The 141,917-nt window shown below is 34.8% G+C and overlaps 16 protein-coding genes and 1 long non-coding RNA gene across 25 annotated transcripts in view; 9 read left to right on the top strand and 8 right to left on the bottom strand.

The window, feature by feature from the left end:
- Nucleotides 1-2,493: 2,493 nt before the first annotated feature.
- On the bottom strand, nt 2,494-4,228 carry LOC121245098 (protein RADIALIS-like 3). The gene is made up of 2 exons (XM_041143413.1): nt 3,634-4,228; nt 2,494-2,754 (listed from the first exon to the last, which is right to left on the bottom strand). Exon 1 carries the CDS (start codon nt 3,912-3,914, stop codon nt 3,675-3,677), a length of 240 nt encoding a protein of 79 aa, XP_040999347.1. The 5' UTR covers nt 3,915-4,228; the 3' UTR covers nt 2,494-2,754; nt 3,634-3,674.
- A 16,652-nt stretch (nt 4,229-20,880) lies between these two features.
- LOC121246617 (U-box domain-containing protein 5-like) lies at nt 20,881-27,761 on the top strand. 2 transcript variants are annotated; one of them, XM_041144808.1, is made up of 6 exons: nt 20,881-21,286; nt 22,046-22,125; nt 23,405-23,590; nt 24,288-24,395; nt 25,079-26,244; nt 26,672-27,761. In XM_041144808.1, the coding sequence occupies exons 2-6, from the start codon at nt 22,069-22,071 to the stop codon at nt 27,426-27,428; spliced, it is 2,274 nt and encodes a 757-aa protein (XP_041000742.1). In that variant the 5' UTR covers nt 20,881-21,286; nt 22,046-22,068; the 3' UTR covers nt 27,429-27,761. The 2 variants fall into 2 exon arrangements, with proteins under 2 accessions (XP_041000742.1, XP_041000743.1); XM_041144809.1 differs by lacking the exons at nt 20,881-21,286; nt 22,046-22,125 and having other exon boundaries at nt 23,454-23,590; nt 24,298-24,395.
- Nucleotides 27,762-35,314: 7,553 nt separating this feature from the next.
- LOC121247536 (DNA-directed RNA polymerases II and IV subunit 5A-like) lies at nt 35,315-41,012 on the top strand. Of its 3 annotated transcripts, none has more exons than XM_041145888.1 (5): nt 35,315-35,491; nt 36,050-36,257; nt 38,666-38,845; nt 39,720-39,833; nt 40,572-41,012. In XM_041145888.1, exons 2-5 carry the CDS (start codon nt 36,057-36,059, stop codon nt 40,695-40,697), a joined length of 621 nt encoding a protein of 206 aa, XP_041001822.1. In that variant the 5' UTR covers nt 35,315-35,491; nt 36,050-36,056; the 3' UTR covers nt 40,698-41,012. The 3 variants fall into 3 exon arrangements, with proteins under 3 accessions (XP_041001822.1, XP_041001824.1, XP_041001823.1); XM_041145890.1 differs by having other exon boundaries at nt 35,320-35,503; nt 36,049-36,257; XM_041145889.1 differs by lacking the exon at nt 35,315-35,491 and adding an exon at nt 35,546-35,787.
- A 1,455-nt stretch (nt 41,013-42,467) lies between these two features.
- LOC121247236 (anaphase-promoting complex subunit 10) lies at nt 42,468-44,510 on the top strand. The gene is made up of 6 exons (XM_041145608.1): nt 42,468-42,827; nt 42,935-42,995; nt 43,094-43,186; nt 43,326-43,396; nt 44,033-44,137; nt 44,227-44,510. The coding sequence occupies exons 1-6, from the start codon at nt 42,649-42,651 to the stop codon at nt 44,294-44,296; spliced, it is 579 nt and encodes a 192-aa protein (XP_041001542.1). The 5' UTR covers nt 42,468-42,648; the 3' UTR covers nt 44,297-44,510.
- A 3,052-nt stretch (nt 44,511-47,562) lies between these two features.
- On the bottom strand, nt 47,563-50,515 carry LOC121247009 (tubby-like F-box protein 5). Its single transcript, XM_041145340.1, is given in 6 exon segments — nt 47,563-48,482; nt 48,573-48,702; nt 49,141-49,228; nt 49,353-49,616; nt 49,619-49,751; nt 50,367-50,515. Coding segments are annotated over 5 exon segments (1,248 nt in total). The 5' UTR covers nt 49,712-49,751; nt 50,367-50,515; the 3' UTR covers nt 47,563-47,809.
- On the top strand, nt 50,505-72,914 carry LOC121247011 (putative glucose-6-phosphate 1-epimerase). Its single transcript, XM_041145343.1, has 11 exons — nt 50,505-50,536; nt 68,399-68,509; nt 68,655-68,774; nt 69,048-69,161; nt 69,819-69,870; nt 70,318-70,455; nt 71,062-71,160; nt 71,465-71,562; nt 72,148-72,255; nt 72,353-72,434; nt 72,626-72,914. The coding sequence occupies exons 2-11, from the start codon at nt 68,442-68,444 to the stop codon at nt 72,689-72,691; spliced, it is 945 nt and encodes a 314-aa protein (XP_041001277.1). The 5' UTR covers nt 50,505-50,536; nt 68,399-68,441; the 3' UTR covers nt 72,692-72,914.
- LOC121247006 (laccase-11-like) lies at nt 61,804-64,505 on the top strand. Its single transcript, XM_041145337.1, has 6 exons — nt 61,804-62,003; nt 62,124-62,275; nt 62,383-62,627; nt 62,729-62,848; nt 62,950-63,873; nt 64,209-64,505. The coding sequence occupies exons 1-6, from the start codon at nt 61,836-61,838 to the stop codon at nt 64,337-64,339; spliced, it is 1,740 nt and encodes a 579-aa protein (XP_041001271.1). The 5' UTR covers nt 61,804-61,835; the 3' UTR covers nt 64,340-64,505.
- Nucleotides 64,795-66,651, bottom strand: LOC121247008 (secretion-regulating guanine nucleotide exchange factor). Of its 2 annotated transcripts, none has more exons than XM_041145338.1 (4): nt 66,299-66,651; nt 65,884-66,136; nt 65,419-65,737; nt 64,795-65,335 (listed from the first exon to the last, which is right to left on the bottom strand). In XM_041145338.1, exons 1-4 carry the CDS (start codon nt 66,586-66,588, stop codon nt 64,851-64,853), a joined length of 1,347 nt encoding a protein of 448 aa, XP_041001272.1. In that variant the 5' UTR covers nt 66,589-66,651; the 3' UTR covers nt 64,795-64,850. The 2 variants fall into 2 exon arrangements, with proteins under 2 accessions (XP_041001272.1, XP_041001273.1); XM_041145339.1 differs by having other exon boundaries at nt 65,884-66,100; nt 66,299-66,649.
- Nucleotides 72,760-75,029, bottom strand: LOC121247005 (pentatricopeptide repeat-containing protein At5g66520). Its single transcript, XM_041145336.1, has one exon. The coding sequence runs from the start codon at nt 74,894-74,896 to the stop codon at nt 73,028-73,030; it is 1,869 nt and encodes a 622-aa protein (XP_041001270.1). The 5' UTR covers nt 74,897-75,029; the 3' UTR covers nt 72,760-73,027.
- A 1,081-nt stretch (nt 75,030-76,110) lies between these two features.
- LOC121247012 (syntaxin-112) lies at nt 76,111-78,808 on the bottom strand. The gene is made up of 3 exons (XM_041145344.1): nt 77,924-78,808; nt 77,412-77,484; nt 76,111-77,305 (listed from the first exon to the last, which is right to left on the bottom strand). Exon 3 carries the CDS (start codon nt 77,278-77,280, stop codon nt 76,384-76,386), a length of 897 nt encoding a protein of 298 aa, XP_041001278.1. The 5' UTR covers nt 77,281-77,305; nt 77,412-77,484; nt 77,924-78,808; the 3' UTR covers nt 76,111-76,383.
- Nucleotides 78,809-79,355: 547 nt separating this feature from the next.
- Nucleotides 79,356-83,525, bottom strand: LOC121247010 (transmembrane protein 53). 2 transcript variants are annotated; one of them, XM_041145342.1, is made up of 4 exons: nt 82,644-83,525; nt 82,400-82,502; nt 80,112-80,320; nt 79,356-79,782 (listed from the first exon to the last, which is right to left on the bottom strand). In XM_041145342.1, exons 1-4 carry the CDS (start codon nt 83,213-83,215, stop codon nt 79,515-79,517), a joined length of 1,152 nt encoding a protein of 383 aa, XP_041001276.1. In that variant the 5' UTR covers nt 83,216-83,525; the 3' UTR covers nt 79,356-79,514. The 2 variants fall into 2 exon arrangements, with proteins under 2 accessions (XP_041001276.1, XP_041001275.1); XM_041145341.1 differs by having other exon boundaries at nt 82,602-83,506.
- Nucleotides 83,526-86,291: 2,766 nt separating this feature from the next.
- On the top strand, nt 86,292-92,442 carry LOC121245773. The gene is given in 12 exon segments (XM_041143632.1): nt 86,292-88,126; nt 88,470-88,580; nt 88,686-88,718; nt 89,336-89,468; nt 89,471-89,512; nt 89,611-89,792; nt 90,082-90,218; nt 90,297-90,392; nt 91,129-91,198; nt 91,282-91,356; nt 91,840-91,885; nt 92,149-92,442. Coding segments are annotated over 12 exon segments (2,367 nt in total). The 5' UTR covers nt 86,292-86,746; the 3' UTR covers nt 92,211-92,442.
- Nucleotides 92,443-93,034: 592 nt separating this feature from the next.
- On the bottom strand, nt 93,035-93,582 carry LOC121246082. The gene is made up of 2 exons (XR_005937054.1): nt 93,497-93,582; nt 93,035-93,404 (listed from the first exon to the last, which is right to left on the bottom strand). It is a non-coding gene; the product is annotated as an uncharacterized LOC121246082 (long non-coding RNA).
- Nucleotides 93,583-93,956: 374 nt separating this feature from the next.
- On the bottom strand, nt 93,957-97,825 carry LOC121246087 (protein RER1B-like). Its single transcript, XM_041144084.1, has 4 exons — nt 97,671-97,825; nt 96,715-97,091; nt 94,433-94,613; nt 93,957-94,297 (listed from the first exon to the last, which is right to left on the bottom strand). The coding sequence occupies exons 2-4, from the start codon at nt 97,059-97,061 to the stop codon at nt 94,244-94,246; spliced, it is 582 nt and encodes a 193-aa protein (XP_041000018.1). The 5' UTR covers nt 97,062-97,091; nt 97,671-97,825; the 3' UTR covers nt 93,957-94,243.
- A 2,797-nt stretch (nt 97,826-100,622) lies between these two features.
- Nucleotides 100,623-104,829, top strand: LOC121246086 (soluble inorganic pyrophosphatase-like). Of its 4 annotated transcripts, none has more exons than XM_041144080.1 (9): nt 100,623-100,778; nt 101,511-101,649; nt 101,911-101,939; nt 102,206-102,271; nt 102,719-102,826; nt 102,945-103,010; nt 103,650-103,770; nt 103,998-104,079; nt 104,612-104,829. In XM_041144080.1, the coding sequence occupies exons 2-9, from the start codon at nt 101,517-101,519 to the stop codon at nt 104,652-104,654; spliced, it is 648 nt and encodes a 215-aa protein (XP_041000014.1). In that variant the 5' UTR covers nt 100,623-100,778; nt 101,511-101,516; the 3' UTR covers nt 104,655-104,829. The 4 variants fall into 4 exon arrangements, with proteins under 4 accessions (XP_041000014.1, XP_041000013.1, XP_041000015.1 ...); XM_041144079.1 differs by lacking the exon at nt 100,623-100,778 and adding an exon at nt 100,823-100,970; XM_041144081.1 differs by lacking the exon at nt 100,623-100,778 and adding an exon at nt 100,971-101,106.
- A 16,407-nt stretch (nt 104,830-121,236) lies between these two features.
- Nucleotides 121,237-127,743, top strand: LOC121246085 (gamma carbonic anhydrase 1, mitochondrial). The gene is made up of 5 exons (XM_041144078.1): nt 121,237-121,596; nt 123,008-123,151; nt 125,860-125,985; nt 126,093-126,244; nt 127,112-127,743. Exons 1-5 carry the CDS (start codon nt 121,482-121,484, stop codon nt 127,388-127,390), a joined length of 816 nt encoding a protein of 271 aa, XP_041000012.1. The 5' UTR covers nt 121,237-121,481; the 3' UTR covers nt 127,391-127,743.
- A 7,917-nt stretch (nt 127,744-135,660) lies between these two features.
- The window catches only part of LOC121246083 (auxilin-like protein 1), a 7,672-nt gene continuing 1,415 nt past the window's right edge, over nt 135,661-141,917 (top strand). Inside the window, exons 1-6 of the mRNA XM_041144077.1 lie at nt 135,661-136,200; nt 137,029-140,573; nt 140,707-140,804; nt 140,891-140,956; nt 141,044-141,133; nt 141,876-141,917. The exon at nt 141,876-141,917 is cut by the window's right edge and continues 135 nt beyond it. Coding sequence (XP_041000011.1) covers nt 135,803-136,200; nt 137,029-140,573; nt 140,707-140,804; nt 140,891-140,956; nt 141,044-141,133; nt 141,876-141,917 — 4,239 coding nt within the window. The 5' untranslated portion in view covers nt 135,661-135,802. The remainder of the gene's footprint in view (nt 136,201-137,028; nt 140,574-140,706; nt 140,805-140,890; nt 140,957-141,043; nt 141,134-141,875) is intronic.

A 141,917-nucleotide genomic window follows, 5' to 3' on the forward strand; every position in this document is an offset into this window, starting at 1 on the left:
AAAATTGAATAAGTAGATATTATGAAATTAAGAAAAGAATATACAAAACTCATAAACTATATGAAGTCATATGAATTACATTGATACTATAATATTTTACATCAAAGATAATTACATAGAACATAAGTTATAACATGATTCACAATAGATGTCAATATTTATAAACACATCATGCTGACATGATAATTAGAAAGTGACGTTATAAAATTGTAGAAAGACTTACATTGATAAGAGAAAATCTCACAGATAGCTTTCAACGTCAAAGATCAAAAGAACACAACAATTGGTTAAAGTTTCGTGCTAATAACGTGTTGTAATATTAAATAGAAGTAACAAGAGAATTAAAAGACCACAATATGTGAAACTAGTTCTTCAAAAACTCAATATTATTTCGCTTAACTTCCTTGTTATGTATCTACGACAAATGCTCCTCAAGACGCTTTATTTATAGGCATGAGAGGATACATGATATTAAATGAATTTAGAGAATGACAATATATGAATCAAAGGGATACATGAATATGAAAAATAGGAATACATGAATGTGTAAGAATTCTAATGGTTATCCATCAAATATATGAAATGTATTTTACTACATTCCTATATTTACAACAGTTGATATAATAATTTATATGATTTTAAAAATACAGAGTTTTACTCTCGTAAAGCCACATCATCAATTATCTTAATATATTATTATCGAATAAAAATTAGTGCTCATCCACTCCTCATTCTTGTCAATATTTTACTATATATATTAAGCTAAATTTATAAAATTAAAAGATTTAGAAAATTAGAAAAAAAAAAGTGCCCTATTAAATTATTAATTTTATTCAAAATCATATATTATATAATTTTTAAATTTAGAATTTTTCTCGTATGATATGAAGCAATGTCAATAGATTTTTCATTAAAAATCATTAAGTTAAATTATAGAATAAAAAACTAATATTTCCAATTGGATTTATAATCTTATTTAAAATTAAAATTATCAATTGAATATTTAATATTTAATAAAATTACTAATTTGAATTTAAAATTATAAGTCTTTTATTGTTTTGTTTTTTAGTTTTCCTAATGCTTTCTTGTTTGTTTTCTCAACATATGCTCTTTCTCCACTCAAACAAAGCTTATTGGGACACATTTTATACATAGTTTTCAGTCTCTTTCTCCACTCAAACAAAGCTTGTGAAATTTGAAGACCAAGTTGCTCAACAAAAGTTAATTTGGAGATCAAAGTGGTAACCTTGAAACTTTTATAAAGTTTTATTTATTTATTTTTCATCGAGACATGCTAACTTAGTTACACAAAATATTTTTCATTTAATAAATTTAGTTATTAATCTTATGTATCGCGCAAGTTTATGACTAGTAATATATATATTATAACATGAACAAGATAGCTATCATACTAATACAAAGCATTTTAAACGTGGTTTGTGACCATTTTCATCGATCACTACTAACTAATAAGACTTCTTGTTGTTATTATTATTATTATAATTATTGTTCTATTAATACAAAGCCGGCCTGTTACATGCACAATTATGACATCTTCCAATGTGTTCATAAAATAAAAAATAAAAAAAGGCATCTTCCAATGTGAAAAATGTCATAAAAATTCCATCCTAGTGTTTGGCAACTTCTATCCAAATTCTCTAAGCACATACATAACAGTTACTGTCTAGAACAAAAGTGATATCAATATATTCCATCTTTCAATCATTGAAGGTGCGTTTTTATATATAGGTAAAAGAGTAATGCTAGGTTATCGCCCAGCAGTGACTGTTGGGCGGGCACGCCTAGGCAAAACTCATGTATTTTATTTTTTTCATTTTTTCTTTTCACAGTTTTTTAACATCTTTAAATATTTTTTTAAAAAAATGTCAATACACTAATAGTCACTTCCTTAATCAATAAGTAAAAAAAATTAAATACCATGAGCAGTCAAAATGAGGGATGAAAATGAGAGGATAAAGTAGCATTATTCATAGGTAAAAACCAACTTCATTTTAGACATACAAGCAAAACACTTTTTTTGGCTGTAAAACAGAATTGAAATATCCAACACATTGAGGCCTTTCTTTATTTAAAAAATGTTGTTCTTCGCTGTATATTTTCTCATTCTCAATCGTACATGTTGATATGTAATATTTTAAGTGATTGTTTACTTAATTTTTAGATATATGAAAAAAGTGTTTCAAATACATCCCCCCAATGCCTTGGCCCATCATTATCAAATGATTTTAGAGAATCTAGAAGGTGTGTATGGCCAGCAAATAGAGCCCCACTCCACTCCACCTTTTTAGATTACATTAAGATTTTTACTAGTCATTCTTCTCTTGTTGCTCTAATATTAGTAATTTTACAAGCATTAAGGTGAAGAAATTCTCCAATATCTTGTAGAACACTGCGAGAATGTTTCACTGGGGTGGTTTTATTTAGTGTCGAGTTATCTTTCTGCATTACTAATCATAACATAACAGGTCTAGAAAAGTGGAAATCTCCTCTGCTTAATAATTGATTGCTTCATACAGGGAAACAGAACTAAAAGAGTTGCAGAGGAATTGAACATGACATAGACAGAAGAGCAAACGTACATAGAAGGGGTAAACAACACAACCACAGGAGAAGGTGATATAATTCGATACTTCTTTGCAAATATGGTATTGTGTACGATCTGCTTATGATATGATATACGTTAAGATCTCCTTAAACTTTATTGGAACTTTGATACCTTAGATACTTCAAGACCTGCATGCCAATCAGAAAATAGGATGAATGTTTTTTAGTCTGAAGAAGAACGATTATTATCTGAAAAGGTTATGATCAGTATGTCAAAGAAGAATACATCCAAACCATAGAAAAGCTATCAAGTAGAGCAGCAATGCAGCCAAAAGTTTCAGATGGATTCTGAAAGATCTGGTTGTGAATGAAGACAAATTGGTGGGGAAAACAACTAAAGGTTCCTGAGGAATGAAAAGAGAAAATATATATTTTTTTCAATGAGCAATAAAATATTGAGTTAGATCTGCAGGAGAATCATCATCGAAATCAGGAAAGAGAGGCCAAAGCTTTGTATCTCACATGGCAAGTGTTTGAACTAGTAAGCATAGAAGCATTTAGATGTTATCCAGAAATGGTAGGATTAGATCTCATGTGGGTTTTCTTTTGCTTGGCGACAGGATAAAAAGTTGCATGAGTGTGGTCAGGAATTGGCCTTTTTCATTAAATAAAATTGAAAATAAGCAGTTAGGTGTATAGGATGATGGACTTATGATCAGTTGGAGAAATTAATGGTACGTAGAACTAGCACTTCAGGGTTCACAACCTTCACTTTCCAGGATTATTGCCTGGCCCTACCACTGGAATTGTATACAAGGACGAGGCTAAGAGGAAACAGAATAACTGGTGTTTCCGATGGTTATAAGGGCCTGTAAGTAGTTAAAAAATGAAGTGGGGATATCCCATTTTGAATAAGGACCTAGAATTCTGGCATTAATTTTGTTTTCATTGATCATAATTCAACATGGCTATACACTATATGGATTACTTTTGCAGATACTGAGTGAAAAAGTGAAAAGGGGTTTTGGAAACTGAGTACTGGGTAGAAACTAGCTACTAGTGTATTACCTCTGTCGCTCATACTCAATGCCTTGGCCTTTACTTTCCGTTCACCTGTAATTGGGAAATGGGATTCTATCAGATTCAATTTCCTTGACATCCGCTATGAGGATTTCATAGTGCCTCTTCACCTCCTCTACAGATTTTCCACCCACAGCTTTGGCAACCTTCTGCCAGCGATCAGGAGTGTCCTTGTCATGAACAGCGAGGGCCCTTTCGAATTTCTTGTTCTCCTGAGGGGTCCAAGAGGAGTTACAGCCCCTTGAAAAAGCGAGAGAGTTGGATGCCATTGGAGGATGTTTTACTGTACAAAAAGAAAGAGTGAAATACTGAATGTAAAGGGGTATTTTGATAGGCTCTGGAGGATGATGTAGTCTGGAAATAGGTTGGAAACTGAATGTGGATGATAGAGTATTGTCTAGAGTGAATAGCACAAAAGGGAAGAAAGAGAATAGAATGGTTGTTTCAATAAAAGAAGGTGACTCCAAGTAAAGTGTGGTATGGGAAAGAGATGACCGAGGGAGCTCCTTATAAGCAGGAGGAAAAGGGATGGTGGGGTTCAGCCACTTGGGCGAATATATCTCGAGAAAAGGGCAGAAAATAAAGTAACCCGCCCCCTCAGGAACCACAGATGGAGCAGGACAAAGAAGAGCGAGTGAAAGAGGAGAATCAGAGATAAAAGGATGAGTCCTTTATAAATTTTTGACCAGACAATATTCTTTGATTACACTAGCAAGTAGAACTTCCTTTATTAGTTTTAAGTCGGTGGATAAAAGGATCAGATGTACCATGCTAATATCTGGGGGCTGGAGAAGACGTGTAATCCCTGATCTTCTAACCAAAATGAGATGTACCATGCTAACCATGTTTACTGCACTGCAAATTGCAGCAACTCACAAATTAACTCATTCATCTTAAGGCAACTCAGACCAATCAAAAGGAATTTTTATCTGGCAACAGAGTCTCTCGCCTATCAATTGGACAGATTTTCCTTTTCCATATAAGTTTTGTGGATCTTGCATCCTATTTCTGAACCTGTAAAGGATTAAAATATAGGCCTTGTCTGCATAACATCATGGTTCCTAGCGGCCTCAGTGTAATGCTGCGGCTTATAAAACTTTCTCTGGTTGGACTATCAGCACAATTAACAAATCTCTCTCTCTCTCCCCTCCATTTTTTGGGGGTTCTACTCTTGATTTTGATATCAACTTGTTCAATTGTAAGTATGCTTTTTTGTTCATCAGTATACAATTTTGGTACAAGGAAGAGAGAAATTGTCAACTTTTATGTTTTATCACTTTCTACATTTTTATCTTCTTGTTGGGGTGGTTTTGGAGACTTGTATAGTGTTTATTGGATACCACTTCAAACAAAAAATCTCTGTGGAACTCCAAATACTAGGGGAATGGAGTCAGTCATGGTGAGTTGAAGGCAATCACTCCCACTCTTACTGGCAAAAGAACTCAAGTTAGTACTATTGATCCAACTGGGCCTCTCCCTTCTAAACATTCAAGATCTCCTAGTTAATTCTTCTTATTATAGCTCTTTCTTTCTTCACTAAGACGTTGTTTGGTACACGCATTCTGGCTCTTTTGATTCTTCCACTTGCTATTATTCCAACCAAGGTATGGACCAAAAGTTCTTACTAGAGAGAGTATATAGCTGCTTGGAATATCAGATATATTTCTCAACTTGAGATAATATCCAGGAAGATACCCAGAACCTCATTTACATACCTAGCAATTAGTTGGCTCCATGGGCTGACCTTTTGCAATTGGGGTTTTTCATATCAGTGTTAAGAATGCTTCTAGAATCCAGAAACTTCTTTCTGCAGTAAAAGAAAAAAGCAGGCATGGAAAAGGAAATTTCAACTCTCTTTCATGTGGGTGGGTGTCAACTGTCATATGTTTTATGGATTTTGGCTCTAAACAATTGTAAGCAAGCAAGTATTAACCAAAGTAAAAAAATATAATAAATGTTACATCAACAGAGAGATTTCACAAAAATAAACTCTCAACCTTCATGTGATATACTTGATCTACTTTATAATAAAAGTAAAAAATTTATAATCTGGCGTACCACATCAAGCTACCTCAATTTGTTGATTTATTTTTGTAAAATTCCTTCGTGGCTAAACCATTTCACTAAAAATATTCATTTACAGCATTCCAAGTGCAAGGTATTATATTATACACAAATTTTCAGTATATTGCTTAGAGCTGTCGCTAGATGCTCAAACTGCAACAAGCAATAACCTATTCTCTTGAGTGGCTTTAGTTTGCTTAATTGGAAGAACATGAGGGGTTGGGAGCTCATATCATTGGCTGAGAGGGACTTCTGAAAAAAAGGACTGGGAATTTGTACTGGTAGTGGACCTTGCTGTATATAATCTTCCTGATATTTGGAATCCTTATCACCTCATATGATCCATCCACTTCTTTGGAACAAAGCCTATGGATTCCAATTTTTTTCCCCTCTTGTAGCTTCTTAGGACCAGTATTACTTACATTTTGTCACCACACATGATTTTATTTATTTATTGATACGTCTCTCTTGTTGTTGTCTTGTCTATTCAATGAATAATGATATACACAAATTCAAAATAATCTCACCAGAAAAAAATGTATGAAATTTATTTTTATTTTTTTAGTAAAACCCATTTTTTATTTTAAGGAAAAAAAAAAAAAAAAAAAGCTTGCAAGCTTGTTCAATTTGACCTTGTCACTTGCATTATTCTTATTTAATAATCCACCTTTTGTTTCACATCGCATATAATGCCAAGCCACTATCAAAAAGAATTGCAGGTTTTCTCACCCGATAATTGGGCTTCTTATGAATTGGGCCGTCATTCTTTTGTGGCAGCCCTTATTCCCAACACGTTGAAACATAGGATTGCTGTATTCGAGTTGGTGATTTTGTCTGGGGAATTCGGCTTGAATTTAAATTTAACAACCACACACATTCCACGGCATTAATTGTAGTAGTGGTAATATGTGACACGATCTGTTAATACAATATTAACACAGGTTGGATTTGATGTTAACAGATTCAGATAAAAACGAGTTGACTTGTTAAGACACGATTCATTAACAAGTCAACCCGCTTAACCCGTTAGTGAGCTATTAAATTTTTTTACTCAAAATTTTAAATATATCCTTTTTAACATAAAAATAAAAATGTCTTAATTATTTCGTATTTCCTAACTCTCTCTCAGATCCTCACTCTCTCATTTCTCATGAGTCACGACCGTCTCTCAGACTTCCTCTAGATTATAATTTTGGTATTTTTATTATTTGGATTGTAATTTTGGACTTGTGTCGTTAGGTTTATATTTTTTAGAAATATTGTGATTTTAACTTTTATGTGACATTATATTAATTATGTCAAATGAATTGTTTGGGTCAATTCAACTAATTTACATAAACGGGTTGAAAATGGTCAAAACAGATCGTGTCGTATCGAGTCGATATATTCTTAATTAATTTATAACGGGTCAAAAAAAGTCATACTATGTCAACCCGTTATTTTAATGGGTCATGTTAGGGTCTAGAAATCTGACATGTTAACTTAATGGACGTGTCATGTTCGAGTAGTCCCATATCGTATAATAGATACGACCTGACACGACCCGTTAATGTGATTTGTCACCCCCAATTAATTGAAGATAGTAGCTGCCAAGTATTCGCTAAAATCGAACCAATCATCAAAATCTTTTCTTGCAAAAATCATTTATTTTGAAAAAATAAAATATATATACATATATATATGATAAACACTTCAAGTATTTTATGACATTCGACATCACGGATGAAACATCTATTTTCACCTATTGTAATTCACTTTGGATTATTCTTTAGATTTCCTAGAATAATCTCAAGAGTAATGCTAAATACAATCCTAAACTAAGTAAGCCCAGCACACTCATTTTAGAAAAAAATGAGAAGCTACCATTAAAAAATAGTATTGCTAGATATAGTTCTAGGATGTACAAGCTCTGCATACTCCCTTTGAAAAAAATGTGTGGTCCACTATCAAAAAAATAATTTTTTCATGTGAGTCCTAGAGTCACCCATTTTTTTCAAAGCAAGTGCGCGAGACTTGCATACTGTAAGACTACGAATATCATTTCTTAAAACATAATTTATCAAAGACCCAGCCATTGATCCAAAAGTCCTAGGACTATTGGATATTAAGTTTGTTAAACCTTTAATCCTCAAGATCATAACATTCCACCAGCAGTCCACTCTATCGACACTGACCCGGTGGTAGCTCTTTCCCTTTTAGCGACTTTATTCATCTATCAGTATTCAATAGATTAACATTATACCAATACATAGTACCAATGCATTTTAGTCCAGGCTATAGGTTGCCCCCTCCGTGACTTGAAGTCGTGACGTGATTCCTGCTCTGATACCAATTGTTAAAGGCTCAATCATTGATTCAAATGCTCTAAGACTATTGAATATTAATTTGGTTAAAATTTTAATTCTCAATATCATAAAACAATCCTTCAATGACATTCATGAAAATATCCAACCATGGAGAAGTAGGATTAGCTACTAGCTGCAATAGTCCAGTTGAATGGACATTCTCATGTTTGCTAGTCTGACAAACACAACACTCCTTCACAATCTTTCAAGTGTCCTTACGCATGCCTTCCTAGAAAAAAAATCTTGCTTAGCCCTGTGTAATGTCTTGTGATAACCCACATGTCCAGCTTGTGGGTTATGATGTATATGGTGCAGTACTTTGATATTGAATAGGGAATCCTAAACCACTACTAACTTGCCTTTTTTCAACAACAAGCCCTGCTGAATTGTGTAATGGTTTGGGCCCTCCTGGCCTTGTTGAAGTCTCAAGTATATATCACTAATTGTTAGGGAGAGTTGGTAGCTTTGCTTCATTCCTCAATCCAAACAGGAGTTGGAAATGTAATCAAAGCAAGAGTAGTTGTATCCTCGCAAGAGTAGCTGTAACCTCTTCTGATTTCCTCAAAAGGGCATCTATAACTTTATTATCCTTTCCCCTCTTATAATCAATGATAAAGTCATATCCCATCAACTTGGACAACCACTTCTATTGAGCTTTACTCCCACCCTCTGCTTTAACAAGTACTTTAAATCCTGCTGATCACTCTTTGATCTTGAAAGCCCTTCCCAACAAATATGGTCTCCACTTACTAACTACAAATACAAGTGCTACTAGTTCCCTCTCATAGGTTGATAACAACAAGGCTTTACCCTTCAAAGCCTTTTTGTAGTAATAGGCTAACCCTCTTGCATGAAGACAACCCCCAAGCCAACACCAAAAGCATTACACTCGATTGTGAAACTTAAAACAAGAGGTTCAATGACAGCTTTCTTCAATTGTAAAAATGTCAGAGTTGCCCTCCTTCCAAGCAAAGGAGTTCTTTTTCAACAATTCAGTTAATGGTGCTACTATAGTACCCTAGTTCCTTATGGACTTTCTGTAGCAGCTAGTAAGTACTAGAAACCCTCCAACATTGAACGGGTCACTCCAACATTGAAACAATCTTTAAGGGGTCAACTTTAACTCCACTACCCGATATCACATGACTTAAATAATCAATCTCTTCCATTCTAAACTTGCACTTAGACATTTTTGAATACAAAGTGTGATGCTTCAACACCTCCAACATTGATCTAAGATGCCCCACAAGCTCCACCAAATTGTTGTTGTAAATCAGAATATCATCGAAGAAGACTAACACAAATCTTCTCAACAAAGTCCTAAATATATCGTTCATCAACCTTTAGAAAGTAGCAGGAGCATTAGTAAGGCCAAAAGGCATTACTAAGAACTCATAATGGCCTTAATGAGTTCTAAAAGTTGTCTTTTCAATGTCTTCATCTTTAGCTCTAATCGTATGATAACCTAATCTTAGGTCTAGTTTGGAAAAAACCTTGGCCCCAAACAACTCATCAAGCAACTAATCAATTATAGGTATAGCACAGTAGTCAATGCACCTTTTCCATCTACCATCTGCTTTCTTCACTAATAAAATGTAAAAATGACTTTGACTTGGCCTCACTACTTTAAATTTCAGTAAATCCTACACAATGTTTTCAATTTAAATGTTTTGGTAGTAAGGATATATATAAGGCCTAGATGGATGCAGTTCCCTCTTTCAAAAGAATATGATGGTCAAACGCCCTTCTTGGAGGTAGCCCCACTGGCTCCCCAAAAACTTCTTTTAACTCATCAGTAACCTCTGCCAACACTTAAACTTGACTTCCGGTTTCTGACGTTGTTCCACTACCACCAACTGTAGAAACCAAGCTTATTTCCTAATTAGAGAGGACTTAAGGCAATTCTCCCCAATCAGCATAGATAAATTCTCAGTGTTCATACCCTTAAGGCAATTCTCCCCAGTCAGCACAGATAAATTCTTAGTGTTCATACCCTGTAAGGTTACCCCCTCGACTATCCCAACATGAAGCTCATGGAAATTCTTGTAAAATCTCAATTAATTGGCCCCCAAAGTCTTCAACCACTAAACTCCCAACACAATGTTAGAGCCCCTAAGGTTAATACATGAAAAGGAACTATGAATTTAGGGCCTTCAATCTTGACTACTTCCTCACACCTATGGACTAGAATCACCATGGATTCTCAACTTGATTATCTGCACCACAGATGGATCCAGGAAGTTGTGAGTACTTCATGAATCTATTAAGATTTCTACTGAGCAAGTAAGACCTTATCCTTCCCAGCAACCTCATAGCATTGTTGCTAAGACAACCCAAAATAGCATGGATAGAAATATCTAAACTTTTCTCCTCACTTACTGCCTTTTCTACCAAGCCACCGAATTCCTTAGTGTTTTAATCATATCGATAAGTTGGTCTAACCTATCAGTAATGTCATGGATTGCAAGAAGATGGTCATCCAACTGTATTTGTAGAGCCTCTTGCTGCCTCTACGTCCCTTCTTGATGCATCTTTAGAGTTCCTCGAGTTTCTTCTACCATGAGAGGATTAACCTCTCTAATACCAATTGTCACGTGCCTTCTTCTATTCAACAAGAACACAGCACAAACAAGAACAACAACACATAATTCAGAACTAGAAAATGAAAAAAAACCCATGAATCTCAATCTTGATCCTTGGAAGAAGCCTTTAAGGGACTTCCAACCTCCAATTGAATATTAACATCAACAACTTTGAACAAACATTCTTGTACAAGTTCCCAGTTTTATACTCTTCTCTATTACAAAATGACTATGTTTTATGACATCTAAAGATTAAACCTAGCATTAAGAGCTTACTTCTCACATATTAAGCCTTTGTCTTTAAACACATCGCTTTACTTAAATCCACTATGCACTGTTTCGACCTACTTTTGTTAATAGTCATTGCACACAAAACGCACAGCTTCACTTAGTCTTAACCCATTGTTTCACCTTCTGTTAGTTAGAAATCGTTGTTCATTTGATCACTTCCCAGCATTACAGAACATTTCACAACTTCACCTTACATAATTTTTCATGTGGATCCTAGATTTACAAATTTTTTTTCAAAAGGGTTGCATAAGGCTTGCCAACGTATCATTTCTTTTTAAAAAGTAATTTTTTTTGTAAGTCCCAGGATTATTAATTTTTTTTAAAGATGATGTGCGGGGGCTTACACACCCTAAAATTGTAAATATTTTCTCTATTCTGAACTGTAGATTTTCTAAATTCTAACATTTATTTTACATTTAACTTGAAGGATATTGCCACATCAACATTTATTTTTTCATATTATTTTTGTTTTGAAATTTAAAAATTTTATATTATTTTTTATATATTGTTTTAAAGTTTGGAAAAGTTGTAATGATTAGATAAAAAAATTGAAAATTTCAAATTGAAAAATATTTGTATTTAAATGATATTTAAAAAAGTAATTTTGAGATAAGATGAGATCACCTCACTTTCCAAACAAATCCTAAGGCTATGTTTAAATGCTGAGTTGATCTTAAATAATCTGAGTTAATTTGTAAATAGTAATATTTTGTGAATCTTATTAAAATGTGTTTGAATATATAAAATAGGTTAAGATAAATTTAATATAAGAAATTGAAAAAGTAAGAGATTACATCAATAATTAATTTGTTATGAGTTGTACTCACCCTAATAATCATCTTTTTAGAAAAATCAATATTTATAATATATTTTATATGTCTATCTTTACAAAATCCAAGTGCTTCAAGCGGAAAGAGAGAGAAAGTCCCAAATTTCCCGAACACGTGGAAAGAACACCAGATTGGTTTGCATTCCATTTTCTCTGAGTCATGGTTGTCCATTTAGACCACAAAAGTTACTGTCAACCTGGCGTGTTATGCCAACTAGCTACTTTAATAAACTTTTGCTTTCTTTTTTGAAGGGATAAAGGTTTTCGGAATCTCACCTCATTTTTTATTTCAAACCTTTTCAATAATTCAAAGAGACAAAAGCATTATATAATCTTATAAAATGTTTATTATTTAATGTTTTCCATATATAAGACCACATATTTTTTCCTCGTGCATTCGGTATTCTAATAATAAAATCTGAAAAATGCTAGTGGGCTCTCCTTTTTTTCCGATTTCTTTTTTTTATTTTGTTATTTTTTTTTACTTAGTGATTAAAAAAATATTATTTAAAAATTTTAATTTTTTTTCCCATCATTTTTTAACACTTTAAATATTTTTAAAAATATAAAAAAAAATTATAATATTTTTAAATAATATTTTCTTAATCACTAAGTTAAAAAAAATTAAATAAATAAAAAGGACAATCGAGAAAATCAACCGGGAGCCCAAATCGGGCTCCCTAGCATTTCCCATAAAATAAAATAAATATTTATCAGTTGGTCCAAGTCTTAGTATTTTTCTTAATCGCTGATAAAGGGGCAGAGCAAAAAGTCCAAAACCTTCTATTCTTCTTTTTTACCGAGCACGCCGGTGTCATCTTGTCATCTTGTCATCTTGTCTTTGCAGTTTGCTCACTTATGTTAGGGCGAAGTGTTTGGTCTCTTAACGCTTTGTTGGACAATTGGGTAGCAAAGAGAAGAGAATATAAAAGAATAGGAAATGTAGCACACCATGTAAAGATAGGGATGACAATATGTGATACGATCCGTGAATCCAATACGAATACGATATGAAATTAACAAATTTAGATTTGATATAAATGAGTTTGGGTCAAAATGGGTTAACCTGTTAAGACACGATTAATAAAATGGCCAATAACGGATCAACCCGTTTAACCCGAAATCAACTCTTAATAACTTATTTAAATTTTATTATTGTTGAGTTGTAATATTGGTACTACCCAATATGTTTGTGTTTTTATTGTTGAGATTGTAATTCTAAACTCGTGCTCATATTTGTTATTATATGATATGTAATATTGGTTTTATTATTGATTAAAATTTGAAGAATATTTATATTTTTTGTTAGTATGTAGTCCTATTGTTTTTTATAGATATTGTAGCTATTAATAAATATAGAGTTTAACTTTTATGTGACATTATGTTAATTAAGTCAAATGGTTATGTTTATTAATTCAACTCATTTACATGAAAATGGTTGAAATGAGTCGTGTCGTGTTGATTTATTTCTAATTAATTATTAAATAGGTCAAAACGAGCAATATGACATAATCCTTTATTTAAATAAGTTGGGTTAGGGTTTGAAAGATTAATACATTTAACTTAACGGGTCAAATTCGGATTTACCTATATAGTCAAATGTCCATAATTTGATACCCACAAACATGAATTGACACTCCTACATAAAGATTCTAAGAGCATGAACATTGGCATCGGTCTAGCCAAAGTCATCTCTAAAATTTAGCTAAAACTACATGTTTTATATAAAACCAAAACTATTCAAGATATAGCCTCACATTAGATTAGCAAAAATAATAATATAACATTATTTTTAATAATAATATATTTTTTTTCATATTTTACAATTATACTAGCTATATGTTAATTAATAATTTAACTTTTAATTAACTTATTGTTTCTTAACTATTTATTTATTTTCAACCTAATTATCCAACACAGACCATATCTATAATTCTTGTGAGGAATGTCTTTGTCTTTTAATAGCATACATGTTCATCATGTCCAATAAAACTCAATGCAAATATGAAAAATCTGTATCATAATAATCTAGAAAAATCTAGAAAAAAAATAATCTGGAAAAATTTGCATCATAATAATCTGGAAAAATCTTTCTTTTTTCAATTTCCTCTTGCGGGAGAAATGCAAGCGTAAAGCCTATAATACAGCAAAATTCAACCACATATGTAACGCCTTGGTCCCGAATGGGTCGGAATGTTATTTCTTGTCACTTAAAATCGTATCTCACCGTACAGATATAGACTCAAATTTCTCAATTACTCATAGATCACATTATTTTAAACCAACTACTCCAAAATAATTAACTAAGAACACCACAGAGTCTCAAAATAAATATCAGTTTTCCAAAATACCAAGTCAACAGAACAAAACGAAATTATTGAATAAAATTCTCTAATAATCCAAGTACCCTCTTTGTACTTAATACACTATGATCACATAGCCTTACCTATACTTATTATTCTTGAACTTCAACTGAAATATCCAAAACATCTGAAAATATTGTGGAGACAATGGGATGAGTTATCAATAACTCATTAAGCAAAGAACATATACTAGTATGCAAGCATGAGCATTTACAGAATACAAAATGCAAAACAAAACATTTTCAATTTCAGTATGTAAAACAAAACATGTTATCAAAATTATCAGAGCGATAATTCAAAATATTTATATTCCAAAGTCCTTTAGTATAGCATAAGTGAGTATCAGCACCATATCATATCAGAACAGATGTCATGTTTAACCCCTGTGGTAGGGTTGTGCTAGAGACAGAAGTGAATCTTTTCCTTATTATTATTGGAGCCTGGAGTGTGCACATATAAAAGACCACGCAAAAACCACTTTGTTTCTAAAGTAGGTGCACTCAAAGATAGAGAAGTTGGTACCAACCCAAACAAATGCCAATTTTTACACCCATGGTAAGGTCAAAGCAAAATTAGATACAAAATCAGAATGTGATGCCAAAGGTTTTCAAATGCCACATCTTATCAAAACAGAGTGCAATACATAACAGATTCAGATCATCTTCATATAATCAAGCACAAATTTTCATATTCGTCTTTTTTGCATAGTTCAAAAACAAAATGCCAAAAATAAGCTCATGTCTACATTAATCATGGCAAAAATACTTTTCTCTTTTATATAGATTTCATGAGTAATGCAGAACAAATCACTTAGATTGTTTCAAATTTCTTTTCATAACAAGACATGCATATTTTTCCAACATCAACCTCAATCCATTTCTTTTATGCAAGGTCTAGTATAAGAACCCCTACTTACCTGAACTTTCTATCTTTTTTAAATTTTTCCACAACCGTGTTAAACGACTATCAATTGTCACCTATAAAATAAACATGTAACTTACTTAATCATTAACTAGTCGTAAGCAGAGTTCTTATACTAGAGTGGAGAATTTTTGAAAACGACTATCCTGAACTCTCCACCTGTAAAACTTTTGAAACTACAAACTCCAGATCAACCTGTGCCATAGAGTGGAGAGTTCCATATCGAGAGAGAAGGAGGTGTGCGACGGAGCAATGTTTGGGTGGCAATTGAAAGTGGTCAACGAAACAACACGTCATTGAGAGAGGGAGAGAGAAAGTGATGAGAGAGAGAGAGAGAGAATGGCGTGAGGAAGAGAGAGAGAGAGAGAGAGAGCTCACTGAGAGCAGAGAGGAGGCGTTATCCTGGTGGTGCATGGACTACACTATGGACAGGGAGTAGTGTCTCACAATGGGTGCAGCGACTAAGTGGCTGTTGTGGCTGTCACATCATGGCTCTGGGTGATTAGGGGTCACAACCGGATGGGATGCTAGCTTTGCTGTCGTGGGCTGAAGGTAGCGGTGGTGCTATGGTAGAGGAACTGGAGTCACAAGAATGTCTAGTCGGTAATTTTTGTGCTTGCCGGTGCATAGTGGTTTCCAAAAGTGCTCTATTTTTGAGTGCTTGAAACAAGGGCGTTTTCGTTCTATTCATGGTGGTTGTGGCTTGGTTTAGCATGGAGGAGCATGAGGCTGTGTTCTTCCAGCGAGGAACAATGTGACTCATGTTCTGTGGAGTTTGGTTTCATGGCTAGCACAGAAACGGTGCTCAGTTGAGTTCTTGGTCTCTTTACCGGGTTACACGTCAGTAGCAACTGGCTCATGTGCACGTGTGGCTGGGCTACTCTATGGTCGTGCTCGACTGGATGTGGGCCTTCCCTGGTGCACTTTCCTAGCGGTGTCGTGGAGTAGTCGGCTATCTCATGGTGTAGTGGCATGGGTCTACTTGAAGTGATGTGTTGTTTCATGCTATAGGGGCTGAAGGAAGACTGTGAGTGCAAAGTTGTGAGATCGTGGGTCTTCATGTGGGAGAAACCGTTGTGCGTGAAGTGTGATCCAATTGTACGGTTATCTATATATGCAAGCTGTTGGAAACCCTAATGAAGAGAAAGGAGATATCAATGTTTATGGAGTTATGCACGTGTCTAAGGCAGTGCTTTTGGGCTTAGCTTGTGGGCTTTGGGTCCATTTCGAAACATTTGGGCCTACATCTTGATGGTGTATGAACTTAATAAATGGGTTTGGCCGGTTAAAGCAGTTTAAATACTCTCTTTGATTTGTTTGCATTTTTTTTTCATGGGTCGAGTATATAATAAATACTAATGGGCCTCGACTCAAATTCTAAAATAGTCCAACTCGTTCCATAAATTTTTTGAGCCAACTACCAAATAAATAGATTCCACTTAGTTCATAAAAAAAATTAACTAGATTTAACCAAATTATCAAGCCCAATAAAAAAAAAAATCGATATTCCATCGTAACAAATTTTGGATCCGTGGCCTATTCAAAATTACTCATTAAATCTCAAATGGGCTTCTCATAAATATTAATCTCAATAAATTAATAGTTCACAGGCTTGAAATTGGATCCGGGTGTTACAACGCACTCCAAAGTTTTTAGAGCCAAACCATCACAAATTAATCAAAAATTAGGCAATATATATAATCAAATACGGGAGAGAGAGAGGTGAGGATTGGAGAAAAAAAAATTTTAAATAACAAATTTATTTTGGTTATGAACAGTAACTCGTTAGACTTAAAAAAAAAATTAAAATTATTATAACTCAAAAATGAAATTGAAAAGTTTTCACTACTCTAATATAAACCATTTCAATCGTAACTAAGCAAAGTTTAAACATACACTGACATTTTACTAAGCTGTTACCAACACTCTAAATATGAGAAGTTCTCCTTATGTTCGAGAAAATGAAATGAAGAACGGGAACAAAACGAAATGATGCTTTCTAGCTCTAGTTTATAGGGACAATGATGAGTACTTTAAACTCACTTAAATCATGCCTATCTTTGTATCAATTGACGCCATTAAATTCATATAAAAGTTTAAAAACACGTTTTTGCCGTCAATTAGTGACGGTAGGTACCAATACAATTGGTTGAAAGACATGAGTCCGGTGCCGTCAAACTAGGTCAACGTGTACCCATTGGTGGCGTAAAGAATAGCTCCCAACTTTCTTCCGTCCATCAATCCAACCAACCCACTTCGATCTTCACTCATTTTATTTTGTGCCATTTTCATAAAAAAAAAAAAAAAAAAAAAAAAAACACGTTACTTTTTATAACATATTACATAACTATATTTTAAAATAAATAATAATTTAATAAAATATTTTATAAAAATAATATCATTTTATAAAAATATACTCGCTTTAAAACATGTGTTATGAAATAAATAATTTTTTTCATTAACTATTATTCACTATCCCACATTTTATAAAAAAAAAATTATAGGTATGAGGTGTATAAGTGAATAGTGACTGATAATTAGAATTCTTTATTACAAAATATATTGTAAAATGTGTTGTATTAATATCATTACTATTTGATAAAATTGCAAGTTGATCACAATAATAAAACAAAAAGTACTACAACACAGAAGGAACACATTCTGTACACTACTTAAAAAATACGTAATTTTATTTTTTTTATCTTTATATTTTATTTTAAAAGTAAAAAAATAAAATTATATATTTTTAAGTATTGTGTAAAAATATAAACTTATGTCTAAAATTTTTCTAAACTGAATGCCACCACTAAGTGTTTCCATCTACATTCAATGCTGGTCCATTTCTTGGAAAAAAAAAATGTGCATTGAATCCAGACTAAATTATATCCGTCTCTTTTAACTTCTTTCCTTACAAATTGGCAGCAAGAACACGAGGGTTTTCTTCTCACCCCTCAATTAATGCTTCTCATGTTCTAGGTATATTTTAAGTGATTTCCTTTTCCGAATACGCACGAGTCACGACACTAAAAATTAAATGCACCACATTTAATTATGAGATAATCTCAAAATATAAATAAATAGTATTTTCATTTAATTATAAGATGTTATATTAATTAAAATTAATATTTATATAAACAATTTCAAAATGAGAGACATACTATGTAATCTCTATATTGTAAAAATATATTAATAATCATGGACATGATCTTTGCCTCCCATTAAAATAAAGATTCTTCTAACTTTGGAGTAAAATAGATAATATTCATTTAATATTAAAAATATATAATTAAAATATTTATATTATAATAAAAATAAAAAATAATTAAAATATCTCATATTTTATATTGTATAAATACTATTCATTTTTCTGCTGGGGCCAAAGTGGGCTGTAGATGTTTCGGCCTTACCTACTTCTGTCGTATCAGATTCTTTACCCTTTATTCCGTTGATCTACTTTTTAAGTTTTGGCATTGAGAAACTAAAGAAGAATTATGTCTACAAACGGCACAAAAAAAAAAAGTAATTTTGAAAGAGCCCCCACAAAGATTGAGGACTCTACCCTACAAAAGAATGTCCCTTTCACCTACCAAACGCCTTATCTTCTTTCCCAAATACAAAACTATAAGATTTATACAACTTTTTTGTGAAAAAAATAAAAATAAATAAATCTGTCTATAAGTATGTTTGTTTGAAAAATTCATCAGCTACAATTCATTATCTCACATCCTACATCTTATGAAAAAAAAAAAACTATTAGATGTTGAGTGTAGAGGTAAATAGCAGTTACTCAATGGTTCAGTTGTTTAGTCCTAATAATCTTAGCAACAGGGCTGAACGTCTCCTCAGATGACTGATGTATAGCAAAACTCTTCTTAAAATATTCATAATTATAACGAGTTCCATAATAAATAGTGTAGTTACATGCTGATTTATAAATAATAATAATTCTTATTTATATAAATTATATTCTAATTTAGTATCCACCCTTAGAAATTTGTGTGTTGATTGTTAAACACCTAATTGTCCAATATATTTGTTGTGCATATTGAAAATAAGTAAAAAAAAAAAAAAAAAAATTGAGAATAATTAGAAGGATATCACAACCTTCTCACCAAACTATTAGGAATTTATGCTTTACATCCTAAATAATCAAAACCTACACATTGCATCTTCAAATTATTAAAACAATTGACATTTTGATCTCTAATTTAATTATAACCATTAAGATAAATGAAAAATAAATGACGCGATACAACCTTGATAATTATATCTTAATGAAGTTTGTGATGGTTTGGCAGTAAAATATGTCGGTAAATTTAGAATGTTTAATAATTTAAAAGTATAAAATGTATTTATTAATAAAATTTTAAATGGAAAACTTGGATACGAAACCTCCCGCCCCTTTACGCCTTTGTTCTTACTTTACGCCTTTAGTACAAAGAAAATAATTGGCTTTAATTTAAATAAACACTAGTGGAGTGGAGGATGCCCACTTCATCTCTTTTTACACGTAGAACTAATACAATTATGAATATTATATGTTATGATAAATGTTTTATGATACACAATTCTAGTTGAAAAAAACTTTGAAACACATTTTAGATTAACCTAAGAATCTAACAAAATATCGTAGTATTTAACTTTTTCTTAATAAAATAATTTTTATAATTCGTCGTAATAAATCACATCAACTTATAAACTTATTAGTATAAGATTTTTACGTAAATTTAACACTTTTATTTTAGGGAGATTTAGCACTTCTTTTAACTTAAATAGGAATGTTCTTTTTCTATTTTTTTTTTCGACTCTAATGTTCTTTTTCTGCTGGCGTTGGGCCCTGGCTCCATTATTTCAGCATGTGATGTGCATGTGTTACTTTTGAATTGATGTGACACGAATTAATACGATAATATCAACAAAAATGACTAGCTTTAAAATACTACAATAAAGAAAAAAAATATATATATTTTTAATTTTATTTTTATAATTTATTTCATTTTATTTAATTATTATAATTTTTTTAAATTTTTATATAAAATAATTTAATTTTTTTAAAGTTTAAAATAAAAATAATATTAAAATAAATATTTTAATAATATTTTATTCAATTATTAATACTCAACCTCTTCTCATCTAAAATATAGAGATTTTACTGTTAAAAAAAATATCTTAAATATTTTATTAATATAAATCACCTAATATTTTAATTGATATTAACTTATGCAACGAAGGTGACGTTACAGACTATGGTGACAGTGCTCTTTGCCACTTTATAACTTTCCCATGACCTTCCGTAGAGCGGCAGGGCCCTTGTATTCAGATGTCCAAAATGCCCTGGTTAGGGTCACAGGTACCGTCGTATACAGTCATGACGGTCCACTAAAACCACGCTTTGATTGACTATTGGGACCACCGCACGGACACAGCTTTCCTTATATGAGAGAGGGAGAAAGCCAAAAAAAGGCTACAGCTATCACAGTCCTATCATGGAGCTTACGGTATCTGTTTTTTGGTTGGCTTCGAGGCAGGTGTGGCCTTTCTTCCTTCAACGGACTCCCACTGTCTCTGTTTCTCTTTTTCTGTCGTCGTCGAGGACCTGATGGCTGAAGCTGTAGCGACGTTGAATTTCATAGCAAATTCAGCTCGTTGATGCGTTGCGTCTCTCCTTCGGTCCAAGTTCCAACCAATTACATAGACTTTCCCTTTAAATTCTCTCTCTCTCTCTCTCTCTTACCCTTCTTGTTGGGAAGGAAAAAAAAAAAAAAACTTTTTGGTGTCCAGCAAAATCAGAAGTATTAGCTCACTTTGCAGTGATTGGCTTTTATTTTACCTTCTGTAAGAAGATCGTGTGCTCTTTGTGCTGTTCTCTGACAGAGATATTCGTTCTCATGCATGGGAGAGCTGTGCTGAAGATACTCTGAAAAGTTAAAAGTCTGCTCGGGATACGGGTTAATTTGAAGAAACTGCTGCGGTTTAAGAGCTGGGTTGTGGTGATTTTTCAATAGTTAAGAGCCTCTGGTGGTTTGAAAGTAACTTGCAGAGTTTTAATTTTTTCTTTTCTGAAGGGGGAATTTGTGAGGGGAAGCTGCGGTTTATGAATTGGGTTGCGCCCGTTTTGATTGTAGAAGGGGTTATTGTGCTTCAAGTTCTATGTTTAGCGGAAAAAAAAGGCCACGGAGTCTAGTTGCTTCTTAATAAACAGGGAACACAGCTTTCTGATCATCGTTCTGGTTTCCTCTCCACCGAGTAAGGCTTCGTTCCTGTTGTTCCTTAAGCTCCAACTCAACTTTCTGGTTTCAAATTATTTTTTCTTCTAAGGTGAGCCTAATTTTTTCATGGCCTACAACTTCATCCCTCAAGCCAATTAATCTAGGGTTCCCACCCGTGGATGGTGAAGAACGATGACCATAGAGTCAAAATTTGAAAAGAGCTACTCGGTATATATACTATATAGTAGGAAAATAATAAAGAGAGTGTCGGTGTAGAAAGAAAGATGGGCTGAGCTGGATTACATCTATAGGAAATCCTTATGCATATCAACCCCAAATTCTGTAATATGAATTTATCTTTCTGGTGAAACTTGTATATGATCACTGGAAGTGAACTCTCACGCAGCATATATCAAGCTAAATAGTTGTTAGGATGGTAAATCTAAAAAAAGAAAAATTGGATGGGGAAGTTAATGCTTTTGCTAGTTTTCTGGCATCATTTTGCGACAATCGTATTGCGTGTGTGAGTTTAGTGAAGAACTTTGGTATACCATGGCATATATGGTGCTGCATGTGGAAATGCTTTATTTTGCATTTGCAAACTTAGTAATTATGTCCAGAGCGTGAAGTTCTGGTGTTTTTTATTTTGGATATTATTCTATTAGTCAAATGTCACCTTGCTTGTGGAATGTTATGCATATAGCATCTTGATTTGATACATTCTGTTAGACGCTATGAATAGATTCTTTTGAGAACACAGCATGACGGATGCTTTCAATTGTTACTGAACCTGCAGATCTAACATAATCCCCCTTCCTAATGGGGTCTGATGTTGCTGAGGTAGTGGACAAACAATCTGTTCCTTGTTCCTTCAAGGTAACATTACCATGGTCTTTTTATCCCTCAGATTTGGCTTACATCCATTGATTTTTTGCTGCATATAACTTGTGAAAAAATGGATGAACGAAATCGATTACGGTAAAAAAAATGAGTAGAAATCTCATGATCTGGTCCATCCATTTTTTAACAAGATACATCCAGTGAAAAAATACTAGATATAAGCCAAATATTTATTCCTCTTTAGGTGGAATGCTCTGATTTGAATTGGAGTACTTTCGTATTTGCAGTGTATATGGGTCGTAATGGCGTGACCCATGCATTCATGAGTTTTAGATACATCAGCAGTAATTGATATAATCACTTTTGTTTCTTGGTTTTGGTATAGGCCTTAGTTTTGGTTTGTTGGTAAAATCAATGTTTTGAATACTGTTTCGGTAGCTGTTTCGGTTAAGATACTGGAATGAAATGTTTTAGTACCGATACCGTTTCGGGATAATCTATATATAATAAATTAATTATATATGTATAAATTATATTTCAAAATAACATCAATGCAACCCTTAAAAAGTTAAAACACATATTTATAAAACTCAATAATACTTCTAAGTTCTCAATCCAACTATTTAAAAAAATAATTACTCATCCACGAAAAGGGAAGTAGGGATTTGATTTTAAGTCCTTGAGAAAAATGGATTAAAAAAAGTTAAGAAAATAGTCTTCAGATGTGAGAATTGGAGTGAAAATTATGAAAATTTCAGAATTTTTACATTAATTACAAAAAAAAAAAAATTTTGGCCGGTACACCGAAAACTGGCCAGTATTGACCAAAATGCACCGGAAATGCCGATATTTGACCTGGTACGAAACACATACATTTCCTATACTGGTCACTATTCCTGTATGCTAAATACCAGCCGTATCGGCCGGTACAGTACGAAATTCAAAACACTGGGTAAAATCCCATACCTTTAACTCGTGGGCAAGATTATATGACAAGGACACCTAGTCTTTAATTCTTTTGAAACAAGAATAATGTGCTTTTTTAATATAATTTGATCAAGATAGTAAACTCACAAAATACTGTTTATCCAAAGGTATTGATCTAATCAAATTGAGAGTGTGTATACTTTTTTTTCTGATGGCGGAGGGTATTATTTCTCACGAATGACAAACACTGTGGCTTCCTTGTGATTCTTATGAAATGAAGTTTCTCATCTAACCTCATTTAAGTCTTTGAATAGTCCCTGTACTTCTACTCAAGTTTTCTGTTTTATCACATCGAAGTATCTCATTATGCTTTTATTCATGATTGCAGGTGCATTGTTTAATGTGCACCAAACTTCAGAAATTGGTTACTAGAATATCAAGAATACTTCCAGCAATAGAAGAGGCTCGCCCTCGATGCTCATCAGGAATACAGGAACTATGCTCATTAAACGATGCAATTGAGAAAGCCAAACAACTTCTTCAGTACTGTAGCGAGTCTAGTAAACTTTATCTGGTTTGTGATTTCTTCAATAGGATAAACAAAGTAGAGTAATGTGAACACTTTCTGCTGCATTTCACCAAAGTGAGAATGACCATAAACAAGCCAAAAGGAATTTGACAGAAACAGAATCATGCCATTTGACCTTGAGGATAGTAATTTCTAATTTGTCTGTGCATTGCAAAAGTATATAAATATGTACAAATAAACAAATAAAAGAAGTTTTTCTATGCTGGTGAACTCGAGAAGAGAAGGAGAATTTAAAAAAAAACTATTGCTGTTAAAGAACAAAACCTGCACATGTTATTTTATATTTTGGGGTAAATTACATATGCTGATTGATTTTTTCATTAGTGGTTTGATTTAAGCCCTACAAGCTACAATCCATGGTGGAAATTTTGTTTGTATGACAGATTATGGTCTATCATTTCCAATTGGAACTTTACTGGAGTAAAACATGCTCTGGAATGTTCTTGTTGTTGATGAACATTTTAATAAGCTTGCTCCTATTTATTTTTTCTTAAAAAAATATTTAACGAAGAGTGTGCATATGAATGTGTTAGACTACTTGCTCCTGTTGTTACATATAGTAGCTCTGTCAAAGCTGATGGATTAACAAATAGTTTTCTTCATTTATAAACTGTGTTGTTGTTCCAAATTTTTTTATAGTTAAATGTCAATTCATAGCTGATAAGGCTTGCAATTGACTCAGGCATTTACAGGGGATAAAATAGCCTCAAGATGTAAAAGATCAAGGGACTTGTTGGTGAAATGTTTAGGTCAACTTCGAACTATGCTTCCACTTGAGTTGGGTGAAGAGGTTCGTCATTACATGCCCTTTTGAGCTTTCTCTTCTTCTTTTTTTTTTTCATTTTCAATCCCCCCAGCCAAAAAAAAGGAGAAAAAAAGATGGTTAGTGGATGCATTTGTATTGATATGAGAAGAAATCGTTATTATATCCCAGTAGTTCCTTAGTTATATTTTGTTTCATAATTTACAGTATTCTTGTTCCCTTAGCTATGGAGTGTGCTAGTAATATAGTTGTAGATTAAGCCAACCACTTCACTATATTTTGAAAGTGTAACTGGTGCCATAAAGCGATTTTCTGGATTCTGATGCATATAACCAAATTGGGAACCTGTTTAAAGAAAATGTGGTCCCATTTCCTGATTTTCCTGCTTTCAGCCTAGTTTCTAGTTATTCGCCCCACTCCCCGCTCTTCACGTATACAAAACCCCCCCAAAAAAAAAGGTCTGGCAGAGCAACTTCTGGGTCTAGAAGCTTTGTGGGTAATAACCTGTCACATTCCTATGCTAGATTTGTTCCATAGTTTCTTCCTTGATACACTCGATTCACTCTGAAGAACGCATCATCTCTGATGTATGTATTTAACCTGTGTTTATTGGTTTGTAATGAAAAGTATAGGGATTTTTGACCTCTCAGTTAAAACTCGTACTGAGCCTAATTTGCTAGGTGCAGCTAATGATGAAATCTCATTTACAGATCTCTCACATCATGGATGATCTCAGGCATGCGACATTTACCCTGGAATCATCTGAAGAAGAAGCTGGCAAGGCTGTGCGAGGATTGCTCCATCGGGATGCTTCTGCAACAGACTCAGTGGAATATGAAGTAAAAGCTCTACAATTGGCAGCTTCAACACTTCATATTACATCCCCGAAGGCTATCTTGATAGAGAAACGATCTATCAAGAAGCTGCATGATAAAGTCAGTGATAGTGACCCAATTAAAAAGAAGATCTTAAAAGGTCTTTTGTATCTATTGAAGAAGTATGGAAACTTAATCCTGCAAGAGCAATCGATGAATGGCCATGTTCAGCGTGAAGGAGCATTTGCATTTCAGAAATGCAGACATGATTCTGGATTTAGCCAGTCTGTTGAAGTGGATTCACTCATAGGATCACGGCATCATGAGGACCAAATTGACTTCTCAAGCAGAGCTACACCTCCTGAAGAATTTAAGTGTCCTATATCGTCAAGATTGATGTATGATCCTGTTGTCATTGCTTCTGGACAAACGTTTGAGAGGATTTACATACAGAAGTGGTTTGATGAGGGAAATGATATATGTCCAAAGACTAAAATGAGACTGGCCCAGCTCTCATTGACTCCCAACATGGCCATGAAGGATCTAATATCAAAGTGGAGCATGAGGCATGGAGTCACCATTCCTGATCCAACTATGCTACCAGAATTCCTTCACTCTTGGGAAGCTTCTTCCGCTTCCATTGCTAGCTTTGGAAGTTCTATGAATGATCTACGTCTTCCGATGGATCTCAGCAACACGTCACTTGGATCTTTAGATACCAGTTTCAATTCGGATTCATCAAACACTAAGAGGGCAGATGGTTTAAACTCGAATCCTGTACAGAAAAAAGATGAGCACAAGTGTCAATCTTATGCAAGTATACATGAGACAGATTTGGAATCTCTATCAAGACTAGCTGAACTTGAATGGGAACCCCAATGTGAAGCCATTGAAGATATCAAAGAGCATCTGAATAACAGCGAAGAAGCTTGTCAATTTATGTCATCTGACAATTTTGTTGAACCGCTTGTTAGATTTTTGAAGGATGCAAATGGCCGGCATGACTTGAGAGCTCAAAAAGCTGGATCTCAATTGCTGCTGGCATATGTGAGCAGAAGCAGGTCAGTTACTCTGTTGATGAACATGCAATGGATTGTGTTCCAAGGCAACTGATATCTTTTAGGTCAAGGTTATCCTTACTGTGTTAACATTTATTCAACTGGTGTGGCAAGTTCAATATCCCATTCGGTCCCTTGTGAATTGAGAATTATGAGATTTTGATTATGTTGGGAACAGTTGGTATTAAATGTTTAGCCTGCTGATACAGCATGATTTAATCCAAGACCTTTTGTTGGTTTAGAACTCCATCTTATTGCCTGCACTGATGTTTTTATTTTTTTCACAAAATGGAATTTCATAATAATTGACAGTTCAAAATATATAATTGTTTCTTGTGCATGTCTTTCCTTGATTGCTCTGACTTTTGACTATCATGTTTCCTTTATGCATGAGCTCATGTATAACGCTACTTTTTGTTGCTTCATTCAGAAGTGGGATCTCGTACTTATGTGAAGAAGCATTTAGTCTCTTGGCCACTGTTCTTGGTTCAGAAGCAACAGAAGAAAGTCTAGCCATATTGGAGGTGTTGTCTGGCCACCAGTACTGTAGAGAGAAAATCGAAGCATCTGGTGCTTTAACTTCTATCCTAAAGATGCTCGACTCCTGTAACAGAGATTTCCAGGAACGGGCTATCAAAATCTTGTGCAATTTTTCCTTAAATATTGACATTTGTTCCCTCATTGTTTCATTGGAATGCATCCCAAAATTGGTTCCTTTGTTAGATAGCAGTATTGGAGGAAGTTGTGTACTTCTATTGAAGAATTTATGCAATACTGATGAGGCTAGGGTATCTGTTGCTGAAACTAATGGATGCATTGCCTCTGTTGCTAAACTACTTGGGTCTGACAGTCACGAGGATCAAGAAAATGCAGTGGCTGTTCTCCTTTCATTGTGCTCTCAACGTGTTCAGTATTGTCAGTTGGTCATGGATGAGGCCCGTGAGGGTGTCATATCAGATCTTGTTGATATATCTATCAACGGAAATGACATGGGCAAGGCAAGTGCATTGGAATTGCTCCGGTGCTTAAGAGATGTCGAGTATGTTGATGATCAAGCATGCATCAGATCTGATATTGATTTCCCGAGTGAGTCTCCAAATCTCTCTGAAGAAAGGAAACCATCAAAGACATCTCGGTTTTTCGGAATGTTCAAACCCACTTCTCTTCACACAAGAAAGAAGAAATGAAACTGGTGCCTTCAGCTTATTTTAACCCGGTGGTAACTTGAAATATTGTAGCAATATGCTGTAGTAAATGAAATAGAATTTTCTTGGTGAGATTCTCGTTTTCTCCTAAACTGTAGAGATTTCTGTAATTCTGTTTATATGGAATGGAGGAATGAATTAGCGATGTATATTGTATAGTAGGTGGGGTGGATGGATTTTTGGGATCTATTACTGAATGCTTCCAAGTATTGATTCATGATGTTTTTGCTGCCATTTTTAGGATATTAACTTGACAAACATGTACATTTTTGTGCTGTTCTATGTTGTATTTTAATAAATTTCGTGTTTGTTTTAGTTCAATCGTTAGTCAGTGATCTCATTTGTTTTTGTAGATGAGATAAGATGAGTTGAGAAAAGTTGAATAAAATATTGTTAGAATATATTTTTTTAATATTATTTTTATTTTTGGATTTAAAAAAATTGAATTTTTTATTTTATTTTATTTTATGTAAAAATTTAAGAAAGTTATAATAATGAGATAAAATGATACGAGAATAGTTGTAAAAATAAACAAAATCCAAATTTACAATTTGTGGGAGGCTGAGGTTGCACCTGGGATATGTAAGATTAGGTTAATCTCAAACGTATTTGATTTTGACGTATGATTTCTAACGTTTGATTTTGACATATGATTTTGATTTTTTAGTCCCATATTTACTTTATATGGGAAATGCATTTTTAACATTTTTTTGTCGCATAATCCTTTGGGAGGCCTTTTCATGATATACTTGGATCATCATGACGTGCGAACTAATTCATAAAATACACATAAAAGCCAAATTAACCTTAGGAACCCCAAGCATTTACGAAGCATGCACTATAAGCATGGAGGTCTATAAGCATGGGGCTAGTAAACAAAACATTTATCTTTTCTTCCTTGGAGATTATTTTCTGACTTTGGTATTGGAGGTGTCACGGACACACTCAACCATCCTCTTTTTATTCTTTTGCAGTCACTTGACGGTGTTCAAAACTGGTGGCTATAAAACATGGCTTAACAGTTGGTGTCATCTATGGGATTCTATAGTTGTTTCGCTCCAATAGCATAATTATGCCTTTCGTATGGCAGCCACGACGCATTCCCGAGCAACCCTTGAGCAGAAAGTTATATCGACAGACATGAAGGGAAGATTTGCATAAATGGAAGAACACATAAAGTAAATGACATTAGATATGGAGGCCCTCTAACTAGAGAACGAGACACTAAAACAGTGAAATGCTAAGTTCAAAGAAGGCGCTGAACCCAGTTGGATTGAATGGATAGAGGGGAGTCACAAAACGCTAGAGAGGTACCACCCGAAGACGAGGAATGGAAGAGGATGAGCAATGAGCTACGCAGCCTCAAGGGCAAATACGAGGAAATGGTGAAGAGAATAGAGGGATCATCCTTCGTTGACCAACTGCTGAGCAGCACGAACCTTTCTTACAGTGCTTAAGTGATGATCCTCGCACTTCCGCCTAAGTTCAAAGCTCCCCAAGTAGAGATGTACGACGTGTCCAAGGACCCCATCGAACATGGACCCGTTGTACATCTGGAAACATTCAAGACACACGACGTTGCACGGTTTTCCCGAAAAATCGCTTGCTGAGTGTTCCCTCTGACACTGAAAGGCTCTGGCCATGCATGATTCAGAGCCTTGCAGCTGGATATCATCAGCAACTTTGAAGAGCTAGGTCGGAAATTCTTAACATAGTTCATGACCAACAAAAAAAGTAGGAGACCGACCACCTATCTCCTCATTATGAAACAGTAGGAGGATGAGAGTCCAAATGCGTATATATGCCGATTCAATAAAGAGATCATGACAACGGATGAGCAAGAAGAGAAGATCACACTAGCGGTGCTCTTGGGTAGCATCTGGCCCCGAAGCCCTTTCATGGCAGAAATAACACGAAGAACCCTGACCACCTTGTGGCATTTCATAGACCGGGCTGACCACTTCGTCAACGCTGAAGATACCCTCAAAGTCTTGACTGCCCCAAGCAGACCCAAGTGGGGTGCCAGCATGAAAACCCACGAGAAGGAACCTAAAGCAAGGAAGGGGCAACACGAAAGAATGAGCTATGACGTCACTGCCCCATAGAAAGTGCACTCAAACATGAACATGCAAACGCGGGACGAGGTGCGCTTGCAGGGAGGCTACGACCACAGCTAGATAGCTTGTAGGTACTGCACCTTTCACAATGTGGAGGACCACCGGACTGAAGATTGTTATCACCTAACGAAGAAGATGAAAGATATCCGAGAAGAGGTTCGAGAAGAGATGCTCAGACATTAGGGCACCCGCTGCTTATCACTGCCCCGATGAGTAATGGGAGAAAGACAAGAACCAGGATGGGAAGATCGCTGAAGTAAGAGCCCGAGAAGGAGGAGAAATGAGCAAAGTCCTCCGCGATGGAACTAGAATAACTTGCCATTGGGCAAGATCCATACCATAGCCGAGGGACTCACTAGCAACGGCACATCCGCATCCAATAGGAAGCATACGCCAGAAAGGTGAGATATATGGAATCTTCAGTGTCGGGAGGCCGCTCAAGCAAGCCTACACCCAAAAGACCTCGGCAGTTTCCTTTGATGATGTCAACTATAAAGAGGTGATCTACCTACATGATGACATTTTGGTAGTAATGATGCTAGTGGCCAATTTCACTACTAGGAGGATATTAATAGACAATAACAGCTTGGCCGAAAATCCTATTCTGGGAGGCCTTCGTCAAAATGGGGATCAACCAAGATCTACTGCAGCCATCCCCCACACCATTGAGGGGATTCTTTGGTGAGGCGATACAACCGCTAGGTTCCACAACCATACTGTTGACTGTCAGGACAGGAAGACTCACGGCGACCACCATGGTGGACTTCCTCATGGTCAGGGCTCATTCCTACTACAACGCCATAATCGGGCGGCCAACGTTGAATAGCTTGAAGGTGGTGAACTTGACATATCATTTAAAGATGAAGTTTCTAACAAAGGCGGGCATAAGGGTGATACATGGCAAACATGTGATGGCGAGAGAATATTAAGTGCAAGAATTAAAGGGTAAAAAGTGTGGCGGCCACACGACGGAGTAGCTGAGGGCAAGAAACCGGCTTCCTTATCTAAAGTCGTCCAAAGCTTGGCTAAAGACCAACCAAGCAAAAGCCCGACAGGCCAAATGTACCAGGAATGAGAAATAGTTCTCTCGCTCATTCCTCACAGGACCTCAACTCCTTCTTGAGTCGCTAGTGGGACTCGCCCAGCTCCACATACAAGTCCTTTGCTTTTTTCTTGTTCATGTGGAGTGTAGCATTCTTCACTGCAAGTGCTTCCTTCTCAAACTGAAGCTCACTGATACACTTCTCCAAGTCTCAGCTGGCTTCCCCGGCTTCTGCCAATGAGGCAACATAGCCCAAAAAGCACTCTTGGGCCTCCTTCAACTCCTCCAAACGAAGTGCCCACCTCAGCTCCATGCTCATCTCCTCTTCGGCAACCCTTACTTTTGACTAGTAGTGAGACACTTCCTGCCTTAACTCCTCCATGCCCTTTTAGAGATCGGATGCTTTCCTACGAAGGTGACCAATGATCTCTAGCAAAGACGCGTTACGGGCCTCAACTTCGGCAAAGGCCTTCTTGACATGCTCCATCGTAGTCTAAAGCCCGAGCATTTTGTGGAAGGCCCGCTCGCCGAGACTATACCAAGCGTGGGCCTCGTTCTTCTCCTTAGCCCAACCATCCACAACCCAAGCCAGGAAATCAAGCCCCTGCCAAATGAAACTGGTCAGACAAAAGAAAAAAAGAACTGCTACTATAGATCAAAGAGGAAACAAAAATCCCTACCGGAGAAATGATGCTCCTGAGTTGATCGGCCACCTCCCATATGGTCGTGGCCCTACTCCATCGGCCCCAGACAGGCGAGATGTGGAATGGCCCTCCCAACTTCAAGGTGCCAAGCCACTCGGTGGCCCAAGGGAAAAGGGTTGGGGGTGCCGAACGTTTGTGATGTCGAGGACCCCTCAAACTTGGGGTCTTTGACTTCCCCACTCCCCAGTTGCAAGGAAGGAAGGACTAATGTACAAAATCAGCCCGCGGGGAAACCTCCTTGAGGGCGGCATCTTGCTTGGAAAACCCACTGGGTGGAAGGAGGCTAAAGACTCACCCTCACTAGTATCATAGAGTTTTCACAAGAAAAGCCGTTGGGGGTAATAGCCTCGAGAGGCGCCTCACCATCAAAGGTTGTATAGTAAGGCTAGAGCTCGATGAACGAGGCCATCATCAGCGCCTCTCCAGACGGTCCCTTTCGTTTGGCAGGAAAGATCCTCAAAAGTCAACGAGTGACGAGCCCCTTGGAGGCAGCGAAGGCACCATTGGTCTCCTCAAAGTGCTCCACAACAGTAGACTCCTTGGGCACACTAGGTGTCGAGTGCTACAGGGCCTCAAGGAAAGCTGCCTCTAACTCCGTAATGTCTTGGTTGGGACTAGCTACCATCCCTCGGTCGCCTCGTAGGATGGAATGGATGTCTAGGCCAACGTTGAGATCCTCCTGATCGGGGGCACCTCCACATTCCCCCGGGAGACTTCTTCTTTGCCCCTCCCCCCGACGAAGCATTAGAATGCCTTTTCAAGCCTATAAGAGAGGGGATCCCTCAAGAAATGGTAGCTCACCACATGAGACCGATTCGACGCCACCAAGAACGGTTGATGTTGGCCCTAGTCAAGAGGGCGTCAGTCCAAACCTCTTCTCGGTGCTCTTGGATCCAAGAATATACTAAATGTATGTGAGCTAGCTCTCGCTCATAAGGGTCCACTGTGATCTTCCTGTCGTCTGGGCGGCGGCTTTGTTGATTGGAAACTCTCATCTATAGCTTGACAAGAAGAAGAATTTGAAAGTAGATCTAAGGAGCGAAGAAGAGGAAAAGATCTAGGTCGAAAAATAGGGTGTCAATTGAGAAACTCAGAAACTAGAAACAAGGTAAGGGTCGTTCGGAGAACAAGATGAGGATTTAAACAAGGGGAAGGCATTGATTGAGAAGCCCCAATAGGAAATTGACAGGACGTGTAGATGTGACCATTTCATATGTTCTCGAGACGTGGGAATATGTAGTGACAACTGAATTTAAGTGGGAGAGTGGAAACGTGCTAAGGCGACAAAATTCCCGTCATGCCCACGTGGCAAAAATTAGTGGGATAACTGGAAATGGGCTTTTGTAACTAGCCAGGCTCGTCCTACTTCGTCGCAACTAGAGGCTTGTGACTTGGAGAGCCAGGAAGTGAAAGGAAGGAGGCCCAACCAACCTAGGAAGAGAGGAGTAAGGAACGTACACTCAGACGCGACACATTAATGAGAGAAAGGCTGGTCGAGATCCTGTCCTCGACATGATCAGTCGCATTAAATGTGAAGTCGAATGGTCCGCACTAGAGGTTGAGGAATAGTGGGTGATCATTTTAGAGGCAGGAAAGTCAGAGAACTCTCCAAAGATAGGGGTATAAATAAGAGAATGTTGAAAAGGAAACAAATTAATCACTATCAGAAAACTCCTAACTCTCTTTATCTTTTGTAGATGCTTGTCGGTGTTCAGAGCTGGTGGCTATAAAAATTGCCTTAACAATATTATTTAAAAGTCTCTACACTACACATCATCTATATAACATAATTTGATTTATAAGATTCCAATTTTAAGATGATGTGTGATGTAAAAGCTTTAAAATAGAGTTATTCTAAACTTAATTGTGAGTTACACTATTTTTACGATTGATCATTGATATTTTAAGCAAAATACTATTATATTTTTTGTTGTAATAAACTCTGTTACTGAAATATGAAATCTTATAGGGTGTAATAAATCCGTATTCTCTTATATTTTTATATACTTAAATCTTGTCATTGTAAAATTAATATCAATACCATATAAAAGTAAGGAAGCTTTGGTTTCTAACCCCCTTTGCTTAGACCGATTTGAAATTCATTCGTTGGGCAATCTTTTTTTTTTATAAATTATAGTTGGTTGTTATTTGTTACTTTGGATCGGATATGTCAACGAAATTAGGGGTGTACATCGATAAGATCTTTTTCCGATCCGGTCTGGAACCCAAAAATTCAAGTGAATCCCTGCGATTAAAAATAGAGTTAAAGTTGAATGCCGGTTACAATCCAGGTATCCAATATACCTACCCGGTTTTAAAAATCCAAGTATGGATCCAAATATTTCAAGATATCCAAATCCCTATCTGGATGCACAGCAATAGACAAAATGCTGACGTGAATTCCTACGTGTAGATAAAATTAGATCAAAGGGTGTGTATGCGTGGAAGACCCTATAAAAGATCCAAACTGCCCCTTAAAAATATAAACATCACAATTCAAGCCCACCATAGTGCCATAACATGCCTTCCCCTAATTTGAAACCCATTTGGCTCTTCGTCATCTCTTTATTATCAAGAATACCGTCAATGGCAACAACAACAATGACCACATACACGTTTCGAGGGGTCAGTGACATTGTGAAAGCGTTTAAAATACAAGGAAGAATAATATTACATGTACTTCCAGTTTTAGTTATAATTTTACATATAAGATTTAGTTTATTAATTTTTTTAATTCAAATTTCATAATTTTCTGTATATCATTAGTTGACACACCAATATGTATTATTATGTAAGTAAAAGTTGTAAATACAAATAGCATTTTTCTACAAGGAAATAGGTGGTATGGCACAATGGTGGGCTCGGGCTGTGATGTTTAGATTTTTAAAGGTGTAGTTTGGGTATTCTAAACGAAAAATTATCAAATAGTTCCAAAATATAGATAATGTGGCATTCCCAACCTATTATAACATGTCATGACATTAAAAACGTTTGCGTAAGCATTAATTTTAATGACATAGCAATTTGTGATAAATAGGAAGTATTATGTGTTCGTACTCCGAAATTACCTAATAATTATTTATTTCATAGTTTCTTCCACGCTTACACTACAGTAGCCTAATTCCATCCACATATAACAACCCATGTTAGCACTGTTAGTAAAAACAAAAGAAAATTACATATGAAACGAATCTCAAATCGAGCTACACGAGTTAAGGACCAAATCTCATTGAAAAAGTTCAGCTTCTCTCTAGAGAAAGAAAGTCTCGCTTCTCTCTAAAAAAAAAAAGAGTACCTCATCCTCTCGGTCTTCTTGTTGGATGGAGTCTTGGCTCTTCTCCTCCTCTCCGTTCTATTTTTGGCACCGACTTGTTTATAAGTTTTTCTTTTAATTTTTTTTAACATTTTCTCTCCATTTGTTTGGTCTAGGCTTGACCTATAGCTTTCCCTTGACCGATTGTCTACACGCGTCCCACCATGCATCTTCTCAGCCACCGGTCTATTGGTACAATGCGGAGCTGTATTGAAACTCTTGGCACGTTACTCTCACGCATGGCTTAGCCTGCACGTGGCCGCTGTATGCTGCCATTTCGAAACACCTCTAACAACTACACGCGTCATACCAATAGTTTTGTCATCTCAAGGTCTATTAGATCTGACCCTCCGCATCCCACTATCACCGGTGCGTGGCCTCCATGTACCATCATAGGCAGGCGTAGAGAAAATTACCAACCGGCGGTTCAGGCCAATCAATGTCGTCTATCCCACTATATTTTTGCTTTTCCTAACTAAATATTTTGAAGATGAAGACATTGGTCTCTTCTGTGAATAGGTAGAGACTAATTTTTTTTTGTTCCAAAATCCTATTAATTTTTCTCTTTTAGAGTATATTTGTTATAATGGAGTGTTTGTTAGAAAACACCGCCACCACTTCATGTATCTTGATCTTTTTTATATTAATGAAATGCAGTTGGGGGGGGACTCATTTCGTAACCTTATGTTATTAACTTATGCAAAGATCAGTACACAGCGAAAATCATTTATACAAGTCGAGATCCAAACTAGCGCTGGCGGCTCTTTAGCTTGGGAGAGAGAGAGAGAGAGAGAGAGAGAGAGAGAGGGGGAGGGAGAGAGAGGCTACACTTCCTCAACCCTCATCAGACACCCCGCGCGAGAGAGGAGGTTCGATATTTTGCTCTCTCTCTCTCTATATATATATATATATACATATATATATATATTCGTTTGCTTGAGGACGTAACTTCTAGTACTGTAAGCCCTTTATGCCCGTTCAATTCGGAGTGCGCCTGGTGTTATAGGAATCCTTGGGCTCCGTTTGTCCCGTCTGAAAATTTTCAGCAAATAAATCAGATCAAGTTTTATTTGTAATTCGTTTATGTCTTCGTCAACGTTTTTTGACTGTTGTTCCAAACCGGAGCAAAAAGCCTTGGAGCTACCAAATAGAGCTTCAGTTCTAGGTTAGAGAAAAACTGGTTTAACATATTTACTTTGAAGATTCTTGGCATTGATTAACGATTTGGGGCTTAGAGATTGCAGTCATAAGTCTTTGTTGGATGTAGTAGTTTTGTGATACAGTTTCTATCATATCTTGCTCGAAAGCATTTCATTGATTCCCAAATTGTTCGCAAACGTTAGATTTATATCATGATTAATAATGATAATAAAAGTAAGATTTTTTGTGGGTACCTAATTAACAAGCTGTCTTCCGAAACTTATCAGTGAAGCAATGACACTATCGGAGGAGGAAATCACTAGGCTTTTCAGGATCCGGAGAACGGTGATGCAAATGCTGAAGGACCGCGGTTATTTTGTTGGGGACTTTGAGATTGACATGACCAAAGAGCAGTTCAAGAATAAATATGGGGAGAGCATGAAAAGGGAAGACCTTGTTATCAATAAATCCAAGCGAAATAATAGCTCTGATCAGGTATGTATTTAATCAATTGTCTCCATCGATGTTTCTTTCGTATTTGGTGGACTTTTGTGGTTCTTGTGGATACTTGAAGTGAGTTTTACTTTGAGTAGTCCTACATATACTAACAATTTTACGTACAAAATTTATTTTGTCAGTTTTTTTTTTTTTTAATTTCAATTTTCATAATTTTCAACATATCAATAACTGACAAATGGAGAAATAAGTTTTTTGTAAATTTTTCTTAATTACAGTAGTATTTTTCTTTTTCCTATTGCAGTAGCAGTATTATTAGTGTGATGTGGTTTGTGGTTAAAGTAAATGTGACTGACAAGGTGTTTTTTTTTTCAAAGGAATAAGACAGTACTCCAATTTTATTGATACGCTATCCGCTTACAGTGGAATAAAGCATGGGGTTTAAAAGAAATCCCAAACCAAGACTTTAAATTTAAAACCTTATTCTCTCAAATCAGCTAACGTATTAACAAAGAGACAAAATGTATATCTATACAATTACAACCGATGAATGATACAGAAAAATTAACTCCATCTAAAATTTGATAAACCTGCTTTGTCAACAATCAAAATACCATACAGATTATGAGGCAGATGACAAGATGAGAAAAAAGATAAGTTGTGATCAGCTGCACCAAGGTTTGCAAGTCCATCAGCTACTCCATTAATCGATTTCATCTCACAAGACAAGATAGTTGCCAATTCAAGGATATCCTCCCAAATATCTATAAATTGCCAAGGATGTTTTTCCTGTTGATGAAACCAATTTACTGCAAGTAGAGAGTCTGTTTCTGCTTAAAAGATCATAAATGCCCAGCTGATAACACAATATCAAACCAGCTTTAAATGCAGAAAGTTTGCATGAACATTTGTGCCAACCCCCAAGAAGAGCAAGAATCCATGAATGAGCTGACCGAAGATGATCACAAATTATACCACTTCCAGTGGACCTGGATTGCCCTTAGGGCTTCATCAGTATTAAGTTTCATTTTTCCAATGGGAGAAGTTAACTACTTGACTAGCTTAGGCCTTCTCATTTTTACCTGCAGTATAGGAACGTGCAGTATTTCCCAAGGACGTAATATCATTTGACTTTGATAGAGCCTTTCCAGGCTTAATTATCAAGTTCCACTCTCTCAACCATCTAAAACCCTTCCAAATGACGAAAGAAGAAGATTTTTGAACCCCTTCATATCTTGCTGAGTCTCGAGCTAACCACAATTCTTAAAGATTTAAGCAAGGTGTTAATTGTGCAAGTACTATTAATTGGCTTGAACGCTCAAAAAAAGACCACCATGTAGTCAATTTATCCTTCCATCCAAGAGCTGCCAGGTAGGAAACACCAAAAAGCTGGGCAAAATGAGACCAAACAGATTCAGCAAGAGAGCAATCATTAAAGACATGGCAGTCAGATTCAATAGCATCATGTAAGCAACAACTGCATTTTGAGGCCCAAAGAATGCCACATCGCTGCCCATTAAGATCTAAAGCATTACCTCCATTCCACAATTTGCAGATGAAAAATGAAATCTTTGTTGGAAGCACAGAATTCCAAATGAATTTACCGAAAGGAAATGGAGGAGAACGAGACCTCAAAAAATCCCATGCAGATTTGTAGTGAAATTCTCATCATTTGTGTGCTTCCAAAGTCTAATACCATTTCCAATCTTCAACTTGATATTAGTGTTAAGAGCATCACGCATGAGGCCTAAAGAAACCAAAACTCCAAGCTTTTATGTATGCCAAACATTAGCACTGGAAAGGTCTTTGATTTGACATGTTGAGTTTGAAACAAATAAGCCCCTAAAGGCTAGAGAACCATCACCCGTCTAGTCATCAAACCAGAAATTTATGGTGCCTTGTCTAATAACTTTCCATAGACTTTCAGATTGTAGAACTGGCAGAAAGTGATAAAGGGATCTCCAAACATAAGAGTGCCATGGTCTGGACTGACAAGGCTTTTTATATAAAGCCCTTCTCCTCTTCACTCAAAGAGGTTTCCTTGTCTTGATACTAGGATTGTGGCTCTATTAGAGTATTCTTGGTTGAATTTGTCTTTCTGATTGTTCTTGTTTTGTTAGTTATGTATGGGTTTATTGTTGTTCATATCAGTGCCTGTGGCTGACAATTATATCTGTAATGAAGATATAAAAATGTAAGGGAGTGGATCCTTAATATAGGTGTTGGCTAGGGCCTAGCCCTGTTTAAGTTTTTCTTGCTTCTGGTATGGTTTAGATTTTTCTCGGTGCAGAATTTCCTCATATCTACTTTTACTTATTTGTCCGCATGTGTGTATGCGTGCACGCACGTGCAAATGAGAGTTCTTAGACTGTAAGTCGCCTGCTGCTGATTTATTTTTCACTGCATTCTTTCGTTCGTCTTCTTATTCGTTGTTTCTTGTATACCAGATTTATATCTTCTTCCCCGAGGAGCCAAAGGTTGGTGTTAAGACAATGAAGACTTATTCCCAGCGCATGAAATCAGAGAATGTCTTTAGAGCAATCTTGGTTGTTCAACAAAATTTGACGCCATTTGCTCGGAGCTCCATAAATGAGATTTCTACAAAATTCCACTTGGAGGTTTTCCAGGTGAGAGATTGCTTTGATGATGTTGTAAGAATTTTGTGGCTTTTGAATTACATCTAGCACCTCGCTTTTTTGTTGTTTCTTGCAAAGGAATCTTAGTACCATAAACATCAGGACTATTCAATGCCTAATTAAATGTCTCCCAAGGGTCTTTGAGGCTCTGATGGTTTATTGGCTAGGTTCATCTCTCTTTTTGTTCTTTTAATGGGCAATTGATGGTATGGCAGTTGGAATATGGTATGTTACAATAGAAGTTGCACTTGGGATGTTTATCCGGTAAGTCACCCATTCTTCTAACTTAATGATTGAAGGAAGTTTGTTAAAAGACATCCCAGAAGAAATACTATATTTGCTGTTACATTTAGTGCAACGCTCCAAGAGAAGGCCCAAGCCACATGGCTTATACTTCAAAAGAACTAGTCAATGATATAATTGGAGCCCCATTAGAGCCCCATTGGAACCATTATAAAGAGCAAGAACTTCTCCCTCCCAAGTAATGTGGGATCTCATATGCCATCTACCATTATCACTTATCGAATGGGATATCACATTTAGTCTCCTTTGAGCAGATTTATTGTAAAGTTGATGAATTTATATTGTGACATCTTTCTGACATATGAACTGTTGCCGATATGTTTTGAGTTGTTTTTTGGTGGCATTCCATTTGGTTGCTATCTATGGCACATATTCAACTACTGCGGGGTGTGGATATTTCCCTGATTCTTATTTGGATCTTACCTTACTATCAACGACAAATTGCATCTATAGTTAATGGTGTGCATTATTTTTTACTAATTCTATAGTTTATTGGCATGCATTATTCTTTTTCTTTTTTAGTTTCTAATTCTTTTCACTAATAACCAACTCATTTATACAGGAGGCAGAGTTGTTGATAAACATTAAAGAGCATGTACTTGTTCCTGAGCATCAGGTGCTTACAAATGAGGAGAAGAAAACCTTGCTGGAGAGGTACACTGTGAAAGAGACACAGGTCAGTGACTCAGTATGTGTTAACATTGCAGTTCAAATACTTGGAAATGATAAGAGTAACGTCTCTTAGCATCTAAAAGATTAGTTGCTCACACCAGAGGCTTGTAAGATACAAAATATGCCATAACCTACTTATAAAATGCCATGATCTGCCACATAGGTATGCACTCTACAAAAATATTTTTAGTTTGAATTAACTAATAGTATGCAAAATAAATCATTTAGCATCAATTTTGTGGAAGGTTCAGGCTCCAAATCTAGAAATTCCTGAGAGTCCGATGTTAGAAGTAAATATAACATAGTCAATATTTCTGTTACCAAATTAACATCAATTTTGTGGTAGGTTCTTACTCCTGGGTTTGCTTAAAGTTTAAACCCTACACGGGGTTCTGTTACCACATTTTAAGCTCAATTTGTTAGGACATGCAAGCCTACATTTCTGTTGTAATTCACAGCTTTGTGCTTTTAAGGAGGAAATTAAATAACGAGCACTAGGATTTCTAATGATTCAAATGTTTTGCTCTAATGAAGGGCATTCTCACGGTCAGTTACATGGTCCTGAGATATTTTGAACCCTTGTGTTTTGGTGTCAATTATTCATATAATGTGAATCATGAACTATTTCTTCTGTATCTCTAGATGGACGTCAGTCTTCTGAATGCATACCTTGTTTTGCATCTGTTGCACATCATAACATTCTGATGTTTGCTGTCTTATGTTATGATTATATTGAATTCAGCTGCCTCGCATTCAAGTGACGGATCCTGTTGCGAGATACTATGGGCTGAAGCGTGGACAGGTTGTGAAGATAATCCGACCAAGTGAAACTGCAGGACGATACGTCACATACCGATACGTAGTATAAATACAAGTTGAAACACGGCTCGAGTTGAAACTGCTCTTTGCCTCTGTCAAAATGGCTGGAGAACTCAAATTCAATCATATGATTTATAATGGGAGATATTATCATTTGAAGACAACACTGGAACTCATTTATGCCCTACTGCTCAGTTGTGAATCCCGGTATTTGCTCTGTGGGAGTTGTTTGTATTGCTGTTTGGATAGAAATCTCAAGTGTGCTTGTTTGCTGTGTCCATGTCTGGAATGGGGCATACCCATTGGTAGACAGAATTGGACAACAAATAAATTTCAGAAACGTTTTCTCTGAAGAATTAAGATATTACCATATGGTCAGAAGAATTGTGCTAATATTTAAGCTCCATGGGTCCAAAGAAGAAAATTTGAAGCTGATTCATGTTATGAACAACATTAAAAATTAGCAATGACTGGTTTTCCATAGTTTGGCAGTCATCACTCATCATCATATCTTTATTTCTTCCATGCAGTTTTTTAAGCACAAGTAAGCAATTGCTACTTTTGTGGCTTTTTTAAAATTTTTATTTTTAGGCAGGACTATTCAAATCCAATCTCAAGACCCGTTTGGATAGTGAGATGATACGAGATTGTTTGTAAATAGTAATGAGATTATTAGTTGAAATTAGATAAGGTGAAACGAGATGAGATGGTTTTATCTCACCTCTGTGTTCAGACCGAGCCTGAGTTAAAAGTTGTGGACTTTTTTGATGGACTCATTTCTTCTTTTTAAATGAAGGGGAAACTAATTAAAGAGGGACTTCAACAGATGAACTGTAGTTTTAAATTTTTAATTGGATACACAATGTGTGGAGATTAAAATAAAAATATTAATAAGGAAAATCTTATTCAGAAGAACTCAACTGGTTTGAAATTTGAATACTATATTTACCTTAGGCGGCCACCAGCAACAACTTATCCACCTCCTGCCTGTACCTAAGTGACAACAAAACATTCCTTGGCTGTAGATATTCCAAGAGAGACACAAATGGAAAAATGATAAACTTATAATTAGTCTACGCCTATTTTGCTTCTCTACTTAATGAAGAGTATCTATGTAAAATTGAAATTATTTTTTAATTAAGTATCACCATTATATTGGTTGATTTAGAATGAGCTGTAGAATAGTTGTAAAAGAGTTATAAGTATATCATTACCCGATACAAATTGCGATCGTTTGACTAGCGCATGACCACAAGCACAGTCATAATAGCATATAAGTGTCGTGCAACTGTCGTGATTCTACGTTCAATAGCTACACGAGTGATAGTAATAAATTGAGTAATGCTATATACAATCATAAAGTGTATAAGTTCTACAAACTAGTTTTTAAAAAGAATAAAATCCATCATTAAAAAATTTAATTTTTTATATGAATCTCATATTTATTCACTTTTTTAAATGAAATTCGTAGGATTTGCACATCATACTACAAATATCTTTCTCATTTGTAAATAAAATCTCGTTCTTTATTTTTTATTTTTTATTTTTTTATCTACTTTCTATTATTGATTGTAAGTCCTCATTTCTCACTCTTATGTCTACTATTTACTAGCTAAGTAATCTTACATGTATTTATATTTTTATTTATAAGATACATTTTATTTATAAACTCTTATAATTTTTAACTTATCAATAATTGATACGTAGATAAATAAATTTTTTATAAATTTTTCTCAAATACTTATTTTAATGCATCAATCGTTTTAAAAATAATTAAAAGGAGATATTATATATTTCTCATTTTATTTCACAAACTTCAAGAAATAAGAGAATTTTTTCTTGGTTTTTGTATGCTGAGCTCGGTCACATTAGGGTTCTGAAATTATTTTCGCTTTGGGCTTTGTTTTCGGTTCTGTTGATTGCAGGAGGGTTCACATTAGAGTGATTCTAAGCAAGTTAGGCTTATAGAAAGTAAATTTTAAGAAAGCAAGAGTTAGGTTATGGCGACGGAGTCGTCGGAAGGAGAAGATGAAGGGAAAGTTACAGGTGGGAATCCGGTGCTGATAGTAGAAGATGACCTTAGAGAAATGGGGAAGAAGGCGGCCTGGAGTGTCAGCTCTTGCAAGCCCGGCAATGGTGTCTCTTCTCTCCGCGACGACAACCTCGAAACCTATTGGCAGTAATTAATTACACCCACACCCCCCAAAACTAATCTCTCTGATTTCTTCCTATTTCTATCTTGAAAACCTAACCATTGCGTTTATTCTTACATTTTTTGGGTTTCAGATCAGATGGTGCACAACCCCATCTGGTTAATATTCAATTCCAAAAGAAGGTTAAGCTTCAAGTATGTGATATGCAGATTTTGAGCTTAGATTTTGCTTGATTCTTCTTTTTTCTTTTTTGTTAACTAGTAGAAATTAATCGGTTTGTTTTGTTTTGAAGTTAGTTGTTCTTTATTTGGATTTCAAGCTTGATGAGAGCTATACTCCGAGTAAGATATCCATTCGTGCCGGTGATGGCTTCCACAACCTGAAGGTAAGTTCTCTGCTTCGGACTATTGATAATACGTCTGAGTGATTACGTTAATAGTGATTTACATCTTTTGTTTTTAAGTGAAATCTGTTCTCTAAGTCAATTTGGTTAATCTGCTTGTTCTCCCTGAAAATATTTTTAGGAGATAAAAACAATGGAACTTGTCAAGCCAACTGGTTGGGTTTATCTATCCTTGTCTGGAAATGATCCTAGGTAAGTGACTGAAGCCATTTTTACGCGTTCTAGTTTTGCTGTTGTTCTTTCAACCACTCGCATATGATTATCTTTCCTTCCTGGAAATGATCCAATGTAGCCTTGCATTTGAGAACTTCTGTAAATTCCTATGAAGAAGCTGTAGCTATTGGTTATTATTGATATAAGTCCTCAAGACAAGATAGAATATATGATCAGTATGTTCTCTAAAAGATGACGGCCTCTCTACACTGGCCATGCACTTAGATGGGGTGCTGTAAATGTGCCAGAATAGACATACGCATGGTATATTGCCAAAAAGAGGGAGAATTGTAAGGCAATTCCTCTTTTATATTTTGAGATCAGGTTTGATGTTATGCATTTGCACTGGAACTTTGCTGCTGTGGAGTTTCCAAGTGAAAATCGATTACCGTGTGATTGAACCATGAGAATGCCTGAGATTAAGGAAATTGATTGGGATTTTTTAATCATGTGCGGTTTGTATTCTTTTTTTATAAGTAAAAATTTATTAATATCAATAGGCGTAACCAAGTACACTAGATGTATACAAGAGAAAACACGTAACCCATAATGTATGGTTTGTATTTTTCTGCACTGATTTTTGTATCATGAACTTTATATCCACATTTTCTGCAGGGAAACTTTTGTCAACACTTTTATGTTGCAAATTGCTGTGTTGTCAAACCATCTGAATGGGAGGGATACTCATCTACGCCAGATCAAACTTTATGGACCTCGACCGTGCGTCTTCTTATGGTTTTTATTTTTTTCAGCAATTATTGATGATTAATATTTTAATGGATAAGATAAATAAAATTGCTCCATTGCAGGAACCCTATTCCCCATCAACCATTTCACTTTACTTCGAGGGAGTTCATTACCTACTCTTCTGTGAGATGAGAAAGGTGACACGGCAGAACTTTGTTGAGTTGAGTAGGAGGAAAGCATGCTGCTTACGGTAACCAGATCATTATAAAAACCATGGGGATAAATCTCTAGTTATGTATATTTGTGACATTTTATTTTCTCAATTCTAAAATTAATACAATTTTTGTACGGTCCCTTGTTGCCAGAAATCTTGGTAGTTTGATTTGTGAAGTGATTGCTTAGTGTAGCTTGAATTTGGGGCCATTCTGCTGTTGCTTTATTTCTTAATTCCTCCTGACGCTTCTGGCATCTTCAGAAAAGACATTGGGATTTGGTTTTGCTACTTGGCATTCAAGGTTTATGCCAAGCGCAAGAACACCGTACGGGTAATGTTTCCCAGGTTCATTGTGCCTCATAAAGCTTGTTTAGAAGATTTGGGAATAATTCCTTAAATGGTGCTTGTTTCATGCTTTTGAACTTAGGAGAGTTGTATCTACTTTGCTTTTTTTTTTTTTTTCTTTCTTTGTTTGTTTGTTTAAGTAGAGGGCGGTCATGTAAAATATGAGATTAAGGTACTTTAATATTGCTTGATTGTAAAATAGTTATATGGATATCATTATTTGTGGCTAATATCATATGCACACAAAATGGAAGAGGACTGCTAGGTTTTCAAAGGTGTCTCATAACTTATAAACTGATATGATTGGATGTAATATATTAAATCTACTTTACAGAAAGAAGAGCTTTATAATTTGATGTACTATAACAAGTTACGTTAGTTTGTGAGATAATTCTGTGAACCAAACATTTCTCAAATGGAAATGCTGCCTGACGATTGTATGTGCAAATAACTTGAGATCTAATTCACAAACTACTTGTTAAATCTTCTTGATGCAGTGTGCGGCATGATTCATTTTTGTGAGAAAATCCCATTTCATTTTTGTAAAGCTTGTACCATAATTCATTGGGAAAGCAATAACAGAAACTTTGAGCATCCCATTAAGTCAGCCACGAGCAAGAAATTATTGTGTTCAGCAGTTTTTTATCTAAGACTTGAATCGATGGTTTAAATTCTTGTTCTACTTTGTTCTTTTAAGAATTGGTGGAACTATGTCCCGATTAAACATTGGAATTGGCATGTTTGGACAGGCAAAGAATTTTCAAAACTTCTTGTAATTTCATTTCTAAACGTTACTTAAACACAACATTTTGCCATCAGCTAATACCCACAAATGATAAAAGGCTAGCTAATGCCCACAAATAATGAAAGAGAATTGTTACATATATAAAGAGATTATATAAAACTAAACTCACGAATTCACGTGATGCGTTAAATCTATTTTACATTAAAAGTAACTTTATAATTTAGTATATTGCATCAAATCACATCAGTTTGTAGATTTACTTTTGTGTAATCTCATTGTGACTAAAATATTTCTCATAATAAAATACTAAGAGCATATATATATATATATATATATATATATATATAGGAAAATGCTTGAGCCATCGTTGGGGCCCCTATTGGGCTCTTTTATGTGTGTTTTATTTTTGTTCCTTTTTCACATAGATTATTTTAATATTTTTAAATATTAAAAAAAAAAAAGAATTCACATCATTAAAAAACACTTTCTTAATCATGAAGTGTTTTTTAATGTACTTTTTAATGATTAATATTTTTTTATTAGTTCCAGTGGGAAGACTAATATATATATATATATATATATATATATATATATTTACTAAGTGTAAGGAAGTGTTTTTTAATGATATTGTGAATTTTTTTATTTTTTAAAAATATTTAAAAGTGTTAAAAAATCTATGTAAAAAAAGAACCAAAAAATTAAAAAAAAAAACGCATAAAGAACCCAGCGGTGACTCTAGCAATATCCATATATATATATATATATATATATATATATATATGTATTATATTATATTTGGAGAGATGAGATGGTATTTGCAAGTAAGAATCGAAGTTGTTTTGGAATGCATAGATTGTGTCAGCCAAAGAGGAGCCATATCTTACTTACTAGTCAACGCAAATAAGATAATATTTGATTACTTCATTCATCGTGTCTTATATCATACTCCAAGACCTTGATTTTCATCCCATTATTGCTTTTATTTTAAAGTAATTCCAATTATCATCATCCTCTGCACGCAATATCAAACTTGATTGTCAATCCTAAATAAATATTTTTAGAGCAATCCTAAATTTCATTCCAACTTCTACTTCTACATTTACAAGTGTCATATTTTAAGTCACTTCATATATCATCAACCAACCCACTCAAATGAACTTCTATTTAAAAATGTATTATATCAATAAGTGTGATCTTAGCATTTCTTTCTAATTATAATCTCTCTATTTGGAGAGATAAATATAGTGTGCATTTTATAATATTCTTTAAATATTTAATACTCTAAAAATCGACACAAGTAACTATTCATATTGCGTGATTCTCTACAAATCCAGGTTTTAGAACTTTTGATAACCAATAAATAGTTTTCTAAATATTATAGTGGACCACACAAGATCTCCACTTACTCTCAAAATCTCGGAACGGAATTTAAAAAAGGAAGAAAACAAAAAACGTCCAATGATCCACAATTGTCTTCACTTTTAAGCAAGTCCTGAATTCTCAACAAGCAATCAATTGTCTTTCACTCTGTGTCTCTAGCAGCTCTCATTCAATCAAATTAGAATTTTTTTGGTATATACTTTCGCTATTTCGCCATTAATTACTCTTTTTTCAAGAAGGGTAGTTTGTTAGTTTCACCGATTAAGATTCGTTTGGATAATGAGATAAGATGAAATGAAATGATTTTAAATGAATTAAATAAAATATTATTTTTTAATAATATTATTATTTTAATATTTAAAAATATTAAATTATTTATTATATTTTATGTAAAAATTTAAAAAAATTATAATGATGAAATCGTTTCTCCATCCAAACGACACCTAATACTTCATCCAAACCATGATATCAACTAAAATGACTAATTAAAAATATACTTTTTTTGTATATATATAATAAATCTTATATTTATTCATTCTTTTAAAAGAATATATAAAACTTACACACTCTAAGATTATATATATTATTTCTAAAAATTAATAATAATAAATGCACGAACACGGGTAAAGAAAAAACTAACATTTTCTTTTAATTGATGGTTGTATTTTAAGTAAGTTTTTTTTCATTTAAGGAATTGCCCATTTAAACTCGCCATATAAACTGACAGTGTAACTAAAGATTAGAGATTTCAGTAGTCTTAAGTCGAATATGTACACATAAATAACTTTAAATTATTTTTTAATTTAATTTCAGTAGTGCCAGGTCGATGGAACACCATTCGAGTCAAATTCCCAAGGGTAAAGGAAAAAAAATGTGGGAAAAAAGAAACAACAGGCTGCACATGATTCTCAGCTGTGAACGGCCATGCGTGCTGAACTACCAGGAAGAGCATATTTATATTCCCAAAAATTAGAGAAGAAATTCAGCAAACGGAGAGTACTATCTCCGACCAACATGGGTTTCATTCACAGGCTGGTTTGGTGTCAAAGCTACTCAAGCAGACGGCAAAGGCTTGGAAGGCAGAAAGTGGGTAGCGATAATCCATGGTGAAGATGTCTTTTCCAATCTTTCCAAACTGCAAGATTACCTTTTCTTGCTCTGCAGCTGAAACATTGTGGGATGGACCCACGGATGCCACAAGCTGGAAATTCTTAACAGAGGCCACAGTAACACGCCCCCTGAAATTCAAGCACCAGCACTGCAGCTGCTCATGCCATCTAGGAGCCTTGTTCTTAAGGACCAGAGGCTCTCCCAGGCCCGGGATTGATCCCGGTGGCTCTGAAAGGCTTGTGGAGCTGAAATCTGTAATCGAATACTTTCCTTTCGGAACTGGTAATGGAGAAAACTGTTCATCAAAGGAGTGCGGGAATGATGTTGGTGTTGGAGCGTTTCCGCCCTCCTCAATAGAAGAGACAGGTATGGAGTTCATGACACAATGCATTCTCCTTGGCCCCCTTGTGCGAAGAACATTGAGCTCGTAGGAGATTGTCCCTACATTGTAATTACACGCCGGAACTCTCGGAGACACCTGCTTAGAATGGAATCTTCGACTGGATCGACTATTTAGTTGAACCATGGCTTCACATGGAGGTTGGCTGTCATATATGGTGAACTTTGTACCCAAGAAATTAGACCTGACAAATATTGGTCAATGAATTTTAGAGGATATGAATGAAGAAGACAGGGCAAAAGGGCAGGTAGCAAGTTTAAAAGCCAAGACTTGCCTCAGTTTACCAACATATGTACTGCTGGCCCTAGAAAAATCATCCGCAACCAAAGATATAACAAAGTCGGTGCTTGTTGCCCTTCTGATCTTTTTGGCTGCTAACAACAATTTATCACTCTCATCTTCGGCTGTCAATTTAATAAAATCATAAGTGAGAACCACGAAGGAGCTGGTATTTTTCCCCCACCAATGGGGGAAAAAGCTGATGTTTTTATGTTAGAATTCTTAACGAAGAAAAAACAATCTCAGAAATAATTCATATAAAATTTATCTATTTCCATATTTGGAAAATAAGTAGTAGAGCTACCTTAAGTTCCTCAAACTGAATAATTCAGGAATAGGGTTCACGATGAAACAAGCAATAATCTTTTGCGTATACAACTCTCCAAGCATAGTAGTATCAAAATCAAGATATGAATGATTTGAAGACCAGAAAAAATAAAGTACAAAATTCTCAAGCAATAAGTCCAGGTTCATAAAAAAATAAAAAGAAGCTCAAATTCATTTTTTTTGTCCGCAGAAATAGCTCAAATTCATTGAGAATGAGAGAAAATAAAATCACTCACAAGGCACTAGACCGTAGTACAGACAATACGTAGAAGTGGCTCTGTCCCTCTTGATAAAGCACTGTATTGGAGACTCGCGAGGCCCCGGCTATTCAAGCACAAAAAGAGTTAGTGACGATGGGAAAACACAAACGCTGAAGTGAAAAGAAAAGAAAAGGGAAAAAAAAAAAAAAAAACATAGAAAGCAGAAAACAAGAAGGGAGCATAATTACCTGCTTCAATGAGATAGGAAAGGTGAGCCTTCCACATTGCTCGGGAGTTTTAACAATCTCCCCAGTAATTACCCTCCATGACTTACAAACAGAAGCACAACAAACCACGACTGCCCGAGCAGGCCACGATGTCTCACTCTCTTCTACCCTCCGGATTATGTCCAAGAGCAATTCGGGTGGTAAATTCGACCACCGGCCCTGCTGCTGAATTGATTCGGACGAGGTTGCTGGTGCTTGATCAGGAGCAATATGCGACCTTGTCTTTCTATGCCAAATCTTCCTTTCCCTCTTCTCCTTGACATGCTTCCAATTCCATCCCTCATCTCCCGCAGCTCACGAACAATGCTTCTAAGGGACATCTTAATATATCATATATTGCCCCTCCCCCTCACTATTCCACTGCAAGCCGATGAAAATAGTATGAGATGCAGCAAAAACCAATAACCAGTTAGACCAATTCCAGAAGTTTTTGAAAAGAAGAAAAAAATCGTAGATGCTATCTGTTTTCTACCGCGTACGCAAATCTAACTTTTTTTTTCTTTTGAATGTTCTGCGTATAAAGTCAAGTCAGAATTTACCCATTTAGTTTCAGAATGTGAGCTATAGGACGTATACAAGCCCAGTCCTTTCAGCGCAATTAAACCTTACTACGCTAAAATTCAAAGCATTTAATAAGGTTAGGTTAATCACTGGAAAAAGACAGAAAATTTCCGTATTTTTCCGGATTTAAGTTTCACAACCAAACTCTTTTGTTCCGAAATCAATCATAGCCCCCAAACTCGTTAAAATCTCAAACGGAATTTTAAAGGAAAAAAAAAAAAAGAGGAAGAACTACTTGTAAAAGCCATAAACTCCTAAAGATAAGATTTACAAAACGTGAAGAAACTAAATCAATGCAAAATATACGATTTCAAAAACCAGAAAAGCAAAATCAATGCTAAAGAAATGAACAAAGCTTCATAATCCCAAGGGCAATAAGAAATGTGGATCCAAAAATCGAAGATCATAAACAACCTGTCCAGAGACACCTCACAAACAAAGCACACGGATCGGATCGGATCGGACCGAACCAGCTCAGAAATCCAGCACCTTGATTTCTTTCACAAATGTCATTTGGAGGACACAACCGCGGGTCACCGAGAAACCACTCAAAATGCCGGATCCAGACACAGAGAGAGAGAGAGATGGTGGAGGCTCCCTCACGGCGTAGCACGCAATCGCAACCACCTGAGCGTTGTTGAGTCGTTGCCTCCGCCACAAAAGCTACGGTGCCGGCTCAATCACCGCAGTGAAGACGAACGACACCACAACCGCAAGGGCTCAGCTTCTTCGTCTGGATTGAAGGACTCCGGCACCCATATCCAAAAATCTCTCTCCCCCTCCCTTAAAAACCGGATCCAAGGCCCCCAACCCCACCCCACCCTACCCTTCTTTTCTCTTTTTTTTTTTTTTTTTTCTTATTTTCTTTTTCTAATTCAGATTTACTTAGAGGGAATCTGTGGTCTGCTTTGCTCGTGCCTTAAGTACACGTGTCCATCGTGACTTTTCTTTCTACAAATAAAGTTCTTTAACGTATTACGTCTAATTATATTAATTTATAAATTCCGTTATTAAAAAAAATTATGAAATTTATTTTTATGAAAACTATTCCATTCTCTAAAATTCGAAAAATTTCAACTTAGAATAATTCAACCAATTTTAGTTCTCGTTTAGATTCAGAGTTAATCTCAATTCATCTAATCATTATAATTTTTTTAAATTCTCACATAAAATATAATAAATAATTTAATATTTTTTAAATCTTAAGATAATAATAATATTAAAAAAATAATATTCTAATAATATTTTATTCAACTTTTAATTTTCATCGCAATTTATTTCATCTCAATTTATTATCCAAACCTCACCATGTATTTTTTGAATAGTTAACCAAACTGCTTCTATAGGCCTATATACGAAGACCGAGTTAAGCTAATTCTAACTAATTCAATACAATATTTTATTTTTTAAGTTGTATTTGATAATTGAGTTTTTTTCTTTTTATTTCTTGTACAAAATTAAATATATATTAACTTTTTTTTGTCACTGGATTAAATAAGAATGGTAGAAAAGTTGCAAGATAAATATGTAGTTCCTTATTTTCTTTAATTGAGCAAAAAAAAGAATAGAAAATGGTTGAGTATTTTGTATTAAATTTGTGAACGTATACAAAAATACTCTATTAATTAGATAAATGTATTGCTTGATTTATTGAATCGCTTATAACAGTTAGATCTACCAAATCATAGGTTTAAATCCGCCCGAACTTAGAGTTTAAAGCAAGAGATGGATATACAAAGTGAGCCTTACTAATATTAATTGAGCATTTATTTGAACAAGTAGAAATATTGAAAGGTCCATATTATTTGTCTATCTCTTTTATTCTAGGGTCTAAAAGCAGATCCGTTTAGAAGTTAGATTGAACTAAGATCAATTCAGTTTAGTCTAATTTTAAGCTGAATATAATATCTAAACATCTAACTCTCAAATCATTAAACTTATATCAACTCAAAACTTCTTTACACGTGAGACCCACAATCTCTTTCAACTCAACATCTCTTTATACGTGAGACCCACAATCTCTTTCAACTTCTCATAAATACATTTAAACTTATATTAACATTTAAACATATTTAAACTCATTTTAGGTGGCTCTTACAAAACTCATTACTATTTATAAAGAAGTCAATTCATCTCAACTCAGCTCAACAACCAAACGGGACGAGGATATAGATCCATAATTTTGGTATTACATTGCAAAATGGTTAATTTTGGTGCAAAATGAGTTCTTCCTAATAAAAGTAATAAATGATATTTGTCCCAATAATGGCAATGTTTGCGTTGTACTCTTCTTCTTGTTTTACATTAACCTTAGTTTTCTTTTATTTTTTCAATTCAGCAATTCATGTAATTAAACTACATAAAGAAAATGACAATTTTGTCATGTCTTTCGAAATAGAAAGTTCTGAATGAGTGCAAGATGTGATCGTCCATCCATGTCAGGATAGTGAACTATAATTGAAATGAATGAAAATATATATTAGCCAGTAAGATGTCTCACCTATATGATAACTCTTTATAATCTGAATTATTATTGAGTTTATGCAAAGTAAAAATACTCAAATTTACATAAATTATACTTCCAAGCTTATCTAAGCACAAAAAATAAAATAAAATAAAATAAATCAGCCATATCAACTGCAAATGATAATTTAATTCGCGAAGAAATTCATAAAATAAATTTAACCAATAGGCACAAGTTAATAAAGGCATTTTTTTTTTTTTATTAGAACTTTATTTTAATTGACATATGCACGTTTGAATAGTGAGATGAGATGAGATGAGATGAGTTAAAATGGTTTGTGAATAATAGTGAAGTTATTAGTTGAAATTAGATAAGATGAAGTGAAGCGAGATGTTTTAAATAATGTTCGAATAATGTTGGGTATTCTTTAATATTTTAGTAATATAAACCCACAAGTGCTGATTTGAAAACTATAGAATATGTATTCTTAAAAGTAGGAGTGTAAATTGGTCCTGTCAGTTCGGTGATTTCAGTCCATCATTTGTTTTGAACCAATAGATATCGGTCCGATCTAATTATTTTATTATTATTTTTAAATAAATTAATAAAAAAATTATTATTACTAAATTAAAATTAAGTGAATTATTAATGTGAATTATATAACTAACTCATTAAAAAAATATTTTACTATAATTATATATATAATGTTAATAGTTATTACTTACAAACTTTTTTTTTTTTTGACAAATTATTACTTACAAATTTAGACTTTACTCTTTAGTATACATAATTAGTAATAATGTCATACATATTATATATGGTCAATGAATATTAAATAATTTCATTGTATATAAATTATTCATGCTTGCTTGCAACTTAAGTATTTTAAAAAAATGACCTAATTATTTTAATTAAGTATAAATAGTTGAGTACGTATGAATGTATGATGTATTAATTATTTACATATAATGACATAAATTATTACATGATTTATAATTTATTATTAATTGATAGTATATATTATTTTATATTTTATATTATTAATAATAATAAATTAGACGAAAATTACATCATTAACTTATAGAATTACTATATAAAAATAATATCTTAAATTATTAAAAATATTTTTAAATATGGGATTCGGTCTGGTCCGATCTAAAATTTATAGACCCTAAGATTAGACCGAATTTTATTGGTCCACATATTTTGAGACCAAGACCGATCGATCCAAAATTTGGTTCGGTCCAATTTGGATCGAAAGTTTCAATCCGGTCAATTTTGCTGATCTAGAGCGAATTATTTACAGCCCTACTTAAAGCATTGTTACTAAATAAAGATTTAGAGATTAATTTTGAAATTAAATTGAAGTAAAAAATATAAACTTTGTTTCAGTAAAACAAAAAATAAAATGAAAAAGAAGTAGAAGTTTGGGCGTCAAACTAAGCCACGTGGGGGTAATACGTCAGATTGGACCGAACAGGGGTCACAACTACACGTGATGTAACCCAAAATCTCTCTCTAGTGACGTGGAGGGATTGCAACCTTATCCTAACCGTTACTATTCTCTCGTGTTCAAAACTTCAGTTGCAATAGAGTGGGACTTTACCGCTGGTGTTTAGTGGTTTTTTTTTTTTTTTTTTTTTACTTTTCATATTTTTTTAATTTATTTAAATATTTTTAAAAAATAAAAAAATATACCAATACATTTAAAATCACTTCCTTAATCACTAAGTAAAAATTAAAAAAAAAAAATTTTGACCAGAGATCAAATAGAACTGTCAAAGTAGAGAGGCATAGTAATTTTATTCATTGCAATAATACCGAGTCCCATTTTTTTTTTGGATCCGATTTGAAATTTGAAAATTCACAAGCGGTTATCCGTCTGAATTGGAACTTGGCGAATAAGATGAAACCGGATTCAGTATGGACCCGATTACAAATTTGGTAATGTAATCGGTTATTTGTAATCGGTTATTTGTAATCGGATATTATCTAAAAAAATACAAAAAATAATTCAATCTTTTCCAATCTCAAAATAAAAATAATATACAAAAATTATATTTTAATAATATTTTAACTTTATAATATTTTTATTTAGTTTTTATCTCTCATCTCTTAAAACTCCATAAAACATATTAACTCAAATCATTTATTACTATTAACAAATTATTTCATTACTTTTAATAAATCATCTCATCTCATTTTACTATCCAAACAATATAATATCATCTCAACATCTAAAACCATGACTTAAGAGAGAGGTTTTGCTAAAATCTTAACATTAATCATGCAAGCATGTAGTACTTTTCTGTTTTTTCTTTTTCTTTGAAGCTGCCTTATATTTAACCTATTTGTTATGCAAATATACTATCTTCAAAATGCGCACTTTCACAAATTTTTCGAGTACTTATTCTGACACGTTGAAGTCATATATATACCAACATTAATTAACATGCATGCATGAGTGATTACCCCATGCAAGGCTATTGGAAATTTATGACATATTTTCACTAGTTTTGTGATAAATTAATATTTGGAGTAGTATTCTCCACTAGAGTCAATCTTAATTTTTAGTTCTCGATATACATGTTCTTAATTTATCATCGACCAAGTAATTACTAAGTAAATTGAAACAATGAGTTTGGATAAGTTTATATTGGAGACATATAGTATTGAGTATTACATCTTGATATTGTTGTGATATATTATTATTTATTTTATTTTTTGTAAATTGACGTTTTGCATTGTAATGTAAACAACAATGTAATACGATATAGTATGCATGCATTGTGTGTGTTGATGTATTATTATTTATTTTGTATAAAAAAACAAAAAGCCTTTTGAATTGTTAAAAAGATTTTTTTTTAAAAAAATAAACCTTTTAAAAAGTGTTTAAAATATTTTTAAAAAATATGGGTATTAAACATGATATCCGATTTTTTTAAAAAGTACTATAAAAACATTTTTAAAAGTCTTAAGAAGTCTTTTTAGAAAAAAAAAAACAAAAAGTTGTAATAAATTCGGATATCTGATCAGGATTTATATTTGATTATCGCTCGGATTTTTTTCAGGTTTTTCGAGCTGATGACCTCCCTGTTTTTAAAATTCAGACCTAGATCCAATTATAACCGGATATCCGGATCCGTTCATACACCTCTAATTATTTATTGTAGAGTATAGATGGATTTGAGTTAGGATGTTCATGGAATGTTTGGTGACACATATGTTTTTAGATATTTTAAATTTTTATTATTATTATTTATAAATAGACAATATTATGGTGCACATCAAATGTGCACTCCAAATATGCACATAAGCAAATGACTTTTATTTTTATTTTTCTTTGAAGCATTTTTTAAACATATTTAACCATTAAGAAAAAATAAAAAAATCCAAATTCACTAATAGTCACTTTCTTAAGTATTAAGATAAAAAACTAAAATATATGAGTGGGCACATTTGTGAGTCATATTAGCATTTTTCTTTATAAATTATTCACTACTATTTATAAATTATTCACTATTATTAATAAACTATTTTACCGCTATTTACAAATCATCTAAAATATTTTTAGTGTACAAACGGAGCCTTAAAATATGTTTTTAATAACTTAAAAGTTATTTAGAAAAATAGTAAATTTATAAAAAGTGTCTTAAGTATTTAAAAAAAAAAATTTGAAAACTCACTTTTAAAAAATATCAAATTAAAGATTTTGTTAAAAAAACTCACGCAAATAATGTTGTATTTCTAAAAAACCATCATAACTAACTTTAAAAGTGCATGCTTTTTTTGTTAGTTTAAAAGTGCATGTTTTTTTTCTTGTCCAGATTTTATTCAAGCTAGAATTTCTTTAGATGCTGCCATGTAACTATGCAGTGATATCATTTGTATTGACTATTCTTTATGAATGAAGTTATGCTATTGTTATGTAAAAAGGAAAAAAAAAAAAAAGTGCATGTTTTTCTTTTTAGTTTAAAAGTGCATGTTTATAAAATAATAAACAACTTTTTAATAATAGAGTTTTTTAGTAACGTTCTACAATTAAAAACACTACTATAAAAAAAAAAAAAAATTATTACCTCAATATCAAGCATACACTAAGTTTATATGTGATTTAGACTTTCCTTAAATTGTTATAATATCATGAATTGCGTGCTCTCTTTTATTTTCGGAGATGGGATGAGATGAGTTGAAATTAAAGTTAAAAATTGAATAAAATATTATTAAAATATATTTTTTAATATTATTTTTATTTTAAAATTTGAAAAAGTTAAATTATTTATTTTATTTTGTGTGACAATTTGAAAAAATTATAATAATTAGAAGAGATGAATTGTGAAAATAAACGAGACCTTAATCTTTTACATATTCTATTCTTGCTAAATCTATTTTTTTCTATATTAATTTCTTGATGGAAGAATCTCTCTGATGCAAATTCTTATTTATAAAAAAGAAAAGAATACTTTTGTGTTGATGAAATAAACTTAAATAATATAACCAATGGAATATAGAATCAAGAGATGAAAATTAGGTAGTCCCACATATTCTCAATAATCCCCTCTCAAACCCTCGTCATGTGCACATAGATATAAGAAATGTACTAAACAACCTTAACAGTATAATATTGGATTGGATCAAAACATCTAAATCAATTTCCACGTGTCGAGTCACTTCGACCTCGAATTAGAGCATAATAAAAAAACATATTCTTAACACTTTTCAATGTGCTGTGACATTTCATCGCCATGATTTAATTTAGGATTTGGTAGATAATTAATTCTATGGTAATAATTGAATGTTAAGGGAGGGTTTGGATACTAAGAGTATTTCAGAATATTTAAAAATAATAATAAAATTATTTATGAATAATAGTAAATAAAATTTAATTTTTTTTTTCACATCATTTTAGAGGATAAATTCAGAGAACATAATATCATTTTCCTTATTAATAATCTATTTTATTATTATTCAAAAAGAAAATGATATGATATATTCTTAAGATCTAAACTAACCTGACTTTGTAGATTGAAAGTACATAAAATGAGTCATGAGTTGGTGAAGCTTGGATTGGCATTCATGGATGTATTGTTGACAGTTATGAAAGAACAAAGACTAGGAGGCTATACCCCTATAGTAGATCCATGCATTTAGAGGGGAGACCAAGAAGATAACATCAGTGAAATCAAACAGGAATTGGTTGGGCGTTCAAACGGAGGAGGAGTTGACCATTGTTGTCTAAGCTTAGTTGTCTTTGTTGGTTGACATTGTGGAGCCAGCCCCCCTTGTCCACGTGTAGTCGTGTACATGATCATCTCACTATTTTTTATTATAATTAATTATTTTAAAAAAAATAATAGTTACATTCGTAAATATATAAACATCATATAATTATTTAAAAAAAATAAAAAAATACGATCACATTTTTTTTTTAAAATACTTATACGATATTTACTCACTGTCACGTAAAATTACTCATACTCTAAATTTAATTTTATGATGAGTTTTGTTGGGTTGAGATGGCCAGCAGCTGGAATCCGTTGGAGGCTCCTCGATTATTCCTTTTCGGTTGAGAAAATTGACTGGGCTGGCATATTCGATGCAATTGGCTACCCATCTCCATCAAAATGTCCTTTCCATTCCATTGCCAGCTGATAATTCATCATATATATGCCCCACGACCCACTACATGCACTTTAACACTTAATAATTGAAAAATTATATTCGTAATTATAAAATACACAAATGTCATACAAATTTTTGAAAAAAAAAAAAAAAAAGTAAATACGGACTCATATAATAAAAAAATAATTTTTTAATAATATATTTAATTCTTCTACAAAAAGATTACGCAATTCTTATACACGCTGCGACTGTTTTTAATATTACTCCTAATTATTATTGGATATTCAATTTTCATAATTTTAAAAATCTATTATGGGATATCTATTTTTGTTCTTGGTTTTGATTGTTAGTATATTTTAATTTTTTTTAACATTAAAAAAATAAAAAATGCATTAATGATCAAATCCAGAAATCAAATCATAATTAGATAGGTTGAAAGTGTCACACTAACACGTGGTATATTGATGCTAAGAGATAATATTCTATGTAAAAAAATGGAAGATTAACAAAGATATATATAAAATTAATTGCGACGTTTTAGATTTTCAAATATTAATATTGTGAAAGTTGTGACCTCAGTTCAAATAACTAATCCTTAATAATTTACTATGGGATTATGGAAGTTGTAGATAGCCATATATGCATGCATGGAAGGTACGGATACATGGAGTTTGTTTGAATTAAAGGTTGACAACATTAGGCGATGTGAATTTTAACGTTAATTATAATATTAGAGTTTACATGTTGTATCTCTCTCTTTTCGTATAATAAAAAGCATGTGGGTGATAAGAAATATTCCTGATATAATTGATCTGGATTTGATCTAATTTTCCCCCTTTGTTTTCATAATTACTGGGGAAAATTATACATTCCTGACAACAACAAAATGACCAAAAGCAGAAAAAATGTATATATATATATATATATATATGCTATATTCATACAGATTGGAAGGCAATATACGTATGAAAAATTCTATACACTATATTAGCATCCTACCTTCATCCCATCAAATAAGATGTGACACATTTATCACCATTAAATAATCATTTATTGTATATTTTTTTATCATTTAATGGTGATAAATGTATCGCATATTATTTAGTATGATCAAAGTAGGATGAGAGTGTGGTGTATAATATTGCTCCTTTTGCGTACTCCTTTGTGCACTCTACTAATGTGATTGATTACATATTTTTTTTAATTTAAAATAATTGTTTTGGCCAATCACATCAATAAAATACATAAAAAATACGTAAAAGTGCTGGTATGTAATATAACCCTTCACCTCTTTGATATTAATCTCAACACAAAAGGTTAGCTTAATTCCAAACATATGGTATTGCTCTCCATTTGAATTATAAAGTAGACGGATCACAAAAAAGTTTTAGAAAAAAAAAAAAAACAAAAAGAGTAGAGTCTGTGATCTTGGGCTTATCTTGAAAAGAGTAGTGTACTAGTTGGCCCAATCTAATTTGCAATCCAACAGATTTTTTGTCCTTCACCAATTTATTTTTTTTAAGCAATATTATTGAGATAAAAATTAAAATAGTTTTTATGTTATTTACAATTAGTTGACGAAGAAACATTTTACTTATTTTATAATATATTATAACTATATTTAAAAAAAAAAAACTAAAATACTAGACTTTTTATTAACTAAAATGGAGTGATGGAAATCGCATGTGCATGTGTGTGTCAGTGTGCATATATATACATATACATATATATATATATATACATGTATGCCTTTCTTATGTTAATTGGCAGCAGTATATATCCATGAATTCAACACGAGTGACTCAAAAGCACGTATGCATGCACGAGCAAATGCCCCACCACTAACTGATCATCATGTTGTGCGCCTTGGTTGCTTATAATGTACGTTGGAAAAAAAAAAAAAAAAAAAAAAAACATCACACGTACGGAGTCTTATGTAAGAACATAAATGATATTAGCAATAATCGTGGAGTGCTACGCAAGCGCACATGAATTGTTTTGAAAAAAATAAATATATACGAGACTCGCATAAAAAATAATTAATTTTTTAATAATCGATCTTATTATTTTTCAAAACAATTATACTACTTTATGCAATACTCCACGACTATTATAAGTAACGTAACAAATACAAAGTTGGTATTTTCTAGTCTCACTGTAGGAAACAAAAAGTTGGTATTATTTACTATTAGTCTGAAGACTTTTGAGGGGTTTGGTCTTCTGAAAATCATACTCACACACACACACATATATTAGCATACCAATTCGGTAATACAATAACTTCTCCCTCTCGTGCTAGCTATAACAAGAAAAATGAATTATTTATTACGAAAATAAACTCATTTTGATAGAAAATACACTACAAAAAAAAAACAGATTTTTGTAACTATTTAATTGCGGCGAAAAGACTATTTGTGACCAAAACAGACTTATTTTAGCTGTAAATAGTCATTTCGCTGGAATTAACTGACTACAAATAAACAGTTTTCTTATAGTGATATATAGTTATTTTCGTAGCATATAATTATCCACATTTTAAGAATATTGCTTATATGTTATTGACTTGTAATTTTTATTTTGTGGGTGCAATTACGATTATGTAAAACATTGTATATTTGTTTCTAATTTTCAAAATTTCAATGGGACGTTCAATTGCAGTCTAGCTATGAGAACAATCATGTGGCTCCTCCACAGCCAGTAACGAACTTAATTGGTAAGCAGCTAGCTAGCTAGCAGTTGATGTTTAATTGTTACTGAGCAAATATCATCTTAACCTATTATTAGAAAGGAATTAGTAGTCAGACTTGAGAGAAAATCGAGAATTTTTAAGAATCTGATTAGGGAATATTGGCCTGATCCATCAATCCTATAACAAATATGTATATAATATAGTACTATTTGCATTATATATGAACATATGAGTATGCAAGGGCACATTGGATGGTCGTCCTTGCTTTAAGATTGCAATTCCTTCACCAAGCAAAAAGTACTTCACCCACGTTAGTTATGTGTAAAGAGAGGAACCGGCACGGTTAGAAAAACCCTTATTTATAGTTAGTTATTTGCTATAAAAATAATAATTTTCTATTAAAATGAATCTATTTTCATCACAAAAAGTCATTCTTGTTGTGAATAATTATTTTTTTTACAGTGTGATCTATTTGAAATAATTTTGCATACTATAAGATTGAAAAACTAATCGTGATATTAAATTATATCCTTAATGATAAATGGATCATCGTATGAAATATTTAATTAAATGAGATAGAGTGTAAACCTGAGGTTCGAGTTTAAGACCTCTACTTTTCATGTTAAATTATCGCTTGTCCTTAAAAGAATATTTCTACCTGCATGATCAGCATCCTAAAGAGATCGCAACAACCAAGAATTGCTTGTGCCACTGCCAGTATATCGATCGTCTTCCTAAGGCCTATATATTAATCCTTTTGCTTGACGGTAAAGCTCAGGCTTCTGACTTTTAGGGTTCGGTTGGCCTTGTGTAGCCCTCATCCCCAATATATTCAGATGTTTTAAGTTATGAAAAGAAAAAGAAAACAAGTATCCTGATGTTTTGAAATCTTCTTGGTTTAGCAATCTCAGCCTCTACGTCAGTTAATGACCGGTAGTCTCTTTCAGTATTTTGCTTACAAGCTTTGATGTTCATCAACTCCTTATTCACATTTCCCACCTAATCCTTAACCCCATAATTAATTCTATCCTTTAACAAACTGATAGCCGCCATTAATTACCTTTATACATTCATATATATACCTCTCATGATCTTTACGGCTTGATTCATGCATGTGATCGCATCCATACAAACAGTACTTAAAAAGGTTTTCTTTTTTGGACTGGCCGGGATATCCATGGCTAGAGCTGTTCCTGGGTTCACCTTCCTTTTCTTTGGAGTTCTTGGCTTAATCTTTTTTCCAGCTGAAGCTGCCATAAAGAATTACCAATTTGATGTGAGTTTGTTGCAGGATCAGTACTAGTACTTGCATGCACAAAGTTGCATTTATGGCGGCCTGTTCTTTATATTTATCATGATCTTGGTTTTTGTGTTGATCTGCATGTAATTTTCTCAGATTCAAGTGAAGAATGTGAGCAGATTGTGCCATGCAAAACCCATCGTAACTGTAAACGGGAGGTTCCCAGGGCCGACTATATATGTTAGGGAGGGAGATAGAGTTCTTATCAACGTAACAAACCATGCACAATATAACATGTCTATTCACTGGTAGGATTATTTGCTGATAACGATCGGAGAAAAAAAAAAAATATAAGAACTTGTAAAATTTTCTTCTTGTTTTTTCTTCATTGCTTTGGTTATCATTCTTATACTAGGCATGGACTGAAGCAATATCGAAATGGCTGGGCGGATGGACCAGCTTACATTACTCAGTGTCCAATCCAGACTGGGAATAGCTACACTTATGACTTCAATGTAACGGGACAAAGGGGAACTTTATGGTGGCATGCACATATTCTTTGGCTGAGGGCTACTGTCCATGGTGCTTTTGTCATCATGCCAAAACCAGGAACCCCATTTCCTTTCCCACAGCCGCACCAGGAATTTGAACTTCTGTTAGGTGAGTTTCAAGGAAATATATACACTTTTACATCAAAAAATTCCCACGGAAAAGTTAGGCCATTAATTAGTTTCTGTAATTGATCTCGTTTTCTTCTGCAGGAGAATGGTGGCATGCGGATGTGGAAGATGTTGGGACGAACATGGGTTTGCCACCAAATATGTCAGATGCACACACAATCAATGGAAAGCCGGGGCCACTCTTTCCATGCTCTGAAAAACGTAAGCATACTTAATATATATGGGCAACATGCATGGCTGAGAAAAGAATCGAGTTATGCATAGATAGTCCTTATAGAATCCTACATTTCTACTTGTTTTAGATACTTTTGCAATCGAGGTGGAATCAGGCAAAACGTACCTGCTGAGGATCATCAACGCTGCACTCAACGACGAGCTTTTCTTTGCTATTGCTGGACATAACATGACAGTGGTGGAGGTTGATGCAGTTTATACAAAACCATTCAGCACTCAAGCTATACTTATTGCCCCCGGCCAGACCACAAACGTTCTGGTGCAAGCTAACCAAGTCCCAGGGAGATATTTCATGGCTGCTAGGCCTTACATTGATGCTCCGCTTTCCATAGATAACAAAACTGCTGCAGGAATACTGCAGTACAAAGGCATTCCAAACACTTTCCTCCCTACTCTTCCCCAGTTGCCCGCACCCAATGACACCGAATTTGCTTTGAGCTACAACAAGAATCTCAGAAGCTTAAATACTCCACGGTATCCTGCCAAAGTTCCTCTCAAAGTTGATAGAAATCTCTTTTACACAGTTGGTTTTGGCAAGAATTCTTGCCCAACTTGCCTCAATGGAACCAAACTCCTTGCTTCATTGAATAATATCTCTTTTGTGATGCCTCAAGTAGCTCTTCTCCAAGCTCACCACTTCAACATTAAAGGAGTGTATAGAGTTGATTTCCCTGACAGGCCTCCGACTCCTTTCAACTACACCGGTGCTCCACTTACAGCTAATCTTGGTACTGCCACAGGCACAAGGATTGGCAAGATCGCCTTTAATTCCACAGTTGAGCTGGTACTACAAGACACCAATCTTCTAACAGTTGAGTCACATCCATTCCATCTTCATGGCTATAACTTCTTCGTTGTTGGGACGGGTATCGGGAATTTTGATCCTGCTAAAGATCCGGGAAATTACAACTTGGTTGATCCAGTGGAAAGGAATACAGTCGGAGTTCCCACTGGCGGTTGGACTGCTATTCGATTCAGAGCTGATAATCCCGGTACATGGTTTAATTTCAGCGAAGTTCATGCACTTATAAAATTTAGTTATGGGAGCTGCTGCTCTGTTCCCATAAAGATTAAAAAAAACACACACACACACACTTTTACACTGATGGTCAAAAGTGAGCGGTCACTTTGAACATAGCATTTTTCTTTAATTATAATGCAACCGGTTGACTTTGAGACGATATAATTAATATATATATATATATATATATATCTTAAACTTTCCAAATTTAACCCTCTTTGATGAACTAAATTATGGAGGTTTATTTGTTCTAAAATAATCAGAGACCTTTGCAATTGCACTAATACTCGTAACGTGACTGTCTAGGCGTTTGGTTTTTGCACTGTCATTTGGAGCTCCATACTGGTTGGGGATTGAAAACGGCATTTGTTGTAGAAGATGGACCAGGAGCCGATCAATCTGTTCTGCCTCCACCAAAGGATCTTCCACCATGCTAGCTGTTTAAGTTTGAAAAAGCTGAGGGGCCTATGTATTTGAAAGCATTTTAAGTTTGCTTCTGTCCTGCAAAAGTTGCAGGCCAGTGTTTCTCGGGAAAAAAATGGTTTCAAGATTTTCTTGCAACTCAAATTGTAATATATATATGTTCCAGGAATTTGTAATAAATGCTACTTGTTTGATTCCAGTTTATCACTTCTAATTACTTCTGAAACAAGTTATATCACCCTTTTGAAAAAGTGATAATCTTCTTCCTGAATTTTATCATCCCTAATCACGTTGGATGATATGAACCATTTTAAGTGATTTCGTAAGATCAAACACTTCAATTAAAAGTTGCATTTCTCTTACTACCGTCGTTTCTTTTGCTTCAAAAGGAACTGCTTCCTGATGATGACGTAGTGCCAAAGTCGAACTTGAACCACTGATAATTTTAAGAATCCAGGAAACAATGAAAGAGCCAAACCATAGGAATGTTTGTTTATCACAACCAATATTCTATTCAGGCTAACATTATTCAGCAATCAAGACAAGATTATGATCAAAGCCTGACACAATTTGTATAACCTCGCAACCTTGTAAAGAGTCTAGCAAAATTGGCTCAGCTTCATCACTGGAGCTTCCTAACCCAAGCCTGCCATTCTTACCACAGCCCCAAACCCACACCTCTCCCTTAGATGTGAGAACAGCGGAATGTGCACGCCCCCCTGACACAGAGACTGGAATTTCATCAGCTAACCCTTCAACCATCAATGGGATATGCTCTGGTCCTGTCCTTCCAAGCTGAAAGCTCCGATTCCATCCCCACGAAACAATACTCGTAGCATCTTCTATTGTATCCGATGATGAAACCCTGCAAATTGCCAAAGAATGGCCAAGACCTGCCGCTATAGACACAGGAACAATGGCTATGTCAACTGGCAACATTCCCAAATCTTGATTTACTCTGCCCAGCTGACCATATACGTTACTTCCACAGCTCAACAGGGTGCCATTACCTGAATTAAAGAATTAGAACATAAATGCAGGCATAACTTACATTTCCGTATGCATATTAACGAAGACAACTATTATTACTTACGGTAGAGAACCGTGGAATGATCTAGCCCACACGCAATGTCTGTGACTTCAACACCATGTAATTGCTCCACTAAACAAGGTTCCCAGACAATTGGCATGTTTTCCTCCTCCTTCATTCCTTCTAAAACCAGCTTCTCGGCAGCTTCGAATGCCGAGCTTGAGAGTTGTCCTTTGTTTTCTGGTATACCCACACTCGAATCCAGACGAGACCTCTCGAAAGATTCCCCAACCTTCCCTATCCTAGCATCAGCTGAATAACCCCAGACAAACAAATTCCCATCCTCAGTTTGTGCAAGTGTATGCCCCCAACCAAATGACACCTATCAAAGGAAGATGCACCTCAGCAATGTTTCCCATCTTATGTAAAGCATAGGCGTTCAAGTGTTGCACACAATGGTCAAGCAGATTATAGTTTATACACCATAATGCTTCACAAGAATATAGCATTTGTTTACTAGTAGCCCACCTTGGCTATCTTTTCTCCAGCAAGCGCTTCAACCCTGGAAGGTGCTACAGCCTCAACGATTCCTTTTCCAAGACCAAGCTGTCCACGCTTAGACTTTCCCCAGACCCATAAAGACCCATCATCTCCAATGGCTGCAGAAATTACCCCGGATGCAAATGCAGCGCAAACATTCACTTTGTCCAGCCCTTGCACTCTCTTCGGCTCATTCCAAGAATCTCTGCCAAAGCTCAAATTTTGACAATCAGTAATGTACCTTCCAAGTAAAATTGGATATGAACCACCACCCACGATCAGATTTAGAACACGTTAAGCAAACCACGTATCCGACGTCAAATCACTCAAAAGCAACACCAATTTTCATCAACATTACAGGGAAAAAAAAAAAAATGAAAGAGAGAGATAGAGCGAATCAAACCTGGGAGCAAGAAGACCACGGCCGAGCTGGGCTTCGTTGTTTCGACCCCAAGCCCACAGCTGACCTTGGGAAGTTACAGCCAAAGAGTGGTAGTGTCCGGCACTGAGACTGGTAACATCAGGGGGGAGCGCAGGGACCGGCGTGGGCTCATAAGCGTCAACAGCAAGACCCGTCAGAGAGGAAGGCAGTCCGAGAGCCCCCTGGCTCCCATCCCCAAAGCTCAGCACCGCGCTGCTCATCCATCTTCTTCGTAGCCCTTCCCCACAAACCCTAAATTCTCTTAATTTCATCGTTTACCTCATACTCTCTTCTTCTGCTGTGTCTTGCAAAATCTTTAATCCCATATGAATATAAGCCGTCCACACTACCAGAAAAATAGGGACTGCTCACTTTCTTTTTCTTTTTTTTTTTTTTTAACTCCATTTTTTTAACTTTAAATTATCGGCTTGAAAATAGATTTCTCACCATTTTATTAAATATTTAATATTATCCCCAAAGATTTACATGATATTAATAAATATTATGTTCTAAAATTTGAGTTATCAAAAAAAAAAAAGCTTTCAAAACGCTTTTATTTATTAAAATCTAGATCGGAAAAGGAATAGACAAGATCATTCTTAAAACATCTTATCCTAAACTTCCTGTCAAAATCATTGGAAAATATCGATTATATATATATATATATATATATATATGTATATATACATATATTTCATTTTGCCAAAATTATATTTTATTATGTAATTGTTAAAATGATCTATTATTATAAAGAAAATAATTTGTATAATTTTAAAATATACAAGTATTACATATTAATTTTTTTTTAAAAAAAATAGATAAACTCGATACACACAAAAAATCTAATTTTTAATAATATATCCGATTTTCTTCAAATAAAATAACAATTTTCTTTCTCTCTCCAGATGATTTTTCTCTCTATACAAGCAGCCAGCTATCTCAATCTCTCCACCCAGCGGGTTGGAGCTTCAGCTCCTCCCTCCTTTCGACTGTCCAGCCATTGGCAATGTATATCAATTTTTTTTTTCTTTTTTTTTTCTCTCTCTCTCTCTCTCTCACATTTTTTTCCCAGCTATAGCACCAAAATGTTTCGATGTGCTGCTTATCGGCCTTTTACGACTGCCACGCACCCCACCATCGAACTCCCTAACCGCCGATCTATCAGATGGAAGGAGAAAATTGTCCAAACAAGTGGCGCATGTGTCTCACGTGCAACTCACAGGGTGAGTCTTTTATCGCCACGCGTGGCACCATCGGGGTCATCGGTTTTGGATCTCTTAGATCCGAGTACTACCTTCTTTTCTAGAGTGGTGCGTGAGCCGTACGCGCCACCACCGCTAGTGACAATCCTACACCAGTGTATCGGCTCATCTTTAGGTTGTTATTTCCTTATATTCATATTTTCCCTAAACAAGGATTAAGATAAAGTGGTCGTAAAAGTCTCATTCAATCAAACCAAACTTGCAAAATGCAGCACACAACTCGCAATTGCGGCTTTTAGTCGTAGTTTTATAATCTATTTTTTTTCCTTCCATCAGCTTTGTGGGTTGTGTCAGGCCTGTGCAAATTTTATAGTTTATTTATCAGACTATGTTAAAACCGCTTTAAGTGACTTACTTTAGTAGGAAATGGGTGAGAGTCAAATTTTTAACTTCAAATCCCGCTTTTTATTTTCTTTGGTGTTGTTTTGTTTGTTTTGAGATGATTGTTGAGGACTTCCAATCTATTGAATCTTATATATTTGTAACCACTTAGTTAATCAACGGGGAAAGGAAAGCGAAACTTGCAATTGTATCTAACCTTTCTTTTTATCCCAATAATTTTATTTGCTCGTTTTTGCTTATATTTATTTCTTAATACATATAGAAACTTTTTTTTTCTTCCGAGGGCCGATATTTCGGAGAATAAAACCTAATTTTCCTTGAAGAAAAAGAAGAAAATCATGAGAACGAAAGAATATCCGAATTTTGACGAGCATAAATGCAAATACCAGCAACGGCATAAACGACCAGAACCATTCCCAAGTAAGACCAGAACCATTCCCAAGTGTGCTATTGGGTTGTGACTGTGAGTGTGAGGCACAGAGAGGGAGAGAGAGTTCACACACACACCTTGGTTAAAGAAGATGGCGTTGGTTTCTATGGCATTCTCGCTTCCCACCTTATGCCCACCTAATCTTCGCCGAGTCAACAGGTGAGTTTCTCTATTTTCTACTCAATTCGTCGAATCCCATGTTTCAAGGTTACCATTATTTGATTAAGCCCTCGATCGGTCGGGTTTGCATTGAATCGGAGTACGTTTCGAGAAACTAAAAGGAAAATTAAGTTTTCGGAAACAGGTATAATTCTGGCAAGGCTTATGCAACTGTGGGCAAAGAAGCCTCTACTTCGTTGGGTGTGCGAGTCACAGAAGGAGAAGGGAACTTGCCCAAGGTTGTGCTCACTTCCGCTACCGGTAGGTTAGTATTCTTAAGCTCATTCCACGCCTCCCTCTCCTTACATTTATATATGTACGTCTGCTATGCAAAAGGTTGCCCATGCCGTTAATTCGAGCAATTACAATTGGGGATTTTAAGTTTCTAATTTGCTCCCATCTCTTCGTTTCCTGATTTAAGATATAACTAATTATTGTAAGAAAAGTAATTTTAGTTCTTTTGATATATAGCATTAGTGTTTTAGGATAATAGATGCATATATAGACTTCCACAGATGATTGAATTTTCTGTGTGCAGCGAGGCAGATGTGTACTTGTTTGGAGGCTGTGTCACGTCTTGGAAAGTAGCAAATGGCAAGGACCTCCTTTTTGTTCGGCCAGATGCTGTGTTTAATAAGAAAAAACCAATCAGGTTTGTCTTCCTGCCAGCCTCATGCCTTTCAATCTGATCTTTTTTTTTTTTCATTTTTTCTTTAACCTTTTGTACATTTTTGCTCCTTTGCTGAATGTAGTGGTTTGGGTTATGTGGTAGATCGATGAATGATTTGGATATTCATTATTTGGTTTTTATGTTGATGACTATCTTACAGAAATTAAATTTTCACTTTTAAACTGGGTAACTGATACCAACAAGCTGAAGCTCAGTTAGTGTCTATTGAACTTTGCATGTGGTCTCCTGCTAGGTGGTCAAGATTTAAAGCTAGTTGACATAAATGCAGGTAATATGTTTCAAGAACAATAATTTAATGAATTTTTAGGTGTTCTAAATTTGAAGAAGGACTGACAAAACAGAAAGAAAAAAAATGAGGTCATAGATTAACTTTATGACAAAGAATTCTCCCATTATATTCTGTCAATTTCAGCCTCAGGCAAATTACAATGTCTAAAGATGATTGAAATCTTACATTGCCACCACTTAAGGAAATTATTATAGAGAGGATTTAAATCTTAAATCTCTGTGTTTTAGGGGTCATAAATTTGTCATTCTGCATATGATGCTTGTATTGAATCCTATTATTACTCAAAAACTTAGGATCCTCAAATACTAACACTGCCTCTCTTGGAATAGTGGAGGCCTTCCACATTGTTTCCCGCAGTTTGGACCTGGCCAAATACAGCAGGTACGGCTTTCTACACTTGTTCATACCCCATTACTAGACTCCATACATATCTTTGCATTCTATACTATATGAATTCAAGGAAAAAAAATTATATATATATTTTATATGAGATCATTTCATTTGATTTCTAGCACTTCACCTTGGAAAAGTCCGTTTGTGGATCTCTCCATAACTTAGTCACTAGTACTTGGGGAGTGATTTTTGGGTTAGAATAATTGCTTTATGGAAAAATTTGAAGTTTTTCTTAATACTGATAGAAATTGTAGTCCAACCAAAAGTTATGGATGATTGAGCTCTTCCTTTCCAGTCAATACCTGCATGAGCCAGAAGAGTTTCTTGAGAATTGCCAATGATTACATTTTACTTTATTCTTCATTCCTGTCTTCTAACTATTATTAATTTTCTTTTCCTTTTTTTAATTGATGGAGGTTTTTATGTAATTTACAGCATGGATTTGCAAGGAACTTGGATTGGTCCATTGTTGATTCTGAAAATGTGGAAGGAAATCCTGTTGTAACTCTAGAACTAAAGGATAGTACTTACAGCCGTTCCATGTGGGATTATAGCTTTCAAGCTTTATACAAGGTCGGGTGGTCACTTATCTCTTATGCCTTTTTTTAAGAAGAGTGTACCCCAATTTTATTAAAGAAAAAAAAGACCCCTCACTTATGGTGGAGGAAATTGGAAAATCATGGTTACATTCCAAACACCTTCGGGATACAATATTCAATAAAGCGCAAAACCCAGGAGTAAAAAAACCAAACCTTACCACATCTTAAGAACTATACAGAAACTTAAACAAATATCTCATTTACAACTTAAGGCAGGGATGCCCAGTTTATCTATTCTCTTGCTTTGCAAGGCAATCAGCAGCTTGATTTATTTCTCTATAAGCATGCTTCAATGAAATGACCATTTGATTTGACAGCAATTTGATTCTGTCCCAATCTTCCCTTACTTCCTAATGGACACTTCCAAACCCATGCCACCAATCCACAAGAACTTTAGAATATATTTCAGCTTCGATTTGGAACAGATGAAGTCTATCACAACCAACAAGTCCATCTAGCAAAGCTTTTACCTTTGCCATCATATTGTTTCCCCCTCTCTCTTATATAATTAATGTTCAGTTAGGCTTTCTGTATACTTCATGGTCTCAAATTAACTTGTTATTTACTCAATTCTTTGCAGGTCATTCTACATACAAGAAGCCTTTCAACTGAACTAACAATTACAAACACAGACAATAAGCCATTTTCATTTAATACTGCCTTGCACACATACTTCCGTGTAAGTATCATAATTTCCATCAATCATCATGTTCTTAACCAAAATAAAAATTTCTTTTGATGATACTGTTTCTGATAGGTAGTGGAAGAACTTACATATTAAAAAAAGGTATTGGAAGAACTTAAGATTAAAATTGGTAGAAAGAAAATATGAGACAATTGGTAGGTGATTTCACGTTGAAAGTCTGAACATGATCAGGATATTTCATCCTTAACTTACATGGTGTTGTGAATTTGATTTCATTACATGATCTTGCAAAAGTAAACACAAATTAATAACATCCATTTCCACCATCATCATGCAGGCTTCTGTGACAGGGGCATCAGTGAAAGGTTTGAAAGGGTGCAAAACTCTGAACAAAGATCCAGATCCTAAGAATCCATTGGAGGGTAAGGAAGAAAGGTATGTTGTGTTTCAAACAATGAATTTCCCATATTCTATTAAGTAGTGAATTCAACTTAACATGTTTTTTCTGTCTCTCTTTAGTCACTGTCTGGGAAATGTCTGCAATATGTATTTTGTAAGCAAAATAAGCAGTTCATTAATTACAACTGTAACAGTGTTGCTTAGTAACATAAGAAAATTTTTAAGCAAGTTTAAGGAGGCTTTCTTTGCATAGACATCATACAGAGGGACATTTCAGCAATTTTATAAGACCAGAAATGGGATCCTGCCATTTGGGCCCTGATTGCGTGTGTTGGTCAGACACAAATGGTTTCGTCCCTAATTTGGGAAAAAGGGATGGGATGCATTGCAACAATTCTTTCAGATTTACAGTATTAATTGCCCAGACTTGAAGTGTGATGGAGACATTGCAACAGGGACGGTATGTTGCAGTTGTGAAGTATAACTTATCCAGATGATTCTAACTACTATGTGAAGCTGTTGAGGGTAGCATGAGTTCTCATAACTCCTCATGATTCGCACCAATCTCTAAATAGACTTTTCAAAAGACTTTTTGCATCTTCTGACATTTTTAAATCACAGGGATGTGGTCACTTTTCCTGGATTTGTAGATTGCGTCTATCTGGATGTGCCTAATGAATTGCAGCTTGATAATGGCTTGGGTGATACGATATCTGTCAGGAACACTAAGTGAGTTGTAAACCTTATTTTGACGATTTAAATTGGTATCGCTGAGACCTGTCATCAATATTTGTTTGTTTAACATGCTTATCTTTTTCCTATGCAGTTGGACAGATGCTGTTTTGTGGAACCCTTATCTGCAGATGGAAGCTTGCTACAAAGATTTTGTTTGTGTTGAGAATGCTAAGGTAGTAAATAGTCATTTTCTTTCTTAAGTTAACTGTCAAGACTTGATTAAAAGCAAAAGTTTCATATTCTATTGTTGATACTGACCACAGGCTTGATGATGCATCTAAAATGGTTTTAGTAACTTTTTATTTATCCTCTCCAACTTATCAATTATCTGCATAGTGATTTTTCTTTTCCATGCCTAATTCAGATTGGAAACGTCCAACTAGAGCCTGCACAATCTTGGACAGCCACACAGCATCTTAGCATTGACTGAAGTGTAGCTCAGCACTGCTGTTGAATTTTGTGCAACTTGTACCACTGTCAATTCCAAAGTTTTTATTTGAGTTTTGCAAACCTTAAGGTATAAAAAGCAAATAATCTGGCTTGTATCACTGAACTAGCATGCTCATACGAGGCTCTTGTATATGACCCGTATACTTGGGTTTTTGCCTATTCTTATGATCAATAAAATTTTGTTTACCGATCAAAAAATAAAAGCAAATAATCTGGCTTGTCCAAAGTTCTTATTCAAATTGACATATCTTTGATAGGTATTTCTATTTTACACATTTTAGAGTCTACTGAGTGTGATCCAAGGCATCTCTCTTTCTCACCAATAATCTCTGCAAGAACATTTCCCATTCTTGAAATGGTGGAAACGAGTTCTATCCCGAACAATAATATCCCTAGCATAAATCTTTGAGATGAGCTTTGTAACTATGTGGCAGTCCTCACACACCCGAAGATTCTTAACAATCCGGATGGTTGTCTCCGGTCTAGTGCTTATTAGCCCAAATGCAATAGCCAGCTTTTCACTATGATACTGGATTGCTCTCTCTTTCTCCTCATCATATAGATCAAGCAGTAAGTCCCCTGTTGCAGGTTTATACCCTTCTTGCGTTAGTTTCTCTGTAATCTGGTTCCACATCCAATAAATCTTTTCCATCTGTGGATGGCACCCATCTCCAGCTGAAAATTCATGGACAATACCATTCAGGCTGATTGAACTACACCCTGGAGGTTTTGAAACTCCTCTGTGTTTCATCTGGCTTCTCACTTCAACTGCTTGGTCCCATTCCCCAGCTGCAGCATGAATTCTTGCCAAGTGAATGTATCGCCCGCCATGCCCAGGGTCAATTTCAAGCAGGATTTTCCCTATCTGTTTCCCTAACTCAAGATGTCCATGAATCCAGCAGGCGTTGAGCAGTGCTCCCCAAATGGCAGCATTCGGCTTTAAAGGCATTTTCTCGATTAAGTCTTTTGCTTCCATAAGCAACCCGGCTCTGCCTAGAAGGTCTACCATGCATCCGTAATGCTCGATTGTTGGGTTCAACCTATAAACTGTAGTCATGCTCTTAAACATTGACTTGCCATCATCAACAAACCCTGCATGGGTACATGCAGTCAAAATTGCTGTGACTGTGATCAAATTTGGCTTAATTCCTGCTTTGCTCATTTGCACAAACAAATCAAGAGCTTCTTGTCCCTGCCCATGTATTGCAAAACCATTAATTATTGTTGTCCATTCAGAGGTACCTCTCTTCTCAAGTTTTGTGAAGACTTCTAGAGCTTCTTCCATGTCTCCACACTTACCATACATGTCTATAAGAACACAGCCCAGTATACGATCGATTTTGATTCCATTTTTAGCTATATAGGCGTGAATCCATCTGCCTTGATCCAATGCTCCTAGATGTGCACACGCTGAAAGTGAGACTCCAAGGGCTACATTGTCAGGTTTGACTCCCGCAATCAGCATTTCACAAAAAAGGTTTAGAGCTTCCTTGTTGAGTCCTGCCCCAACAAGGCCAGAAATCATTGCCGTCCATGAGACCACATTCTTTACTGGCATATTTTTGAAAAATTCAAAAGCCATCTCTAACCTGCCAAATTTTGCATACCCATCAATCATTGAGTTCCAAGAAACAATGTCTCGCTCAAGAAGCCGCTCGAAGAGGAGATGTGCAGATTTGATGCAACCAGAGATGGCATAAACATGAAGCAATGAATTTGTGGCATAAACATCCAAGCCAAAGCCTGTTTTTATGATGTGGGCGTGGATTTGTTGGGTTTCTTCCAAAGCTGACAGAGTGGAACATGCTTTGAGCAGGAAAGGGAAGGTGTAAGCATTATGTGGGACTGAATGACAAAGCATTTGATGGTACAGAAGCAGGGCTGCTTCTGGCTCATTGCTGTTTGAATATCCTCTAATCATGGTGTTCCACATGAAAGTATTGGGTCTACTAATTTCGTCAAAAACCTTCCGAGCATAAGTCAAGCTGCCAAAATCTGGGGAGGTGCTGGAAGCTAGGAGCCTGCTCACTGCGTTAGGTTCTCCAATGAGACCTGTTTTATAAAGTCGAGCGTGAATCTGCTTTATTTCCACCATTTTTGAACATCTTTCAAGCAGACACAGGCTCTGTACTACATTTGATTCTATGGAGGTCTGATTTTGTAGATTCACTGAAATGGGTTCCATGGAATGGTTGATATGTGATAAAATTGGTATAGGTTCATAACGAGAAGAAGATGAGAAAAATGAGGAAATGTTTCTATGGTTGTGATTTTATTAGAAAGTAGGATAAGGCTCATGATATTGACAGGAATATCCGGGCTGCTTTTTTTTTTGTTTTTTTAAAAAAAAAAAAAATCTTTGGAGGACACTTTTGGCTGGTCCCCCATTTGATCATAGATAAATCTTCATTGAACTCTTGCAAAATGAAGCTATGCAATTGTTTATCTTCTCTCGCTTTCTTCTCGCACTCGTGCATAAAAAATCAGGCCAAAATTGCATCATAATCATGTGCAGTGTCACACAATCCTAGCATACCTAATACTAAAACTACCGAGAATATCCTTACGTAGTCTTTATCTTGGATTGTGTCATCTTTAATAATGCCGACTGATGCGGCGTATTTTGAGTAGCTTCATAAGCCAACCACTCAAATAAAAACAACTTAAAATGTGATGCGAATTGGTATATTTGAGTATGATAAAATTCAGAATGAAAGAACATTTCTCGCACTTCTAAAATCTTAAACCGGAGCTCATTAGAAAGCTACTCAATGTCAAGGGTTATCAGGCATATGAAGGCACTGACCAAACAAGCGAATCTACTAAAAACATCTTTAATCCAATCAGCTATTTTCATCTGATCCGTTAGATCTATTTTATAATAAAAGTAACTTTACAATCTAGCAAATCACATCAAACCATGTCAGTTTGTGGAATTGTTTTTGTGGACTACTTTGTGGCTAGAGTATTTCTCTTTGTATTGACAAACTTGCCCGTTGAGATTTTCCAACGAGAACTGCTACAGACATAAAGAGATTACACAAAAGAAGACCCACAAACTGATGCGACTTCATGTGATGCGTTAGATCTACTTTATATTAAAGTAACTTTACAATCTGACATACTACATCAATCCATACCAGTTTGTGAATTTATTTTTGTGTAATCGTTTTATAGCTAAAGTATTTCTCTTTTCCAGCAGTCAAAAAGAAACTGAATCAAACGGATGATACTACCAGACTCAACTGATTGATTCCCCTAATTTTAATTTCTTGTTTCCTTTTTCCCCTTTAAAACCCCATAACAGCAGTTGATTCAGCCTTTTTTAGCGATCATGTTGAATTTAGCAAATATAGTAGAGAACGAAAACATCTGATAAAAAGAAGAGGAACACTTCACTTTAATCAATTCAATTTAGAAAATCTATTTCTCATTAAATCTTGCCACCAGTTAAGCGAACACAACAGCATATCAGACAGGAATCATTCTACCAAAATGGTAAAATGATATCTAACAAGGCAAAATCCATTAAAGCAGCAAAAAGAAAACAACCCCTCTATGAGCTCAGAACAGCTCAATTAGAGATTAATTTAAACAGAAAACCCCCTCACTTGGGCGTCAGAAACCATGAGCTGCTTTGCAGTCTACAAATGATTTTCTGACCTTTTCCCTTCAAGAAGCTAGCATAGAAATGATGCACACCAACAGTATAATCAGCAGCACAGCACAAACCCAGCAAGCCCATTTCTTGTTCTTCTTCTTCATTTGATTGGCATAGTAAAGACTGTTAGTTCCACCATTGATAAAGCTACCCACATTGGCCAAGTTCTCTTCGATATCATCAATCTTTTCACCTTGTGTCTCAACTAGAACAGCCATGTCAAGGAAGACCTGATGAAGCTTGTTCAAGCTCCTCTGAATATCCATCACAGCCTCATGCCTCTCTTTACTCCTCAAATTCGTCTCAGTTTTCCCTTCAAATAGTTGAACTTTCACAGCCCCTGAAACCATCTTTTCAATAACCTCCTCGCTTGGTAGTTCGCCGGTTGCAGTATAGTACCTCCTCTTGAGATCTTCCTTATGATCTGAAAGAATATTTTCTCTCAAGGATTGGAAATCATTCATCATTTCCTTAAGTTTGACTCTCAAACCATTTGTTACAGATATCCTTGTCCTATCGACAGGACTTCCCTCTTTATATGCTTCTGAGACCGTGCGATTGGTCACATTGGATCGATCAAGCGCTTCTAGCCTTGCCTTGACAATCATGGCTTTTCGGAGAACTGCAACCATGTCTGAGTCCATTCGATCTCTTAGCCCTCGAAGAACTTTAGCACTGTGGGTTGACTTTGTCTCTTCATTCAAGTGTTGAAGATCAAACAAGAGATTGGTTATCTCTTCCATTTCACCCTTAATTACTCCAACTTCTTGAAAGAACTGAGAGAGGTTCTGTTCCTCAGTGTGGTTGAGTTGGCCTGCTTCAATATCAAGATCTGCTTCAAGGTCCTTCTGGGCCTGTTTCTTCAGTTCCACATAACTTAAGAACGATTGTGTCATAAGATCATTCATCCTTGAAAGAATTTGCAGTACCCACCTGCCAAAATGTCAACAAAATCCATTACTGTATGAAATGCATTCAGAGGTTAAAAAAAAATTTAAAAAACGGAGTGGATTTTGAAAGAGAAATGCACGAACTTTACCCTTGAAAGATTGAAGTTTTGGAGGGACCTCTAAGGATCCACTGTTTCCCTTTGAATTACTGCTCCAAGAGAACTAAATCAAACAGGTAAAAAACATGAAATTTGGGACGTAAACGAGAAAAACATCTAGAAAACTACACATTAAGGCCACTAGAAAATATCAGACACTATGGACAAAATGGGAAACCGTTCTTTCACGAACGGCTCTGGCAAGAATGAAAAAGAAACTACTCCATGAATGACTTGCTCAAATCTTCGGTAATTCAAAGTTCAATTACTAAAGGAAAACCATCAAGTAAGAAACCAAGAAGGAAAAACGATTGTCGTGACCTAAAAAAACCATGGAAATCCAACGAGTTCAAGACAGGGTTATACAAAAGTAGAATGAAAAACCCTGTAAATTACCGATCGAATCAACGGCATTACGGAATCCAAAGAATTCCTAAAACTTCTAAAGCCTACGAAAACCAAGAAGGAAAAGAAAGAAACTCAAAAGTGGGTTTCAGTAAAACCTTGGAGAAATCAAAGGCCTTATCTTGCTCTGAGAAAGCTTGTTGAGTTCCGAAGTTCTTCCTTCTCCCTCCGGGTTTCTATAACACGACGGAGTTAGGGGTATAGAAGAAGAAGAAACTCTTCAAATGGGGCTTTAGAGAGTGGGAGGAATTGCGATCATTCAGTTTTCCTTGCAGTTATATGTAACTGTCTCGGTGTGGGTGTTTAAAATTCAAAATTCCGTTGAGAATAGAAATAGCCGTTGATTTGCGAGGAGGCACTGTTGACATCTGTCCAAATATAAGTCGGTTACGCTCTGGACACCTTAGACACGACAGCGTTTCATATTTTAGTAGTATATAAATGTGTTGATTAAACAAAAATTCTTCTCATCAGCCACTATTCACCACCCCATACCCTATAAAAAATACTCTCATACTATATGAAAAACACTCACACACCCTATGAAAAAGTTATAGATGTTGAGTGTGAGAATGAATAGTGACTGATATATAGTAAATCTCATGATTAAAACAATTGTAATTTATCGATAAGTTTTTGACTTTACCTAGAAAAATGATCAAAACATACGTATTGGACCTTCAAACTGAAAAAACAAGATGGCACTTTACATACATCCTCTAAGATAGATGAAAAATAACTCAAGCCACACAATCTTGACGACTGAATTTTAAGAGAACACAAAGTATCAGTTAATAATAATTTGAGAGTTTAATGTGTCAATTTTGATAGTTTGATACATAAAATGTAAACTCTTAATAGTTTGGAAATAGAAAATGTATTTATCCCATAAAAAATTATTCGGAAAAGATTTTCAGAAGTTCATGTTGAGTAAACTCTAAATATTGGCTTATTTAATAATTAACTTCTCAAATCAGGCTCATTTGGATTAAAAAACTATCTCAACTCATCCCATCTCATCATTACAATTTTTTTCAAATTTCTATACAAAATACAATAAACAATTTAACTTTTTCAAATCTCAAAATAATAATAATATTAAAAAATAATATTCTAACAATATTTTATCTAACTTTTAACTTTTATCTAAAACCATCTCATCTCATCTCATCTCACTATCACGGGAGCTATAAATTGGTCTCTTAAGTGTTATTGAGCATATAGATTGGAGAAGTGTATGTTCTCTTCAAGTCTCAAATTCCCACAAATCTGAGCTAATGCCCACATCCAGCACTAATTTATGTTAACTTATAACATGGTTCACCCAAATAATCCAATCTCGTACTCTCTGTCACCTTTCAAAATGTAATATGTTGGTCAAATATACTGCAAGTTTAGTGGAATTATATGTTTTGACATGAACTATAGAAACTGCACAATGCTTCTACAAGTAGACTCGGCTTAGTAAATGAGCATAAGATTTTGTTTAGACTCGATTCGTTCAATAAATAAGGCGAACTTGAGTCGATATTTTGCTTGTCAAATTTTATCTATTCCTTGTAAGTTCAGCTCGTTTAAGCAAACTAATGTTGCAAACAATACATGAAGAGGTAGCATGACAATTGTTTTTTTGTATGGGTATGAAGAAACATGACAATTGTATGGGGGGATAATCTGCAGTTGCAGGACTTACAACTGCTCAACTTTAGCAAAACACTCGTTCAGGAGGAAATCATGAAGCTCTGATGAATATATGTTGGGGAAACTCCTATAATGGTCAACATGCGGGGAAGATCCAAAGTTGAAAGACCTTACTTTTCTCCCCATCCTTCTCTGTTCCTCAATAAAGAACTCTACAGACTGAAATGGAACCACTTTGTCGGCTGTACTATAGAGGTAAAGCTGAGGGAAATAAGACTGGGTTTTTGAGATGTTGGAAACAATCCTTTTTAACCTCCTGCAAAACAAAACAAGCATTAATTGCAATCAAAATTCTGGCCATTTTACTAAGCAACCTTAAGTCACACACTTGCTGATGTGGGTCTTTATTTTTTATCTTTTTATTTTTTTTTTCCCTCAGCATGTGTGTGGTGTAGGGTGTAGGGCTGCTAAGTAGAATTTTTCTTTTATCTAAAACAGCCAGCTACTTTTCATCTAGGAACAGGAAGATATGCAGTCGTTCGATAATCAATATGACAGCAAAGTTACAACAACTGCAAGATATTTGCAGAGCATTTAGAAAAAGAATATGGTAGCAGTGTTAAAACATGATAACAACACACTTACAGTTCCACGTCAGGCAGTTTTAGAACCACCGAGAAAAACTTCTCTAACGCAGATAGAAGTACTGTTTCAATTAGTGGAGGTTTATTTTCTTGCATCTTTGGCATGTTCATTTCGCTGTTGAATTCATTCAATTCTCCACTGTCAACTACAGGGTATGCTGCAGAGCTGCGTTTCTTCAGTATAGCGGTCGCGAATCCTGCTGCCCACACCTGTCAAGGTTAAGACAAGTTATTATCTAATATCCTTATACTTGATTAAAATGAAGTGTGGATAGCATCCTCAAAGAAAAAACTAATTAATAAGGATGAATTTGAAAGGTAAGAGACTCAAATCAATGTAACCGCCAAGGTATTCAAAAGTGTTACCATGGTGATTTTCCACCATGAGTGAGGGTTTATTGATAAGACTATGAGGTTCCGTCCTCTTTTAATTAAAAAAAGAAAAAGAGTCTACAATCAAAATGATGTAACAAAGGACTGAAAATTTATCTTCACTCAGAGCTGGCAATCGTGGTTGAAGAAGATAAACAACAGAGGTTTCTAGTAACTGAAAGTAAAAGGTTTAAGAGGAAAGGACAGGTAATGGATATAAGAGACAAACAAACTCATTGGTGGCCCTACTCTTGGTTTCCAGTATGAAAAATCATTCTCCAAGTCCTGGAATAGAAGTAAGACTCTATCCCCATTCAAAACTTGTCAGAAATCAGAATCCTGAAGCCAGTGAGCCAAAATGGCAATTTGATGATATTAGACCCTTGATCTAGGTTGAAACATTTAGTAACAAAAGAGATGGACACTTCACTTTTTAATTTAATCATCCCACCCCATGATCACAAATGCAGTTGCTGTGCATTAAAGCTGATATTGATATTTTCTTAAATAATTATTCACAGATGCAACTCTAGTAAAACCACACAGCAGGGTTACGATGTTGAAACAAATCAGGCAAGGTCAATAATGATTCAGTAGAATCTACTTAGGTCACTTCATCGCTATTTAAAAATCTTAGTTTCCAAGTGCCAGAAAACAAAACTTCAGTTCTTGCTTTTGAAGTGTTGCAGCTCACTGCATTCTGTTAGATTCATGGGACTTGGGAGATTTACCTGGGAAGAAAATGCTTCAGAGACGAGAATCACATTCCAAGAAGATAAGAATTACAGATGAGTGTCAAAGACAAAGTAAGTGGCCAAGGGATACCGCCAAGTAAGAGTTAGATGTAAATTGAACACTTTCAAGGCAAAGCACAGAAGTCCCAAGCCCACTAGATACATTACCGGTTTGCTTGAAGATCCGATTTTCGTCTTTTCTTCTTTTTCTCTTTTTGTTAGAATTAATAAATTTCTTTCCTATGTCAATGATGGCACAATCAATATGAATCAATGAAAGGGGGAAGAAAAACCAGTATATGCATTGCTATGCCACTTAGCTGCTTTGACAACCCAGTTATGGACATTAAAAACTCAGGTAGAAATAACATATAATTGATGGCACTTATAACCATAATTGAACTAGTTCAGTAGTAACTCCAGTTGCGATTGTTAGCAACAAAGTATCACTGAACTACCTGGGACAGCCTCACAAGACAGATGTAGCAGCCCAAGTGCTCAGTCCACTTTTCACACATTCAGACTCCTACCAAACTGTGAGAGAGGGGAGGGGGGGAGGGGGGGAGGGGGGGGGGGGGGGGGGGGGGGGGGGGAGAGAGAGAGAGAGAGAGAGAGAGAATTATATCATATATGCCAGGAGGTTAGGTACGGAATAGGGGTTACCCACAGGAAAAGGATGCCTAAAACTCAACAGAACTTAACAATCAATAAAAATTAAAAAAAAAAAAAATACTTAACAGAACTTAAAAGCAGCTAAAAACATTACTGATTTCCTTGTACATGTTTTCATTTTCCTATACTTGCTAAAAAAATTGGTATGCCACTCTGACCTGTTCAATGACCATTAATTCATTTTAGCTACTTTATTGTTTATATACTCTAAGGTATGAGGTGAGTTGGGTTTATCAGGTTAGATTTGAAGGTGATACTTTACTCGACTGAAGTTCAGTCCTTTAACATCATCTATATTTTGTCATTAGATAATTAACCGGAAAAAAAAAAAAAAAAAAAAAAAAAAACCACAATTGCATACACATAGACAGTTTTCATCTCAGACGTACATAACCAATGCTATGAAACATATAAAGATCCATGGGCTATCAATGAAAAGATACTAATGCACCCACAGAGTTGGCAAACATATTTTTACTTCGAATGGTTTCAACCGGGACGAAATAAAAACCTGAGGATTAAACTGGTCTCCTCCTCCCGAATCAACAATGCAGCCTTTGATCTTATCCATCAAGTCCTTTCTACCCTGGAAAGCATTAAGAATGGCGCCATAGCTGCAACATGAAAACAATTATGAAAATCGCCAAAACAGCCCACAAACAAGTATATCCAAATGTGTAAAGCAAAAAACCATGAGAGTTTGACTAATCAACCTAAGCCAACCCGTGTTGCTAAAAGTGTGAAAAACCAAGCACCGTTCTCTACCGTCCTCCTCCCTCTCCGATACCCACGAAACGAGCTCGTCTGCTAACGCCGACATACGCTGCTCGAGCCTTTGGCCCAAATCAAAGCACAGCAGCTCTCTCACTTCAACCACGAAAGTCACCGCGTGAAGGCCCCTGGAGTTGTACCACTCAACGTATCTCTTCAGGTGCTTGGTCTTGGCCCCGAGCCAACCCAACAACACCACCGTCACGACGCGCTCTTTATCACCCAAAACCCCCGCATTACTCCCATTCACAATAGAATTCCCCGGAGAACGGCTCCAGATGGAAATTTCGCCATTTGAACGGGACAGGGATTGGCTAAAACTATCTGTCGGAATTGGTGAGGTAAAGGGCTGGGAGAAGGAAAGAAACGAGAAGGGATTCGGATTGGCAGGGACGGCCGAAAATGAAGAGTGAGCGTGTGAAAGAGAGAACCGGGGTCTTATCTCTCTACGAGTGACGGAAGAGACTACGAGCGAGGGTAGTCGGTGTCCGGTTCTGGCGAAGACTTGGCGACTGAGAATGGAATGACCGCAGAATAACTTCATCGGAGCTTCCATCGCCGGAACCTTGAAAATTCGAAGTAGATATAAGTAGAAACCAAACAGGCCGAACAGCCGTGACCTAATTCGGTGCTATGGGGTTGTGATATGGAACTTGAATGCAGGAGCAATGGTACAAGCATATAACCACCATTTTCGTACGGAAAAGGGATACCGTTAGCGCCAGGCTGAGAGCACACGGCACGCCATTCTCAGTGATTTCGGAGAATTCCCCGCTATTCAAACCCACTTCTTTTCCGGTAGCACTGACCCAAAAAGTCTGGTTTTCATGGCTACCTACTGATCAACAATCTTATGTTTTGATCAAGAAACACATCATTTTAATTCAATGAATACTGATAAACGAATGGATAGAATTGTTAAAGAGAGAAACTTGCGATTCCAATAACTTTGATAAAAAAAAAATTTCATATTTATTCAGTTTCTTAAAAAAAATTATTTTTTTATAACACAAAAAAATATATATATTTATAAAGAATTACATAAAAATAATCTTACAAACTAACGTAATTTTATCTAATTTATTAAATTTATTTTATAATAAAAATAATTTTATAATCTAACGTATCATATCAAATCATATTAATTTACATGATTATTTTTATGTAATCTCTTTATGATTAAAATATTTTACTTTTTAAAAAAATATACATACTTCTAAAAATTGTTAGAAAGGTTTAACTAATTAGGTTTTTTTTTTTTTTTTTTTGAGAAAGTTTTAACTGCTGTAACGATTCTTTTTTTAAATTGCAACGTTTGGGTTAAAGCATTAATATAGATTTTTATTTGATTTGCATGCCGTTCCAAATTTTCTAACATTAATATATTTTGTAATTATGGATTGAAAGTCGTTTGTAATAAATTTGATTAATTTAGTACTTTACGTATTCGTTCAGTAGGCATGCATTGCATTTATGGCTATTGGGGTTCTAGTTTTCTAGCTATGACTTCAAATTTTGTATATAATTTAAAGCATTTTCATCCGATGTTCTATAACTTTTTTTTTTATCAAAACCTTCTTCCATCCGGATTCTTATTTTAAGAAAAATATTTAGGAGATGAATAGTAACTATTCATCCTCTAAATCACTTTTATCAATATTTTATTCATTTCAATTAAATTAATTATTATTTCAATCATCTACACTTTCTCTCATAATCTTATTTGTTATAGTTTTAAATAATAATTTTAAAAATAATTTAAATAACTACGAAAATATAAAAAAATAATAATTTTAAAAATACTAAAAATAATTTAAGTTCTTATTTAAAATATTCACTAGAGTAATAATTTAAAATATAAGAAAAAATATTGAGTAGTTAAATTTGAAAATAAAAGTGAGAGAAAAAAGTAATAAAAAAATAGCTCTGGCTTTAAGAAACTCATCATTGTAGTATCTTCAACAGTATCACTACTCTTTTTAAGATTTAGAGTATTTTGAACTTAGGGTTGAGTTGAGATTATCTCAGTATTTTTTATTATTATTTATAAATTTTAACTTATAAATATTATTACTATTTACAAATCATTTCAATTATTTCTTCTTCCAATCTAAACGATGTTAGCCGTTTCAGATTAATATCTCGTGCATTAATTTATGTAGAGTTTAATTCTTCGGTTGCTTCTTGAATAAATGTGGCGTTACACAGTGTAATTATTAGCAAGTTTTACAAGCCTATAAATAGGTGCTTTGGCTCAGTCAGACGGGTGCATAAATAGAATTCATACTAATTCATTTGATAGTTTTTGTTTGATATTCGAGAGATTCTAAGAGGTGTTTCTTTTTGTGGTGTTTTGGACAAAACTACTTACTCAGAATTGGTTAGAGTCATATGCGATGAACTCTAGAATTATTGTATCTTAGAGAAGACAAGTCAAGAGAAGGTATATTATACCGGTATTTAAACATTGTCTATTACATAGGACTTAAATCTCTTTAAAGAGAACAAATTTTCGTACCTCAATCCAACCGGTTTTTTTTTTTTTTTTGTTATTTCATTTTATTGTAATTTCTTTTGTTATTGTGATTTTTCACCGACACAAACTATATCTTTTTTGTAGTAATAAAAACGAGGGTGATGTCGTGAGTTCTAACTCTATGGAGAAATATTCTCTTTGTAAAAATAAAAAATATATGTAGAGGTCATGGATCTTGACGCTTGGATACAAAAATAAGAGAAATGTGCGTCTGTATTATGTTAGTATGAGATTGTAAATGTCATTTGACACATTAAAAAAACAATACAAAACAAAATTTGACAAATTAAAAAAAAAAAAACAAAACAAAATTTGACAAATTAAAAAAAAAACAAAACAAAATTTGACAAATTTAATATCTAATAATCTCATGATTGTTATATCTGTAATGAAGTGCGAATTAAAACAGATTATCAGTCTGGATTTTTAAGTAAGTGTAATAATTTGTATAAATCTCAAATAGACAAGTCTCATATAAGCTCTTATAAAAAAATAAATCACGCCTTAAAAGAATATAAAAGAAAAAACTATTCTTTGTCTATTTAAGACTTATACGTCGCATTACTCTTTAAGGAATTGAGAGAGGGAAACAAAGAGGGGGGGAGGGACCATACATTTTCACTTTTAGAACAACACAAATCACACAATTAAATCGCCAACTATTTTCCTAATCTTATTCCAACCTATACAATACGTTCTTCACTCTAGAATTCTTATGAGTTAAAATTTTTTTTTCATCAGTCACTATTTAATACTCCACACCTCACACCTTATAAAAAAATTATAAATATGAATTGTGAGAGTGAATAATGGTTGATGCATAGTATTCATTTTATGAGTTTTATTGTTTGCAATCCAATTCAATTATATATAGTTGTTAAGACAAATGAGAAAGAAGATGTAGTTCATAGCTCATGTCGTAATTATATTTTTCTTTGAACCTTAAATTTTTGGACAAAAACATTTAAGATTTTTGTACAGAACTCATTGCAGCATGTGGTTCCAAAAAGACACAAACCGAAGCAAGAAAACCGTTACCTTTGATGCCGTTTTTGTGAACTTCCATCCGACATAATGCAAACTGTTTAATAAGAGAAAAGAGTATAACGATACAGCCGCCATAGCACCCTCTTATGCCATATATTTAACAAAATTTCTGTCCTATAGCCTAAGAGACGAAGTATATGACAAAGCATCCTCGATGGCGAGCATGGAAATTTCAGGAAAGACAAGACAACATGTTTTTGCAGTTGTAAATACCCTGGAGACGAGCGTTACCCGCTTAAAACCAATCATCTTCATTGTCATCACCGATGTCTCATCTTTGTAACCATCGTATTCTTAAATTTAAGCATATGATCCGAAATGGGTGCTTTCAATTCCAATCTCTTTGGATACCCTCTTCCGGCTTTTCCTCGATCTTTTCTCTTATCTCTTACGATTATTTGCTTCACCATCGCACAGACTTCTTGGTGTCCTTGTGAATCAAACACTTAACAAAGTGTTTGATTCCAAACTCGAGATAGCCGACTGAGTTTTGGTGTTCTGGGAATGGAGGATTCGCAGTGGTATCGCAGGGCTGCCCAGCCAAGTTCTTCAGCTGCGTCGAAGCAGAGGCGGAGTGGGTACGAACCTTCTGATACGGAGACAGACTGGCTTGAAAGTCCATGGCGTGAAACCAGTCATAATAATGGAGATTTGGACTCTGACCAAGGGCCCAAAATCGTGATGCCAAGAAACACCAGCCCACTGAGATTCAGCAGGAGGCATCATTCATCGAGATTTGAACATGAAGTCTCATCTCCTCCTGCAAAGGTTACTACTTCAGTGGCCAGCCCGGCTCAGAGGAGACGCAGCAGCAGCAAGTCACCGTACAAGCCAGTACGGATAGACGATGGTGCTGGTGCTGCTCTTTCACCCCCAATGGGTTTTGAATATAAAAGAAATATTAGTCCCATGTCAAGACCAGAGCGCGAAAGCCATGTTTCTCCCTATAAACCAAGGTTAGATGAGCGCAAACTGGATAGGAATGATTTTGCAGGGTCGACTAGAAAGCAAAATCACAGAACTGTGAGTAGAGATGGAAATGGAGCTCATCCAGTACAGCTTCTTGAAGTTGATAGAGTGGTAGGTGAGAAAACAAACTACAGGCGTAGATCAGCGACTGCTCCAAGACTGAGGAAAAACGATTATGGTAATATGCTGCAGAGAGAAGAGAGTGCCCCCTCGCCATTGCCCAACATGGTTCGTAAACATAAGGAAGCTGTGAATCATGTAAAAACACCTTCAATAGGTGAACTCAATGAAATGATTGCCAAGGCAAAGCTTTCTGTTGGTCTTCAAGATAATGCACCTGTACTTGAGAGCATTGAATCCATTTCACCAGGTGATATCTTCTTTTCCAGGGATCACACAGCACTGGCGCTGCAGAAGAATGTTCTGCCCAAAAATAATGGTTCTGAGAGCCATTTCGCCCCGAAGCCTAGAATGATTTCCTCAAGAGATGCTGCTACTCACCAACTATTTAAAGTAAATGATACTTTTGATCTTAACCCCGGGAATACTCCATCCCGAACTGGTTTTTCGCAAACAACTATTTCCTCTAGCTCTGCTATGAGTGGGAAAAATAGCGGTAAACTTAGCAACAAGAGTAGTAAGATGAGTGATACTAGTGGGAGAACCACTGAGAGCATGAGAAAATTCACAGCCAATAGGAGGAAGAGTCAATCAAGGCTATGGTTGGCTTGCATGAGAAAGGGCCCTTGCAGAACATCAAAATCACCTGAACATCGACCAGTTGATGAAACTATGTTTATTGAGAAGGCATTTGTGGTTGAAAACCTTAGACACTTTTGGGCGGATAAACATCAGCCTGGTTCATTGAATGGATTCACTTGCCACAAACAAGAGGCTCAACTTCTTAAGCAAATTGTAAGTAATTGCATAATGGAAAACTCTTTACTACTGTAATATCTGTCTCATCGCAATGGTTATGGGTAGAAAGAAAAAGTATATTTGTAGGCCATTGTAGAGGACACTCCCTCCACACTGTTTACAAGACAAAATTGAATTGTAAGAGAAGTTACAGATTAAATCCTGTCATGTCAACGGTATGGAGTGGGTGTCTTCCACGCTAGCTTGCATATAGGACTCTTCTACAAATTCCATCTGGTTTCACTGGCAAGCTGCTATGATTACAATCTTATTCATCTTTGTCGGTATCTTATGTCATTGTCCATTTACATGCACAACTCATACTATGTTGAATTCCTAGGTGTCCCATGATGTCTGTCCCCACATTTTGCTCAAGGGACCATCTGGTTCAGGGAAGAAAGCACTAACAATGGCTCTTCTACGTGAAATATATGGTGATGATTGTTGGAATGTATGTTCCTAGTCATGAAATTCAGGAAAACTTTTTCTTAGTTTTTTTTTGTTCTTATACATTATTTATGGATGCCTAAGCTTGCATTATCTAAATCATACGCAGATATCGCATGATCTCAGATGTTTCCAGATTCAGGTATGCTCTACTCTAATAGATATTGACTGGGAGTAGCAATTGAACTTAATTATGTTTTTAAACTAAAGGGATATTTCCAATCTGCTGTGACCTTATATGGTCGCCTGATAAAATTCAAACCCACTAGCTCTATAAATACTTGACTGAGATGTGCTGAATCCAACTAGCTATTGTCACAAACATATTTGCATGACTCTTGTTTTCAAAAGCCTCATCAGATTTTAGATTTTTCATTAAATTTGGGAGATTTAAAACTACAAAATATGCATCGATGGAGTTACATGTAACGAAAATTTTTCATCTTTCAAAGTACTTGAATTCTTCTGTTATGTTTTGAGTCTTCATAGTACTAAGATAAGAGTAATGATATGGAGTTTGTAAGATTTTTTTGTAAACTTTGTGTCAAGTTTTTAGCATTTTTCACTAAGACAACAATTTTTATATTAGTGTTAAAAAGCTAATTATGACAAAAAAAAAAAATGCATTGATCTTGCCCTGAATAAAGGTTGATTTTAAAGTTCAGGCAGCTACAAATAAGTTGATATTGATAATCAGTTAGTAGTTATAAAGGTTTACCTCTCAAACAAGTGTTTGGAGTTCATGTTCTATACTGACAGGAAAGAAGGCCAATGCAAGTAGTCGTTCCATTAACATTCAGCACTTACCATGTGGAGCTCAATGTAAACTTGGAAGCAAATGCTAAATATGCATTAATAGGACTAGTCAAGGAAATAAGCAGTCAATATGCAGTCCCCCTGAAGTCAGCAATGTCAATTTCAGGCCAGAATATAAAGGTCAATATTTCTAAATGTCTGCACAATTTCTCTTGATAGTATAACTAACTAACACACTCTTAGATTTTTTTTTTCACATGGTTTCTTGTTGTTTTCAGTGATAGTCCTATATGAGGTTGACAAAGCAGAGCAGAGCACTCAGCATTTGATGAAGTGGATCATGGACTGTTACACAGAGTCTTGCAAACTCATTCTCTGCTGTGAAGATGATGCAGACATCCTTGAATCTGTGAAAACCCGCTGCAAAGTTATGAAGGTTGATGCCCCTGTTACTCATGAAGTAAGTTTCAGATTGATTTCTTATCTCAACTGTATATTGATAGTTATAGGACAAGGAAAATTACATTTTGCACCCTCAAACTACCAAGGTTTTACACTTTAACACTCCAAAGTCCAAACTATACACTTCGCACAGAAATAGCAATTTTGATAATTTTGATTGCAAAGGGCAAAACCTTTATTAGTTTGAGCGTACAAAGTGTGTTTATCCCTATAAAATATTAGAACGTTTTATTCTTCCTAGCTTCTGACTTCTCTCCTAAACTCCATTCAAACCTCCAACTTCCCAGATCATAGAGGTTCTAATGCAGATAGCAAGAAAGGAGGACTTTGATCTACCTACGACCTTTGCCACTAAGATTGCTACTAAATCAAAGCAGAACCTGAGAAAAGCAATCATGGCTTTGGAAGCATGCAAAGCACACAAGTTAGTTCTTGAAGAGAAAAAAAAATTAATTTCCAACAATGTAACTATATTTACAATTAGGTTGCTATGCCTGTGCAGTTACCCTTTCGATGATGACCAACCAGTTCCAATTGGATGGGAAGAAGTCCTAGACGAACTTGCTGCAGATATCCTAGCTGATCCATCGCCTACAAGGTGAGTTTTTCTATTTTTTTTATTTTTTAATTCTTTAACGAGAGATACAGATCACACAACATGTAGACTTCATATGACCAACATTTAGGCTGCGTTTGGATGTTGAGCTGAGCTCAGCTGTTCTTTATGAATAGTAGTAAGTTGAGTAGTAGAAGGAGTTATGTGGGACTTATTTAAACTAAGTTTAAAATGTATTTGGATATTAAGATGAGTTTAGTACTTTTTATGAAAAGTTGAAAAAGGTTGTAGATTTTACGTGTAAGGAGGTTTTGAGTTGAGATGAGTTTAGTAATTTGAGAGTTGGGTGTTTGGATGTTAGACTTAGCTTAAAATTAGATTGAGCTCAGCTAAGTCTTGCAACCAACGCAGCCTTAATGTGCCTTAATGTCACGAGATTTACAGATTGTGTCTATCTTTCTTCGAACTACAGCATTTATACCTGATGACTAGTCTTGAAAGTTGAAAAAGTAAATGACAAAGTTCCTGTTTGAGACTTTGAGATAAGTTTGATGCAGTTTACTCAATATCCTGCAAGCTACGTACCCTCGGTCTCTAGCCCTTGAAATGAGAGATAATCCTCCTGAGGCTGCTTAAATCTGTCATCTGGGTATAAGCAGGAAGAATTTACTCCAACAATTGAATCATAGGCGTAGATCGAAATGGAGCTTTGTTATAAATCGTACTGCAACTAGCATAGTTTTAATGGCATTCCTCATTTCTGTTTTGGTTTTGTCAGGTTATCTTACATACGGGAAAAGTTTCAAAAGCTTCTTTTGGATTTTGTACACCCAAAACTCATCCTCCAGGTGATACATTCAAGATGCCTAGAGTCTAGATAAATATGTATCAATTAAGATACTGACTAAGATTTAACGTTTCCAACATGCAGAAGCTCGTGGAACAGTTCCTTAAGCGAGTAGAGACTAGTTCAAAGAGGCAACTTTATTATTGGCATGCTTATTATGTGAGTTGCTATTTCTTTTTCTTACTTTGTCTAGTTGAAAAAGGTGATAATAGCTTAGAATGGCGATGCTACTATTCATCCTTAATGCTATTATCTTTATTACACACGTTGATGTGATTCATTTTAAGTGATTTTATAAGTCAACTATTTAAATGATAATTTACTTAAAATATGACGACATGTTGATTGATATAACTGGGATGACAAGATTAATGATTTAAAATAGCATTTCCCAATCTTTTTTGTTTTTGTTTTTTTTTTTTTTATTGAGTTGGGGAGAGGGGTTTCGAATTCTAAACCTCCATTTTGGAGGCTGGGGGTTATGTCAATCAGGCCACAGGCCTTTGGCAGCATTTCCCAACTTAGAATTGAGACTCTTGTCGGTTTTCACTGGCAGCTTAGTTGCTATATAGTCATATGCTTGCTCTGTTACATTTGTGTTGTTGAGAAGGTGATTCTAACTCTCAAGTTTGTTGTTGACAGAATAAGAAACTCCCAGCAGGAACAAGTGCTATACTGAAATTAGAAGGTAATATAAAAGGCACTGTTTTATGTCATTATTTATAATGATGCATGCATATCAATCACAGGAACAATACTACTTTTTCATCTTAATCTTTTTCATATTCATTACACTGTCTGATATGATATATTTTAAGTGATTTAATAAAAAAAACCGTGTGAATGAAAAATCACTCAAAATATACTACATTTATCTGCACTTAAATACAGGTGGATGAAATAACATTATTTCTCATTTCAATTTGTGCAATTTTTTTTTTTTTTCTGCAGAATTTGTGGCCAAGTTCATCAGTATATACAGGAAGAGTTCCAGTAATCGTCAGTACATATAGTTAACACCAGACTGGTTTGTATTGTAGGTATCATTGTCATACAGCTGCAGCTGCTACTTGATACTGCAAAAAGCCAAAAAAAAAAAAAAGAATAATTACATGGCTTGTAGGGCTTTCTATGTGGGGTTGGTTGGCAATAGTTGAGATATAGACACAAAAACTGCTGCTCTCCAAAAGCTCAAATCCCTTTATTAAGGTTTGCTGGTGGAGAAATGAATGGCTTTTATATTTATTTGAGTTTCCACGAGCTTTTACTTTTAATAAAAGAATCATCCAAAAATGGACCTCTAAAGCCATCCATGTTCATCCTCAAATTTCTTGTATAAAAAAAAAAAAAGAAAAATTATTCTCATCAGCCATTATTCATTCCTCCACATCCAATGAAAAACATTCTCACACTTTACGAAAAACACCAATACATCCTATGAAAAAGCTGTAAGTATTAGGTGTGAGAGTGAATAGTAGCTGATGAGTATAATTGCTCAAAAAATAAATAAGTAATGGAGGTCCAAAAAGCTTCCCCGTCTATATCCATTTATATAAATGTATATAATTTTTTTTAAAAAATAAATAGCTTCGCTCTTCATTATGAAATAAAATTACTTGTATTTTTTTTATGGAATGTATATATATAAACCTCACTTATGGTAAGAGTAATACCAAACCTTAAAACCTCACTTAACCTTAAAAGCTCACTTATGGTAAGAGTAATACCAAACCTTAAAACCTCACTTATGGTAAGGGTTACATCTCAACCAAACCTTAAAACCTTATCAACCACCAACTAATTATTTACATGGAAGAATTTAAATTACGAATTTCTATTTAAATTAGTAGAATTTATCATTTTTATTTCCTAAAACTCATTGTCTGTTGACACTTTCACAGCCAATATCTTTCACAAATATAATAAAGCTAAAAGGAATTTAAAAGTTCTATTAATTATGGCTCGTGGTGACCATAATTATTCTAATACACTATATAAAGAGCATTTATTCTCCCTCTTCAGATATACCCACTACAACAAGGAATGAACTCCACTGCAAGGAATAAGAACAAAACCACACACACACAGGTGCATAATCAGCTGTCCCATTAAATTACAACAGCACTTTCATTTTTTTTTTTTTTTAATATCGAGAAACCTCTCCAAGACAAGACCTTTGGACCCACCCTTGCAGAATAAATATTGATCTCGTGCACTACACTCGAAACTTTCCCTACACGAAATTGGTTAAATGGCTGGTTTGTCATCAGGAGGTATAGTCTCAAAGAATTTTTTGCACCCATGAGATGTTGAACCTTAAACCTTGAAGAGAGTGATACTACAAGATCAAGGCCTTCACCGCTTAGGCCAACCCCTTGGGTTATACGAAAATAATGAGAAGAATTGGATTCAATTTATAGTATAATAAGAATAAGATGCTTAAAAAATTCTCTGTACAATTACGAAAAACAAAAGGTGCTTTAGATGCACGTGGCTCCAAGTTAATGCCAGATAAAAAGGATTTTGGTATTTCAGTGATCACATTAACTCTTAACGAAATTGGTTTATAGCAGTTGAAAAACAGAAACTAAATTCTTTGTGTTACTTCTTCAGTCAAGATGATCGATCATACACACCATCAAAAATGATACTGCTGCTAAGCCTAATGCTCAGTTTTTATTTCCTTCACAAGCGTAAATAAGAGAATTCTTAATCAACCTTGACTTGCAGATTGCAATGTAGGATGGGGCTCAATAGCATATCAAAAAGATTAAAAAAATATATTAATTCAACAAGAATGGATCGTACAATTGACCCAAGATTGGTTTTTGCTCAACTACAGAAGATGCAAAAGCTACGAGGGACCCTTCTGCCTGAAAATGAGTTCTCAAACCCAATTATTCATGGTGATGTACATGTTTCCTACGAACGTGAAAATATATACAAGCATGTTCAAAGTACGAATTTCCCATTCCACCCTAATAATATTACAGGTCTTCAGCATCTCTTTTCCTCTTTTTTTCTGGACTCAACGCATTTATAGCTTTTAATCTCTTCTTAAACCCCTACTTGTTCCAGCTGATTTCTTACCAGTATACCTCTGTCACAAAATGAAACATATTGCAAAGAACAAACATATAAGAGACGAATGGCTTAAAAGGACCGGCCACCAGAAAAAAGGGCCGGGGGGGGGGGGGGGGGGGGGGGAGGAGGGATACAGAACAAGTTAACTCACCTGTTTTCCGATATCAAACGGGACGTATTTGTACTTGATCATGTGTAGGATTTGTCGCTTCATTGTGAGCAAAAATAGTACAATCCAGTAGCAGAGCAATATTGGCCAGAACACAGGCACATCCAATACAGGAAAGAAGGTCAGGACAAATGCAACAAGAAATGCCTTTGTAATAGAATACCTGAAATAATTGACCAGGAGGAAGTTGATTGAAAATCCAAAATGCTCTTAAAGAATGATGTGAGTAAAACAATGATGCATGTGGGATGTAAACAAAGTATGGAAATGTAAATCAGGGAAGTTTTCCGGCCGCTGTATTGAAGAATGAAACTTGAATATGAAAATCAACCATGACTAACATATCAAAAGCCTAAACTAGCTCACCAGATTGACACATCACCATTAAAGCCACAAAACTAGGAAATTCACTTACAAAACTTCATAGAACTAAAACATTATTGTATATAAGGTATAAAACAAGTATCGAAATATAAAAACATACTTTTCACTTATCAAATTGTTAACATACATGGAGGAATACCAATAAAAAACATACATGGAGGAATTAAATTTAAATACAAAAAACTAATTGCCAACATATCAAAAGGCACTAAACTAAGTCACTAGATTGACAACATCAAAGCCATGCAACTCAACTTCTAATCTTAAAATTAAGAAAGCAGCACAAGAAAAAAATTGTAGCACAAGGTACTACCAGGGGAATTCTTTTTTTGATGACATGAAACATCATTAAGGTGGGGGACCCTTTAGACCCACACTAGGGGGGCAAACCATACCTGCTGAAACTGTGTATCATGTAATCTTGAGGGAACCTTGAGTGTACATCTTATCCCAAGCTATCCTTTAACCACTAGGCTACACCCTGATGAGTATTACTGGAGGAATTCTAATTTTCTACGATATAGTATTGGAAAGAGTGTGTAACGATCCAAGGAAGACCCAAACCGCATCTAGGCCCATACTAAAAAAAGATTAGTTAAGGTTACAACTGGTGCCCCTTTGAATCATTACAAAGGACTTAAACTTCTCCCTCCCAAGCAATGTTCTTATTCGCCACCCTACTATACACAATTACACAATCCAAGGTATTACAATCTTCCCCCCTTTAATTCCTGGCTTCCTCTTCAGGCCATTCCATCATAGGTGACATAGCTCAAGTCCCACACTCCTTGTTGGGTTTGGCTAAGATAACATTTGTAGCAACCCAATGAATGCCCAATTGTAACAACCCAAGGAAGGCCCAAGACACCTCTGGGCACATAAACCAAAATGAGTAATCAAGGTCACAATTGAAGCCCCTTGAAATTGTTATAAAGGGCATGAACTTCTCCCTCCCAAGCAACGTGGGATCATAGTCCCCACCTTCCTATACACAACCACATAATCCTGAGTATTACAAAACATATTAGAACAGAAAAACACAATTTGAAGACACGAACATAAAAAAAATCAGTCACTACAAGGTAGTACAGGCAAAACAAAACTGTACACACGTTGAGTTAAAAAATATAACCACCAAAAGCATCAGCCTGTTACTTTACAATTGATGTGCAGTAAAGGTGACCACTGCAATGTTCAAGGGTAAAATATACGGGCCAACCAAGTCCTGGCTAACATGGTTTAACTCTTTGCTAAACTGCAGTATTGTTGGCAAAATAGTAATGCTTCTGCAAGGGAACCTCCATTAGCCAACTCGCTAAAATGCAGTTTACAATTTGTGAAAGTAAGCAAAGCACACTCTTGCTCGGAAGTTGGAAATAATAAAGTTTAACAAAAAATAAGTAAAATGCCTTCTAGTTATGTTACAACTAGAATTTGAAGTTCAAAATGAAAAGGCTAACGTATAAGCCTGCATTAAAATACTAACATTCAACCATCTATAAACTTCTCCCACTAAAAGAGAAAATAAAATCATACAAGGTAAGAGAACGGAATGTAGAAAAGTATTGAAACATGATGGTTTACATAATACAGGAGATCATCCCTCCAATATGAACTAATGACGACAACGACTACCAACCCAACAAATAAAACAATGGTCAAGCTCAAGTGGGCCTATAAATTGCTTCTCCCGATGCATTTCCTAAAACAAAAGGTGAATATCCAGCCTTAAACCAATCAAACAGGAAACAGTGCAGTTACTAAACTACCAAAACATGGTACTCCCTCAGGAAAATAGAGTTTGAAAAAAACAATTATCAACGGGTGAATTTGCAGAACCTTAAGGCAAAGAAAACTGATAAAAATGAGGAATAAATTACCAGAAGTTGAATTCTGGAAGGCGGCGCATGAAAGGTTTAAATTCATCAGAACCTTTTGTTGGCAGAGAAGCCCCATCCAAAGCCTGGAGCTCTGGATCAATCTTTGGTGACAGAAAACCAATCAAGAGATTCAAGACATAGATCCCCACGCCATAGGAAATGACATAAAACCCTTTTACAGAGTAAACACGCAAAACGTAAACCGTTGCCACTGCAAGTGTTCCTAGCCACCTCTGAAGCGGGTGAGGTGTCGATCGGTCCAGATAGTACTGAAAAGTCCTCGAAAAATCACTTCTCCACTTGGCAAAAGGCGCAGCAGCGGTCATATCACTTCCCCCTCCCTCCATGAAAAGCTGAGTTGTAATTGTACAGCTTAACTGTAGAAAACCCATAAATAAGTAAATACATCCATATAATACCTCATATCACTCTGGAATTACATGTCATAAGAGAATTAGAATAAAATATAACTAAACCAGAAAGACAATAAATTTTTATTTCAGAGCCTGGGCCTGAGACATACACCTTTTTCGGATCAATCAAGTTTTTCAATTCTCTATTCAGCATTATAGTAATAGGGAGCAGACCACTCAAACTTTTATTTTTCTTTCCTTTCCTCCGTTCACAGCGCTTTACAAAGAGGTAAATTAGGAAAAAAAAAAGTTCTGAGCCAATTCATGGCCGGCTCGGTTATTCGATTCCCAAGTGTAATGAGCAAAAAAATTCCAACCCTAATGCACAAACACGATTGTAGAAGGAATTCCTTCTGAAGCACCTTATTTCTTTCCTCTCAAGTTTTTCCAGCAACCAGACAGGAGAGTTTGAAAGAAATACGATAGGAAATACTAACATTAAAGCATCATCGAGGTTCCTGAGCGAACTAGGTTTTGTAACGAGGTAATCAAGAAAAGAACAGCAAAAAATTATGAATAAGAAGACATAAACCAGAAAATTACCGGGAGATCTGAGGGACTGTAAGCCGCAGGAGGATGATCTTCAAAATTACAATTTAAACCATTCAGTGAGCGATCTCTGAGCTTCTTCTCGTTGGGAATGGGAATATGACAGAGGAGATTCGAGGTTTTGTACTTTGGAAGAGCATCGCTGTAATGGCGAGGTACTTTTATAATTTTATATCTTATCAAAATAAAAACAAATCTCTCTATAAATATTTGATATCTTATCAAAATAAAATTAAAAAATTCGTTGCAAAATAAAATGGAAAATTTTTTGTTGATAAAAACATTTAACTTCTTGTTGTATTATGTTAAATTATAAATCTTTATTATTATAAAATAGATCTAACGTATCTTAATTAATCTTAATATTTTTCTGATATTTTTTTGAAAACCTAACACTTCTCAAAACAATATTATCAAATATGGACTATTTCTAATAAATACTAACCGAATATCAACAAGATTAGTCGATTCATGAAAATTTTGAATTGATTATTTTAATATTAATAAAAAGTGTTAAAATTCATATATAATGCAAATCAAGTATTTTATATCATGTACAAAAAAATATAAAATATAAATTGATTGATATTTTTAATAAAAATATGATATAAATCTAGATAGTTTCACTAAATACGTAATTTATGTATTTAATCTCAATTATTAACATTTTTTTACCTCATATAGAAGAAGATAAAGACCATAAAATTATAAGCACGTGATAAATGTAGTATGTTATGCACGACCACAAATTTATAGAAAATACTTATTCATCTCATTTTTTTCAACTAAAAAAATAAAGAACTACATGTTTTATCTTTCAATTTTTTTGCGATTCTTATCAAATACAATGATGAAAAATTAATTTATGTCTAGTTCTATCATAGTTTTCTTTGTAAAAAAAAATAAAAAATAAAAAAACTCAATTGTTAGACAACATAAAAATAAATACAATTTTGAATCGATTCAAATCGGTCTACATCAGTCGATTGAGGTGGTTCAATGAATGATTTAAAAAAATTCACTAAAATCAATTTTGTTTCTTTGTGATTCAATTTGAATTGGCTGAATCGGCCTGAATCGAACTGTTTTTTCGAATCTTGATTAAACACAACTTGTGAATCCAATGCAACAGAAATCTCTATCTCTATCTCTCAAGTATAACTTCGTTGCCTCCCTCATGGTATTAGTACCTTCACTATAAACTATAACATGAGTAAAGCTAGCTACAAAGTTCTTTTAGCATCTCTAATCACTCCACCCACTCCACAAATCCCTCTTTCTCAAAACAACTTCCATTAAGTTTGACTGTCACAATCCTCTGCTTAGTACATTTTCAGTTTGAGTCTTTCGTAAGATCAAACAGTCCATTTTACTCTAGACATTTGAATTTTCCCTTGTTTTAGGCCTAGTTTGGGTATCAATGTATTCTATCATTACTTTTTTATTATTTTTTTACTATTATTTACAAAATATATCAAAATACCTCACTACCCAAACGCAATTTTATATAAGAGCCTAAGGCCAATATTAATATAAAAATATTATAGCCACAAAGAGATTATATAAAAATAAACTCATAAATTGACATGATTTCATGTGATCCGTCAAATCTGTTTTATAATAAAAATATATTTACAATCTAACAAATCATAGCAAGTCACATCAGTTTGTGTAATTATTTTGTGATTAAAGTATTTCTCATATTAGTAATCTCCACATATAAACAAGACCCACTTCTTCCAACGTTGAGGTAACATTAATCTAAACGCCAAAAAATAAAAAAATTACCTCCAAACAGAAGATCAAGCTAATTCACGGGAACAAAGTATATGATCCAAGGATCTCACATCTTGGACTATGCAGCAATCACATTCTGAGACTAACTGGATTTTAACCTATTCATGTATTCTTCTATTAAAAGGCTTTAAAAAAACCCTTACCATATAAAAACAGGAGTTCTGGTAGGCACAAAGTCCACCCCCACACCCATCTGCTCCAATTCAATCGTTATGGTAGGGTGGTATGTATTAAAATATAAAATAAATAATAAAATAAATATTTTTTTATTAGAACAAAAGTCTTGAATTTGAATCTTGACTCTACATTTTACTCTACTTAATTGAATATTCTACGTATTGGATTACTTATTGAGAGAGAATATGACCCACACATGAGGAGAAGTGCTAATATATAAAATAAATAATAAAATCTATCAATATTTATCAATTTAAATTTTTGAAATAAGTGTTAATTTCACATGATAAAGTGCCATTGTTAACTTTGAGATCAAAATTTCAATGATCTCTTCCTCCAATTTGTTCTTAGACTAGGGCTTCGTTTGGATTATCAATTCATCTTAACTCATCATTACAATTTTTTTAAATTTCAAGACAAAATATAATAAATAATTTAACTTTTTCAAATTCTAAAATAATAATAATATTAAAAAATAATATTCTAACAATATTTTATCATCTCAACTTAACTCAACTCAGTTCAATACTCAAACGCAATCTAAAATTAAACAATGACACTTGAGAATAGTTATAGGAAGAGTAAATTCTCACATTTATAATGTAATCGTGTAAAAATTGTAAAAGTTTTAAGTTATATATATATATTTATAAAAATTTAAAAGAAAAAGGTTGCATAGAGACATCCAGAATATTACGACTGGTGTTGAAATGACTCAAATGATGGCTGTCTTGGCATTATCATGTTTGGAAAGGAAAGGGTTCTAACCTGACGACTAGTATTTAGAATTACTGGACGCTTGGCTTGTCCTTATTGGACCACGTACCGCTTTTATGACACGCTTCCTCTCAAGGGTGTTACCATTTGGAGAGCAAATCAAGCTCTGACACATATCAGGACCCCCAACCGTTCAGATTATCTCCACTCGGATCGGACGACTGTTATGGACTTATGACTGACCATTGTGTGTTTGACGGGGAGAAATGACAGCGCTGTCTTCTCTCCACCGTCCCTTAATAACCAAGCTCAGTGCTCGCATTATACGTATAAACTATATATATAAGCTTGCCATTTTCACCGATAAACCAAAGCTTTGGGTTTACGGTTTTTCAGTGGCTATCTGTGACTGTGAGTGCTCCTTATCCCTTTCTAGATGCCATGAAGAACTCTTCTCTTTTCTTGTGTTTTTGAACTTATTCGATTATTTTCTTTATTTCTGGTTAGTGTATTTTAGCTGTATGTGTTTTGCTTGATTGGGGAGAGCAATTTTTGGTGGATTACCCATTGATGAACAACCTTTTAAAGAGACTGAATCTGAACGTAATTTACTGTACTAGTCCATTTCGTTAATGGGGTTTCTTTCTATTTTCTATATCCGTATATTTTATGGTTTGCATGAGTTCTTGTTCTACTAATCGGATCGTTTGAGAAGTAATTGTTATCGAAAAGATTCTGGGTTCCTTTTTTTTTCTTAAGTTGTGTTTATTGCGGCTGTTTTCTTTATTGTTTGGCTTGGATATGAAACTCCCTTCGGATGTCTAATCTACGCAAAGTATGTTTAACGGATCGTGAAGTTGGTTAATCTGCTGTGCAAGATTACTCTTGCGTTTGCGTGTGTGTGCATGCTCGTTTCGTAGAGTTTTAATTTGTTGTAAGTCGTTATCTTACTCTGCTTTGTTCAACTTGTTCTTGTAGTTTGTTTTTGTTTTGTGTGATTTGTCCCTTATTTTTTGAAGTGAGTTCTTCCTTGTTATGTACTAGTTTTTTTTTTTTTTTTTCTTTTTTCTCCCTGCAATTGTAGATGCGTTTTAGTCCTCTTGCTTGTTCCCAAGTGAAATATATTTATAATGAATTTTGAAGGCAAATATGGCTAATCATTCTGGAGAAGTGAGTTCGAAAAGTTCGTCAGGATTCCCAACAGTGGTTCTCAATGAGAGAATCCTTTCTTCAATGTCTCGAAGATCTGTTGCTGCTCATCCCTGGCATGATTTGGAGATTGGTAAACTTTCGATGCCTCTTTGTCTAATTTTACTTTGTATGAATGCTAATGCCAATATGAGAACCATCGGTGGTTCTCGGAGAGATAATCCTTTCTTTAATGATTCGAAGATTTGTTGCTGCTCATCCCTGGCATGACTTTGGTGCTCAACGAATCGCTCAGATCGAGCACACTTGTAGTAATGTCTATTTTAGACTCTGAAATACATCTCATATGGCAATTCTACGTTGGGTAATAATGCTGGATATCTAATCTATGCAGGACCAGGTGCTCCATCAGTTTTTAACTGTGTAAGTTTTGTTTTCTTAAATCTTCATTTTAGAGAACCTTTGAATGAAGCTACGGGGGGGACCCCCTGCTTTTTAACATGAAACCAACAAACCAGAAGAAGCTATGTGAACTTTTGAAAGTAAACCAAATAAACAGTGATATTCACCTACGGGCGACCCTGATTTTTAACAAGAGATTCTGAACAGAAGTCTGTGGTGACCTTGTTGGATTATCTATCGAAAAAACCTTACTGTCTTCCAAATCCAAAAGTTAATTTATGTGGCAGGTCGTTGAAATTGGAAAAGGCAGCAAGGTTAAGTACGAGCTTGACAAGACAAGTGGCCTTATAAAAGTAAGAGTTTCTTCCTTTTTTGACCTTTCCTTAAGCCGTCTAGTACTTATCCTGTATATTCCTGTTCAGAGGCATTGTCCATTGTAGCAAGCTTGCTTTGTGTTTATTTAGGTTAGTCTCAAAATACTTGTATGCCTTGACATCTTTAAATTAAGTCTTCAATGCCATGAGAATTCTAGCCTGGCCTAAATCAAGCATGTAAAGATTATGGTGAAACTCATATAATCCTTATCCATAACAAAGCACTTGAAAGCTAAACCAATAATGCCGCTTTCCCTACACATGAAATCCTGTGCTTGAACAATTGTAGTTGGATTATTATATAGTGCTCTTGTTGTATGCACTTTTATGTTGCTATCATGGTGTTGCTAGGATGTTTTCATGTTATGTGAAATTTTTATGTGCTACATGAAGAAGATAACTATAGCATATGAGTTCTTAAAACAGGTTGATCGTGTTCTCTACTCGTCGGTTGTTTATCCACACAACTATGGTTTCATTCCACGAACCATTTGTGAAGATAGTGATCCAATGGATGTCCTGATACTGATGCAGGTAGAATCCTTTAGACAGATGTGGTGATTGTCACAAAAGAAAAGAAGAAGAATAACAACATAAGATCTTTTAATTTTGCAACTTAAACATTTTATTCTTGGACTTTCTTATTGTGTAGGAGCCTGTGCTACCTGGTTCTTTCCTTCGTGCCCGTGCCATTGGATTAATGCCTATGATTGACCAGGTAAAAGTTTTTTTTCCCCTGCTTACCTATGTGACCGAGGGGCTGACTGAGGATGTTACTGGACAAAGTTTCTCACTTTTGCATTGTGTCGTGAGACTCTATTTTTGGAATGTTTTATTTAGCCCAACATGTTCCATAAACAAATATTTTTTTCATTTTTCTTACGATACGACAATAAATCTGGGTTTTTGAAATTTTCCAACAAAACGTCTATCTAGTTTTGGATTGAATTTGAGGTTCAACCGGTGTTATATACATTGGAGCCTTTCATGGAAGGGGATCCTCCACTACCGGTATATCCTCAATGATGTATCAAATTATTTCTTTACTACAACCCCTCAACAACCTTTGCTATAACCGATCAGGTGTAATATGACCAACTAAATTCTTCTTTTTGGAAAATCAGAAATGCTTAAAAAGAATACGATAACCTTGTCTCATTCTTCGAGGGAGGTTGGTGATATTTAAAACAGTACAAGGTTGCCAGTGAGGTAGCCAAGGAAATTTATGTCGTTTACCCTATGGTTTATCAGATAGCTTCCAAGATTTTGAAATTGCCCGTGTTTTCTACTTCCTTCTAGGAATCTGATTAGGACAAACTCTCAGGAGGCATTATCATTTGTAACAATTCTGATGCAGGGTGAAAGGGATGACAAAATCATAGCTGTATGTGCTGATGACCCAGAGTTCCGCCACTACAAGGACATCAAGGAGATTCCTCCACATCGGCTTGCTGAAATCCGTCGCTTCTTTGAGGACTGTATCCGCTCTCATTTACTATGAAACTTTCTCTTAGACCCTTTTTCTTTTTATTTTCTATTCTTTCTTTCTTTCTTTTTTGCTGGGGGGTGGCGGTTGCGTTACCATGTCAAAGGTTGACATATTTCAAAACTGTAGGCATGCACCCCTTTCATGATTTCATGTAGGTTGACATTATTTTTGAACTGTGGTCAACCTGTAATATCCTTCACCTGTAACAAATGATAGACAAAAAGAATGAGAACAAGAAAGTTGATGTGGAAGACTTCCTGCCAGCTGAGGCCGCTATTGAAGCCATCAAGTACTCCATGTGAGTTTCTGGGGACTTTCCTTTTATATGCAATCAAAATTCGATAATTTCCTTCTTTGATTTTCTGTTTATGGATTGCTATTTTTGTGACATTGAAAATTGTAAGTTTAAAGAGTGTGATCACCGAACGGTATACTTTTTGGAATGACACCCTCTCCGTGGTGATGGTTCCTAATAAGGGTGATGGTTGGGGAATTGTCTAGAGACACAACTCTTTGATTTAGTCAAAAAGTTGTGTCACTTGTTAATGGTTGTACCTTTTGCCAACTATTGTCTTACCAATAGTTGTGCCCTTTGCCAACCAGTGCCCCATGATCTATAAATAGGTGTCATTTGTACACAATGAAGACACTTGATTCCTTTTTATTCATCACTAACTAGTGAGACAAATACTCTCATGCAAATGTCACCATATTGTCGAAGATTTATTCGATTTTCATTCTTCTTTGTTCTCCATATCTTTACAAAAATGTAATTCCTATGTTTTTTGATCCATCATTGTTTCCTCTCAAATGAATGTTTTCTGTTGCAGGGACCTGTATGCATCTTACATAGTTGAAAGCTTGAGGCAGTAACTAGTCTGGAAACTTTGTCCAATGTCTGTTCCCCGAAATTGTTTATTGGCTGATAGACTTCTTGCTGCCTGCCTTTTTACAAATGTTATTTTATCACTTTAAGTACACTGATCTTGGTATCAATGGTACTGGTGCAATAACTTATGAAATACTTTTAATATTATAAATTTCTCCATATATAGTCTATTTTCCGTATCAAGTAAAGGTTGTGTTGTCAGTCACTTTAAGTACAGTAACCTTGTTATCAAAGGTGTTGTGAACATAATAAAATTAGAGCATTTCCATTGGATTCTTAAGATTTCTTATAATTTAATTATAAAAATCACATTTCTTAAAAGTTTTTCTTAAATTTTATTTGTCTTTTAAAAATTTCTTACATCTCATTCCTCATCTCTATCTCTATTCTATTAAATAATATTTCTTTATTATTTCTTTTTCACTTCTATTTACAATATTAACTACTAGCTCTTTTTGTCTTATTATCTTCTTTTCAAATATCACATTCTACTAAATACTTATACGATTTTGACTACTGGATATAGTATTATTTTTCTAACCGAAATCCGTATTATAAAAATAATATTTTCTTTTAATATGTGCATTTTCTAATGTAATAGTATTTTTTAATATCTAAGTTTTATTAGTTTCTCTAATGGCAATACCTAGCCACGTATTGGTGATAAAAAATTTTGTCATTTCTGTTAGGGCTATACAAGAACCGGCCGAACCGACCGTTTTCGACGCGAACCGGCCGTCGGATTTAGGAACCGGTAGAAACTGGTGAAAAACCGGTTGGCGAGCGAGAGGATTTGAGGGAAACTGACGTCGACGGTTCGGCGCCGGTTTGAACCCCTGGGTAACCGCTAAACCAGTCGAACCTTTTTTTTGTTTTTTTTTGAATATATGTATATAAAACGGCACAGTTTTGAATAAGGTTTCATTAACCCCCCTCTTTTTTTTCTTCCTCGCGTCTTCTTCTTCCTCCTGCGTCTTTTCCTTCCTCTGCAACCCTAAACTCTAAGCTTCTACTCTCACTCGACAATGGACGTGACATCCCTCCTCCGTTACAGAGATGCCGACGACAAACTGAAGAACCGAATCGCGCCGCATTGAGACTGATAATATCGGTTTTCTCTCTCCAATCGAGCGGTTTCGGCCGGTACTAAGCTCCCATGGCATACATCGGTGGGGTCTCAATTTTGCACCGAAATCGACTCTGAAACCATCGGTGTACACCCCTAATTTCTATAACGGTTACATTTTTTCTCATTTATCTAACGGTAAGATTTTGAAAACTTTCTCAAACGGTAACATTTTGAACTTCTACTTCCAATGGTAACATTGTTTGTCTTTTTCTCTAATGGTAACTTTTTTTGTCTAGTCTCAAACAGTAACATTTTTTGTCCTATATGTAACGGTAATTTTTTCCTCTATAAATACGCATTCTGCTTTCATTCATATTCTTACTATCTCAAGTCTCATTTGATCTAAAGAACCGAAATTCAACAGTCTCTCCCTGATCTCCCACTTCCTTCATCAAATGGTTCGTACATTCTTTTGCAAATTGCTCACATACTTATCTTCTGAAAATGAGTTGGATGTTGTTCTTAATGACGAGGCCGATGGACAGTCATCGAGACATCGTGGCAATCGCCAACGCCATAAGTTTATTCGGCGTGATCATATTTAAGGGCACGAGCGTCTATTTCGCGATTATTTCGCAGAAAATTCAGTATATCCCTCTAATCTATTTCGAAGGAAATTTCGGATGAGTCGTCCCATATTTCTCTGTATTCTAAATGAGGTAGAGTCTTACGAGCCGTTCTTCGTTTAGAGAAAAGACAATATCGGAAAATTCAGTTTATCTTCTATGCAAAAGATAACCGCAACACTTAGAATGCTGGCATATGAGGTTTCTGGAGATTTTATGGATGAATACATACGTATTGGTGAAAGCACCGCAATGAAGAGCCTTAAAAAATTCTCTGAGACAATGGTAAGCTTTTTTTAGATGAATATTTGCGGTCTCTAAATGTCAATGATATTGCCCGATTGCTTACGGTTGGTAAACAATGGAGATTCCCAAGAATGCTGGGAAGCATTGATTGTATACATTGGAAGTAAAAAAAATTGTCCCGCAACCTGGTAAAGTATGTACTACAGTCACATTCGTGAACCGATTATTATTTTAGAAACAATTGCTTCATATGATCTATGGATATGACATACATTTTTTGGTATACCCGATTTACATAACGACAGTAATATGCTAGAGAGATATTTTATTTTCACGAAACTTGTCGAGGGCGTGCTCCTCCAGTCAATTACATAATCAATGGCAACCACTACCAGATGAAGTATTATTTTGCGGATGGTATTTATTCTAAGTGACGAATTTTTGTGAAGACGATTATCACCACAAGGGAATAAGAAGAAAAATTTTGTGAAAGCACAAGAATCAGTAAGAAAAGATATCGAGCGTGCATTCGGGATACTTTAACAAAGATTTGCAATCATTCGTGGACCTTCTCGAATGTTCAAAGTCAATGAACTAATAAATATAATGAAGGCATGTGTTATTCTACATAATATGATCATTGAAGACGAGCATGATGATAGTGAGGGTCTGAACATTGAGTATGATCAACTTGATGATGAAGTCCCGAAACTATCGTGCAATCATACAACTGAGCTTACAGATCCAGTGTCATCATCATATTAGAGAGCTCGGCACATCATCATCTCTAAGCAGATCTAATTGAACATCAATGGCTATTATATTCCAAACAATAGACATGTTGCATAATTGATTGGTATTTCCTTCATATTATAGTAACTATATTTGAGTTAATCAAATTTCAATTCGTATTTTCTTCATGTTAGTATAAACTATATTTGAGTTAATTAAATTTCCATTCGCATTTCCTTCATGTTAGTAGTGACTATATTTAAAGTAATTTGTAATAGTTTATGAAATTGTAATGGCCAATTTCCTTATTTCAAAATATCAATTTACACAATCCAAATAAAAATTAAACTGTCTTAGTATCAATAATATTGTCATCTATCATTGTTTGAAATAGAAATAAAAAAATAAACTTTTTACAGAAAAAGTTAATCAATCCAAATGTGCCGTTGCATTGCGTCTCGCCATGATTTTCCTTTGCAGTTCTTGGAAATATAACCGTTGCAGTCCTGGCATAGCACTCACGTCCATCATCATAATGCGCTGATCCGCTTCCTTCTTGGCGAGCTTTAGTTTCTTCGCCTCCAACCTTAGTCTTTTTATTTAGCTCTTTTTCCTTGTCATTTTTCATCTTATCGGCGTCCAACCTCAGTCTTTCATCCTCGAGACGGATAAAATTTAGCTCTTTTTCGTTATCATACTCCATATTTTCGGCCTTGAGGCGAAAATACTATTTCTCCTAAGCATGTGACTCTTCCAAAAGTGTATACTTCAACTTGCTGAGCACAACAATCTCTTGTGCTGACGTGCCTTGAGCCTTTCGTTTTCCTTTCTCAACTTTCCTTCCCATTGGTCGGTCCAATTCGATCACGTCATTATCTATCATATTATCCACCTCAAGATAAAAAATTGAATCCACCGTAACGCCCGACGGGGACATCGTCTTCCTTTGTTTTGGATCATCTTTTGTGGAACGCCAAATCCATTTAAGTTGGTCCTTCAACAGGTGCCAACAATGCTCGAACTGGAAAGAGCATTTCTCTAGTGATTGGTACATAACCTTAGCCTTGTCAAACTTGCATGTAAACAAAAAACTTTATGTTAAACCAATGTATAAAAAAATTAATTATTCTTAAAACAAGTAAGAGTATGGATAGTCTACATTGTCTTGCTTGGTCATGCCACTTTGATTCAACCCTTCAACCTGGGCTAGTTTCGCACAAAATTTGTTTGTCGTCTTTTAAATAACCGACCACCGATGTATTAAAGACTTTATGGTCTGGTCATTTGTTGTTTCTTTAAATTGCTGGAAGTATTCCAAAAAATTTTCTCAAAGTTGTGAGTGTTTTTGGTCTGTTCCTTGGACGGCATCAAGGCTACAATTAATCCATGCGGAGACAAATAATTTGTCTTCTTCGAAGGTGAAGTTCGCACCCCTGACTGATTTCCTAATGCCGATAGGATCGTTATGGGGTAGGGGTGGAGAGTCATCAACAGTCATAGGAGAGTTTTCAATTTGCCCACCGTAAGTGGGGTCTAGTTGAGGATCTTCATTTAGGAGGTTTGGTGAAATACATATGTCTAGAGTCGTGTGAATTCATCTTTAAAAATGCATTGAAATGTTAGACACGTAACTATGAAGTTTGAGATTTTTCCATTGCCGGCTCAGGAACCGAATGATAACATCTACGAAATTTGGTCACCCTCTCATGGCTGCAACAACCGGTTACCACTACTTGTTAGCTATCCGGCTTACCTAGCTATTGAGGAAATTACCATAAATTTCATGTATCCTTACCAGACTTTGTCACTATCACAGCCGATGGGGTTTAATTTACACATTACTTCTCTATCACAACATAACACAAAGCAATTACACAGAAAAAGACAATGTAACAAACTGACCAATTCACATATTCACACAAAACAACCACCAAACAGCATGCAAATCACAATAATGATAAATAAGAGCCATAATGGTGGAAATATTGACAGCATGCGTAAGCAATGAGCCATTTACATCGAATGGCTGCAAAACCCCACCCCAACGTCCATTGCCTTTTCTGGAAAGTACCACAAACTGCAATATGGCAATCCAGGTGAGGATTATCCCGCCATATTGATGGGGCCCTATTAACACTTATAAATTAACTTGCACTATAACACCATTATCACAACCTAATAACAACCCCCTCCTCCGAGAGATACAAAACACTGCAAAGAACTCAACAATACAGAACAAATTACCTATGGAAATAACAACGAAACTGAATTGGTTTAAGGAATTGACTATGCATTTTTTGGATATCAAAAAAGCAATGCTGTGAAGTAATAAATTCACCCAACATAGCCAAAAACATACAGACAAACTTAATGAATAGATAACCACAAACAATAATTTGCTCATTCTATAACCACAAACTCCATTAAATTCTCTTCAAGAAAAACGGTTGGACAACAATAAGAGAAACAGATTTTTTTTTTTAAAAAAAAAATTTCATTCTGTGTGATAGCATCATCAATTTCTCAGCAGTCAAACAGTCAACACAACCAACCACATGCACAACCAAAAATAGCAATGAGAGAAACGAATTTAAAAAAAAAATCCGTGTGAAATTGCTCATTTCTTTCTCGGCAGCTAAACAATCAACACAACCAAAAACCCAACGCAGATCATCCTCAAAAATCCAAAATCTCAAACTTAAATGAATGGATCGATCAAGAAAAACGGTCGGACAGCAATGAGAGAAACAAAAGTAATTAAAAAAAAACAGTGTCAAAGCATCATCACTTTCTTGGTAGCCAAACAGTCAATACAGCCAAAAAATACAGACAAATCAATGGCAACGTAAGAAAAAATGAGAAACGATCTCCTCAAACAAAGCTCAAAATCAAAATTCTAAACGAGAGTGACAAAAAAAAATGAAGTTGGTGAAAACATATCAACTTTCTCGGCAACCGAATTGCAAAGAGATCGCTGACGTAGAGAGAGTTGTAGGCTCTCCATCGCTTACTTATACCTTGATCATGGCGTCAGGATGAAGAAAAATGGGAAGAGAGAAACAGAGAATGAGAGAGATAGGAAAAGAAAAATACAAGGAAATGAGGGAAGAGAAACGGTAACGATTTTGAAGAAACCGAAATCAAACTTACAAATATTACCGATGGAGAGTGGCTACGATCATTGGTGTTGTGAGGGAGGGGCCAATCGAGAGAGATGAAGACGCGGGACGAAGACCAAACCGAATGCGATGGGATGTACAGTCGTTCACATATGGAGAATGACTGTACACATCGTAAACCCTAACCCAAAAATGGTGATTGGGATGAGGAGGGGTTTTTCTTCAAAATCCTAAATTTTTTCCTAAATTATAGGGATAGAAGAGATATGAGGAACCCAATTGGAATGCTCTTATCACTTTCCAATATGACCAAATTTCCCTATAATCTAATTTATCTTTGCAGCTTTGCATAACTTAAACAAAATCTTCATTTCATTAAAGAGAACATAATAATATATAGATATATGCATTATGTCCAATGAGAAACACATACGAATAAATCCCATCTAAAGTGTTTAAATCCATTTTGTATTAAACAATGATCAAAGCAAAATAATTTTAATAGGATCAAAGTTCATTTGAGAATTATAAGAAACAGAAGGAAAAAAATTTCATATACAATAGACCAATTATTTTTTCTTTTCTTTTCTTTTTTGCATAATTTAAAAAATAAATAGATTGTATCTTAAACTTTTGAAGATAAATTGTAATTTTGATGGGGCCAGACTTTTTTTTTTAATTATATATACATCTAATTTATATATATAAATAATTTTATTCAAAAAAATCAAAACTAAAAGGGGCCATGACCTGGGTCTGTTTGGATAGTGAAAGTGTTTCATATCATCTAATCTCATTATTACAATTTTTTCAAATTTTCATAATAAATAAAATAAATAATTCAACTTTTCAAATTTCAAAACAATAATAATATTAAAAAATAATATTTTATTCAACTTTCAACTTTTATTTAAAACTATCTCATCTTCTCATATTATCCAAACCACACCTTTATTGCTCTAGCTAGTGCTATACATGATGTTGTTAATGGATTAGAGTTCGAAGGAGAAAATGGAGAAGTCGATCTTGGGCCTCTTGGCCTTGATGCCTCGAGCCTTGGAAGTGGTAGTGTCACAATCACACATGACATTCAAGCTGTGTTTGGCTTTTGAGACCATTTCAGACTATTTTACTATTATTTATAAGAGAAAATCTTCATACCGACCTGTCTAATAAGCTCCAAACAACAACCTTCCAATGGGTGAAAGACAACTAGACTTCCCGTTTTAGTTCTCATGTGCCTACAGACTAAAAGAAACCCCACGGAACCCACCCCTCTCCCCCATCTCCCATCCTCTCGCATGAAACCCACCCCCTACTAGACTAGACCAGATGAAGCCACTGCCGCCGAATATTTGTTTAAGCATTGACACTTAGAGGACGGGATTGCATCGACGTAACCCTCCGATTTTGGATATGGGACAAGGCCTTCAATGGCCTCCAATTCCAAATGGACTTCTTTTCTTTTCGTGAGGGGTCCTCTCATCTGGTTTAAACTCTGACTGGGGATCTGGTAAGTGGGTTTTTCTAGAAGACTTGGACCGAGTGTTGGTTCTAGAAATTGAACTCCTAGATGGGTTTTTTTTTTCAGGTATAAGGCTTTTTTTATATTTTCAATCTCATTCAGCAGCTTCCAATTACTTGAATCATCACCAACCTTCTTCCCAACTTCAAATTTCAACAACATCATCTTTTGCCTTGAAAATTCAACAAAAAAAAAAAATCAGACTAGACAAAAGAAAAAAAACATCTAAATTCAAGAAAAAAATCAAATTTCCAAATCTTTACAATTCGAACATATTAGGTAAGTCTCCATTGGACTTGAATGCAAATTACTTTAATATTTTACAAGTCTATTGAACTTAGCATCAATTACCGGACAGAGATAGGTGGGAACAAAACTCTCCAATGAAGAAGAATTCTCCAAAACCCTAAGAATACCCAATCGAAATCATAGCTTCTCCATCTGAAAAAATAAGCCTTGAACATTCAGAAATACATGAGTGGAATCCAAAAGAAAACTCAAATACACATAAAAGAAGGAAAAATGAAATAAAGCAGAAAAAAATCTTGATATTGCAGAAAGATTTACGGTGTCTGAGGCGCGTTTTTCTCTCTCCCCCGCACTCCCGAAAATCTATCTTTCGGCCTGGGAATTGCCACTACAATTTGGTGGCTGGCAGAACAGGTGGCAATGAAACAGGTGCCTACTGAGCTGGTGGCAACAGAACGGATGGGTGATGCAAAACATGGCGGTGGGCGATGGACGTTGTAGCCAGCAGCAATCTGAAGTCTGTGAGGGGCTTGCAAAAGGTTGTGGTTTTGTGTTGTCTACATAAATAAAGATATCATCTAGTGTATTGATCTTTATGCTTTTTGTGTGGGCTTGCTTACGTGGAGGACTTCTATTGGATGTTGTTGATGGCTTAGCAACTGACAGTCTGTTCCAAAGAGGAACTGTATTTATAAATAGTAAATTGTTATTTACAAACTATTTTATTACTATTGATGATCTAAAATACTTAGAATTTCCCAAGTAAAAAACAACGAACACGATGATAAATAGCATTACTCCATCTAGTATTAAATGTGCCCAATTAGACATGGTTTTCTTGCTCGAATCGATTTTGATGACGATATCACATGATCAGTTCCTCAAGCTTTGAGTCAAATCTACTAATTTATTCGTTGAAATTTGAAGGTATAAAAAGAAAAGAAAAGAAAAAGATAGATATATTAAGTGAATCCTAAAATATATTATTGTTATCCATATCAATTGTGGTTCAAGATAAGGCAAATTGATAATGTCTATTTAGCACAAAATATAGAATGTTTGTCCATTGAAAAATTCTATTATCAAGCTAGTATGTAGAGTACAAAATATGTCATGCTTACATGACATAATTTAATTTAAAAGATAAATTTTAAAATTTTAATCTTACAAATCTAATATTACCATTTCAGTAATGTGGATGAAATATTCTACCCACAGGATTGATAATAGAATAATTATTGTCCATTTTACTTGTCAATATAATATCGCTTAAAAATAAAAATAAATGAAGAATATCAAATTTGCTCAAGAGATCCATAGAACATGATTTTTACCATTTCATTTGCAAATTATGGCGTATTTTGGTCATTGTATTTTTAAAAAGTTTTTTGACATGGATATTATCTATTTTAATTAAAACAATATATAAAATATTGTAGTATGTGACTTAAACGGATAATAATATAATATTATTTAATTTACGTAATGCCTATTCCCATCATTAAGATTATATTTGCGAAGCGAGATTGACATCTCATATCATCTATTTTTTTTTTATAATTTTATTTACAAACATTATTAAAGTATAAAACACTTTTTAAATTTAAATTTTTAATTTTTTTCATCTAATCTCTATTAAAGTTATTCTTGTATATTCTTTTTTTTCATATATGTACGTTTTAGCTTTATACACGTCAATAGGTTTGTTAGGATTCTTTTTTTGTCTTTTTGCTTCTCTGACAGTATAAAGAAGAGGCTTCAAGGGTATATAGTGGCCACTACAGTCACTTTTCATTTCATTCCATTGTATCCTCAATTTTAGTAAATAATATTATTTACAACAACCTTTCATTGTTGTCATGGTATCAGAGAACTCTTGAGAAAAGAGTTTTCGTGTTCTTTCTTTCCTTCCCTTTCTCGGTTACCAAACAAAATCCTCGTGGCTCATCCTCCACTTGTTGCAAACCCAGATCATCCTTTAAACCCTTATTACCTCCATTACTCGGAGAGCCCAGGCGCCATGCTTGTTTCCCAACCCCTGTCTATTTCAGGAGCCAATTATCATTCATGGCATTAATCCATGCTTATTGCTTTGGAAGCCAAAAACAAGCATGTTTTTCTTGATGGAACTCTTACTCGTCCTGATGATAATGACCCTCTTTTTGGAGCTTGGTGCCGTTGCAACAAGATGATTTTCTCTTGGCTTCTGAATGTTGTTTGCAAAGAAATTGCTAACAATGTTTTATACATTGCCAATGACCAAGAGGTTTGGGATGACTGAGAGATCGTTTCTCTCAAGCTAATGGCCCATGTATTTTTCAACTTCAAAGACAAATTTCTGGTCTCTCTAAAAGGGCTCTTTCTATTTCTGCCTATTTTACCATTCTCAAAGGATTATGGGATGAACTTAGTAACTACAAACCCCTTCCTCTCTATTCATGTGGTGCCCTCAAAAAAGTTGTTGCTGCTCAACACTCTGAATATGTCATGCAATTTCTAGTTGGCCTTAATGAGTCTTTTCAACTGTTAGAGCTCAGATCCTTCTTTTGGTACCCCGCCCACCCATTAACCAAGTCTTTTCCCTAGTTCATCAAGAAGAAAGACAACGTGAGATCCTTCCCACCCCTCCTGTCATACCCATGACTATTTTATTTTGCCAAGACTATACTAAAGCCAATAGGCAGCCCCCTTCTCGTGCCAAAGAAAGACCGATGTGTAACCATTGTGGTATTTTAGGCCACACTATTGATCGTTGCTACAAACTACATGGCTTCCCACTAGGTTTTAAGTTAAAAAATAAACCATCTACAGCTTCTGTCACTGCTACCTCAGATTCAATTCCTGCTTCTTATGATTCTTTGTTTCAATCTAATGTTTCTTCACCTATGGTAGCATCCACTATGTCCTTCACCACTAAGCAGTACCAGTAGCTCATCTCTATGCTGAACTCAAATTCTATGAAGCCCACAGTTTCTGCTACTCAGCCTGCCAATCTAGCATTTTCTCACAATATCTCAGATATAGCATGCTTCTCTTCCCCTCATCCTTTATCTTGCTCCTCTGTCACCTGGATCATTGATACAGGTACCTTGGATCATATGATAAATGATTTCTCTCTTTTTACACCTTTTGTACCTTGCTCTTCACTTGTTAAACTCCTAAATAACACATACATATCTGTTTCTCACATAGGCATAGTTCAGCTTTCCCCTGACTTGATCTTATTTAATGTCATTTGTGTTCTTGCTTTTCATTTCAACTTGATTTCAGCTAGTAAACTCAATCTTGATTCTAACTATTCTCTTATTTTCATGCCTAATTCTTGTTTGATTCAAGACCTTACCAGCAAGAGAATGATTGGAGTGGGTGAAGAGCGAGATGGTCTATATTTCTACAAACAAGCAGCCTTGAAAAACTCTATTTCTAGTAATCCTGTTAAACCATGCCTTTTTTATTTATGACATTTTAGACTTGGGCACATTCCTGCCTCTAGAATCAGTTTGTTACAAAAGTTAGACTCTAATATTACTTATTCAGACTCTTTTCATTATAATAATTGCCCTCTAGCAAAAAAGAAACGTCTCCCTTTTAATGTTAGTAGTTCTATTGCTTCTCATCCTTTTGATCTCATCCACTGATATTTGGGGGCCATTTTACGTGCCTACTTATTCTTGTTTCAAATACTTTCTTACTATTGTTGATGATTGCACTAGATGTACTTGAACATACTTGACGAAATATAAATCTAATACTAGGTCCATTCTCAAATATTTCTTTGAACTTGTATGCACCCAATTTCAATATGGCATTAAAAGTATTCGAACTGATAAGGGCCTAGAATTCCTTATGATTGACTTTTACAATTCTAAAGGCTACATGCATAAAAAATCTTGCATTGAAATAGCACGACAAAATGCTAGGGACCTAGGGTTGAAAGAAAACATCAAACCCTGTTAAATATTGCAAGATCCCTTAGATTCCAATCAAGTGCTCCTTTTTCTTTTTGGGGTGACTGCATAATGACTGCCACGTACCTCATAAATAGGATCTCCTCTTCAATTATAGGTAACATCTCACCCTATGCTGCCCTTTATAAAACCAGTCCATCTCTTAATCATTTAAGAGTTTTTGGGTGTTTATGCTATGCTACAACACCTTTCTATCAAATACACAAGTTCTCCTCTCATGCGTAAACAGTGTTTTTATTGGCTATCCATATGCTACAAAGGGATATAAGCTCTTTGATCTTACCACTAAAATAGCTTTTATATAGAGATGTAGTATTCCATGAGACCATTTTTCCCTTTCTTACTTCTGTTTTGCCACCCCCACCTTCCAATCGTAATTCTTCTCTTGTACTCTCCTTATCATCACCTGATTCTCCCCATGATTTTTCCCTTACTTCACCTCATGATTTTGTTTTTACCACATCTTCTCAAGACTCAGAAGATTCTCCTTCACCTCACAATATAGAACCTTCTTTTTCACCTTTGGTTCCTCCCATTTTACCTACTCGTGCTTCTACTAGAATTAGAAGAATTCATGGCTACTTGTTTGATTTTCATCACAGGCTTCTCCCTCTTAGACTCCACTCCAGTCTTCCTCTCCTGATGGTCCTCTACAGGCAAGTAATCCCAGTTCACTAGCTTATACACTTTCTTGTCATCATCTCTCACCATCTCATAAAGCTTTCACTCTCAATTTATCTACAATTCCTGAACCAAAATCTTTTAATGAGGCTGTTTGCTATCCTCACTGGAGAAAAGCTATGGAAACCGAGATAGCAGCCCTAGAAGCCAATCAGACATGGGAACTAACTACACTAACTGCAGGTAAATCTGCCATTGGGTGTAGATGGATTTACAAAATCAAACTCAAATCAAATGGGTCAATTGAGTGGTACAAGGCCATATTAGTGGCCAAGGGTTATACACAATTAGAAGGTTTTGATTATTATGAAACTTTTTCTCCAGTTGCTAAAATGGTAATTGTTAGGACAGTTTTGGCCCTTGCTTCCATTTTTAATTGGCATCTAACTCAATTAGATGTCAACAATACATTCTTGCATGGTGAGTTTTATGAAGAAGTTTATATGAGCTTACCACCAGAATTTGCAAAACAGGGGGAGAGTAAACAAGTGTGTAAGCTTCTTAAGTCTCTTTATGGCTTGAAGCAAGCCTTGAGACAATGGTTTAGCAAATTCTCAGAAACTTTGATCACACATGGCTTCATTCAATCTGCTGCATACTACTCACTTTTTACTAAGGTCACGGGTTCATCTTTTATAGCTCTACTTGTATATATAGATGACATTTTGATAGCTTCCAATGACATGAATGCTGTTGAAGAGCTTAAATTATTTCAAAGTCAAATCAAAGGACTTAAGACCTTTTCTGGGTATTGAGATAGCTAGATCAGCTAGTGGAATTGTACTTAGTCAAAGAAAGTATGCACTAGAGATTCTTGAGGACAGTGGAATGTTAAGGAGTAAAGTGTAAAATTTTCCAATAGAGCAGATTTTGAAACTCAGTAAAACAGAGGGAAATTTGCTTGATGATCCAATACCATATAGGAGGTTAATTGGTCGATTAATATACCTAACCATTACAAGGCCTGCCATTTCATACCTAGTGCAAGTTCTCTTTCAATTCATGGACAAACCCCCCCCCCCCCCCCACCCCCCACACACACACACACACACACACACACACTGCATTAGCAAATAGAGTACTTCCATGCATCAAGGGTACTCCTGGACAAGGCCTCTTTCTATCTTCAAAATCAAAACTGCATTGAAGGCTATTGCATATGCAGACTGGGCAGGCTGTGTAGACACTAGGAGAAGTGTCACTAGTTTTTGCATTTTCCTTAGGGAATCGTTAATTTCTTGGAGATCCAAGAAACAATCAACTGTCTCTAGAAGCTCTGTAGAGTTAGAATACATATTTATGACATCAACAGTTTGTGAATTAATGTGGATGTTCCAATTACTCAAAGACCTAAATGTCCCTCACTCACATCCAGCCTTGTTATTTTGTGACAACCAAGTGGCATTGCATGTAGCAGCTAACTCTGTCTTCCATGAGAGGACAAAGCACATTGATATAAACTGTCATATAATGAAAGAGAAGCTTCAAGCTGGTTTGATCAAGACACTATATGTTAAAGGCAATATGCAATTAGCAGACATCTTCACCAAGGCTTTGGGACATCAACAGTTCAAGGCTCTAATTTACAAGATGAGACTATTGAATATATATAGTCCATCTTAGGGGAAGCGTTAGAAGTTATTCTTGTATATTCTTTGTTTTTCATGTATGTATATTTTAGCTTTATACACGTCAATAGGTTTGTTAGGATTCTTTTTTTTGTCTTTTTGCTTCTCTAAAAGTGTAGAGCAGAGGCCTCAAGTGTACATAGTGGCCACAATAATCACTTTTCATTCCATTCCATTGTATTCTCAATTTCAGTAAAGAATATTTTTTATAACAACCTTCCATTTTTGTCATTTTTAGAATTCTAAACAAAATATAAAAAATAATTTAATTTTTTCAAATTTTAAAACAAAAAATATTTAAATAATTTTTTAATTGTATAATATATTTTTTATTTCAATTTTTTCTTTCTGATTTTTCAAAACCCAATTAAACATTTTAACTCAAATCATTTTACTATTATTCGCAAAATTCTCATTTCATCTCATTATTCAAATATGTCTTAAATTTTTGAATTAATATATAGAAATACTTTAGCTACAAAATAATTACACAAAAGTAAATTTACAAATTAATGTTATTTGATGTAGTACGTCAGATTATAAAATCACTTTTATTGTAAAGTAGATTTAACAGATCATGTAAATGTATATCAATTTATGAATTTATTTTTTGTAATCTCTGTGTTGGTATTTTTTTAATAAATAGTATTTATCAATAATGTTTCTTTTCTGAGATGTTCATTACCAACGTTTTCTTTTTAAGAGGCCATTAACGTCTGTACGTTATGGGGTTTATTGCTTGAACGTTTTTCAGCCCATCTTTATTCTCTTGATTGCCAGTAACATTTTTCTCTAATAGACTTGTTGTAAAGTAGCCGTTTGGTATCTTTATTGTGGTCGTTGGTGGGCTGCTTGTGTTTTAATTCCTTTTTATTATTTTTGCCCGTTAAGTCTTTTTACCTCCTGGGACGTTTATTGTCCATATGGTCTATATATGTTCTTTTGATCATTGGGTACGAGGATGTGTCTATTAAGAGAAAGTGAATAAGAAAAATAAGTATAGAGAGTATAATATTTTTTAGAATATTTTCAGATAAAATAAATGTATTCTTTTTTGTAGAGCTTTGAGCTCAGCTACTTGTACAGAGTTAGTTCGGACTATACGACAATCAATTGAGCTGTTGTATCTCGGAAAAGTCAAGTCAATAAGAGTTCTGCTGCACCGGTTAAATTTGAGACTTTGTACACTGCAGAGGGCTTGAATCTCCTTAAAGAGAGCGATATTTCTGTACTTCAGTCCAAACTGACTTCGTCGTAATTTTAATTTTATTGTAATTTTTATTATATTATTGTGATTTCTCTAACACTTTGTGTTCGTAACTCCGTAGCAATTCTCATTAATATAAGATATATAACAGGGTTGACATTAAGTACTTGAAAATACTTATTTACATCCACGTAACTTTTGATACATTTTCTATTAGATCCTCGTGAAAAATGTTATAGGTAGTTTTAGGGTGTATAATTCGAGCATAAATACTTTAAAAAAATAGATAAATATAAACGCACAAGAAAAAAATATTTTTTAATAATATATTCATTTGAAAAAAAAGAATACACAGAATTTACATGATTGTATTCAATATTATTCAATTCTCGTTATATACTCAAAGAGAAATGATATTTAGAGCCATAAAATATGCAAGAGTCGTGCACTTTTTTTAAAAATAAATAAAGATGATATTTATATTAAAAAAATTAATTTTTAATAATAAATCACATTCTATTTTTTCTTAAAAAAATAGGCCATGTTTAGCCTCAGTTTGAATGAAAACTCATCTCAGCTTATCTCATCTAATTATTACAACTTTTTTAAATTCTCAAATAAAATATAATAAACAATTTAATTTTTTCAAATTTTAAAATAATAATATTATTAAAAAATAATATTCTAATAATATTTTATTCAACTCATTTAAAACCATCTTAACTTATTTCAAAATTCAAACGGGACTACTTAGAGCACTGTCATTGGATTAGTTAAAAGATAAATCTAATGAGTATTTAGCTATTAGAGAGTAAAATATGCTCACATTGGATTAGCTAAATTCTAAATATTTAGAATTTGGCTACAGTAACTTTTAAAAGTTTTTCTAAATTTGAAAGTTACTGTATATACATCAAATATATATTTTATTAATTATTTTTCTCTCCCTTTCTTTCTATCACATATTTTATCACAATTGATATATTAATTTAAGTTACTGATATATTAATTTAATAAGAATATGATTATTAATTAATATATAATAGGTATAATAGTAAAATATGATAAAATTAAATAAATTAATAATTAAAAAAATTAAATATTTTTGAAATTATTAATTATTCATTATTAAATAATAAATAAATATATAATCTAATGTAGAGATTTGATATGAATAATTAAAACAAAATTCATCTTTTATTATTTTATTATTATATAATAAAAAAATTAACTATTTCAATATAAAGATTTATGTAAATGGAATAATTAAAAGTTAAATTTTTTTTATATTCATAAAAAATATCCTTTAATATTAGCGAACGAATGAGAGTGTTTTTAAAGTGTGTTTGGATATCAAAGTGAATTGAGTTGAGATGATAAAATATTGATAGAATATTATTTTTTAATATTATTATTATTTTGATATTTAAAAATTAAATTATTTATTATATTTTATATTAAAATTTAAAAAAATTATAACGATAAGTTGAGATGAATTAAATATCCAAACTAAGCCTAATCTTCATCCGAAATTCTGAGCGGTGAATTGCAATTGCTCGGTATAGTAATTGTAGGAACAGTTAACCGTAGAAAAGACGTCTCAGCCAGCCAAAGTGCCAAGTTTGCACTGGCTGGCTGCCATGGAAGTCTGAGCGTTCACTCCCACACCATTTCCTCTTACTCTGTGGTTTGCTTTCTCAGCTTGTACAAACACAACAAAATTAAGCAATTTGAGGTAGGACAAGAAGAAGAGCGAGAACGATGGGAACGTTGGGGAAGGCAATCTACACCGTCGGGTTCTGGATCCGCGAGACCGGCCAAGCCCTCGATCGCCTCGGCGGCCGCCTCCAAGGCAACTACTACTTCCAAGAACAACGTATGTCCTTCAGAATCTTTTTTTTTCTTTTTTTCCTTCTAGTCCACTCTTCTCCTAAATCCCCGAAATCTTATAAATCGTTTCGATTATTCATGGGTTGTAACAAACGGATCATTGAAGCTCAAAGTAATTAATGCAACCCGAGGCTTTGAGAAACGAAATGGGACTGTTTTATCCCATTTTTTCATTCCTTTGGTCGAAGATTGTTCATTATTGTGTATTTGGTGGGTGGGGGTTGTGTTTTGCATTGACCTTAAAAACTAAATTAAACGTGCTATAAAAAGATTGACCTTTGTGCTTAATGTGGTGTTTATGGTCGGAAAGGAATGATAGGTGTTTTAACAACAAGAAGCGTGCAGTGGGGAAATCTGGAATTTATTTGTCTTCTCTCTTTTACAGTGGTTTTCTGCTATTGTATTGAAGGGTGGGAATGTCCATGAGTTTCTATCTTCTTTTCAGCTCTCTAGAATGTAATTAGGTGTCACTTTGTATACTTCCTGTGTAATTGGCCATTGCTTAGTTTCATTCTATTCAATAAAGATTCTTACTTATCAAAAAAAAAAAAAAGATGGGCTGCTCAGAAGACCAGAAAATGTATTCGGGATATTCATTTTCAAAAGTGAAATGGGGAAAGATATGTTTAGGATATTACTCTCATATATGGTTGAAAATGCTATATGATGTTGCATTATTTTTACAAATAATTGGAACATGATCATGGCTTGGAATAACAATTAGAAAAGATAAGTTATCATGCAATATGATAATTTGAGGCTTTTTTGTACAACTTCCCATGTATGTCTGCATAAATAAGGAGTTATGTGGATTTAGTTCAATTTAGGAGTTTTTCCAAGTCATTGTTAGATTGGAAAACTTATTAAAATCCTTGTATGTATTTCAATGCCAATCGAAATCCCTAAAGCTGTTAGATGTTGCTTTAACAGTTAATAGTTTTGCTTGCCCTTTTGCTTGCTTCTTCTTTGGAGCTTGATTTGTCTTATGTTCATTCTGTTGGTACTGGGTTGTTTATGACTTCACTTGCTTCAAAAGGAAAGCCTGAGCTGATATTGATTTATGTTGGAAAACCAGGCCATTAAGGGATCTTTCTTTTTTCCTTTTTCCTTAAAACCGTGTTCTATGTGAACTAAATCCTTGGAGTTATTAATTTTCCCAACGAAATAGATTGCTTCTTTTTTCATTATGGGTTTTAGAATTCTAGGATATAGCCATGTAGTCAAATGCTTTCCTGCAATTATGTTGGTCAGAACTCAGCATCTGAATGTCCATGCACAAAGGTCTTTATAAAAAATGAAATATGATGTTATAGTTTTTATTCCTCTAAGCTTTGCATTCCCTCCTAAAATTATTAACTTGGATTTTAATAATCATGTTCATATTTCTCTTTATGTAGTGTCTAGACATAGGACACTCATGAACATATTTGACAAGGCTCCTGTGGTTGATAAGGATGCATTTGTGGCCCCGAGTGCATCTATTATTGGCAATGTTCAGGTGGGACGAGGTTCTTCGATCTGGTATGGATGCGTTTTGAGAGGTATGCATGCTGCACCAATGAAGCTTGAGTATATTTTGGCTGCATAAATCTTGAAATTGTTTCTGCTTTCCTTTCGAACTGGCGTTTAGATAGTAAAAGAGCAGAGTTGCAGAGTCAATGTACATTTCTAAATTCATATTTTTGTGGCATAATTTTCTGATTGTAATTTCTAGTGCTCTACAATAGTGCTTGTTAATGTTAAGAGTTACTGTTGTAGTTGTGTTCAAAGGACTACATGTGCCATGGTGGATACTGTAGTATATTCTTATGTTGTGGCAAAGAGGGAAAAATATTAGGCCAAGTTATTTCAGTAGAAATTCTCGATTTATCTTATTTTAGAATGGCCGATATTAAATATAGAAGTGAAGGGTTGCTATCACCATTTACCTGTCAATAAAAGGAAAGAGTATTTTAAGGAAAGATATAACAGAAAAAAAAAGATATCTACTTATTCCAAACACATTTTTTACTGGATGTTCATAACATTCTTGATCACCGAGTTTAAAAGATAGTGTCAGTGGATAAAACATTGCATCACAATCGTCAGATTCTCGGTTTTAGTAAATGGCACTCCTGAAGGTTTCTTCAATAGCTCTCGGGGCTTGAGACAAGGGGACTCTTTATCTCCTTTTTTGTTCGATTTGGTAATGGATGTGTTGAGTAGAATGTTGAAGGCGGCGGCGGATAGGGGCATCATCTCGGGTTTCAAGGTGGGTGGCTCTACGAACGGTTGCTTAAATGTATCTCACCTTCTCTTCGCTGATGACACGTTAATCCTTTGTGAGCTGGACCCCAATCAGATTTGCTCTTTTTGAGGGCTCTTTTGCTTTGTTTTGCAGCTTTCTTCAGACTTAAGGTGAATCTATCGAAATCTGAAATGGTTCATGTTGGCTTGGTTCATAACTTAGGTGAATTAGCTGCTATCTTGGGTTGCAAGGTGTCATCCTTGCCTATGACGTATCTTGGTCTTCCCTTGGGGGCTCCTCATAAATCCAAGGCAATGTGGGATGGGATTGTTGAAAGATTGAATGTAGATTGGCTGGCTGGAAGAGGATTTATTTGTCTAAAGATGGTAGAACCACCTTAATTAATAGCATGTTATCTAACCTCCCAACATGCTTTTTATCTTTATTTCCCTTGCCTGCAGGGGTGGCGAATAGACTGTAGAAGCTTTTTCGTGATTTCTTGTGGGGAGGCTTAGAGGATGAGAAAAAATTCACTTGATTAAGAGGCATAAAATCTGCACCCCTTTATCTTGTGGTGGTTTGGGGGTTAGAAAGTTGAGAACCTTTAGTATTGCACTACTAGGGAAGTGGTTCCATTGGGAAGGGGATACTCTTTGGAGGAATGTTATTGATGTCAAATATGGGGGTATTTGGGGAGGTTGGTGCTCAAATGAAGTAAGAGGGACATATGGTGTGGGAGTTTGGAAATTTATCTGCAATGGATGGGAAGATTGCTTCAACAATTTGAGATTTGAGGTGGGACGGGGAACACGAATCAGATTCTGGTACGGCACTTGGTGTGGTGAAGTTGCCTTGATGAATGCCTTCCCTTCTCTTTACAGGATTGCATTGGACAAGGATGCTTCAGTGGCCGATAACATGGACATTTCTTCTGGTTCTCATCAATGGTCTGGGAGGTTCATTAGAGCTGCCCATGATTGGGAGATGGGAGATATTACAGAATTTTATAGTGCTTTATATGCGCTGAATTGAAAAGTTGGAGGGGAGGACAGGTTGCTTTGGATTCATTTGAGGAACAAGAACTTCTCGGTAAAATCCTTTTATAAGGTTATGTCGATCCATTCTACCATTGTCTTCCCCTCAAGGTTGCTTTCTTTGGCTGGTTGGCCTTCCATGAGAAAATATTGACTACTGATAAGCTAAGAAAGTGCAGTATTGTTATAAAAGATTGGTGCTTTATGTGCAAATAAATGGTGAATAGGCGGATCATCTTCTTCTTCACTACAACGTGGTTAAAGCTTTATGGGATGATATCTTTACTAGGCTTGGTATTGCTTGGGTCCTAGGAGGGTGGTAGATTTACTGTCATGTTGGAGAGGTATTTAGGGCAATTGCCAATTAGCGGCTATATGGAAGATGGTGTCTCTATGTCTAATGTGGTGCACTTGGAACAAAAGGAATGATCGTTGTTTTGATAACAGGGAACATATGATGGGAGGGTTCGGGGACTTTTTCTTTCATACATTGTTACTTTGGGCTTTGGCTATTGTATTCAACGGGATTAGTTTTAATGACTTTTATGCTGTTTTCCACAGCGGTTAGCTTGTAATTAGGTTCATCTCTTGTATACTTCCTGTGTATCTGGGCAAGGCCTAATTATGTGGATCAATAAGTTCTTCTTACTTATAAAAAAGTAAAAAATTACTGGACACAAGCACGTCTTACATAGATTGCACTATGCTCTTCTTGCTACATGCAATGCACAAAACGGAAAATGCTGAACCCATGATGCATTAGCAGCATAAATTTGAAATGAAGCTGAGGAAATTAGAGCACACTGTCTCTCAGTGACAGCAAGCTGCTATATGCTGTACAACTCAATCAAAAACTTTGTAGCTTCTCAGTTTTTCTTTGGCATTTTTTGAATGATTAAGGTTACTGTATTGAAACTATACATGAGGATTAAGTTTATTCATGACATAAGTTCCTTATTCTCATCTGATTGTGATTTATTGTTTGAAGGTGATGTAAACAGCATCAGCATCGGGTCTGGAACCAATATCCAAGACAACTCTCTTGTTCATGTGGCAAAATCTAATTTGAGTGGGAAGGTTTTACCAACTATCATTGGTGACAATGTTACTGTGGGTGAGTAACATGCAGAATCATGTTGCAAATGATATCAAGAAGTTGCAAGATACTGATGTGGGTTTCATATGGATTTTGCGTTATGGTTTCGATTATTAACTTGGCAGGTCACAGTGCTGTCTTACAAGGATGTACTGTTGAGGATGAGGCATTTGTAGGTATGGGTGCAAGTCTACTTGATGGGGTTTATGTTGAGAGACATGCCATGGTTGCTGCTGGAGCCCTTGTCAGGCAGAACACAAGGATCCCATGTGGAGAGGTTTGTCAACTTTTCCTTCATATGTTGGAAACTTTCCACAGTTTTTGTATCTAGTAACATTCACTGATCTTGAAATCTTATATTAAAGTTTAAATATGAAGTTTAGCCACATGAACAACACTATTAGGGTTTGAGCCCAATGTAACTAAGAGTGACCAGGGATATTTTAAGCCCAAAGCTCAGGGAGGCTCAACATTTGGCATCCTAGGGTGCCCCAGCAACAAACTCTATTGATGCCGTTTATTTCTTTTTGTAATTTTTTAATGATAGGTCTTAGAATTTAGAACCCTTCTAGTGGGCAAAAGATATTGGAGTCCATTTCTACTAACCCTAGGCTGCATTTTCGTTTGTCATTTATACTGGTTATGATATTGTGGTTTTGATGCATTGGATGTACTTTTATTTTTATTTATTTGATAACACCATGTGCTGGAGTAATAAATATTTTGTAAGCACTTGTAAGTTGAAGTACGGTATATGTCAGCTTTTTTATTTTTTATTTTTTTGATAAGTAATAAGAAGTTTTATTGAAACAAATAAATAGGCATAGTCCAAGTACACAAGAAGTATACAAGCAAAATACCTAAAACAGCATTTTTATTAATGGCATCATTCCATATATTTGAGGTCTCTCTCTCTCTCTCTCTCTCTCTCTCTCTCTCTCTCTCTCTCTCTCTCTCTCTCTCTCTCTCAGCAATCTATTGATTTTTATATTATCAGACTTGCACTTAGTTCTCTCTTGCTGCTCCGTATTCTGCTGTTAGTCTGTAGTAGTTCATAGCATTTATGCATCTGCTGAGTTTGTGCTTCATATTCTTTTTTAAAATGTGGTATTATTCCTACAAGGCTTTGAAATTGTTACTGCAGGTGTGGGGAGGTAATCCAGCAAAGTTCCTCAGGAAACTCACAGAAGACGAGATGACCTTCATTTCCCAGTCAGCCATAAATTATTCCAATTTGGCACAGGTTCATGCAGCTGAAAATGCCAAGAGCTTTGATGAGATTGAATTTGAGAAGATACTTCGCATGAAGTTTGCTCGCCGTGATGAGGAGTATGACTCGATGCTGGGTGTTGTTCGTGAAACTCCTCCAGAGCTTATCCTTCCCGACAATATTCTGCCAGATAAAGTACAAAAGGCTACGTAAAAGTGCGATTATCCTGAGGAAGTTAACTTGACAAGGGGTTTTTTGTTGGTGGATGGTTTTTGTTATGTGCGCATTTATGAAGGACTGCTGCTTTCATTTCCAATAATTTTTTGGCACCTGGGCCTGAGTGTCGGGGTAAGATCATGGTTTACATTTCTGACATACACGGCTCTTCCAGCCTCACTGGCTAGTGGCTGATCAGAATCTTCATTTTAAATTGCCTGTGAAAAATGCTACTATGCAACATGTATCTTGATGCTTAAGTCATCCGTGAAGCCCTCAAAGGTCTGTACTTGTAGAGTTAAATTGCTTTGGACATGGATTTTCGAATAACGAAAATTGAATCAGGTAAACTGGAGCATCCTATGTTTTCAAGACAGCTCTTATAATGTTACCTCAATTTTTTTAGCTGGTTGATCGATGCATGACTCTTCTTGGGTCCATCCACAGATAGCTGCGAGAATAGCGTCGACATCCGTTCTGTGGACATGTCCACGTCTGGCCGAAAGGACCTATGTTCCCTGTTCAACTTCATTCAATCTCCTCAGTCCATATAATGTGACAGCAGGGTCACGAAAGTAGTTAACCCGTCTGTTTTTGTACATGTTAATTGTTATGTCTTCAAGGAGCATAACCATCAACATCAGCTAGTATTTTCGCTATGGGAAATACTTTAGACACAAAAAAATTACACAAAAATAAACCCACAAACTGATGTGGCTTGATATGATACGTCAAATTCTAAAGTTAGTAAATCTAACAAATCACATTAAATCACATCAATTTGTGAGTTTAGTTTTATATAATCTCTTTGTGTATGTAACAGTTCTCATACCTATACTCATCTCTAGCAGAGTCGTCTCCCTTGGGTGGTCAGATTAGGGATCAAATAGATAGGCATAGGATAGAAACTAGATATGGTAATTTGAGCCCCCAAATAGACAAAATTGTGTTGTATGGATCATAAAAGAAGCACATGGATCAAGTCAAATTTGTTTGGATGGAGGTAAGATTCAATCCAAGTACTTAATTCAGCCGAATTCCAGGTACATCTTTGGCCCCAATTCCGAAATTGGTTTAGGCAGAGTGTTATCATCATTGGTTTTTCCTGGATCCCAACCGAGCCTGACCTTATGAATGATTCCAACATCATATCATACTCAATAATGACACATTCTCGATGCCATTTACGCTAAACCTACCTAACATGCAAATAAGCTTAAGAGAGAATGCAAAAGGAAGGGGATTATGCCAATTATAGTACTTTATATTGGTTTTATTTTTGTTGTTGTCATCGTTAATTAGTACTGTTGTTGTCATCGTTATTAATACCATTATTATTGTTGTTGTCATCGTTATTATTCTTATAATTATTCTTATTACTACTGTCATCATAACAGAAAGAAAAAAAAAAATGCAGAAGAAAAAATTAATAAAAAATAATGAGTGGATGATAGGCCCTACTTAATTAGTACTTACTATAGATTTTCATGAATTTGTTTCTTGAACTTGTGGATGAATGATCATGGTAGCCATGAAGATTGACATGATCTCTTATTATTTAGCAGTGAGCGGATTTTGAGGGTGTCTGTATATAGTCGAGAAGTTTTCCTCCACCGCATATGAGGATTGGTTAATAAAATAAATTTATAAAATGTATATAGTCAAATCATTTTTATAAGTAATTTTAGAGAGTTTTAATTATAAGGTTGATTTGACATGCGTTTCACACGATTCCCGAATTGAATTTGTAGTATTTTATTTTATTTTCTCCTTTAATTAAGCAGTTCTTTAAGCTTTTCATACACCATGCAGAAAGATAATTATATGGTATTATACAGCATGGATATGTTGATTAATTTAGTCTGTGGTTATATTCTACTATATATATATATATATATGTGTGTGTGCCATCCACTAAGCATGCCAGCGGAGAATTTCAATAATTTGATCCATAATACATGTCAATCCCATGCAGTGGGTCATGATGCCATACATGATGGTGTTGACCATCCACATTAGTGGGCATCTGCTACAATATGAGACATCACATCACTTGCAGTAGTGGTGCTTCGACATTGCTATGGCAGGCATGCATGCATACATTAATAGTTTACGTAATTAAAAAAGAAAAAAAAAAGATTATTATATGTAGGAAGGAATAATTAATGGATTTTCCAAGAAATTGCAACATTTTAATAGTGAGATGATATGGAGTGGCCAACACAAGGGCCCCCCATAAGAGCCTCCACTTTTGTGTTATTGACAAATTGTACGAGGCTTGTAGAAGGGCCTACATGGGATTACAATAAGATCTATATGTTCCTACTTTTTCTTTCCTACTTGCTAAATTACACATATATATATATATATATATTTATATATATAATGCAAATATGTATAACAATATTATTATTATTCCTTCTGAAATTGTTAGCTTTAAACACACAAGTTGATATGGTACAATTTAAGTGATTTTGCATCTCACTATTTTAAATAAAAAATTATTTAAAATATGTCATATCAATTAGTATGATCGAAAATATCAAAATTCGAGATATAGAATATAATTTCTTATACATATAAAACAATATGACTAGCTACGTTTAGATGTTGAGATGATTTTAGATGATCTGTAAATAATAATAATAAAATAATAAATAGTAATAAAAAGTAGTGAATAGTACTGAACTACTTCACTTGTCATTTTAGTTAGGGGTAAAAATAACATTTAAATCATATAAAAACTTGATGATTTAACACAATCTTAAAAGTAGAATGATGTATTCAAATAATAATAATAAAAAAAAGGTAGAATGATGTACGAAAGCTATATGATGAATTATCCTACATTTCAAATTTTGTAAGTTGGATGCACATTGAGAATAAGCAATAGTTTCATTAGGATTAAACTATTGCTTATTTTGGATTGAGATGACGTACGAAAGTTTAGTTTGAATTGAGAAATACTCTTAATCTATCTTATTTCATCTCATCATTATAATTTTTTATAAATTTTTATATAAAATATAATAAATAATTCAATTTTTTTAATCTCAAAATAATAATAATATTAAAAAATAATATTCTAATAATATTTATTCAATTTTTAATTTTTATTTTAATTTATTTTATTTCAACTCATTATTTAAACTTAAATTTGAAAAAAAAGAAATGCTAGGATTTGAATCGTACGTACGTACTAGCTTTAAAGTGGGGGATAAATTCAAAACATGGTGGAATCTTTGAACTAGAAAAAGAAATGATATCATGTATGGAAAGAAAGAAAAAGAGTGGGTACGTACCTTAAACAAGGCTAATGGCAGGCTAGAAGGGGACAAAAGCCGAAGTTAGGCACTTAGCAAAAGAAGATACTGTCATTGTTTAGCTAAATCACATTCGGATTCCAAGAATCTGGTTTCTATTCTTTGTATTGTTTTGTACTTTTTGAATGTGAGATAGACAAACAGACTCTTCCAGTTTGTTCTTAAAGATAAAATAAATTGAGATAAAAATTAAAAATTAAATAAAATATTGTTAGAATATATATTTTTTAATATTATTTTTATTTTGATATTTGAAAAAATTAAATTATTTATTTTATTTTGTATGAAAATTTAAAAAAATTATGATGATAAAATGAGATAAAATAAGATAAGAATTGTAAGGTAAAAGAGTCTGTTTATCTCTTTTTTCTGGCTCTTTTTTTAGGAGAAGCCGGATCAAAACTAGTTAAGCAAATCTTGAACAGCATATCATAGATCATACATTTTTAGATTTTGTCCCAACATTCCAATCCATGATAGGTGTTCCATAATCAGTTTTGTTAATGTTCTTAATCAAATAATAATTGGAATCTAACCTTTTACTCCAAAAAGATTACTTGAAGTTTATAAATCAAAGCTTATAAGTACTTTTAATAACTTCTTCCTAATCTGATATTTTTGGAATCATTATCAACAGTAAGAATTAGACTATGTTGAGACCTCTATTTTATGGGTCTCATTGAGATATGTTTAGTTATTGGAGTAAGTTCAACTCATCGCAAACTAATCATTCATGAAACTCACTATTTTTTTTTTCATTGATGGAACCTACTTCTTTTTTAACTTGTCATAAAAAAGTTAAACTCATTTCAATTTATTTCATACATTCAAACACATATCTCAATTTATATACATTTAAACACATCTCAATTAGATCTACAAAATATTAATATTCACATATCATCCGAAATTTGTAACTTGCATAAGATCTTGATGCGATCATAAATGAAAAAAGAAACAAAAATATAAAGATTGGATCGGGATAACTTATAGAAAATCACTAAAATTTACACCACGAATTACATAATACTATTTCAAAAACTATTATTATTGATGTGATATGTTAAATCTATTTATAAAAAAGTATAATCGAGTGTATCATATTAAGACACTTTAGTTTGTAAGGTAGTACTTTTTCAATAATTCTTTTTTAACAATTAAGTGTTTCTCACACACACATGAATATTTATTTTTCTTTATATTCAAAGCTTGACCTTGATATATGGGAGAAAGAGTAGGGGTTTGATGGGGAAAAAAATGAAACAGGTGCTGGGACAAATTAAGATAGATCGAAGTTGACTTACGATTAGTAGTCTGCTACGTACCATGCATGTCTAATATGAAGTGAAACTTCTCAGCATCATGGGTTTCAGGATAGACTTGTCTAATGGATTTCTGAACTTGAATCATCCCCCTCTCTCTCTCTCTCTCTCTGAGGATATGAGAGAGAGGTGGGTCTGTGTCAAAACGTTCATTCACAATGTAGATCATCCATGTGGGCGGCATGACTGCTCTGCAATCAGAATGTCATATATCCACGTTATAAATTGCTCCATCACCCACTTTTTATAGCTCGCATGTTCTTCTTTAATGCCTGCACATCTTCTTCTTCTTCTTCTTCTTTTTCTTTTCTTTTTTTTTTTCCTTGTTTTTAATGGTAGTAGCAAGTTGCAGTAGTCTTGATTTAATTTCTATGGTCCTAAACCAGTCATGCATGAATTTAAATGGGAGAGGTAAGAATTAAGTAAACTTTGGTTTTTCATTGTTTCTTAGGGGCTCGTTCATTTTCACAAAATTTTTTATCTCATCTCATCTCATCTAACTATTATAATTTTTTTAAATTCTCACACAAAATAAAATAAGCAATTCAACTTTTTCAAATCTCAAAATAAAAATAATATTAAAAAAATATATTTTAATAATATTTTATTCAACTTTTATATCAATTCATCTTATCTAATTTCATCTACAAAAACAAACGAGTAAATCATACTATGAAAAAAGGATCACTACCATCAATTGGATTACAAGTCATGGCTTATAAAGGATAAAGTTTTCTTCCAAAATATAATCTATTAAAATTTTCATATATATACATATAGTATATATATATATATATGGATAATGTTATATACAGTCCTGACGTAGAGTGTGCATTGCCTACGTACTCCCCTTAAAAAAAGTGGAAGCCAATATTAATAAAAAATAATAATTTTTTCATGTGGGTTTCAGATGTGTCTACTTTTTTCAAAAGGAGTACACATAGACTTCACACTTCAGGATTGCAAATATTATTTATATATATATGAGTTATTCTATTAATTTCAAGTCGGTATATAGAACACACAATCCATATTACTTAAATGGTAAAATTTGATTCATAAGAATAAAATTTTAAAATGAGTAATGCTAGATACAGTTCAAGGGTAAGAGATTTTTTGCGCACTCTATTTGAAAAAAGTACAGTTTACTATTAAAAAAATAATTTTTTTACGTATATCTCAGATTTATTTATTTTTTTAAGGAAAATGCGCGATACTTGCATACGTTAAGACTGCAAAATATCATTTCTCTTTTAAAACTTATATTCCAAATTAAATTATACTATATAAACATTTTACTAATTCTATTATCCACACTGGCTTACAAATAGAATAATATATAGGATTAGTCCATGGTGATCAAATCATTCTTCATTTTACATTTATAAATCATTCTCTATATCATTTTAAAAAAAATCTGTAATTTTTAAACACTCAAATAATATATGAGAATTTAATAGATTGGATTGAAGAAATTTCCTCACAACCGAATTCGAATCAAATCTTTGTTTTGATAGTAAAAATTGTCATAAAGAAAAAAAAGAAAAAAAATAACCACACTTGTTTTTGTTACTAATCATTCTCACATAACACATAATACATTTATTTTTTATTTTTGTTTTATTTCTTTTAAACTAATTAAATTCTTCTACTCTTCATCTATATACTACATATTTGATAAGAAAAAAAAATTAAAAATTAAAAAATTATATATAATGTGTAATATGGAAACGATGAATAAAATATTTTTCAGTAATTTATATCTGCTCAAATGATTAAAAAAAAAAAAACCAGGAATCCTAAGCCAAGTTATGAAGTTAGGCACTGTCGTCGCCAATAGTTCGTACTTTTGGCAGTCCTTGTCGTTTTGTTTTCTCTGAAGTCTCGATCCCAAATGCTTCCAAACAAATGCTATGCTCAAAATTAATGCAGTAGTACCACATCTGTGTCTTATATCCTCCACATACACTTTTTGGACAGCTTCACTCTAGCACCTCTTTTCGGACAGTTTTCTATTACAACGTACGAACTGTCCTTCTTCTTCTTCTTCTTTTTTTACCATTAAATGAGTAATATTTTTATAAAATAATTTATATAAATAATATCGTAAGCATTTCAATTTAATATATTTGTATAGAAAATTATAATCCTTTTTAGAAATATCATTATTCTTCAAACAATAATAAATAATAAAAACAACACTTTGAAAAAGATTCTAACACAACTGAAGTTTCTCGGGAGAATTGATATTTATAATTTTAAAATGGGTAAATCTCGTACACTATTTTTAAAAATGTAGATAAATATATAATTTATATAAAAAATTATTTTTTTTAAAAAAATATTCATTTGCATACTGTCGTTTAGATTCAAAAATAAGTTGAGATGAGTTGTGAATAGTAATAAAATGAATTATAAATAATAGTAAAATTTATAAGTTAAAGTTGATGAATAGTAGTGAAATGAGTTATGAATATAAACCTCTCTGAAAGCTTACTCATTTCATAATAGAAATGATATTTACAATTATAGAGTATATAAATACTATATTTTTTTTAAAAAAATAAATAAATATAAGATATATATAAAAAAAATTAATTTTTTAATAATAAATTTTACTCTTTTGAAAAGAAATAAATATAGTTTACACATCCATTAACTATACGTAGCATTAATATTCCGTGAACACCTGTCCGTAGTCTACACTGTCTACTCATTCCCGCGTTGTCACCGGTTCACCGGCTACACCCGTTCTTCTTCTTCTTCTCCCTCTCTCCATCCAGCAACATTTTTCTCACATTCGGTGGCTTTTTTATAATAATAATAATAATAATAAAATATATATATATATATATATATTAGAATTTACGTTACCATTCTATCATTAATAATCATTTATATTCTCCAGTTATTACTTATTTAATAACACCTTCATTAATAATTTAATTCTAAAACAAATATAAAAATATGTTGGACAAAATATATAATCACACAACTCTTTGACATACATTTTTTTTTCTTTTGTTAAAAAATATTGTGTTGTCCAATTTTAATATTATCAGAAAATATAATTATCTGATATTTTTTCAAAATTAATCTATTACATTCGGGGATCAATCTGGGTGGGCCCAGGGGGACATGGACACCCAAAAATCCTGACATTTTTAATTAATTTAATTCAAACTTATGTAAAAATAAAAAATAAAAGAATATTAGATGTTAATTTATTTAATCGTAAATATGTTTTATTATTCATAAATCATATATATATATGCTTATTGATTTATCATTAAAAAAAACCCTTGAAATTAATTGATAATTTAAATAATAATTTTTAGATATCACTTTAGAAAAAAAAAATAATAATTTAAAAAAAAATTTTATTCATCATATTCACACATTATAATATTTTTATTTTTTTTATTTATTAAATATATAGTGTATGAATGATAAATAGAATAAATTAATTAATTTAAAGAGAATAAAAAAAATGTGATAATGATTATAAAGATGATGAAAACTTTAATTTAAAATTGGAAAATGGAAAAGGCCTGACAGCAAGCATCTTCCAAACCGTTATTTAATACATAAAAGAAGCCCTTTTTCGTCATTTAAACACTTTTCCTTTTCCAATTTTCATTTCCTGTCCGTCTCTCTCTTTCGTCGTCCGACCCATGACTTCTGCGCTCTCTGCACCAGAGACAGAGGCAGAGAGTGTGTGAGCGGGGGAAGGAGAGAGGAAAGCCCTAGAAACCTCCGTTTTCATGGAGAAGCTCTCGCATTCTCGGAAACCAAACAGGGCCACCGCCTCCGTTACACTTTCCAAGAACGCCGGTGGCAATGGCGGTCTCGGAGCCAAGGCTTTGTTCGAAGATGTTTACGGTGGGCCACCCAAGTTCGGCGTCTCGACCCTGTCTCCGCGTGTCGAGGACTACAGCGAGATTTTCGAGAACTTCCACGCGTCACGCGCCTCCTCCATTCCGGTGCTGGATCTTCCGGTGGTTGACGAGTCCGAGGTTTTCTTTGATGTACGGAGCTGCAGCTTCGACTACTCCGAGGTCTTCGGGGGTTTCGAAGGCATAGATTGCGCGGTCCCGTACGAGGAGTTGCTGTTTGACCAGTCCAAAGGTGGGAAACAAGATTTCTCTGACGACGAAGCTTGGTATGTATGATCACGTTCTAAGTTCTCAGCTTTTAGTTATTTTGTTTAGTAAATTTTGAAAATGAATTCGTTAAATAATGTAAAAAAAGTTTTTGTCTTGTCTGGTTTTCCTCATTTATGTTTCGGATATAACGGTCACTGTGAGCATTCTTTCAGTTTCTTGAGTATATTGGGTGGCGTATACCGTGCGCTTAGGTTTGTGGGTTTTAATATAATGTGAGAGACTAGCCTAATAGAGTGTTGGGTAGTATTGATCTGGTTGTTTTCTATAGACTTCTATTTGAGAGAAGTTCTGGCTTTCCTATTTGTAAAATGTACGAATGATGATGTGAGTGACCCTGGGCAAAGAAGTGTTGAGGACTTGGACGACTGACTTTTCTGTAGGGAATCTTGGGTGTTTTGGCTGAAGTCGGGGTTTTTGTTGGATTGAGGTGTTATTTTCTTCAAACTTGTGTGGGTATTCCGAGCGTCGTAAGCTTAACTAGTAAAGTGAATCGAAGGCGTATAGCAGATCAGGCGTAAATGCTTGCTGTGTTTGATTTTTTTTTTTTTTTCCAGCAGTATCTCTACCAAAAAAATGAGAAGTGTGCTTGGGTCCATTCTCATGTGTGAACATACGGGCAAATGCTTTTGTGTATTGGTCTCAAGACTAGTTCACAACGTCTATGAGTTTGATGCTTTTATTGCAGCTGGATACTATTTGTTCTGTGTAGACTGTTTATGTTCTGCATTCTTAATCATTTATTTTGTTCCTTTTACTGTATCAATAATTTAATGGTGGCATATATATATATATATATATATATTTTGGTGTTTCCTCATTCATAGGACTCCGGCAGGAAGTGAATCTCTTTCAGATGATTCAGAGCACGCTGAAAGGAACCATTTCTTGTCCAATGGGGATTTTTACCAGTCATTTGATGATAATGTGGAGTTCAACATGTTGTATCATAAGGCTAATCAAACAAGCGACAAAGATATGTGCAGTGGAACAACACACATATCTGAGCTACATGCTGTTCCTGGATTCACTTTTGTATTTGACGAAAGTGCTCCCTTGCAAAAGACAGAAGATGAGAATCCATTCTCGCAGGTCACCGGTGATGATAACCTCAGTACGGATTCTACTGGGGGAATGATGAAGGGAAAGCATCTGAAGAAAACCATGTCTCACCCCCTTAATGGTGCTGCTGGCAGAGAGACATTTGGAAATGATGTTAAGCCTCAAAAAGCATATACAAGAAGTGGTTCTCTTCCTAATGAGATGTTTGTAACTGTATCTGATATCAGCCTTAGAACTCAGCCCTCTCAATTACCTCCACCCTCTCGACCACCACCTTTTGCAGATGTCAAGAAGGATGGTTCTGGTAGGTTGACCTCAAATGGTAAATGTATTGTTTCTGAAGGGTCTGAAGGTGATAGTTCACCACCTTTCTTTGATGTGGAGGTTGATGCGAGTTCATCTGCTGCAGCATCAGCTGCTGCCATGAAGGAAGTAATGAAGAAGGCTCAAGCAAAACTCAGAACTGCAAAAGAATTTATGGATAGGAAGGAAGGATTTCAAAGCAGTGCAAAAATGGGTCCAAAGAATCATATAACTCATAGGGAAGTGAAGGCGAGTAAGATTGTTGATGAATATGATAGTTTGAGAGACAATTGTGTGCAGAAAGCTTATGAAAAAGAAGACATTGAAATGGAATTTTCAGACAGAGAGGAAACACAAAAGGTTCCAAATATAGCCCAGGAGATCCCATATTCAGTGGAAGAAGAGAAACTTCTAAATATTGCTAAAAACTGTGCAGAGAAAAAGCATGGCAAGGAGTACTGGTCATCTCTAGGTTCTGAGAAAATAGAGGGAGGTAGCGAATGGAAAGAAGCATCACATTTTTATGAATTGGTGAGACCAGATAAGACTGGTAAGGCTCTTGAGAGCCACGTACATATTTCAGTCAATAATGCTAAAATTGATGAGCGAGGGATGAAGGAGAAAAATGTAGCCGTGGAAGTTTTTGAGGTGCAAGAAGAAGAGAATAAGAAAGTGAAATCAGCTAGAGGAAAACCTGAGCTGCAGTATCAGAAGAAATCTAAAATGGAAAATGAGGTTTGTGAAGGAGAGGAAAAATCTGAAGAGGAGTTCTCATATGAAATGTTAATAGTAAATGGGAGATCAGAAGCAGCAAAAGAGGCACACGGACTAAAAGATCATGAGAAGGTAAAAGTGGCTCAGATGGTTTTTAAGCAGGTAGAGAATGAGAAGGTTAGAATAGACCAAAACATTATAGAAACCGAAAAGAAATCAACTGCAGCTGGTGTATTAGAAAACTGCAGCAACCTGGTTGAGGTCCAGAAGAAAGAATATAAACTTGAAGTTGAGCAGGCCAAGAAGTGCAAGGAGAATGAACAGAAACTGAAAGATGGTAATAAAAAAATGGAACATCAGGAAAGAATCAGGGAGTCATGCGAAAGGGAAGACAATGAAAAGAGAAATAATGAGTTTCTTAAACAGGACCAAAATGAGAGAGGGCTTAAAGAGCCTCTTGAACGAGCAGAAGATGAGAAAAAACTCAAGAAAGCTCATGGGCGCAAAAAAAGTGAAAAGAGACTAAAACAGGAGGCTAATGAGAGGTATGAAAATGGGAAAAAAGAAGAAGAGGCCTGCAAAACACAGGAAGATGAAAATATATTAAAAGAGGCTCTTGAGCAGGAGGAGAGAGCAAAGCGACTACTGACTGTTCTTGAGCAGGAAGAGGATGAGAACAGACTAAAAGAGGGTCTTGAGCAGCAAGAGAGTGATGAGAAACGAAATGAATTTGACAGAGGAGAAGAAAACGAGAAGACATTAGAAGAGGCTCTGCAGTGGGAAATAAATGAGAAGAACCAACCTGAGTCTTATGGAAGAACAGAAAATGAAAAGATTCCCGAAGATGCTTGTACCAAAGAAGAGGAAAAGAGTCTATATGGAGCTTCTGGGCAAGATGATAACAGCGAAAAACTGAAAGGTTCTCAGGAAGGATGTGACTGTGGTAGGAAATCCAAAGAAGGATTTGAGTTCGAAGAAATTGAGAAGGAATCAACAGAGGCTAGTATTTTGGAAGAGAGTGAGAACAGGATAAAAAGTTCTGTTGGGAAAGAAGAACTGAAGGGGCTAAACGATGTGCATGAGCAATCAAAGAAGGATGAAAATGGGAAGACACTGAAACTGGTTAAAGGAACCTGTGTGCTCAAGGACGTGGAGGATCTTGTGATATCTGATGGGGCATGGAAGCTGGAGGATAGAGAAAACCTTGAAGCACCTAAGTTAGCCTGCAAAAATCATAAAAACAGCGGAAAGCTGGAAGAAACTCAAGAGGCCCATTCTCATGAAGGAAAGGGAAAGACAGAATTCGGGCCCAATGGTAAAGGAAAGGACTTGGAAGCAGCTGAAATTGCAGATGTACTGGTTGGTGAAAAACTCAAAGCATCTGATGTTGCTCAAGGAGACTTAGGACTCGAAGAGAACCGATTTAGGATGGAAGATGCTAGAAAGTCGCTTCCTTTAGACAACAATGTGAAGAAGGCAGGTGAACCTGGCTTTGGTGCTAGACAGACTCACGTATATACGAGTCTCTCACAGGTGGACTCTGATCCCATATATCAAGATAGGAAATTTTCTCATGGATTGGGAGAGAGAGCAGATAACTTCAAACAGGCCCAGGCTGTTCTAAACCAGGAGGAAAGCAAGGACAGATTCATGTCAATTTATGTGAGGAAAGAATGGGTTGAAAATGGAAAGAAAATAGAAGCTGCTTTGCCAGTTATGTTGGATGCAAAAGGAAACATCCAGAAAACAGCTCCACATGTTAATGCAAAACAGACTACAACAAGGAAAGAGAAGAACTTTAGTCAGACCTCAACATCAGAAGACAAAGAAATGGAGAGGGTGAAGAGAGAAACAGAGCTGGAGATGGATCACCTTAGAAAGATGGAAGAAGAGAGGGAAAGGGAGAGGGAAAGAGAAAAGGATAGGATGGCTGTTGACAGAAAAGCACTTGAAGCTCGGGAAAGGGCGTATGCTGAAGCCCGTGAAAAGGCAGAAAGGGCTGCTGTGGAGAGAGCAATGGCCGAGGCTCGTGAAAGACTAGAGAAGGCATGTGCTGAGGCTCGGGAGAAGACGTTTTCCGAGAAGGCAACTATGGAAGCTAGGCTCAGAGCAGAACGTGCTGCAGTAGAGAGAGCAACTGCAGAGGCTCGAGAGCGTGCTGTGGAAAAAGCAATGGCTGAGAAGGCTGCTTTTGGGATGAGAGAGCGGGTAGAAAGATCGGTTTCTGATAAATTTATGAGTTCCTTCAGAAATAGTGAAATGAAACGGAGCTCTTCTTCCTCAGTTTATGGAGGTACCTGATCCTGGAGGCACCTGCTGTGGATCTCTGTTGCATTTAAAATGTTTTCTTTAACTTCTCATTTTCTTTCAATTTTCAACTGCCTTCTGCTCATTTTCTTCTAAACTCTTCTTTCTTTTTACAATAGCTGCCTATCCTAATGAACTATCTGAAGGAGTTGAAGGTGAATCACCTCAGAGGTGTAAAGCTAGATTGGAGAGGCATCGGCGTACCACTGAACGTGCTGTAGGATTCCCATCCTTTGGCGTAGCATATGAACCGTTATTCAATATCTAACAAATATAACACAAATTTTAATGCTGTTGTTTCAGGCAAAAGCTCTCGCAGAGAAAAATATGCGCGATCTCCTTGCTCAGAGAGAGCAAGCTGAGAGAAATGTAAAAATCTTTTTAGAAAGTGAAGAAAATTTAAAAATCTCAAACTGTCTTGGTAGTTTTGGTTGATAGTTTTGTTTCTGTTTGCAGAGATTGGCAGAAACTTTGGATGCTGATGTCAGGAGGTGGTCAAATGGGAAAGAAGGGAATCTGCGTGCATTGCTTTCAACCTTGCAATATGTACGTCTTCTTATCCTACAATATGTATTGGGGTCACCCTTCAATATGCTTGTCTCCTGTTTTCTTCAAGTGGTGTTACATTATACAAAGCATCCGATAACATTGAAGTGTTCTCTGCTGTCACGTGATGAGAAAAATGTAGCTTAGAAAAAAGACTAAAATATGATTGAAATATGTATGGTTTTGTGTGTTGAATGTGATTAGGGGAGGGTAACGATTTGAATTACTGCTGATTGTGTGAACTTTGAACTAGTTTCTGTTAATTTCTTTCCTGTTAATATATCATGTAGGTAGCATGATGCTGGAGCTCCAATCAATCCAATACACATTTAACTTCTATTTCTTTGAATTTGAATTTGTGGTGCTTGGTAGTCTGCTACAACTATATCAAACTGCTCCTAAACTTTGGCGTGTATGATGTTTTACACCTTTCCAGGGTAACTTTGGTACCATTCTTGGAGGTGTATGTAAATGTACACATCCATGGCGGTTTTTAAGAGCTTCATAAAAAAGGAAAAGGGACTTTATACTATTAATAATCTGACATTGACTGCAGAACATTTTTCTTTGTTGATCTTCTCATGCTTCCGTTTGCGCCATATGATCAACATAGTCAGAAATAAAGAATTGAGATGCTTAAAGTTGGTTTGCAAATGAATAACCAATGATTGAACCTCTCTTCTGTTCTTCCAAACTCAAGCTCTAGTGGTGGTTAGTGTAATTATTTCCTCTCCATTGGCAGATCCTTGGGCCTGACAGTGGCTGGCAGCCAATCCCTTTGACA

The sequence above is a fragment of the Juglans microcarpa x Juglans regia genome, chromosome 1S (assembly GCF_004785595.1).
Source record: "Juglans microcarpa x Juglans regia isolate MS1-56 chromosome 1S, Jm3101_v1.0, whole genome shotgun sequence".
Classification (NCBI taxonomy): Eukaryota; Viridiplantae; Streptophyta; class Magnoliopsida; order Fagales; family Juglandaceae; genus Juglans; species Juglans microcarpa x Juglans regia.

Bases quoted from the DNA above. Each gene is read 5' to 3' on its own strand.
- LOC121246086 (XM_041144079.1), top strand. From the start codon at position 100,938: ATGAACAACCTTTTAAAGAGACTGAATCTGAAC. The intron at 100,971-101,510 runs GTAATTTACTGT...TGAATTTTGAAG, and splicing joins TAAAGAGACTGAATCTGAAC to GCAAATATGGCTAATCATTC. The intron at 102,827-102,944 runs GTAGAATCCTTT...CTTATTGTGTAG, and splicing joins ATGTCCTGATACTGATGCAG to GAGCCTGTGCTACCTGGTTC.
- LOC121247012 (XM_041145344.1), bottom strand. From the start codon at position 77,280: ATGAATGATCTTATGACACAATCGTTCTTAAGTTATGTGGAACTGAAG.
- LOC121246085 (XM_041144078.1), top strand. From the start codon at position 121,482: ATGGGAACGTTGGGGAAGGCAATCTACACCGTCGGGTTCTGGATCCGC. The intron at 121,597-123,007 runs GTATGTCCTTCA...CTCTTTATGTAG, and splicing joins CTACTACTTCCAAGAACAAC to TGTCTAGACATAGGACACTC. The intron at 125,986-126,092 runs GTGAGTAACATG...TTAACTTGGCAG, and splicing joins TGGTGACAATGTTACTGTGG to GTCACAGTGCTGTCTTACAA.
- LOC121245098 (XM_041143413.1), bottom strand. From the start codon at position 3,914: ATGGCATCCAACTCTCTCGCTTTTTCAAGGGGCTGTAACTCCTCTTGG.
- LOC121247005 (XM_041145336.1), bottom strand. From the start codon at position 74,896: ATGGAACCCATTTCAGTGAATCTACAAAATCAGACCTCCATAGAATCA.
- LOC121247536 (XM_041145888.1), top strand. From the start codon at position 36,057: ATGACACTATCGGAGGAGGAAATCACTAGGCTTTTCAGGATCCGGAGA. The intron at 38,846-39,719 runs GTGAGAGATTGC...TCATTTATACAG, and splicing joins TCCACTTGGAGGTTTTCCAG to GAGGCAGAGTTGTTGATAAA. The intron at 39,834-40,571 runs GTCAGTGACTCA...TATTGAATTCAG, and splicing joins ACACTGTGAAAGAGACACAG to CTGCCTCGCATTCAAGTGAC.
- LOC121247011 (XM_041145343.1), top strand. From the start codon at position 68,442: ATGGCGTTGGTTTCTATGGCATTCTCGCTTCCCACCTTATGCCCACCT. The intron at 69,871-70,317 runs GTACGGCTTTCT...TGTAATTTACAG, and splicing joins GACCTGGCCAAATACAGCAG to CATGGATTTGCAAGGAACTT. The intron at 72,435-72,625 runs GTAGTAAATAGT...TGCCTAATTCAG, and splicing joins TTTGTGTTGAGAATGCTAAG to ATTGGAAACGTCCAACTAGA.
- LOC121246617 (XM_041144808.1), top strand. From the start codon at position 22,069: ATGGGGTCTGATGTTGCTGAGGTAGTGGACAAACAATCTGTTCCTTGT. The intron at 22,126-23,404 runs GTAACATTACCA...TCATGATTGCAG, and splicing joins CTGTTCCTTGTTCCTTCAAG to GTGCATTGTTTAATGTGCAC. The intron at 24,396-25,078 runs GTTCGTCATTAC...TCTCATTTACAG, and splicing joins CACTTGAGTTGGGTGAAGAG to ATCTCTCACATCATGGATGA.
- LOC121246087 (XM_041144084.1), bottom strand. From the start codon at position 97,061: ATGGAGGGAGGGGGAAGTGATATGACCGCTGCTGCGCCTTTTGCCAAG. The intron at 94,614-96,714 runs GTAATTTATTCC...CAATTATTTCAG, and splicing joins CTTCCAGAATTCAACTTCTG to GTATTCTATTACAAAGGCAT. The intron at 94,298-94,432 runs GTGAGTTAACTT...ATTTTGTGACAG, and splicing joins CGTTTGATATCGGAAAACAG to AGGTATACTGGTAAGAAATC.
- LOC121247006 (XM_041145337.1), top strand. From the start codon at position 61,836: ATGCATGTGATCGCATCCATACAAACAGTACTTAAAAAGGTTTTCTTT. The intron at 62,004-62,123 runs GTGAGTTTGTTG...TAATTTTCTCAG, and splicing joins TAAAGAATTACCAATTTGAT to ATTCAAGTGAAGAATGTGAG. The intron at 62,849-62,949 runs GTAAGCATACTT...TACTTGTTTTAG, and splicing joins CTTTCCATGCTCTGAAAAAC to ATACTTTTGCAATCGAGGTG.
- LOC121247008 (XM_041145338.1), bottom strand. From the start codon at position 66,588: ATGAAATTAAGAGAATTTAGGGTTTGTGGGGAAGGGCTACGAAGAAGA. The intron at 66,137-66,298 runs GTTTGATTCGCT...TTTACTTGGAAG, and splicing joins CGTGGTCTTCTTGCTCCCAG to GTACATTACTGATTGTCAAA. The intron at 65,336-65,418 runs GTAAGTAATAAT...TCTTTAATTCAG, and splicing joins TCATTCCACGGTTCTCTACC to GTAATGGCACCCTGTTGAGC.
- LOC121247010 (XM_041145341.1), bottom strand. From the start codon at position 83,215: ATGGAAGCTCCGATGAAGTTATTCTGCGGTCATTCCATTCTCAGTCGC. The intron at 82,503-82,601 runs GTTGATTAGTCA...TTCATGTTGCAG, and splicing joins AGCAACACGGGTTGGCTTAG to CTATGGCGCCATTCTTAATG. The intron at 79,783-80,111 runs GTAAGTGTGTTG...TTTGTTTTGCAG, and splicing joins AAACTGCCTGACGTGGAACT to GAGGTTAAAAAGGATTGTTT.
- LOC121247236 (XM_041145608.1), top strand. From the start codon at position 42,649: ATGGCGACGGAGTCGTCGGAAGGAGAAGATGAAGGGAAAGTTACAGGT. The intron at 43,187-43,325 runs GTAAGTTCTCTG...AAATATTTTTAG, and splicing joins ATGGCTTCCACAACCTGAAG to GAGATAAAAACAATGGAACT. The intron at 43,397-44,032 runs GTAAGTGACTGA...CATTTTCTGCAG, and splicing joins TTGTCTGGAAATGATCCTAG to GGAAACTTTTGTCAACACTT.